Source organism: Camelus dromedarius, chromosome 12, assembly GCF_036321535.1.
Source record: "Camelus dromedarius isolate mCamDro1 chromosome 12, mCamDro1.pat, whole genome shotgun sequence".
Taxonomy (NCBI): domain Eukaryota; kingdom Metazoa; phylum Chordata; class Mammalia; order Artiodactyla; family Camelidae; genus Camelus; species Camelus dromedarius.
This window is the reverse complement of record NC_087447.1, coordinates 68,997,092-69,141,270: the sequence shown is the minus strand read 5'-3', so window position 1 is coordinate 69,141,270 and position 144,179 is coordinate 68,997,092. Positions and strand designations below refer to the sequence as shown.

The 144,179-nt window shown below is 39.3% G+C and overlaps 1 protein-coding gene across 8 annotated transcripts; it reads right to left on the bottom strand.

Moving 5' to 3' along the window:
• Positions 1 to 27,865: 27,865 nt before the first annotated feature.
• On the bottom strand, positions 27,866 to 136,258 carry YAP1 (Yes1 associated transcriptional regulator). 8 transcript variants are annotated; one of them, XM_031460630.2, is made up of 9 exons: positions 135,470 to 136,258; positions 132,340 to 132,590; positions 85,284 to 85,399; positions 64,404 to 64,523; positions 49,543 to 49,736; positions 46,551 to 46,598; positions 36,609 to 36,739; positions 33,121 to 33,233; positions 27,866 to 31,597 (listed from the first exon to the last, which is right to left on the bottom strand). In XM_031460630.2, the coding sequence occupies exons 1-9, from the start codon at positions 135,788 to 135,790 to the stop codon at positions 31,359 to 31,361; spliced, it is 1,533 nt and encodes a 510-aa protein (XP_031316490.2). In that variant the 5' UTR covers positions 135,791 to 136,258; the 3' UTR covers positions 27,866 to 31,358. The 8 variants fall into 8 exon arrangements, with proteins under 8 accessions (XP_031316490.2, XP_031316492.2, XP_031316491.2 ...); XM_031460632.2 differs by having other exon boundaries at positions 49,555 to 49,736; positions 135,470 to 136,257; XM_031460631.2 differs by having other exon boundaries at positions 64,410 to 64,523; positions 135,470 to 136,257.
• Positions 136,259 to 144,179: the final 7,921 nt, after the last annotated feature.

Sequence of the window (144,179 nt, the reverse complement as noted above, 5' to 3'; positions counted from 1 at the left end):
ACGAACATTGTGTGTACATGTATGACCGTTATGCTGTACACCAGAAATTGACACATTCTAACTGATTATACTTCAATAAGCAAAGAATAATAATAATAAAATAAACACCGCAGTCTGGAAAGAACTCAATGAGAAGATGACATTCGAGCAGAGTCATGCAGAATGGGAGCACTTGGTGTGAAAGAAAGAAATGGACACCAAGGTTCTGAGTTTGAGCATCCGGGAGGCTGGCACCGTCACTTACTGAGTTGTAGTGGAGAGAGGATGGGGCTGTGGAGAGCAGCTGGGTGTACAAATCTGGAGTTCCAGAAGGCGTTCTGGGCTGGGGATAGGAAAATAGGAGACATAAGCATATCCTGGTACATGGAGTTTAAAGCCATGAGACTGAATGTTATCAACAAGAGACTGAGTGTACATTACACAATTTTCTTTGGGATAAAAACAAGGAAATCAAGAAAGAGAAGCCAACGAGGAAGGAGGAAAATTTGAAACCTTGTAGTGTCTGAAAACAAAATCGAGAAAGCCTTTAATTTAAGGAGTTGAGTCTGATAAATTGCGTCAAACTATGCTCCTGAATCAGTGAAGATGAGTGAGACGTGTCCTTTTAGGTTTAGCAGCGCGGAAGCCACTGGTAAACTTCACAAAAGCAGTTTTGAAGTCAAAAGCATGATTGGAATGGATTCAAGAAAGAATGGAATGATATCACTCTTTTGTGGAATCTAAAAAAGAGACAAGAAGACACTAATGAACTTTTCTATAAAACAGAAACAGACTCGCAGACACAGTAAAACAATCTTACGGTTACCAGTGAGAAAAGGGGTGGGAAGGGATAAACTGAGAGTTTGAGATTTGCAGATACTAACTACTATATATAAAATAGATAAACAAAAAGTTCATACTATAGAGCACAGGGAACTATATTCAATATCTTGCAGCAACCTCTAATGACAAAGAATATGGAAATGAACATATGTATGTATGTATATGACTGAAACTATATACTGTACACCAGAAATTGATACAACATTGTAAACTGACTAGACTACAATAAGTATTTAAAAAAAAAAAGAGTGGGGAGAGCACAGGAAACTCTTTAAGAAGTTTTGTTTTTAAAGAGAAATGGGGCTGTAAGTAGGAGAGAAGTGGGTCAACAGAGTTTTTTATAGTGCCAGAAATAATGTGTCTATGATGAGAATGGTCCTGTAAAGAGAGGGGAATTGATGACATAGAAGAGAAAGAGGAAGACTAACAGAACGATGCTCTGGAGTGGTTGGGGGGACAGGATCTAGTATCCAAGTGGAAACGGTGGTCTTAGACAGGAGTGAGGTCAGTTCATGCAGAAAAACACAAGGACAGACAGAGCAGATGGGTACAAATGCAAGCATGTGTGTAGTTGCAACGGGAGAATGTGAAAATTCTGAGTGCTGACCTGTTCAGTGAGATAGGAAGAAATGCTATCAGCTGAGAGCTTACAGGTGTCTAGGCTTTATCCTCTGTGGGGACAGGGATCCCCTGAAGTACCCTGAGCTGGGATATAATGTGATCAGACGTGGCTCTGGTGATTCACGACCCTTGGGAAGTAGAGGTGGTGAGACAGGTGGAAGAGACAAGGAATGACGGAGTGACTGGACAGTGGCAGTGGAAGGAAAGGAGGTGGTGGAGAGACGAAGGAGGTGACACTAACAGACACGGTCAGGTTTCCTCATACAGCCCCCCTCCCCCAGCATCTCCTTACCCTGTTTACTTTCGTACAGCGCTTCTTGTTACCCGAGGGTATCACCTAGTCTTGTCTGTAGGCTGGCCGTGTCCCTCACTAGAATGAGAAGGAATGTGAGTCGTGTTAGGGCAAAGACTTTGTCTTATTCAGTTTGGGTCTCTGTTCTGGCCACAAGAAACAGTGACTGGCACTAACTGAGTGGAATGAGGTATTGGACATGAGGGACAGGGACAGGAAAGGATTTAGGATAAGTTCAGGGTTCTGGCTTGGGTCACTGGGAAAATGATGGTGTGGAAACACTTTGATAAATTCTGGAGTCCATTAGACCTTGAAATTAGAAGTAACTAAAAGCCGAGCAACCCAAGGCCCTGCAGCTTTGATGTGTACAGGCAGCCGTGCTCTCCCAGAGAAATTTCAATTCTCCTGCTTGCCTGTAACTGTGGTAATATTAAGCAGCATCACCTACTGATAATGGCTAACATAAAGAGGAGTGCTAACTATATCCTAGGCACTGTTCTAATTAATTTACATGCTCAGTTACACTCGTTTAATCCTTTTTTTAAAATGAGGTAGGTAGAAGTTTTATTTTTTTACTTTGCAAATGAGAAAATAGAGGACTAGAGGTTGAATGGCAGAGACGAGATTTAAACCCAGACAGTCTGGTTCAAGAACCCATGCTCTTCATCTCAACACTGTACTTACTGCCTCTTCTGACTGCTGCTCAATGACTCCCAAATCTCTATCTTTAAAGAAGATGCATTGACTTTTGTTAATAAATTACCCCAAAAAGGTGGCCAAAGATGATAGATATTTATTGTCTCATAGTTTCTATGCATCAGGAGTCTGAGAGTAGCTTAGCTGGGCAGCCCTGCTTCAGGGTCTCTCATGGAGCTGCAGTCGAGATGGTCTCGGGGCTACACTCATCTGAAGGCTTGACTGGGGCTGGAGGATCAGCTTCTAAGGTGGCTCCATATAACTGCCTGAATGTCCTCACAGCATGTCAGATGGCTTTTCCCAAACTGAGTGATTCACGAAGAAGCAAGGCAAAGGCCACATCTTTGGACCGCTGGCCTTGAAGGACACACACCATCATTTCTGCTGTATCTTACTAGTTACATAGGTCAGTGTGGGAGGGAACTGCATAAGGGCATGAATACTGGAGGTGAGCGTTGCTGGGGGCCATCTAGGGGGCTGGCCACTGCACCCACTGTTGGCCCGAAGCCCGTACCTATTTGAATTTCCACAGATAGAGTGCACACACCTTCAACTACATCTTTTTTAAAACTTGTTTCTTCTTCTGCATTCACTTACCTACTTCCAGTCATCATATCTAGGAATCCATCAACCACCCTATCCCCAAACTTTTCTCTCTTCCCCTCTCCCAAGTCTATTTCAAATCACTTGCTACGTTTCATCGAGTCTGTCATTTATGTGTGTCATGTAATTTGAGTGATATTCTGAAGTTCATAACGTGCTATGGACCGAATTGTGTCCTCTCCCAAATTCATATGTTGAAGCGCCAGCCCATCGATGTGTCAGTATTTGGAGACAGGCAGTACAAGGAAGTAATTCAGGTTAAACGAGGTTCTAAAGGTGAGTCCTCATCCAATACGACTAGTAACCTTACGGGGCATCAGAGAGCTTGCTCCTTCCGTCACGGGAGGACACAGCAAAAAGACAGCTGTCTGCGTGCCAGGAACAGAGCTCTCACCAGAAACTGACCATACTGGCATTCGATCTCAAATTTCTAGCCTCCAGAACTTGTGAGCAAATTAATTTCTGTTGTTTAAGCCATCTCTACTCTACGGCATTTTGTTATGGCAGCCTGAGCAGACCGGTACCGTGAGAAAACAGAAAAATCCAGTCTGTGGTTGTTAATGTGATATTTTTGTTCTTAGGTACCAGCCAGTCTAGTCATACCTCCGTTCAGGCCCATCCTATGACACTTTCTCTGAACTTCCCAGTAGGAGAGTGTCCTCTGAACTCACGTGGTTCTTGGTTAGTATTTCTCTTGTGGCGCACCCAGTTCTAACAGTTTTTGTGTGCAGGTGAGTTATCTCTAAGTCACAATGTCTTTAAGGGAAAGGAATATTGTTATGTTTAATTTTATCCTTAATACTGCTGCTGAAAGAAAGAAGCCACCAAAACAAAAAGCTGAATTTATGGCTTGCTAAGCAAGAGAGAGCTGTCTAAACAGAGCAGAAAGCTAGAGTTAATTTTTGTTTTTTTTGCTTTATTGTGGCCCGATTGACAAATAAAAATTGTACATATTTAAGGTGCACAACCTGATGTTTTGATAAACACATACACTGTGAAAGCATCGCCACAGGCAAGTAATTGACACAACCATCATCTCATACAGTTACAATTTCAAAATTTTTAAGAGCTAATCTTTTTTTATTTTAGTAAGCTTTTTAAAAAAAATTTTGGGGAGGTAATTAGGTTTATTTATTTATTTGTTTTAATGGAGGTACTGGGGATTGGACCCAAGAACTCTGGGTCATGCACTCTTCACTGAGCTAATACACCCCTAGAGCTAATCTTACGTAAAGGTTTGGGAAGTGTGAACCTCCGGGACTGGCAGACTTTCAGGAATGAAATGTATAGGGAGCAGCTGACCTTTGGCTGTGAAAGTGTGGTTACTGGAAGGAGATGACAGCTGGGTGCTGGCTTTCAGGAATGTGGATGCTGACGCTGGCGCTGGTGAGCCGGGATGAGTTTAAAGCAGGTCTGGCAATTACTCGTGCTATGACCAGAGAGTACTGGGCCTTTCCTTGAAGGCTTTTGGTCTCAGCACCTAACATGGTGTCTTATTCAGTTGGTATTTGTTGAGTGAACTGAGTGAATTAATGAAATTGTTTTTTCTCACATTTATTATGCTCAGAAAGTCCATAAAAATAATACCTTATAAAGGCAAAAATAAAAAATTCAAAGCCACCTGAATGTCCAAGAATAAGGTAAGGAAACTATGATTCACTCAGCCACTAGATGACCATGTGTCCTCTGAAAGGGATGGTTGTTAAGACCTACCACAACCTGGAATCACGTTTCTGATATAATAGTAAGCAGAAGAAAATGATACAAACACACATAAGAAAGCAAAAGCCACACAAATAAAAAATTCAGAAAACACACCAGAATGATAATACTGATTGTGGTTTACGGAGGTGAAGTTATGAGGTGATTTTTTCCCTTTTTTCTACTTTCTAAGTGTTCTTAATTATGTCAGTATTGCTAATTACAATTACTTTTAAACATTTTTAAAGCTATACGCGCTATTTTCTCCTTACTCGTGGCACTTAAACACAGAACCGTAGGATTGGAAAGGACTTTTCACTTCTGCTAACTCTGCTAACAAAGCTGGTTTCATCACTAACGTGCGAGATACCTCCCCAAGTCGCTGATACAGGAAAAGAGGAAGCAGATCTAGCCAGAAAAGAAAGATGAAAGAAAAAAATCTGCCTGGTATAAATTCATAAATTCAGCTTCTGCTGAGCCTGCTAGGGAAGACAAGAAATAGGCATTTGCCATGAGAATTCAACTCATATTTCAGATCTGCTCAAATCTGATATTTTTCTCACTATCCTTCCTCATGTTCCATATTCACCGCACTCAGACCTGAACTGGTTCACAAGCCAGGACTGAAGCAGGCTGGGCATGAACTAAGAAGGTCCTCCCCTCGCCTCTACCCCCAGACCTATTACTCCATAGGGCAAGCACATCTGCGGGATCACATTATCATCGGAGTTTCCTGTCTTGCCCTCCTTCTTTCTCCATAGGTTGGATCCTACGTCCTGACCAAACCCTGGATGCTCATCCATCCTGGAGACCGGCTCTCTTCCCCAACCCCATGGTACCCAACTCTGAGGGTGATCAGGAGTCAGAGGGACACCTCAACTTTTAGCTATGATTACAGCCACAATCTGGTGTCAATCAGAAGTGAGTATATAAGTATTTTTAATATATATACACACACACATATATAATGATTGTCATGTCCATGATTGGAAGTTTTATATATATATATATATATATCACATTTTTACATATAATTTATAAAATCATATGTGTATACTATTTTATTTAATATAGGAAAAACTACTATTTTAAAAATACCAGTTAGTAGGTAAAATTTATTTAAAAAACGAGGCCCATAAGAGAGGCATTGGGAAATGAATCCCTTTGGTGGCAAAGAATTTAGAATATACTGATGTTCAACACAGAATATTAGACTTAAATCCTTTTGGAAACCAGATGGGAAATTAATAAATACAGGAGATATTGGCATCCAAAAACAGACCTCCAAAATGGACCCCAATAGGGAACCAAAATGTCATAGAAAAAATGTTTGATTGCATTTTATTTTGAAAAACAAAATGAACTTATAAAAATAAGTGTATTTTATCTTATGTTTTCCGATTCCACAAAGTCAAGAATTTACTATGTTATTGGCATCACTTTCTGATATCCTTCATCACCATGTTTGACTTTTAAAGAATGATCACAGGTTTATTTTTATAAAAATGTGAATGGGCTTTACCAAATTTTCCCAAAGATCTTTATTAAATCTTTCGCTTCTTTTTTGAGGCACTTACCTTGTCACCATCCTTGTTGGCTAAATCTTGTTTGGCAAAGGCTTGGCCATCTCCATCATTACTTTCATCAACGTTATGTAATCCTGTATATTTGAGAAGATTTGCAGTTTCACTTAGAGATCAACTTGCAGTGACAAAGACTGGCTGATGCAGATGCGGGTCCTCCGAGGAGGAGAGTTCATTAGATTATAATTTCATGCTATGCTTTTAAAGGCAGAGATTTGATACTGACTGCCCTGAGGACCTGGATTTTCCTAGAGCCAGCATTTAGTAAACTCTCTCATTTTATTTTAATTTTTGTGGGGGAAGATGTAATTAGGTTTTTATTTAGTTTTTTAATGGAGGTGCTGGGATTGAATGCAGGATCTTGTACATGCTAGGCACACATTCTACCACTGAGCTATACCTTCCCCCCAAAAGCTTTGATTTTAGAACTAAGCCTCGGAGAATGGAAGGAATAATCCCAGATCACAGTACAAATTAGGAGCAGCTCAAGGCTAAATTCCAGATCTTCACTATGTCCCATGTAATCAACTGGGACAAAAAAGGGGGGTGGGGGGAGTTGATATTGACAAGACTCACTCTCTCACAACTCCCCCACCTGGAGGATCTCTCAGAAGCCAAATAACTCCTCCCCAAACCCGCTCAGTCATCCTCCTGCAAGGCTAGGGCCAGGCAGAGAGCACCTGAAGCTTGCACAGAGCAACCTAACATTAAATCATCGTTCACTGGGTTTAAACAAGGACGACAGCATGGTTATTAGCTAATCCTGCAAACTGCTGTTTCAAAAGCAATGTTGAGGGGCAAATCATTGAAATAAAAGCATAACCAACTCACATATCACCTAACAGGAAACAAAGGAGTGGAATAACCCCTCTAACTCGTTTCGGGCTTCTAATCCCCCAAGCCAGCCTGCAAGCCTGAGCCTGAAGCCTCTGCTCTGCCCAACTCCACCTTATTTGGCTTGGTCTCCAGAACATCTTTAGGGAAGGGCTGGTCTTATGCAAGTCTGATAACACTTTTCACTGCCTCCTGTCTTCTAGATTCCAGCAACCAGGCACGCGGAAGCGAGGTAGAAAGCAAGTTTACAAAGAGGCAGTTGAGTAATGGAGGTATAAACGTTTATTTTTTTTTTCTAACCAAATAATAAAATTTTCCTTGAACCAAGCCTGATTCATAGAGGAGTTATTAAAACCCAACTCAATGCCACTTGTGGAGAAAGGACTCACAAATTCTTCTAGTTTCTGAGAACTCAGGATTACCTGACCTGAAAAATCCCAAATCGTTTTTTAGACTCCAGAAGAATTCTGATCCTCAAATGAAGCTGTTGATGCCTATTTATTGATCTGTCTAAGAACTAAACTTGGAAGTGAAATTTTACCTTGCATAGATGGGATCTCTACTCAGAGGAATCTTTCTAAAATCCAAGTCAGATCATGTAACTCTCTTGCTTAAAATAGTTCAATGGTTTCCCTTTGCTTCAAGATAAAGATCTATAGTCACTAAAATTTCTTAGTTTGGGAGTTCTTTCATGATCTGGCCCTGCAATTTCACCTTTCCAGTCGGCTTCCCCCTGTCTTTGCTTTCATCTCACCTCTGATCTCTCTAACTGCATTCTCCCTCCACAGCTCCTTCTGCCCGGCCAGAACCTTGTGATTTCTTTTCTTTTCTTTTCTTTTCTTTTCTTTTCTTTTCTTTTCTTTTCTTTTCTTTTCTTTTCTTTCTTTCTTTCTTTCTTTCTTTCTTTCTTTCTTTCTTTCTTTCTTTCTTTCTTTCTTTCTTTCTTTTCTTTCTTTCTTTCTTTCTTTTCTTTCTTTCTCTTTCTTTCTTTCTTTCTCTTTCTTTCTTTCTTTCCTTTTCCCGCTGTCAGAAGGCGCCCCTGACATGCTGAAACTGGATTAGGGGCCTCCCGGTGCTCCCGGAGCACCCAGCATTTCTGCTATCACAGCGCTCCCCACTGCACTTTCCCGTGCCGGCCATCTCCACTGGCCAACAAGTTTCTGGACAGTTAGTTTACATTATATCACTAGTGCCTGAAAACCAGTAGCTACGCATTCAGTCACACTGAATGTGGAAAGAAATTAGAGCTGAAGAGACTTTACCAGTGCCATGCAGGTAGGTATTTCAGACACACTTTTCTTTTAACCCTCAAACAGCTCTGAAATGTAAGGATCATTAACCCTATTTTCTGGATGAGGAAATTGAGTCTCGAGGGTGCGGTCACTTGAGCGAGGTCCACATACATCCGTAGGAGTACAAAACCAGTCCTCTGGAGCTCGCTTCCAAAGCAGAGACGCTGCCTCCTGACTGCCTGCGGGGCTGGTGGCGCCGCCGCGGGGGCAGCCCGTCCGCTATCCCAGATCCCGCCGCTGGTGCGGGCAGGTGTTAGAGCGCCGGCCGCCCCCGCCCAGCGGGATGCCTCGCCCGGCGGGAATGCCCCGCCCACCCCGCCCCCGTCCCGCCCCCGTCCGGATGCCCCGCCCACCCCGCGCCCGGGCTGGAAGGAGCAGCCAGGCTTACCTCTGCAGAAAACGCGTAGGAAAATAGCGACACCGCGGTTCCAGGTGCCTCGGGGCGTGGCAGATGTGGAGAGGGGTGTTCGCCGAAAAGGAGTCCCTCGCAGATCTGAGACCCCCGTTCCCCTCATCCGCGCGCAGGGACCCTCGGGGGGCCCGCGGTAGCCGTCAGCCCGCCGAGCTGGAAGCGCCTCACACGCTTCTCTAACCTAAGCCCGAGGCTGCTTATCAAGCCCGCTGGTAAGGTTTGCTTTCCGACAGCGTTCCAGCTCTGCAAACCGTGACTTCGCCTTAGAAGCGGCAGTGGCGTAGGAAGAGCTTGCAAGAGCCGCTTGGACCGAATCGCCAGGTCCGCGCTTTTGAAGCTCCTCAGAAGTTTACTTGAATTGCAGCCCGAGCTGTATCTTTTCCGCAAGGGCTGGGCGCGGCTCAGGAATCCGGTGCCTCCTTGGAGAGTGTTTTCCTCTCCGTGCGCCCCCCGTCTTCTCTGCATCCTATCAGCTGAAACTCCCTTGCCCGGGTCCGCAGAGCCCACGGTGCGTGGAGCGAGCCCACTGCGGGGCAGCAGGCAAAGCCGCACACAGTCCCTCTGCGATCCGAATTCGACGTCTCGCCGGGACAGTCGGAACCTGAGGCCTTGGTTCTGTATCTGCTCTGCATCTGCCTTCTTGGGCACCTGCTGCTAGGTTTGGTGCCCTCCTCTGTGCCCCGCAACACCCTGTACGTTTCCGCCTCAGGCAGAGAACTCACATTTTAAATTTACCTATTTATTGATCTGTCTCCCCCACTAGGCTGGGAACTCCTTAGGTCAGGGCCATCCTATTGTTCCTGCGTCAGCACGGTCCTTGGCACCTAGAAGCTCAGCTGTGAAATGAGGGAGTCCCTTTAGTAATCTGGCAGGGAAGCTTCCCAATCATGTGGACGGTCCCCTGGGCCTCTGGAAACCTTTGGGGAACAGGTCAGACAGGAAGACTCCGGATTAAGGAGGAAGCATTGGAAACCAGCGGGTAACACTTTAATTTGAGTTTTTATGCATTGAGGTAACTCAGGCTAGATTTTGAGCCAAATAACTGCAAATCACTGCGTTTTGCATCTATCATCCTTTCTCCCCTCCCCTAACCCACACTTATGCAGATGTAACTGACTCTGGGAGTTCTGGGTCTGTTAAATTATTCATATTCAATTAAGGATTTTCATCTTTAGCAGCTTTCTCATCGCTGTTCCATGCAGAATCCATATGGGGTCTGATCGGGGTATTGATCTTGGGTGGTAGACTTTTAATGATCATAGAGGCCTAAACATGAGTTTTCATTTTTCTGAGGAAGGAATTCATGCTCAGCCTCATCCTGGACATTCAGTTTGCAATAGGTGATTTTTTAAAACTTTTTTTTTTATTAAGTTAGAGTCAATTTACAATGTTGTGTCAATTTCCAGTGTAGAGCACAATTTTTCAATTATACATGAACATACATATATTCATTGCCACATTTTTTTTTCGTTGTGAGCTACCACAAGATCTTGTATATATTTCCCTGTGCTATACAGTATAATCTTGTTTATCTCTTCTACATTTTGAAATCCCAGTTATAGGTGATTTCTAAATTTTAATTTAAATGTTCAAATAAGTGTTGCCTTTTCTTGGGAGGCTGCATGCCTATTTAACAATGCTGTCTTCACTTCTCCAGACATTTTTTGACATATTTTGGGCCATAAGAAAAGCAGGTTTGCTTCTTTATAGTAATACGTCAGATACCGCAGAATTCTGAAGGCAAGGTGAGCGGGCATGCCAAAGGCAGCATTGCAGTCCCCACTGCCCCTCCAAATTTCTTAAATTCACAATTAGTGTTCTTTCAACATGAGCAGACTAAAATATCTCAGTTTTCTGAACCAAAAGGAACATGATTTATTGACCTTATTTAACCAGGGGAAACACTTGGTATCATTTAACACTAACTCCAGATTTGGATCCAGTTTGGAAAGTGAGCAATGCCTCCGACTGAACTAAACATCTCCAGCCAGAAAGGAGTCATGCAAAGCTCGGTTTGCTCAACTGAGAACAGAGCAGGCCAAAGTTTAAAGTTATATTCCCTGGCTTTCTACAGGTTATTAAAATATTTGGCTAAATGGTTGAATACACTGAGCTGAAAGTTGCAATATTTTCAGATACAACATTGGGAATTGAACTAATTGTTCTTCATCTGCTCCTCCAATGAACAGTGTAGCCCTCTCAGATCCCCTTGGCAATGGGCTGTGGACTTTGCAAAATCATGGGCTAGTGGGAAACAATTTCTGGGAGCATTGGTTTTGCTGAAAGGTCCTTAGCCTAAAGTATTTTATATATTTTTAAAAAACCACCTTATGAATAGAATGCAACATTTGTACCAATTTTTAGGATAAAACAGGAAGTTTTAAAAAATATTTTGCTTGTAGTGCCAGCATCCTCTCTTCATGTGCCTGAGGATATGTGTTCACTTACCTTTTCCTTGAGATTGTTTGGAAAAAATGTAAGATGTTCTAACCTATGAGGCAGAGGGTAGAGCTCAGTGGTATAGCGCATGCTTAGCATGCAGGAGGTCCTGGGTTCAATCCCCAGTACTTCCTCTAAAAATAAAGAAAGAAATAAACCTAATTATCTCCTTCCCCCTCTCCCACAAAAAAAAAAAAAAAAAAAAAAAAAAAAAAAACTAAATAAAGCACTCTCCAAACAAAAATTATCAAAAAAAAAAAAAAAAAAAAAGATGCTCTAACCTAGTATGTTGATCTGAGTCAGCCTCACTAGCTGACCTTGAAGAAAGTGAGCTGACCTTGACACTGGCTGTGTTATGGTCTTTATCTTTCTTTCTTTCTCTTTCTGTTTCTGTTTCCTAATGACAGAAGGAGCTATTGAAAGCTTATACTACCTTTGAGGACTGAGAGAAGAGTGCCAGACTACTATGAGCTCTCCTTTCCGTCTATAAACACCTCAGTATTGCGCATGGGGCTCACGGTTTCAGGCCATGCTGATTTTCTCGTATTAGGTGTCCCTTTCCCGTGAATGCCATTTCCCACACAGCCACACCCATGTCTCATGTTCAGCATCCTTACCCCTGGCTCGGAGGCACTCACATAACTCTGCTTCTATAGCGCCCCTGCTTCCTCCTTCCAGCTTCTTTTTCCGAGTAACCAGCTGCCTCTCCTGCTTTTCTATAGAGATAAGAGGTGAGCGCATGAGCAGTTTTCTGCTAAAGTCTGACATGCCATTTCTGTGTTTCCCAAGTTGGCTAGAGGTACACAGAGTTCATAGTGCCATTCTCTACCCTTTTAAAGCCCCGTATCTTCTTGAAACTTTTCTGATTATTTTCAAGTCCTCCTCCAGCTTTTGCACAAAGCTCCATAAAATCTCTAAGAGAAACATTCTATAGTCGAAAAATAGAAAACTGCGGTCAAAATACTTCCAATGTGAATAGAGATGACCATCTGAAGGATGGATATATTTTTAAAGATACTGTTAAAAATCTAACAAGCGGTCCCACTCTCCCCAGCATGAGACAGAGTTAGCGCAGGAAGGAAATGGAGAGAAAAGAAAGACACTTACTTCACAGATGTCTCGTTATACTCCAGGGAATCAAAAGGCAGTGTCCAGGAAGAGAGCAGTACAGGGTGGAGAGACCCATCTTTGGACAGATTTATGGCCCTCTATCCACTGACGACACTGTCAGACCAGCGGAGAGCATGGAGAGCACGTGACTGTGGACTTGACGCTCAACCTCATCATTAACTGTGGCACAAATCATGTTTCCCATCCAAGTACACAGTAACTTAATGCTGGGTCTCCAGAGGTGTGCAATTAAGTCGTTCCAGCACTAGGCAGACGTTTTAAATTAAACAGATGTGATGTGTATGAATGGCCTCATGTGACATCAAAGGAGCCGTTTGGGATTATTTTCTTTCTTTCTCCAAATGGGCTTTGATCCGGCTTTCTCTCTCATATTGCCAGGATTAGTGTGATGTCTTGAGGCTCCGTGTTCGAAATGGACTGCCACTTAAGGGCTTGCTGTGTGGCTGCGGCTGCCACCCACTAAATCTAATTTCCTGCGTAGAGACAAGATCATCAGCTCTATGTAAAAACAAAACACGGCAAAGCGAACTCAGGAAGGCTTAGGATGTTGTACCAGCAAATATGAAAAATGGAAAACTTGCTTTAAAGAGTTTCTAGGGTGGGAAGGGACAGACTGGGAGTTCGAAATCTGTAGATACTGACAGGTATATATAGAATAGATAAATAAGATTACACTGTATAGCACAGGGAAATGTATACAAGATCTTGTGGTAGCTCACGGTGAAAAAGAATGTGTCAATGAATTGTACGTATGTTCGTGTATGACTGAAAAATTGTGCTCTACACTGGAAATTGACACAACATTGTAAACTGACGATAATTCAGTAAAATAAAATTCAAAAAAGAGTTTCTAGTATTTTATTTTACAAAGTGTTTCTCATTTTATTTCACAACTCTGCTATTTTTCAAACATTTTAACATACAAGAAGTGAAAAACTTGGAACTCATCTGTATAAAATCTAATACTTGAAAATGGCATAGGTTCAACATATCAGTAAAGGACAAAGACAAAACAAGACATAATCATTTGATTTAAAAAATCCTTGCCCTACTGTCCAACTTGGTGCAAATAAAGAAAGATGAGCAAAAAATCACTGAGTGAAATGGAGACCTTGAATGTTCTTGTTACTGTTGAGGAGTTTGAAAGAAAAATTTCTCCTTTTTTATAAAGGTCAATTGACCTTATAAGCTGAACTGGTCGTTTGTCATTCCTTTTGGCTTCCCAGCATCCAAACACTGATTCCGGTATTAGCAGAAACCCCACCTCCAGAACAGAAGCTGAAAATGCTGGCCATTTGCTTTCCCACATGATCAGGCTTCCATCTAGAGTGCAGGCATGTCACCTAGGTCCTCCCCATGAACGCCCCCCTCCAGGACTTGGATTTGGAAAACTAGGGATGCAAAAAAGTAGAGACCAGACTACCTCCATTCTGGCACAGGTGGCCGTAGTGCTGGTTCCTGCAACCACTTCCCCAGAGGCAGCAAGGACAGACTTTTTGTCCTTGTCCAAGACTGCTGTTAGCGGCACAGACGGCAGTGTGTGTGCCCAGCCAACTCTGTCTCTAGCACGAGTTTGGGCATGGTTCCCAGCTCATGGCAACCTCTAAGTCTGATTCTCTGGCGTCCACAGAGTCTATGATCTACTCCACGTATTTTTTAAAAAATCAACCTGCTTTCTGCTTACAATAGCTTGAGTTTGTTTTTGTTGCTTAGAACAAGAACCTTGCTTCATATAGAAACCAATGACAGGAGCAAATGCAGGCAAAAGCCTCTCACGAAATAATCAGAATGAACAGATAGAGCACAAGGGATGTTTAGGGCAATGAAATTATTCTATATGGTACTATAGTGGTGGCTACATGTCATATGCATTTGTCAAAACCCATAGAACATACAACATCAAGAGTGAACCCTGATGTAAACTATGGAATTTGGTTGATAATAATGTTGGTTCATCGACTGTACCAAATACGCCACACTGATGAGGGATGCTGAGGGTAGGGGAGTATATTTGTGTGGGTGGGGAGGGCTGTGTGTGAACTCTGTATTTTCTGCTCAATTCTGCTGTGAACCTGAAACTGCTCTAAAGGAATAAAGTCTATTAAAAAAAAAAAAAAAAAGAATCAAAACTGTTCACCAGAAAACCATCTGAAGTACTCATTAAAGGCAAGACTTCGGAGAAGCAGGTGGCAACTGACACAGAACAATGTGAAAGCCACGAGGAACTGAAGAACTCTGAGTGGGGAGTTACAGCCCGAGAGCTTAGAGAAAGAGAATCGCCAGCCCAGAGTCCTAAATTGTTAGCCAAGGACCAGCTAAAAACAAACAACTTTCTATGCTGGTACTTAAAGGAAAACTTGTCTTCTGTAGCTATGGGCTAAGGTAAGTAAAACCAAACTCAAAGTTGGATTTTATTGATTGCCAATTTATATTAGTTGAATCCACAGATTCCCCAGTGCCAACAAGTGAAAGTTAGAACTCTGTCTGGGAAAGAGTGTTGCCCCCAAATTGAAATAGATCACGTATGGAACCTCCAGTTATATTTTGAGCCTCCTTTCCTAGATTGCCCTGCCTCCCTTCTTCCGAAATCTCGAATCTCACTCATAGCCTGCTTGCAGGAATAAACCAGTTCTTCACCTGCCCTCTCCCCTCCATTGTTTGTCAAAACACGACTAGAATCAGAGCCCAGCATGCTCGGAGTGGCCAATGACAGAGTCAGACTGAGGGGAAGACTATTTTGCTAATTTATATCAGGGGAAAAAAATAAAAGATGGAATACCTAAGTGGTATTCTGATGGTGCTGGATCAAATAGGAAAGATTAAAATTTTATTTTTTTTAAATTGAAGTATAGTCAGTTTACAACGTTGTGTCAATTTCTGGTGTACAGCACAACGCTTCAGTCATACATGAACATACATATATACGTTTTCATATTCTTTTTCATTGTAGGTTACTACAAGACATTAAGGAAAGATTAAAATCTTAGATTAGACTGAAATTATCCTTGCGGGTGAAATGACCAGAGATTCTGCAATCACTGGGCTAGATCAAACAGCTAGGGGCAATTTCACCATTTTTTATATTAAAAGCTGGCCCACTGAGGCCACCTGAGGCCAACAATTGCCCAGACCTGTGACAGCAGAGCTTCAGGTAGGCCTGATGGTGCCGGAAACCCATACAGGCAGCAGGAACCAGCTTATACATCTGCAGTTGACTAAGAAATTCCTTTCATGGAAGTAAGTGGGCCCCTGAGTGATGGCGGGCTTTCTTTCCTTCTTTCAGCCTAAATTAATAGGAGAGACCACCAGCCATTTTTCTCGACTCTGTTGACCAGATGAATTCATGCCTCTGTGAGGGCTGCTGAGAACACCAAACTTAGGAAACGCCTCTGTGACTAACAACGGGGATCCTAAGATACGGGTCTCCTCACGCCAACCTGTATCCTTAATCAGCTGTGTCTATTTGCAGCGGTTGTAAAACTGAGTGAGGGAAGTCTTAGCCAAGTCATTTTCAGCAATGTACAAACAGACCCACCTTTGCGGCCTGCCCTCGCTCACCCGTGCTAATTGAAGAGGGGAAGCTGGAAATTCCTTGGTGTAATGTGAAGGAAATAATTCAAAGACTCAGGGGGATAGGAAGTTGGAGTGAATTTTTAATGGCAAACTTCTCACTCATCTCCTAGCTATGTCCCTTGAAAGGCTAGAAGACACTGTTCACCAAGACCTGTGAGAAACCACCCACACCTTACGGGATACTGGAGAGAGGAGGGCTGTCATCTTTGAATGTTGCCGTTGTGACTGTCAGGAAATCCCCCAGTAGAAATGAGCACCCAGATTTCTATGGGGACGTAAAGTATGACCCAGGGCACATGGCAGAGGGTCAGTAGAGGCCATTAATGGACAGATGCAAAGTGCGGGTCATGACAAAAATAGGCAGCAGGGTCAGGATCATTTTCAGAAGCGTCTGACCTACAGGACCTGGCCAAGGCTGGTAATTATGAGTTGCCTGTGGCCAAATTATAGGGCAGCCCATGCAGGTCCTGCCTGATCTGTATAATAATAACAAACAAAGCAAAACAGCCAAATCTCTAGATTTGCTGAACCGAGGCTTGACTTGAATCACTTAGATTCGCAGGTGATTGGACCTGGGGAACAGGAAATGGCTGAGGACCTAGATGACTTAGCAAGACACCTGCATCCCAGAAGGGTGGAAACACAGGGGCCTGACGACCACATGGTGCTCCTAGGGGTCTAGAGGTCTGGAGCAGCTTAAGATACTTCCTCCTAAGTAAATGTTAAATTGGTAAATACAACTGTAAAAAATATATTCACTTATCAACGTAATATCTTAAGCAAAGTGAAAAGACTGGTGATAAACTGGGAGACTCTTCTACATCTTGTATAGGAGACAGAGGACTAATCTCTCAGTTAGAGCTGTTTTGTATCCATGAGAAAAAAAATCCAGCAACCCAACAGTAAAATGGGAAAATGATCTGAATAGAAAATTAAAAGAAATACAAATTGAACCTTAAATTTATGAAAGATGCTCAGTCTGGCTTATAAAAAATAACGTGCAAGTTAAAATTAAAGAGATACCATTTTTTACCAAACTGGCAAAATACCAAAAGCAGGACATCACACTCAGCGGGTAAGGTTGTGGGAAAACTGGCACTCTCATAAATTACTGGCAGGAGTATAAAACTGGAACAACCTCTATGCTCTAAAATTTGTATTCATCAAATTACAAATGCACGTACCCTTTAATTCAGCGTTCTCTCTATTCTACAGAGATGCTCGTGCATGTACAAAACGATGCACGTTCCAGGGGACTGACTGCAGTGTTATTCGAAATGGCAAGAGATTGGAAATAACACACATTTGCTAATAGGAATCTGTTACATTAACTGTTACACCCACACAACCCAATACCCATGCAGCTGTACAAACACTGTGGGCTTTATGTATTGATATGGAAGACATGTAGGATACATTGTTAAGAGAAAAAGCAAGGTACAGAACAGTGTGTATAATATGCTACTATTTGTGTAGGAAAGGTTTGGGGGGGGGAGTAAGAGTATTTGTTGCTGTTGATTTTAGGTCCTCTCAGCTGACAGCAGGGAATTACATGTGTGTATCCTAACTCATGCATATACACATATCTATAAATATTTTAACATGTAATCAATTGTGTCTATATTAAAGTAAACGTGAAACTTATGGTTACGGGGGGCGGGGGAAGAGGGTAGGAAGGGGTAAATTGGGAGTTTGAGATTTGCAGATACTAACTACTATATATAAAATAAACAACAAGGTCCTACTGTACAGCACAGGGAACTCTATTCAGTATCTTGTAGTAACCTGTAATGAAAAAGAATATGAAAAGGAATATATGCATGTATATGTGTGACTGAAGCATTGTGCTGTGCACCAGAAACTGACACATTGTAAACTGACTCTACCTCAATTAAAAGTAAATAAATAAAAAGGAAACTAAACATGAGTTCATACTGATGTCTCCAGTTCTAATCCATTACCACATGGATCAGTTTGGCCTCCTCCCTGTGCTCATCTGTAACTCCTCCCTCCAGCAGTGAGAAACCTGGCTCTTACCATCAATCGTCCACTTAGTGAATTGTTCAGTTTCAGCAGACATTACGATGGCGTCAGAATTATTAACCCATACGCCTGTGGGAAACAACTTTATCAGTTAGACCCCAGGGTTCACCTGCAGCTCCTTCTCCTTTAGTCTTAAACAGACTCCATTCGTTTCCAAGGTTACTTACATCAGCAACTTTATCCCCACCCGCTTCAGTCACGTTGTTTCATAGACTTGTTACAAATGTGTTCATTTAGATTCTTTTGTCTCATTCCATCCTCCATCCTGGGATCCCCTTACCTCCTAAATGACCTTCTAAACATTTGCACACATTAAGGATAACTCTTCACATTGTAAAGTTATATGAGTTTTGACAAATACATAGCGTCGTGTATGCACCATTACGGTGTCACCCAGAATTCTTGCCCGAGAAAATCTTGAGCTAACATTTAAAAACAGCTTTGTGAGATATGAATCACATGTAATAACGGTACTTATTTAAAGCAAGCGATGAGCAGTGTTTCAGACTGGAGATTTATCAGTCTACAAGACCTTCAAAAATATAAATCCCCTGAAGGAACATCACACACTCAAAGACAGACTGTCGAGGCTCATGTCACTAGTCCGAAACTTTTTTATTTTTATTTTTTAACTCAACAAAAGTAGTACATGCTCATCATAGAAAAATGACCAAATAGAGATAAATTAAAAGTTGAATAAAAATCACGTGTAATCCTGCCACTCAGAGATAATCTCTTTATCACTTTAATGTCTATAGTTCTCTTTCAAAAATGTATTTAGCTTTTTTTTCAACAAAAATAGAGAAAAATGTTTAATTTGCTTGTTTGTTTCTTTTCTTTTGAGGGGAGTAGGTAATTAAGTTTATCTATTTATTTATTACTTTCAGTGGAGGCACCAGGGAGCAAACCCAGGATCTCATGCATGGGGGGCATGCCTTCTACCACTGAGCGATATCCTCCCCCCTAAATGTTTAATATTGTCTTGCTTCTCCATGCCACTTCGTGTTAGTCGTGAAGTTGGTCCTGGGTACATAATTTTGTAACCTGTCATTTTGCCAAAGAGTGTACAATATTATAAACGTTTTTTCATGCCAGTCAACATGCTTCTTTAACATCATTCCTCACAGCTGCATGGTGTTTTTATTTTATGGGTATAACATAATTAATGCAACCGGTCTCCCATTTTTTGGAAACTAAAGAATTCCCAGAGTTCTTGCTCTTAATTTGCTGAACCTTTGCACACATCCTCAATTATTCTCTTGGGACGGCTGCTTACAGGAAGGCCAGGGGGTTGGTTCCGTCCACTGTCATTTGTGTATAGTTTGCTTTCAGAATATTCAAAATGGATCAATAGAAAGCAAGCCTGAAAATTCTGAAGATTTAGTCAAGCAAAATGTTTTCAAGTCAACTTTAATCCAGCACACCCCATCCCATTTTGTTCCATGTTCCAATTTAGCACATGGCACACTGATGTAGCTAGGCCAAAAATATGGACTTTATCAGTTCTGATTAATATCTTGGATTGTAATGTACACCATACAGACTCAGTTTCCATAGCTGGAACATAGTCTTAAGAATTCTTTGCCAGTTGATTGGAACCAGAACGAATTTATCCATCACAAGCAATGTTATGAATCGTTCTCAATCCCTAAATTAGCACTTGACTAATAAATAAAATCCACTTGACTTACAGTGCGGTTGCAATATTAATCAGTTCTGTGGTCAAGACCCCAACCCTTACCCTACAGATTAGGCTGGATTATGGAGGGTTATGCCAAGAAGGGGAGGCTCCTCAGAGAAGCCAGCTCCCTTCTTCCTGATGCCTGGTCCCGATCAGTCTCTCTTGGGGACAGAGGCTGAACCACAAACCCAGACAGAAAACAGGCACCTCCCATCGGGTGTGAAAATCAGTGCTGGACTTCATGGGGGGGCCTCTTACCCTCACAAGCACCAGTGTGACCCTAACGGGCTCAGGCTCTTTAAAATGAGAAGGTTGCCTCTGGGGCAGGGCCAAGTGGGTCGCTGTGAGTCTAAGAGACGCGATGGGAACAGGGTCCTCTGGGACACATCCTGGTGAGACAGGCCTGCAGTGGCCCCCTCACATTTCACTTCCTCTGGGAATCCCTCCCCGACTCTCAGCACCTGGCCGGGGGTCCCACCCGTGGTCTCCCTTTGCACACAGGGATGCCCCAGACTGTGGCACACTCGGCTGTCCCTGCCGGTTTACACGTCTGTGTGCTTTCGCCTGGCTCAGGGTTTTCAGTCCTGGATGCACGCTGGAGTTATCTGGAGAGCTTTAAAAAACGCTGGTGCTCAGGCTCTACCCCTGTCCAATCAGAGCAAAACCTCTGGGGGGTGGAGCTCACACATCAGGGTGTTTAAAAAAGCTCCCCAAGGGATTCTAACATTCGACCAGGATTTAGAGCCACTTCCCTGAACAGTGAGTTCTTTGAAAGCAGGGCACGTGCTCCTTCACCCCTGGTATTAGATGAGTTAATAAATCTCTCAGACCAGTGCCGGATACATTCCCCTCTTAGCTTGGTTGTTGTTATTATTATTATTAGCAGTAACTCCCTATTGCCCAGTACTGTTCCTGACCCATAGTAGGCACCTTGCCACCTATTTAACGTCCATAAACTGAAGACAGAGAGGGGAGAGCACGAGAGAAGCAATGTCTTTGAGCCTGGGTGATTCCACCGACCCCTCCGCTCTGCAGGAGCAGGTGCCAGGGGAAACCTGCAACGGGGACCCGCATCCGCTCCTCCTTCCTCCCGTCTTGGTCCTTGGTGCCTGCCTTCCAAAGTGTGAGCATCTTGCTGTACCAATGATGGGTGATTTAAAGAGTTTTTGAGAGTAGTTTTGACTCGATGTGATTTTTACGAATGTCATTCACAGGATAAATTCACCGGGAGTCAAGTCTCAGGTGCCGGTGCTGGCTCGGCTGTATTAGCTGTATGGCTTTGAGCAAGTTTCTCTAAACTTCTGGGCCTCACTTTTCTCTCCCCAGTTCTATTCTGATTTGGAAACCGGGACGAACCCTGCGGTATGCCACCTCGTCTGCCTCTGCGTCTGATGAATCGGGTTCCCCTGGTCGTGACCGTGTGGGGCTCACTCCTGGCCACCCTGCCCAGCTGCCCGCCCAGGCTCTCGCCCCATGAACGCCCCAGGAGCACCCCCCCCCCCCCCGCCCACGCCTGGGGTGGTGCAAGGGAGCTTGTCAGCATCGGCCCTGAAGAGCTGAGCCGTCACGGAGGTTGAATTAAGTGACCTTGGAAACCAGCTGCCATTTACACCTTCAGCCCAAAGGAAAAACACCCTGCTGTGGCCAAGGGGAAAGGGTAGCACCGTGAACAAGCCTCTTCCTTCCTAGATGCTGGTTCTGGGGAATAAAGAGACCTCTAGGAGTGCAGCGCAGGCTTCCAGGCATTTCTTTTAAAAAAAAGAAAGAAAGAAAGAAAAAGAACCATCTGATGTTTCACTCAGTCAGCCCTGGCCTTTGCCCGAACTGTCCCAATCAAGGGAGGTTTCTCAGCCCGGCAGCTTGTCAGGAACAGCTGGACAGATGCCAGCAAGTCCCCCGTCCCCCCCGCCCGCAGCCCCCTGCACGCTGTAAACAAGGCGTGAAGTGCTAATCAGACACACGTGGCATCCTGGTCGATTTTAAAATACACAAAGCCAGTTGGCGAAATGAGGTCGAGTCCTGTTAGGGAGGAAATGACAGAATTGCCAACATTCTCTTGCACTTAGATGATTTTAAATGAGAGTCTTCGGATGGGATCAGGGATTTTTACTTTAACCGTATACAGATTGTTCTAATGGGATTTGACCTGCATTTTAAAACGGCCAAGTGCCAAATCTTTTACATCCATGCTGTGCATTTGGGACTATTCAGTGTTAGTTTGGGTTTCTTCTTGGTTTTGCTCTTGACTTTAAAAGGGCTGTGGACTGATCCAGTTATTTGTGGAGTTACCTGGGTGTCACGTTAGAGTCTGATGAGATCAAACTCACCCTCGGGTTGCCCATTAAGTCCACCGTCTGAGTCAGTTCCTCTTCACGACAGCACAGGATGAAGAGAGCAGCAGACGTGATTTTTGATCTGCCTTTGGCCAATGCGCCTCTCCCAGCTCCTAAGCTCTTTATGGGTTCACAATGATCACAATCATAGTTAGATACTGTGAAATATTTCAGGTCGGCCTCTGCTTTGAGAGAGTCAGCCCCACGAGGCAGGGATGGTGTCCTGTTCGTGGCTGTAACTCCACGCCCAGCAGAACACTGTTCACCCAGTACTGCTCTCTGTATATTGACTGCGTGAAGAGCTTCTCCTACATGAGTGGCCTGCGCCCAGGGGTTTTACTCCCCTGCTACAAACTCATTCATCTTTTTCCCGGACGTGACTCAAAGCCTCCTCTTGAATGGAGAGACCAGACACAGTTCCTTCAGAACTCATCCCTCCCTGGAGGAGTGAACTGTGAAGGGTGAGAGGGACTCGCCAACACCGAGCCAGCAAGGTCCTGTTCGTGTAGGCAGCCGTTTTTGAGATCTTCCAGGACAACCTGTCTGACCATCACGCACCCGTGTCTGGTGACACAGTTGTTCTGGCCTGTTGCCGCCGGTCTCCAGTGAGCCACACAGAAGCACGGTTACACCGAGGCAGTCGTTTCCGGTACTTGTCAAGTGTCACCTCTGCTCACACTGGCTTGTGATGACCGCACACCAGCTGGATGCTGGTGGGTCACTCAAGGGCCGACATCAGCTTGACTCGTGGGCAGCACTGAAGAGTTGAGACTGGAGTTTTGCTTTAGCACATAGGGAGGGACTACTGACTCTTGCCGAGGGTCAGTCTGGGACTTCGGTTTTCTCCAGGACTTTTAGTTGCTCCATTTCTGTTCAATGACCCCTTCCTTCCCAAGTGGGGTCTTTAGCCTCTGAGTCGCTGCTCTTGGTGGCCTCACGAGCTTAGATTTTTCCATAGTGTTTCTTTGCCTGAGGTAAATTTCACAAGTTAGGAATCTGCTCAGACACCAGCTTTCCTAGCTTTTACCTCTGTATGATAAAATATAATTATAACCATCCACAGTTCTCCACCGCCTGAGCAGACAAGTCTGATTATACCATTTGGGAAAGTAATTCAGTTGCTTTAAAAATGACCTCCCCTCCTGTCTTCACAGGCCAGGGAGAAAAAGAGTAACCCGTGTAAGTGTGACAGCAAATCCTGAACCTGGGGTTCCAGGTTCACTGTTAACCTCTGGGAGTGTACATGCAGATGGCCCTCCTTCTTCCCCTCGTGTGTCCAGCCCATTTTGTTACCCTTTGGGTACGTTCAATCATAACTTCCTTAACTTTTGATTGGCTAGTGTGTTCGTTAATTTTTGATAATACTGTCCTCTTGTTTAAAAGACCTTCAAAGGCCTCCTCTGCTCACTGGATACTCAAGTTTTTCACCCTGGCGTTCGAGCCCCAGGCAGCACGCGGGGGTAAGAGGTCAGGTTTTGCAGCCAGACTGCCCAGATCCACTCCTCAGAGGTGTGTGACCTCGAGGCCAGTTTTCTTATCTGCAAAACTAGGGTAGTACCTGAGTTGTTGCCAGGATAAATGAATTAACACGTGGGAAGCGCTCAGCCTCCAGGGAGCCCTCAACACACAGTAACTATTATCATCAGTCCTGGCCCGGCGAGGGCGCAGTGAACGCCCTGAGGGCAGGGGTTTGTGTCTGCTTGGTTCACTGCTGTGTCCCCCGGGCCTGGAATAGTGCCTGGCACGTGGGCCAATCCACAGCACGTTTACCGCCCAGCCAAATGAAACGCTCCCCATGGCCACGCAGTCTCAGTCTTCCTGCTTTGTGCTCTTGTCCCTGCTGGTAACCCCTCAAAGCTCAGCTTAAATACCACCAGTACGAGGCCTTTCCTAACCCTCCCAGGAGAAGGCATCTTCCCCCAGACTATGCACTCATGGTATGTGGGGTGCACTGCTCTTCAGTACGGAACAGTCTTCTGTTTTGTAAGCAACTTGAGGAAGTTACCAAACCATTTATTACTCAAGACTGGAATACTATCCGCCAGTGTGTTTCTTGAATCAATGTACACATGGCTTGTCTAAACGGACAGAAGACTTAATATTCCGTGAGAGCACCGTCAGTGCTATGGCGGTCTTTCCAGGCCTAGCCCTGTGTGGAGGGGACAGCCCCACCTGCGGTGGGGTCAGGGATAGGGAGGGGCCCCTCGTTAGCCTGTACATGCACGCTTCCGTCATGGGCGTTGCCCTCAGCTTCTAGTCCCTCCATCTAGATCCGAGGCACTTAGTCAGGAAGAACAGTAACACCTACATCTTGCAGGACTCGGCGTGATCAAAGAAGGCAATATGTGGAAGTGTTCTGACAATTATTACAGAATATTAAAGTACTCACTGTTGTTGAAAACAAATAGCACAGTGACATAAAAATGGGGAGGGTCGGTCACTCGGTGTGCACACTAATGAGAGCGACAGAGCCCTGGCAACTACCCTGAGCAGACCTACTCAGGTTTGAAGGACCATTTTAAATCACTCAGCAGTGAGTCTCTAAACGAGACGATACTGAGGAAGATCAGTCATGCTGAAAAATAATTCTGCCTTTAAAGAAGGTCAATAGTTTACCACTTATTCCTATAACGCTTTGAATTGGTCCCTTAATCGGTGTCAGATTGTGTAAATTACAATATTTTCACTTTTACCCTTGATAGGAAGTCTCCGAGCCTTCGAGTCCCACAGCTGAGTGATGGCAGTGGGACATCAACTGCAGTGGGACATCGACTGCAGTGGGACATCGACTGCACTGGGAAGACTCAGCTTTGGAAACCTGCCGTATTTAGTGGCGCACAGCAACGAAAAGCCCCGGAGAGGTCTGCCTTCATGACTTCGGGAGACTAGTAAGGATTTGGTCAGCAGTTAATTTTTAGTTCAAATCAGTGTTGAGATTTCCTAAACAATATTCCAGACTTGGCCAGAGCTGCCCACTGCATCCCAGATCAACGCCGTGCCCTTAAAGGGGAGTTCTGAGCTGCCCAAGAACCCCACGTCCCACGAGGTATTCGCTGTTTTCTGCCTGGACAGTACATGGGCTCACGATGCTCAAGGCTGGATGGTAAAAGACAAGTAAATCTCAAGCCCATGTTCTCCACCAGCCAGTCTTGTTGAAGTATTTTATAGAGCTCAAGACACTTTCTGGTGTCCAGAGAAAACATTTCAGCAAGTGGCCTTCTTTGGAAGATACTGCATGCGTAGCTTTGCAGTGTGACTTTGAGCTACTCAGTGGTCTGGTGGCTCATGAGTGAGTCTTTGTAACTTTCATAAAATCTAAGGTCCTGATTCATGGTCACTCCAGTGACTGCTGTCTCATATGGTTGTGATATTCTTACCATCATTCAGATCATCACTGAGCCAATGAGACGCCTCTGTTGAACCCTGGCTGCGGATATGCTCAGCTCTTGACTGGTAGAAAGAGGTGCTTAAACACAGGTTGCCACAAGGTTCTCTTAAGGAGACGTGAGTTCAGCCCAGCTCCCTCGCCCAGTCGTCACTACGCTGGCTTCAGCCATCCATGGGGACGGCACTGAAATGCAGCCGTGCTTTTCCCTCAGATTCTGCCACTTAATTCACAGCTCCCAGAACATGAATTTCTCTTTTAATTGGCCAGATACAGCCCCATTTTAATCCTGTGTAAATTCACCACACACAAGAACCTGCCTTGTAACTAACAACAGCCTAAATGGAACTGGGATGTGACTTCCAATATCCTACAACGAAAAAAAATTATATCCAAAAGGTGATGTTTAACTCATAGACCATTTCCCTTTATACAGGTTCTGTGATGGTCACGGGAACTGTAGTTTCAACATAAAATATACTTGAGCCAAGAAGAAATGTGGGGAAAGCCGTGTCCTAACCCTAAGAAATAAGTTAACAGTCTTGAAAGTCATGCTAACAAGGGTATCTTCCTGATTTAGATGCGATTTTTTCATTTGTTGTGTCTTTGAGAGGTTTCCTTTACTAAGAATCAAGCACTGCTCATTCATTTACTTCACATATAAACCATTATCACCTTCAGAAAGTTACAGTAACACTAGTATTTAATAGTTTCACTTAAAAAATTAAAAAAAAACAAACCATTCCAAGTGTGAGGTTAGCCATTTAGAAATTTTACAGAAGTAGATTCTGTAAATCTCCACTCAGGTATCTCCAAATACTGCTTTGAAGAGTGCACACAGGGGTCCCCCCCCCCTTTCCTTTTTAACTTCTAACAGGGTCCTAGTAGCTTAGATGTCAAGTCACCTAAGTTCAGGAGTTTTGTTTTCAGTTAAAATACGGCAGATTTAAACATTCAGAGTATCTTTTCAGTATCATCTTGTTTTGCTCGTGTCTTGATGCAACTGTTTTCATTTGCGGTAGTATTAAGTTTGCCAGTTTAAGGCTATGTTTACGGTTAAAAAAGTATCAATTTTACTTACATCAGAGCTTTTTTGAGTCCGGATAATATGGCAAAAAATATCCCATGTTTGATTTGGAAAAACCGCAGTACTAGACGTCACAGAATTCACGTCTGAATTCTAATTCAATAAATTTTTAATCGAAAAAGATTGTTACCAAGTTTTTTGTGCTTATTTACATAAAGCAATTAAATGTCAACAGTTGAAAGTGGAGACAACCTGCCAGAAACAGCTGATTCCAGAAGCACCAGTGCACATGGAATCCTGGAGCCCAAGGGAGAGCAGGACATGACTTCCCCCATAAATGCCAAAAAAAGCCAGATTTTCAATATAACTGATGGTTGCCAGGACTGAGGACAGTCTGGTTGCCATAACAGAAGGTAAGAAAATGTGATGGGGCCTTGGGGCTGTCTTCTCTTATAACCTCAGCTGACGAGATGGAAATCAAGGGGGGTTAAAACCTAATTCACTGGTCTGCTGACTACTCCTTGTATTACTAGTCCTTGTTCTCTCTAGAGGCTGTTCTCCCCAAATCCCAACTCATATATTCTTCTGAATATCCTACTGAATCAGACTGACTAACTCAATTACCTAAAGGTTGTAAAATTCTGGCTCACAGGATCCAGAACGACTTTAAACCGCCCGACATAAAGCACACCACCTCTCGGAGCAGCTCCCTAGTAAGAGGTGTGGTGTCCACAGACACAAGGTGTGGTTTTGGGCTAAAATGTACAACCACTACATTTTGCACAAGGGAAACAATAAATTTCAAGCTTCACAAAAATAGTGTTCTACTATCATAAAGAAATCATACCTAATAGTTTTCAGATATGCCTCACCAAAAATGATGTGTGTCAACAACGGAAGATGCTATATACACAAACAGAAATAAATCATTTTCAAAGACAACCAAATCTACTTCTTTTTTCAAAATTCAGGACCTACCACCTAAATTTGTGAGTGCTTTTATTTATAAAACAGAAACTAATAATTTTCACTAATGTAAGTATCCTATTTTGGAGACCATGAGAGAATATTTTGGAGAAATAAAACCAAGGGCTATTTTGAAAGAAACAGAACAGTTTCTTCTGTGCTGCTACATACAGTAAAATCATTTAAGAATGAAGGAGACATGATTCTGCTACACACTATTATTGACGGGGATGGTCTGTAGGAAGATTCCAGAACATAAAGTTCAAAGAACTGTATCCGTACTACAAGTCTCAAATGCCAAACTGACCTTAAGGTTAATCTGTCTACCAGTTGCCACTATAATCTCCTTTTATTACCAGTACTTGTTCTACTGGAAAACCATTAAGAATCTGAAAAAGTTTCGAATACATCAATCGTTAAAAACAACAAAGAAGAGTTTAAAGAAAGAATATATTTGAACCATATAAACAAACAAAAAGGTATTACATAAGAACAAATAATGTAACAATTTATGTAAGTACCTAACATAGAAGCATGCTCTTACATCTAAAACAAAAAATAAAAAGGTAACATTGGTACTCTCTATATATATTTGACAAGTGTGCATTAAAGAATTCTCTAATATAAAACATTTAAACTGTGGAGAATACTTTTTCAAGATACAGAAGACAATTGTTAAGATAGGCACACCCACAATTCTTATAAAAACGTGCTTATGAAGGATGCAATTCACCTGAGCACTCATTTCTCAGATGTGCAGAAGCTGTGAAATTGTTAATCACTGGCTACTGTCTCCCACTTTTGCACTCTTTTGAGTTTCAACACTGACTGGTAAGAATTATGAATTACACTGTGAATTAGTTTCTTTTTAGTGTTTCTGCCAAGGTTCCATATAGAATGCATCTATTTACTATGAACACTTAAAACAGCAACACTACTTGTATAAAAGTCACTTATGTTCTTTTTTTCCTTTTTCATAAAAGGCACTATGTTTAGAAAGTCGTTATTGCAACAAATAGTGCTCTGGAAAACCTGACACTCCAAATCAATGTGTTCCATCAACCATAAGTAGATCTAAGAAGCCCTAACTGGAAAGAACACAAATGTAAAAAGCTGATGAATTTAAAGATTATAAAATTGGTTTATTGTAAAAGCAATTCAAGAATACCCAGTTAAAATCTTATCCCAATGCCACCCAATACAACCAAGAAGCAGTTAAACACCTTTACATTAGGAACAAGGACATAAAACAAGAAAGACTACATCAAGGCTGTGATTCAAACTCAGAAAGAGAAAGGACTCTTAAGGTCTCCTTCAGGTCAGCACGGAGGGCATGTGAGCTCAGAGCGCCGTGTCTGCCGGGCACCATGGCGCGGCTACAACACTGAGGTACAACTGGGCACGTTGAAGTTGAGGGGAAATGAGGAACTCTGCATTTTTCTTTTGTGGGTGTACTTAGATGACTGAAATTTTAGGAACAACTGCCTTTAATGACAGCAAGATGCAAGACAAGTCTTTATTGAAGAAAAAGAAGCTTATAAAGTTCTCTAGCAAGGTCCCACTAAGTCTTCACAACCCCCTCCCACATCCCCACCCCCTCCCCTAATCTAAAGCTACTCTGCTGATACATAAGATCTTAATTTGTGGCTTAATGGCAAATTGTAGGCACTCCTTCCAAGTAGCTTTGATCTTCTGCACATAAAAAACCAACATGCTGTATCATCCACAAGCTCAATTATGCTTTCTAGGCAGAATTTCATTACTGCTCTTAAAAAAAAAAAAAAATCAATACATCTATACAGTGGCCATTTCCCCCCAGACTTAATTCAAGATTTAATCTTTCTGCTGTTTTCTTAATAGTCTTAAGAGTCAATTATTACGAATGAGCGACCTATGAATCATTATATACAACACAGTGATTGCATTTTGAGCACTGAAAGTATTTAATATAAAACTTCTTACTTCCAACTTTTGTACTCCTCTAAATTTAAGGGTCAAAATACTTAGATATTGTAGTTTAGAAAGAAGAAGGAAAAAAACCCAAACATTTATCTTCCCAAGCTGAGGCTTTTAATAGCAGTTTCAGACAGGAAAAGAGATTTTATGTCTGTTATAAACCCTTGAAAATAAGGGCTTATTCTAGAAACACTGAAAGACCCTTAATCACAGAGGTGCTAGCTGGTGCCACTATAATTCACAACCAAGTATTACTTCATAGCTTATACTGAAGAGTTGATTCATGCTCATTTTGTTCCTTTAAAAATACTCTTTGGAAACCATTATTACTCCTGTAGACACATACTCTAGTTATATCTCTTCCAGTAAAAACAAAAGTATAATCACGATTATCTCTATTTCTTTGCTAAATTCAACTACCAATATACATTAATCTGATCACCTTCCCAGCTAACTCATAACCTTACAGTATTCTATTTCCTATCCAGGGTCAATTCTCAGCATACAGAAGTAGGAGCAAGTCTTATAAGTAAGAACAATCTTGTAGGAAATATTTCAATGTAGTCTTTAAAGTGTTCATTACAAATGAGAACTAAAGTACTAGAATTTATTTCCAAAACTAAGGCGAAGGTAAACTTTCAAAGCTAAAGGAAGGCAAACCACTAAATAAAGCTTACGTCTGTCATATACGTTATGAACCTAACTCAGTGATTTCCCGCCAAGACTGAAAGTCAGTCCGAGGCAGTAGCCAGGGGATAATAAAGCCATTTCTTGTTTGCTTCTTTCAAATTCATCAGATAATTTCCGCTGTGCGCCCAGAGGGCACACAGGACTCCTCTCGCACTCTCCATAACGACAGTTCTTTCTAGAACACTAAACTACCACAAAGCATCTGCAGACTGCCCCAACCAGATTTCAACTACCTGTGAAATATCAACTACTAGCTGTGTGTTCTAAATGCATACATTCAAAGCTACCATTTTACAATAAATCGGGAAGTAGGGAAAACTTAAAAATACATTCTGCTATCACACTATCATAAACATTGTAAGTGTGTGTGTGGGTATATATAGAGAGAGCAGATAATCAAGATTTAAATAAGATGGTAAAAAACCAGGAAACGTAGATTTACCGAAGGAACTACAATAACTGTCCCAAGCTACGACTATGAACAAGCTCACTACTATGGTAGCGTGCCTAGGTTCTGGAAAAGGAAAAAAACAAAAACAAAAACAAAAACAATAAACCCACCAACCCAAACAAAAACAAACCCACAATAAAACCCACCAAAACCTATCCTAGAGTATGTGGCAATAATTAATATATTTCTATGGAAGTTGTCTCAGCCTTATAAGCTCCTAAAATAAAATCAAGGTCACTAGGTGACTAACGATAGCACTAGGAGGGGAAAAAACCCACTGAAAGTAAAACAGTCTTCAGCCTTGGTTTCAGCTCTCTCTTCAAATCAGCGCAAGTACTTAACATCAGATACAACATTTTTGGCTTTGTCAGACCAGTAAATTGTGTCTTTCCACCGGCCAAAGGCAGCTGAAGAAACAACTGCTTGAACAAACTAAATGCTGTGACATGAAGCATCTGACTTCCAAGTCTGAGTATTTAGTTAAATGATCGGTGAGTGTCTAACTGGGCAAAAGGAATGGCATCCATCATCCAAACAGGCTCACTTCCCCAGCCCCCAAAACAAACAGTAGTTATAATAGCAAAAGAAACAAAAAAAGTTTTTTTTTTTGATTCTTTAGAGCCAACTATGAAAGAGGTCAGCAATATATTAACAGCAGCAACGGACAAGGAAGAGCAAAACAGCGGGCGAGAAGAGTCTTGCTGGACGTTTGTTCATCTCTCTCTGTGTGAGCCAGGAGGCTGCAACCGGCTTGTTTGGGAATTTCAGGTATATGTCTTATCTCCTTAGATCCTTCACAGATTCAGAATTCAGTCTACCTGAGGGCTCTATAACCATGTAAGAAAGCTTTCTTTATCTAGCTTGGTGGCAGCCAAGACAGACTCCATGTCATTAAGGATGTCAGAGCTCAAAGCTTCTTGCAGACTTGGCATCAACTCCTCTCCTTCTATGTTCATTCCATCCCCCTCCAGTGTTCCAAGGTCCACATTTGTCCCAGGAATGGCTTCAAGATAGTCTGGGAACCGGTTCTGCTGTGAGGGTAGGGTGCTTTGGTTGATAGTGTCACCTAGTTGGAAAAGAGGGAGAGAGAGAGAGAGAGAATAGGTCCTTTTTAAAAAGCTAACATCAGAGCTGTGTCATGCGAGGATGCAGAAACGCACAGGCAAAGACGTGCATTCCTGACTGACCCTCAGCTGACACCCAGGGTTTATTTTAGGCTAAACAACCCACAAACAGCAAGAAAACAACACACATTTATTTACTTTTGCTCCAACATTTGTTCAGATATTGAACCGACAGCTTGACTGCTTATTACTGTGTGCTGAGCACTGAAGGGGGTCATGAAAAAAAAATCCCCTGGAAAACTGTATACAGCGAGAGAGAAAGAACAAGTACGACACAAGAGCATCGCTACCTGCCTCTCTTCCAGACACGCACAGCATGATAAGATAAAATACAAGAACAAACGCTACAGACCCATCTTTCTCATGAGCACAGACTGGGGGACAGAATAAAACAAAAGAACTGGATGAAGCTACCCCACTCTTGGGAGATTCGCATTCACAACAGCAACAACAAGCCTCCCAGAAGTCCCTGGATAAATCCATCTTCCTAGCTTTGCTTCTGGGTCTCCTGAACTCACCTGGCCGAGGAACCTTTCTCGTCCACGACAACATCAACATCCCTTAGCGCATCAACGGAGCACACTTTCAGCAAAACTAATAAAAACCATTGTTATAAAGGTTTAGAGAAGAGAGAGATGAGGGTCAGAGGAGTGAGGAAGGGTGTTATGAATGAGACAGGTTTGAAGTGACTCCTACGGATGACTTAAGGTTTAGATGAGGAGAAGAGGGTGTGGATTCCAGGAGGCAGCAAAGCCCCAGGCTGGCTGAGCACAGGCACAGAAGACTTGCCAACACTGTCAGAAGCTGTTAGCTCAGGAACTAGCTAGCTGGAGAACGGCTTCATTTCCCTGCCAATTCGTGTGACTCCAGGGTCCCAGGTAAGCCACAGGAGAAAGGGTTCCTTAATTACCCCTGTGAGGCGGGTGTTTCTCAGCTCCCGCAAGACCCCTGCCCCTAACCATTCTAATATCTAACTTTATTCTACAATAAAGTGGGTGAGCCCCACCACCTCGCCTTTCCCACCTGGTTTCCTGAGCCCACATTGGACCAAAGGCCCTCACAAAAAAGAGAGAAACAAACAACGAATCATACGTAGAAAGAGAGATGAATCACATATAGAGATCTTGCTCCAAAATTAAGAACACGGATCTATGTAACAGAGGCTTCTTTAAGGGTCCCCGACTGCCCTGCCAATTAACTCAATATTTTAAATGCTACAGTAAGTCATCTCATTAGTTTTGTTCAGATACAGCCCAGATATCCATGACATTTAAAAACTGGGAAAAGACTTAAATTTCAAAGGGCCATATAAAAACAAAGCAGGCTCAATCTGAACTGACGTTTACAGGATGTTGATCGGTTTTCTTCCGAATCACCTTTGCTCACGACAGCTGACTAGCCCTCGCAATGGAACGACTCCGTTGGACTGAGAGCTCGATTTCCCCGAGGAGTAAGGAACACCAACCTGTATCCATCTCATCAACGCTGTTCAAGAAGTCGTCCGGGGTTCGCGGGACACTGTAGCTGCTCATGCTGAGTCCGCTGTCTGTGCTCTCGTCTCGGGAGTGATAGGTGCCACTGCAAAGGACGGAGTTAAAGACCAACACAAAATTAAAAAAGAAAAAAAAAAAAAAGATTTCAAAGTAAAAATAAACACCTGCTGAGTACCAGCATGATTCGCAAAGAGGATTAGTGCAAATTCCTGCCCTGCAGCCTCTGAAACAAGCACCTTCCTTTAGGGCCCGTTCAAAGGCCCTGTGCTCTGACCTGAAATAGACAAGCTCATCCTAACTGAAGCTGGCAACTCTGGGGGCCAAGACTGCCCCTAGGGTCCTGGCTTGGCAGCAGCAAGGGGAAAAGAAGATACTTAGTTTTTCCCAGCTGACAGAAAACTCTCTGTGTAGGTTTTCTCTCTCTAATACCATTTGAATCTAGGGGCTCGTCTGTTTCAAGGTCTCACTTCCCCACGCAGTGGCAGCCACAGGCACAGGTCAAAACACAGCCCCCAGGTGGGTGCAGAGGCAGGTCTGTACTGGACTCACGCTAAATTCCCAGCTCTCAAGCAGAGAGTTTAAGTCAGGAAAATCAACCCAAAATAAAGAACCAGAATTCCGTTTTGGACTGGGCCAAAACAGATGAGTCACTGCCGATAAGATAAGAATGCTCATAGCCTGATCTCCTTTGCTTCTGTTCAGGGGGGAAAACTCTAAACAAACACTTCAGCATAAGACAGGAGAACTGAGAGTTCCAGTTGAAAGAAAGATTAAAAACAAATCCCCAAAACTACAAAGGCACATACCCTGAGAAAAACAGAAAAATATGAGCCAAGACAGATTTTTACTTCAGGCTAAATAAAAAGCTTCCCAGATTTACATACAAGTATGGTAAATATCCTCAGAATATTACTTTCATAAATGGAACACGTCCCTAAGCTAGCAGCATGCAGACACCAGGTGGCATCAACTAAAACTGGGGTTCTACTAACTCTAGAAAATCTTACAGCAAAGTGTGAAATACATGCAACTATTATTCCTACTGGTCTCTGACGACACTGTGAGCTTTAACTCTCCCCACAGCTTCGACATTTAAACAGCTGTCTAGCTTACACAAAAGTAAAAAGGCAAAAAAATGACTAAGCTTTAAAAACCAGCTCTAACAGTTGCCCAAGACTGAAAGCTCAGTCCCTCAAATTTCCTTCCCAAATTACTCAATGCCTTCTCCGCCTTCTCCCTCCCCTTCACTCTGCGTACTGCAACCGCTGGTTTACGCTGATGCTTCTGCCAGATTCTGGCAAGATTCAAAAGCCTCACACAGATTCAAGAAAACACAAATTTGCCTCTGAGACCTTTTGTATACAATGCAGCCACTTCGGAGAAGGTCTCAGGATGTGGTTTGTTTTATTTTGCCTGTCCTGATCTGGGACAAAGGCCTGGGCCTAGTTATCAGTCTATTCCCACTGCTAAGCAAGAGGGGAACACATCAAGACACTTAGGACTCTGTTACGGAAGAGCTGAATTTACACAGTTGTTCAGAGTTCCTTCCAAGCCACAGGGGAAGCACACAGGCATTCGTTAAGGACAGAGTTCACAGGGCCATTTCCCTGATTAGAAGCTGCTCCCAGCACAACCCCACTGCCTGCAGCCCCCCGCCCTCCGTCAATAAACACTCAATGGGCATCTGCTACTACGAGACAGGCGTTAGACTAGGCTCTGAGGATACAGAGGTTAACAACCACCACCTCCCTGCAACTGACGGGGTGAAGAAATACTCTAAGGAGCCATATACATCAGCTGTGCGGCAGAGTGCTTTCAGAACAAAGAGGAGAAAGCTTGTGAAGCACCGGGGAGAGGCCATGCAGGGGACAGGGGTGCTGTCCCTGAAGGATCTCGGAGTAGAAGGGAGATAAGCGGACGTTCCACACTGAGAATCAACTCGACGGCAAGGGAGGGGAACAAGTGTTTCCAGCTTAAGGAATACGTACAGATGGACTAACAGGCAATGCAAAACCGTCAAGAATTTCTGAACAGAGAAATGCTATAGTCAGATGTGCGCTTTAGAAACCGGGGTTACTACAGAGAGTGGACATAGGACTTTGCCCTGAGACGAGTAACACTGGTGATGTTCCATTCTGAATTTCACCGGAAAATAGCGTCTTAAACTGTAGCTCAGTTCCCATCAAAAGTTTTAAGAAAGAGTCTGCACAAATGACTGTCAGGAGGAGATGCGTTTTTCTAAGTGGCCTAATTTTGTCCTCAGGTCAGTACAAGCCTTCAGTAAGAGAGGCACTGAAATTATACTGATCTGAGTTTCCTTGTGGAAAAAATAGTTCTGTGGCTAAGACCTTTGCTGATTAACGTCAGTTTACGCTCAGAACTGTAATCGTATATAAATACACTCAGTGCAGAACTTTCAACCTTGTGTGCCAGAAGAGTACATACAATCTAAAATAGATTTTAGATGGCCCTCAAAACCAAACCTACCAGTGAGGGCATAAGCACTAATCTTAAGAGAGCAAATGATGGGAAACCCTACTGTGCTAAGTATTTTGGTACAAGATATTTTGTTTTTCTTAGGATCATGAAGTTCTTTCAGTTCAACTGGTGAGAACTGAAAGGATAGCATTAACAGCCTTCCTAAACCAGAAAACCTCTATTTTTAAAAGTGCATCGTTTAAAAGTGGTTAAAAAACAACAACAACAACAAAAGACCCAAAGGCACAAAGACCAGAAAGCATTCGTTCCACATTTTTAAAAACTGGAACTCCATAAATATTTTACCACCTAGAAGAATGAACTTAGTCAAATCTTAATTTTAAATGGCTTTCTAGGCGACAAATATGATCTGCCTCAGCTTGCAGTTTTGAAACACAGCGCTACGTATAACATCTTTGCAATACGCCTGAGACCCAAGATTTGTGGTAATTCACTAAAAAGCATTTCCTATACTACGTTTACTTCAAATACTCTTTAATATTAATGCATTTTTTTGAAAGAGGCACCACCTTGCTTTTTATCTCCTTGAACATGAGGCCTTACAGTGCTGCAGTGGTGAAACCTCTCAGGCTGAACACTTGGGTGGAAAGTTCCTTCCACTGATCTTTACAATGTGGCCCTAAGTAGGTTTGAGATGCAGCTCATTTGTTTTCACAGAAAGGCATTCACATGTTCCTTCACGAGTCTGTACGGAACTGTCAGCCAACAGCACAGGCAGCCCGCACACACGTGACTCTGAATCAGAGTCCCCTCTACAAGCCTGAACAGCGCCCTTCCTCTCACAGGAGGCGGCCTTTAGTCCGCACGTTTTATTGTAGCTTCGCCATTTATGGAGAGATTCATTTACAGCTATGGGTCTTGGCCCACAAAGACGTTCAAACAGCTTATTACAAGTACCAGAGAGAATCATCTGAAAGCCATGATCTGTTTCAGATGCTGGCCCACAGCAGCCTTCACCAACCTGTTAAGAAAGGGATCTGAGCTATTGGTCGTCATTGTTCTCAATTCCTGAGACATCCCAGGAGAAGATACTGGATTTTGAGTCCCACCGTCCTGCTCCAGTGTTGGCAACTGGCTACGGAGAGCTAATTCCTAGAAAAAAACCGACACAAACAAACAGAATCAATCCAATGATTAATAACCACATACATCTAAAGTTGAAATACTCATATCTAGAAGTTACTGAGCTTCCCAGTCAGAAACACCAGGTTCTTCTATCCATTTCAAGTGACTGGAAATCAGATTATATAAACTGAAAGTTCATCTAGTCTTATGAACCCCCCGAACATATATACTCAGCTACTTGGTTTCATTTTGTTATTTTCTTATTCTGGTGAATATTCCCAAATCCTTCCTTTGGTGTGGGATGTCAAGTCTGGTCTTTAAAAAAAGAATTCTTAAAGTTTATTTTTACTCACCAACCCTCATATGGTTTTGCATGTTTGGCATCAGTAAAAAAAAAAAAAAAAGACAAAGTCAGAAGAACAGTGTTTGATGATTTACTGTAAGACACCAACCCCCACCCCCACCCGGCACCCTGACTGCCCTCCTGCAACATTTTACACTTTGCTATCAAGTGCCTCATTTCGGCTTCAGGTTTTTCTATCTTGAGTGATCTTTAGGTGCGTCCAACAATTTCTCAGCAGGATTCTATATGGAAACTGAGCAAAAGCCATGGGCCACCACGACCCTGATGGTGTCAGAAGGCCTGCCTCAACCCACTCCCAAACATTCCAGGCCTCAGCTTTGTATCTGCCCAGGACTTCAAGGCTCGTTCACCTCTTTCTGGCCAATGTACACCTTCGCTACCACTCTGCCCTTTTTCTCGCCTTCTCATCTGTTCACTGTTCCTTTCCCTAAGAATTTTCACTGCGTCTCGAGCTCTCATAAACATCAACTTCACTAAAGCAACAACTCTCTCTCCCTCAACATTTTTGGTTTGATCTGAGATATGCCTCTTTATCACAGAGGACGCTGTCCCACTCCCAGCAGCCTTCCTGAGCCGAGCCTGCTCACTGAGGCACACACCCGCCAACTCCAGGGTCCTCGCTCCCGGTCACCACGGCGTCCACAGGAGTGAAGATGCTCTCTACGCCCTGCACCCCACTTCTAGACTATGTGCAGTTGCCACTTCTTCATGCCCTCTGGGTACACTATCCTTTAAATGGGTTTCTTAATCAGAGGATCATGACAGCATGCAGAGGGTCTGTGAACTTGGATGGAGGAAAAAAATTACACCTTTATTTTCACTAACGTCAAAATGAAATTTACCATTTCCTTCCATCATAAATATAGGCAACAAACGGTAGTATTTATGATGTCTGACTTTCTACCAACAGAAGACAATTTCATATCATGCTATAGCTGTTGCAAGTATCTTAAAATACCATTCACGATAGTTACTACTTCATGATAGATAGTTACTACTTTCAGTGATAGTTACCTACATAATCTATCATTGAAATTCCTGGATCTCTAAACTGCAACAATACTGACTGCTTCACCACTGTATTTCACTCATTAACTCCCTTGGTCACACCCTGGAACTGGCTTAGAAATTCCCTGCCCAGAAATCTTCTATGCACTCACTCCACTTTCTGGGGCTGCATTTTTTCCCTCCACCCAGTGCCTTCTGCCTCCTACTGTTCCAGCCATTAGCTCGCTTTCCCTACAAGCTTGAACTCAGGGTTGATCATTTTAAATACATATGAGTATCTTTCTGATTCCTGAAATTTTATCTCAACACAGTAAGTTCCAACTATGAATTGATACTAAAACTGCGCTTCCTTCATTTCCACACTGTTGTAAGTTAATAGTCTTTGGCCCTGGCTGGGCCCCTAGTACCACTCACTGATTTTCTGGGGGAGGGGAGGGGTCCTTGGTCAGTTTTTTCTCACATTCACATGGTCACTACTCCAAATCTAGCACACTCTCTTCAGCCCCTATCCACTCAAGTCCTTTTCTGTCTCTCTTTCATTTAAGTAAGAACATTGAGGTCGTCAGGGACCATCTGTGGTGCTCTGGATCCTCCTGACATCCCGTCCTGCTCCCCTAAAGCCATCTTCATTCATACTCACCTTTATAACTTTTCTTCCAGTCTCAAAAAATGGGTTTCTCCCCACCTCCTCCTGTTCTAGGTCAACCCACATCTTAGTAGCTTGTTTATTTGTTTCCTCTGAATCTTCTATCTTCGACATCCCCCCACCCCACCCCATTCTCATCTTACAAAGTGAGAAGTGGCTTTAAAACAAGGACAGTGCACCACCTGCAGGGCTGCAACATGACATCTTCTTGGTACCATGCTTTTTCATATACTCTTCTCTTGACTAGACCACTTTTCTTTCATATTATTTAACACCAGTTACCTTCTCTAGGTAATACTCCAGGATAATCTCATCTCCATCTTAGGACTGGATTAGAATAGACAGATAGACATTATGTCTTTAACACTGAGCATTCGTGTGTAACATGATCTTAGCACTTATCACATGACATTGTAATCTTTTTTTCATTATTTCTTCTCTGTCCCTTAAGGACACACAATGAATAAATGAATGATTGTTTTGGAGCCATAACACACTAGCTTCTTATACTCTGAAGAATTTATGTTGCTACTAAAATCTGAGGATGTTAAAAGCAAATACATTTTATTATTTTTTAATTTTTATTTTATTTTATTTTTTTGAGTAAAGGTAGATTTATTCAGAGAGATACACTGAAAGGCAAGAGAAAGGCCACGAGGTGTGGGGGTTGGGTGTTCAGATTGAAAGTAGGTACACACTCCATAGACAGAGTGCGGGCCGTCTCCAAACGGGGAGAGAGAGGTGGCAGCCGCAAATACACTTTAAAATGAATAAAATTATAGGCCCTGGATGAGGCTGATGCCCAGGGTTTTATGAGGAAGCTGCAGATCTTTCCAAACATAGGAGCGTTTGTGAATATCCTGAAAAGAGCCTCTGTGGCTCTCTATCAAAGAAGGCATGCTCGGGGGTCTGTGTGCCGAGTTTTGAACTCCTTGCAGCCCAAAGCAAGATCATGACATGTCACTAACTAGTAAATCATTACTGGAATAACTGAAGTTGGCTATAATGTTCACACTGCTTTCATAATTTTTTATTTTATAAAAAATAAAGTTCCCACTTTTTCCAAGATTATTTTATGACGCTAAAGCTACCTGTCATGTGCAAAATCTCTATGCTTTTGCCACTTTGAATTTTGACCCATTGCTTGTTCAAAGCTGTCAAATTTTTACTTTTTGCTGCCTTTAACAACTGGATTTCTACTGTCAGCAGGCACTGCAGAACCAACTATCCACACTCACAAAGGAAAGCAGAGCCGTGGATGAGCAGGCAGATCGTTCCAAGCTGCCTAAGAATGCACCCCGCCCCCTGAAGGGCCATGGAAACACACTTCTCATCAAATCTACATTTGAGCTGGTAACTAACCTAGAGGTTCACCTGAGCTGAACTTGAAAGGATCAAGAGGAAAAAACGCCACTTTATGTACTGGTGGTGGTGGCAGGACAGTGTTATCAGTATTATGAACTAAATAGTGAAGAATTCGTCATGAAAACAAATACAATGTGATAAGGCCAATGATATAAATTAACATATACATAGATTATAGAAACCATATGCCAGGTATGAATATTCAGCTCAGTCTTGAAACTTCTAGTTACAGGAAAAACAAAGAAGCAAACAAACCAAAAACCAACCTAAGGTTGATTAGATGTCTTAAGTAATTTTTGAAGTTGTATTTAGGCATAATTGATACATAATAACTTACACATATACAATCGCAAATGGCTACATCCTTACATAGCTCAGTATTTGCTGAAGACAAAAGTGCTTTAAGTAACTAACGTTGACTTGGTGGCCCCTCCCCAAGTCATTTATTCTTTTGTTAATATTTTCATCTGCTGTGAAAGTAATTTATTTCCCTAGGTTCAATATGGAAGATAAAAACGTTTTTGTCGATACCTTAAAGAAACGGTTAACAACTGCGGAGGAAAACTGTATGAATTTATGGAGAAGGCCCACCCAACTCCCCCCGCCTTCTTAACGTATGACTTTGGAGTTCAGGTGAATGTGAAAACAGTACTTCCACTTCAGCATCAACACACACACGCGTGTGTGCACACACATTCACACAGAGATCACAGGAGTGACGTGGAAATCTGTGCAAGTGCCCTGCTCTGTGCTTCAGCTGGTCAGATTCTGAAGGAGCGTGAACACGGAGTCGGAGCTAACTGAGACAGCTCCTCCCCAGGCTGTCCTATTGCCAGCAAGGAACAGTTTAACTGTGAGTTTTCATCGTGAGTAAACTTTATAATTCCTTGTATTCTCAGCCAAGTACTGTAAATGTGAAAGAGAATACACTGCATAAAATTAACAATTTTAGAAGTAAAATGTTGAACATTTGGTTCAGAGTTGTACAGCCATTTTGCTAGTGACTTAGAGGAAAATAATTATTTTCATATGGATAAGTATGAAATGAAGTTACATAAACTGAATGTATTTCATATAGACTTTCTCTATTATATATTTTAAAATAATGCCTGTCTGTATGTACCTATACAAATAAACCTATTCTACTGCAATAATTTTATCAAAACACATTTTTTGGTGAATATGAACATTATTTTGCAAGTGAGTATATCTGGCATAGCTGTTTTAAAAATCAGCCTTGGGACCTAATTGGATTGTCTACAAAAACTGATTTCAGTTGAAACAGTTCATGTTGAAAGTTATGTCTATCTCTAAGGAGTTTTTCACCCTGACAAATATCTAAAATTAGAATACTGAGCTAAAAATAAAAGTTTGTTAAGCTTCTCTTTTCCCAAAGGTAGTCAGAATAAATAGTTTGACAGACTTTCAAAAATGGAGAAGTAAGCAAGTTATAGGAAATCCAGCCAAAATTTAATCATGCTTCTGTATTTCAAAGGTCAAATATTTCTTTTAGAGCATTTGACTTTTTCTAAAGGAAGCAAGTATTTTTAGCTCATTTTCTTCTGTAATAATACAAAAATGTGGTGGCTTTTCCCATTGAGCTTATAAATCTTAGCTAATCTGGGACGAATGTGGAGTCAGAGCTATCAGCATTGTAAGTACAACCGACAGTCCCAGCTTGGCCTGGAGGGAACTTTTCTTCGGGATGTTTTATAAAGGAAAACACGATTTGCCTGGTTCATACAGTGGACTTTTATGGGCACAGGATCCAGCCATAAGCCACTGGCCCTTTTTATATTTCCTTCCTCTCATTTAACTAGCAGTATAATTTCCCATAAGGTGAAAAAAAAAAAGACACTTTAAGATAATATATATCTGGTAGTTAAAGTATTTTGGCCCCATATAAAATTGAAGCTGTGGTTCACATCATTCAGAAAAATAAGGAGAAAGGCAGTAGAAGTTAGCAGTCTGGAAACATTTAGAAAAATTTAGGCTCTTAAATTCTTAGAGTATGTAGGAGAAATGAAAGCATATGTTTACACAAATTTAAAATTTAGAAACAAGTCGAATGTTTATCAATAAATGAACTGATAACTGTAGTACATCTACAATGGAACACTAGTTCGCAGTGAAAAGGAATGAACTACACAGATACAACATGAATGAATCTCAAGATAATCATACTAGGTTATGATTCCATTTGTAGAAAATTCTATAAAATATAATGTCAACTTTAATTACTTTCTTAAAGCAATTTTATCTTTAGCAAATACGAAACTATGTAAGAACGTATGTATCATTTTTGGGTAACACATGGCACACAAGTGAAGGTACCCCTCTCCCCAACCCAATCAATTTGTTTAAGGTGGGTTAGTTTAGTGAACTAGAAATTCAAATTTAGAAATGGAGAATAACTCTATAAAAATATACATCTTATGAACAATTTGCCTTAGCAATAGCAGTTTACATCAACTCTAAAAACAGAAGGAAAAAAGAGTCATTTCTTCCAACTGTTGAAGACAGGCCTTACCATACCCTATTTTCCAAAACAGTTTCAGTCACAGAATATTTCATTATTTTGGAAGTTATTAAAACATGTAGCCAGTGCTTAGAATGTTTTTTGTTTTTTAATATCTGTACCATTTACCAAAGTATCTTTAATTTCAGAATAATCGTTTTGACTAAAGAAATGTGTATCCATGGATTTGGGGATGGTTATGAGAACTACATGATAACCCTAAATCTGAGACGAGATCTGCAAAACAGATGTGTAGTTTGGTGTTCCGAGCATCGTCCTGAGATTTAACACTCTTTCTGACAGATCTCTGGAATAAGGCCTTTTGTAATTTGTGTTATTTAATTATGGTCTCAGTTTAAGTAATAAAGTTATTACAGCATTGTTCAAATTATCACAACCTTAATGATTAAAACAAGATAACCTGTTAGGAGCACTCAGGGTGTGAGGTTATCTCTCCTGTTCTCTTATATTAAGTTTTCAATATGCCCATTAAAAATAAAACCGAAAATGTTCATGAAGAACACCTAAATGAATCTACGATATATTCAATATTAGGACTTCAAAAAGAAGAGATAATCAGTCTTGGAGAAAGTATTAACTGGATTCTGAAACTGCTAACCTAAGAGACAGTTCAGACGGAAAAAAAAGTAAAAACTTTGCTCTTATTAAGTAAATTCAGGAAAAAAAATTAAGGTGTTATTTTCACATGGCTCTGAAAAGTGGAATTATTTTGCTCTATTTGACTAGAACTACGACGTCCGAATGTAAAGTTACCACCGTGGGCTAACAGTGTGGTACAGAATACCCTCAACACAACGCTGTGGGTTTTTTACTCATTAAACCAGTAACCGACCCTGATGTACATTCCTTACTATCCGTAAGGAACGGCAACTACACAATACTCACTAGTTGGAACATATTTATAGCTATAATTTCTGTGAATATTTAAAAATTACTTGCTCAGAAATAATGTATCTATGTACAGCAGTCTTGTTTCTATTTTCTGGGTGGTTTCAAGAATTCTGATGAAGGCACTTGGGGACCAGTTTTGACCAAGGCCTTGTGAAGGAGTCAGTAAGAGGGAAGGGGAAAAGCCAGGCTCTCGTTATGGGGAGAGCTCGCAAGTGGAGTCACGGCACCCAGGCAGGGGAGTGTGCACTCTGTGGAAGGAAGGTAACTGGCTTAACCAGAATTCAGAGGGAGAAAGAAGGCTACTGACCGCGGACCATGAATGAGCTAGGCTGCAGAGTTTAGGCTTGATCTCATAGGTATTAGGGAACCACAGGAATTAAGAACCACATTCTTAAGCATAAGAGAAGATAAAAACATTCATACTCGGGGGTGGGAGGGGCTATCCTCCTCAAACTGTCAGTATCAAAAGACCTTGAAACAGAAGCTGGGATGCATTCCTACGCTACTCTCTCAAAGGTCTCCCTCCAGTTCACAAAGGAGCAGCTGATGCATTACAAAGAGATACACCTAGAAAACTGAGCGCCATATACATGCTCAATCTCACAGAGCAAAGATGATGTTCACAGCTTCTAAAGTGTTTTTTTTTTCCCCCTGAGAATAGAAATTGCTTTAGGAACAAAAATAGTGAATAATCAAAATGAAATTAAAAAATTTAAAGATCTACGAGGACACGTTTTTTCCAAAAGTTCTGCAAACTCTGACAAATTAAGGTAATAGTTTCCCTCTTTAAGAAGTTATACTAATGCCATTAAAGTTGTCTTAATTTTTCAGAATTTTGCATTAACCTTACCCATACTGACACTAGTTTACCTGACCAGAGAACCCTACAATATAGACATGTTTTGTTAATCTTGTTCAGGAGTACTTAAAGACAGCTTTTGAAATAAGTAGTTTGTAAATATTTTGAAGTTTGGTACTTTCCCATAGCCCTCATCTCTGAGGCATATAATCATAAATAACAGCCTCAATTTCACACTGCCTGTTAACTCATCTGTACCAAATTCTATTAGAAAAGTTAAAAAAAAAAAAAAAAAGGAGTGCCTGGGATTCAAATATTGAATGAATCTAGTCCTCGTTCTTTATTTTTTTATTTAGTCTGTTCTTTGATACTGAGAGGCTCTTCCTGGCTTTCTTGATTATCCTGATAACCATATTTAAAGCCATCTTCACTTAAGATATGGCCTTTCTTTGTGGAATCTTCCCTGACACCTACCTTAAGATCATCTAAAAAATACGCAGGACGAGAAGAACACAAATGCGTGCTTGACACAAACACCACCAGACCCCATGTATTCGAGCAACTCCAAATTCAACCCTACACTGGAATCTCACGCATTCCCACAACTGTGCCAGGTAAACACACTGACGACTAAGGCTTACACAAGGCAGCATTTTCCACACATGCAAAGTAGATTTTAAAACACCCACCTCTTTTAGGTTTCCTGTTCTGGCTTAGGAATTAACTCTGTAATGTTATTACCACATACATTTAATAGAATTTTAATTTATTAGCCTTACCTTTTCTAAAGCTTTACTTCTAAAAAAGGTATCTAAAAACTCCTGGTGCTTTTAAGGAGAGCAACTACTTACACTGACACTGATGTATGAAATAAAGACTTAGAGGTATTTAATTGATCAGATTTAGGGGTTAAGATCTCAGTAGCTGGGGTGGGGAAGGAAACAATTTCAAAACACTTTCAGCTTGGAGAACTTCTTGTTTGATCCCAAATCTCATTTGAGTTAATTTGTGCTCTTATATTACCTTCCACTTCATTATCACAAATAAAAGAAACTTCTTTCAGAAATACTTTCAGAGAAGAAGCAAGGGAAAAATGTCTTCGCTCTATAAAGATCCACAGCTCTGGTGCTCTTCCCAGTCAAATGCGGTACTAGGGGCCCTCGCTGTACGAATGCCCGTGCTCTGCTTTAGCAAAGACGACCTTCAGGAGTTATTCCTTTACTTGATCCCTTGGTTAAAGGAGGCATTTATGAGAAAGATAAAGAATAGTTTTCCTCTCACAAAGGTTCTGGTCTCTATAAGGATTCTATCTGCCTTTATCAGCATGCTGGTCCAATGGACAAGCTGACAGTATCCAAAATGAGTGGAATTCTGCCAACTCCCACTTCCATGGCCGACCCTAACACAAAGCGCTTGTTAGTCTAGTGAAGAAGAGCGACAAAGAACATGAGGTGCTTCACGGTTGCTTCTGCCCATCTGAGAAAAGTGCACTAATCCGCCAGCTCCTAATGCTTTCCAATCTGTGAGCCCTGAACACAGAGAATCTCTTTGGCTTCGAGAATGAGATTCTTTCCACAAGTCAGACAAGTGCCTGTGTTACAGACGGAAAACACGGCCACAGGCTTTCCACCTAAACAAGACACCTTCACAGTCAGTGTTCCCTGGGGTTCACCAGGGAGAAACGCTGGTAAAAGCCAACAGAGAAACCCGGAAGAGTACTCGGGGAGACCCTTCTCTCTCCTGACAATTTTGATACTCTTCCTTTAGAATGTCTACTAGAAAGAGCCTTCCCTTCCCTAGTGGTGTCATTGTAACTCTAAATAAGATCTCCTGAAGCAATCTGCCTAAGTGAGTGACCTGTGCGACCTGGTACTGTTCAGATGATCAGTTCCTGTGAAACACTGGAAGTGCTATTTTAGGCTATGCAAATAAAAATGAGGCACACTTCAAGGCTGATAGGATGTACATAATACATAACAAATGTGGAATAAAAAAAGACCTCCACGGAACCAAATGAGTACAAGAAGCTGTCTGGGAGGAGCCGGGAGGGAGCAGACAGTGTAAACTTCCTGGGAACAGCAATGTTAACTTCAGGATCTCAGCAGAAAGACAGCTCAGAGTTACTCCGGGCTCATCTTCAGTGAGGACAGGCCCCTGGAGCACAGGTTTTTCTCTTTCCTAATGTAATATCTGTTTTCAATGCTAAAACATCAGACAAGAGCCTACCTGACATTTTGGAGAATTTGCTGTGCTGGGATTGATATTCCGCATTGCCTAAGAGTGAAAAATAAGATGGATAAAAATTACTGTAAGCCACATAGTCTGGCTGCGTAGGCTGACTTACAAATTGTATCCAGACATACCACCATAGCACAGAGTTCCCAAGCTAGCCCCAGAAGCAGCAGGCTGAGGAAGACAGGAGCCAACGGAGTCACCACGTAACAAACAGAAACCTCAGAAGGGCTGAACAGCATTGAGGACAGGACAGAAAGACTGCAGGTGTCAGGATTCAAATAAAATTTGATATTGGTCAGGTAGGTTCTTTACTTCTGAGCATTAGATGAAGCCGGAAAACACAATTTGATGTTTTCAGTGATAAAAGAAACTGTCAATGGAAGAAGTCCACAGGAAGCCAAAAGACTTAAGATATACTGAATTTATGCTGATTGCTTAAAAACTGAAGAAGAAAAAAAAAAAAAAACCTTAAAAATAGACCATTAGTATAAGAATAGAGCAGGTCTGTCACTTCAATAAAAGAAAAGACAACACAGTAAGCGGTGAAGAAGAAACAAGGAAGTTACCTTTAAAAGGAAGTTTACTGTCCAGGATCCATCACCCAGAGTAAGAGTGAGAATAAGATTTAGAAAAATTCTTTGGAATGAAGAGTTTTACAAGTAGCAGCATTTTGCCCCGGGATGGGGGTGGCGTGGAGAAAACTCATCTGGGGCAACAGCAAAATCATGGGTGGCCCATTCCTAGACTGCTAATTTTTCTTAACTAAGGTTTCTTGGTTTTGATAGTCTTTAATTCACATGTGAAGTTATATTTACTTACACCATCCAGCACTCAGTAACAACAAAACGAAAAGCAAGCAGTGAATACAGGCTTTGTAAAACATATTCTTAAATTGCCTTATTTCTTCTACTAGCTATATTATTATTCTTGATGGTACTACTCCCTTGTTTTGATGATAAAGTTTTATTTAAATGAAAAATACCTTTCCTTTGTAGTAATTTGTGAAACGTCAGAGATATTGTAAACTGTATTAATGTGCTTCTGTTCTCTGCTTTCTTAATGGCAGATGAAGGAGTATTTCTTTCAAGACCACTTCTTGGTATTAAATGCCAGCATCAACGCTCTCACTGCCTTCGGGGCCAGCCACACCAGAGTTACGCTGGCAGATGGCTGGGAGCAGTTTAGAGGTGTGTCTTTTTGGGATTCCATGACTTAGGAACCAGTTCTTCAAATCCCAAATCAGAGCTCAATGACTGTAACAAGTTCATATGTTTTCCGTTAACACTCAAGTGACACTATTACAATACAGCCCTCATAAAAAAAAAAAAAGTACCTGTTTAAATGCCTACATCCTAGCAACAGAAATGTAGACTAGTTTATTTTAGTTTTTTTGTTTTCTATGTTTTTTTTAAATGGGGGGTGGTAATTAGGTTTATTTATTTTTAATGGAGGTACTGGGAACTGAACCCAGGACCTCATGCATGCTAAGAATGCACTCTAATACTGAGTTATTCCCTCCCCCAGAATGATATTTTTAATGCTTACACTTAATATGCTATGATTTAGGTGGGGGAAAATAGTATAGACACATGTATTTCATGTTGGTAAACAGAGAGAATGTCTCTGGAAAAAAAAAATACAAGAAACTGGTAGCTATTTACATCCAGAAAAGAGAACCAGAGAAATGGAAAAGGAGATTTTATTTTTACTATCCTTTCACCTTTTGTACACTTTCAAAATCACATCATGATTTTATTGTCCAAAATATTTATATGAAAAATTTAAAATACACTGCATTGATAAAAACCACGCCCCCAGTATCTTGACTTCACCACTCTGAAATAAGATAGAGTAAATATTCATTTTGAGATGAGGGATTATATATTCTCATGGAACATAAAGACCAACAGTATTTCTGAAAGAAAACTGACAGAAATGGTCACAAAGGGTTTCCAGCTCCCCAGTGTTAGGTCTTACCCCGCCCAACATGAAAAAACATCCATAAGCGGAATTTTAAGGCACTTTGGGATCTTCTAAACTCGGGACAGCCTGTATTATGTTCTAAATAAAACATCTTAGACTCAGCAGTGTTGAAGCATATTTGTCACTTGAGAACCACCATACTGGTGTATTCCTCTAGATAATAATTCATTTAAAGTAAAAGATGTTTTTCCCCAAGTGATGTCCCAGAGTTCTCCCCTTAGTGAAACCCTCAGACATACAGTAATCTCCAATTTCGTGTACATGCATAACTCGTTTTACTGCATTTTGCAGACATTACTTTTTTTTAAAACAAATGGAAGGTCTGTGGCAGCCGTGCGTCAAGCAAGTCTTTCCACGCTAGTTTTCCAATAGCATTTACTCGCTTCCTGTCTCTGCGTCATGTTCTGGTAACCCTCACAATATTTCAACCTTTTTCACTATTATTGTATGTGTCATGGTGATCTGTGATAAGTGATCCTTGATGTTACTACTGCAAAAAGATTATGACTCACTGAAGGCTCAGATGATGGTTAGCATTTTTTAGCAACCAAATATTTTTAAATTAAGGTATGTACATTGTTTTCTTTTTTAAGACATAATGCTGCAGCACACTTAATAGACTACAGTACAGTGTAAGCACTAGCTTTTATATGCACTGGGATACCAAAAAATTTGTGTGATTTGCTTTATTGCAGGGGTCTGGAGCCAACCTGCATTATCTCCGAGGTGCGCCTGTGTATGTGAGGAAAGGCACCCTCGCTTCCTTCAACTTTGGCCTGACTGCGTAACACCTCTTTGTGATACAGGTTCACAAATTATAGCCCATGTGATCAAAGGCCAGTCAAGAAACTGAGACAAGGACCGAGCTGGACAAGATGTTTCTCTGTCACTCCAAGTTTTAGAAAAACGACATTCTTCTGTAACTAATAAATGCCAAAAGGAAACACACCCAACATCACGTAGGAAAGCAAAACCCCAAAGTGGAAGGCTGGTCTCTGACCTGCGGCCTCACCTGCCGGAGCAGTTCTTGCTGCTTGAGCCGCAGCCTCTCCTTCTCCATCTGCAGCTGTTGCAGCCGCATCTGCTGCTGCTGGTTGGAGCTGCCACCACCCATGACTCCCCCCTGGGGGCTCTGGGGGGCCAGGGGCGGTGGCTGTTTCACTGGAGCACTCTGACTGATTCTCTGGTTCATGGCTGAAATGAAACAAAAGATCTATCCTAAAAAACCAGCAATGGAAAAGGATATTTCGCTGTTCAAAAGCAACTGGGGATATTCAACATAGCCCTTCTGAAATGGGACTGAAAATAACCTGAAATTCCACCAACAGTATAATGGTTATACGCTTCATCGTTGTCATTATCACGTAAGATGTAAGGCAGCCATAAGAGAAAAGCAGCAAGAAGTAGCTCTAATAGGTGGTGACATGGGACAGTCTAAAATTAATGAAGCTAAAAGCACAGTGCAGAATAGAAGTGTTTTAAAAAAGGAAGTATATGATTGCATGCATATCCAGAGAATACCAACTGAAGGGCAGCCAAGAAGCAACTAGTATCTGTTGGCTCTGGAGTTGGGGGAACTGGGTTACTAAGGGACTGAGTTCAAGAGAAACTTTTTTTTTTTTTTAACTTTTCAAGTTTGAATAATGTGAATGCATTGCTTATTATAAAATATAATATATATTTAATTAAAAATAAATCTCTAAAAGCAACTGAGACAAAGCATTCTGAGCACTGAAGCCCAACAAGATTATTAATCCCTAAGACACCCTAAAGTATACCTCTAATAAATCAAGTAGAGTCAACTGATCTGAAGCATACTTGAAAGAAACAAGCCTACAAGAATGTGAATGGCACAGACCAGTCTCATTCAACACCACTGTGCTCCCATACAGCCCACGTAGTTGTTATTATTTTTCCAGCTGAACCTATAACATACCATTTGACAACTAGCGATGGACTGGATTTTGATACTAGTGAATTTCTGTCACTAAGACAACATTAATCAGACTATGGATTGTGGTCACCTCCATGAGCAGATGGAAGTTTTAGTACGTGAAAATGTCAGTAAGAATGATATATCACCTTCTCAGACACATATTCAACTTTCTAAGGTAAAATTTCAGGTCGCCGTTTACTAGAAACATGGAATACATACCGACCAAAGAAAACCTCTGGCCCAAATGACTCCACAAACATTCAAGGAAGAAATAATTTCAATCTTATATAACCCTTTCCAGAGAACAGCAAAGAAAAAAATGTCACAACACTTTTGAGGCCAGCATAACCCTGATACCTTACAAGGACATTAAAAAAAAGAAAAATTATAGACCAATCTCTCTCATGAACCTTGCTACCAAAATCTGAAATGACACACACTGACAGCCCTTGTGACTTACTGGCTCCCGGCCACAGTGAAGTCCTTGTGGTGATTTTTCATGTGTTCTCTGTTGTACCATAGAGGCTGGCTGGTAAACACCCACTCTTCTTGGAGATGACTGAGCAAAACCTCCTCAGCCTTTCCCTGAGTCCACCAAGTACATTAAGAGTCACCTTCCTTTGGGGTACTGCCCTGGGATTTTTCAATTTTGCCTACTGACGTTTCTTACCAGACCGTGACTTTTTATTTGCAAATTTCTATCTTCTATCAGACCCGAGTGCCACATGAGTGGGGACAGTGTCCTAGTCATGAATATATTCTCACAGCCTAGTCTAGTGTCTTGGCACAAAATGTGTGCTGAAAAAACACTGAACTGTTTCTAAGTCAGCCGAATATTCACTGAGGCAGAAATTTAACTATGTAAGATAATATAGAAATCCTTCCAATTTCCCCTTAGACTGACAAACTCTTCCAAGAGGCAGCATAACAATACAGAACCAAGGATGCTAGAAGAAAGGAAAACTACAGACCAACCCTCTCTCAGAATGCTTTAGTTCCAATCGACCTACGGAACTATTAATTCAAGGTGATGGCATTTTTATTCTTACTTCTTCCCTCTAGCTTTTCTGTATTTCTTTTTCTAACTTCTTGAATTGAACTTATTTAGTTTAAATCTTTTCTTGGAGCATTTAAGTCAATAAACTTACCTTTAAGTATTGTTTTTCCTACATGTCTTACGTTTTGAAATAGTATGCATCATTCATGGTTGTCGTAGTCTAAACGCTCATAATTTCCGTTGTGATGTTCATTTAACCTGGGAGTTATTTAGGAGTACACTTTTATGCTCGCAAACATAGGTTTACAATTTTAAAAATAATTTCCATAAACATAAAGAGAAGTACAAAAAGGTACAGATTATGAACCGCATGTGGTCATCATCCAGCTCCCAATGATCAACACAGAGCCAATTTTGTTTTACATCTATTCTCATCAATTTTCTCCTCAATTTCTTTCAAGCAAATAATATAGCAGAAATCATCTCAATATGTATCATTCAGGGTTTTTACTTAGATTATTTGATAACTATTTTCTGTCTTATGCTGAAAAACTTGGTTCCAACAGCATATTGTATTAGCCTTCTGTACATATGCAATTACTTCAAAATAACATGATTATTAAAGTTATGATCAACAAAATGATTACGAAAGGGTTTGATTTCTTTGTCATTTTTCGCCCTTAAGATATTTCATTAGGCGTATCCAATCAAATCACTACAGTTAAAAGTCACCTGAAATAATTATTCTCTGTGTGATTTGGCCACCAACTCAATATACAGGTTCATTTATGACATTTTGCTTTTGAATTTTACACAACTGCTCTACTTACCAACCAACAACCCCCCACCGCCAACTGATAACGTAACTCTTAGCAGTCTTTTTAAACTCTATTTTAAAAAAAATCTAAGCAAACACACAGATGTAGAATAGCATACTTCTTTCATATATGATAGCACACTTTTAAAATACTTTCTTCTACTTCACTTTGCCTTTTTTCTACTACTAACATATCCTTGAGATCACTCTGAAGCAGTATATACAGAGGTTTTCCCATTTTTCTTTTAAAAAAAGCATTTCACTCAACCAATTTCCTATTAGGTTTCACTATTACTAAAGAGTGCCAGATAGAATACTCTCACGCATACACTATTTTATATTATTTTCCACTGTATCTTTGGGGTAGAATCTTAAATGCAAGAGCTGAAAACATAACTAATATTGCCAAATCCCTCCTTCCCCTCCACACACATAGGTGTACTTTTTTGTATCCCTACCAGTATGTAGAAGTGTCTTTTTTCCCCCACAGCCTTGCCAAATTTTTGGATTTTTACCAGTCTGAAAGATGAGAAATGTCTTCCTAGTGTGATTTTACTTTGTTATGTCTTATTACAAGAATTTGATCAATTTCTGTTATTTTAAAGGGCCATTTACATTTTTATGTGAATTGTGTTTACATCTTTTCTTGTAGGGTTACTAATCTTTACTTTCTCTATTTTAGACAATCTTTATATACTAGGAACAGAAAATCTTTGCCATTATAAGTTACAAATAATCTCCCTCAGTTTATCATCTGTATTTTCAATTTATTTTTTTTCTTCCATATAAGAGCTTATATTTTAAGTAGTTAAATTTATCAATTTCTTTTTGAAATTTGAGCTGTCTTCCTCACTCCCAGGTGACAGAGAAATTCATCAATTTTTTTAAATTCAAAAACTATATGGTTCCACTTTATATACTTATTTGGCAATTTGATTCAATTCATTTGGAATTTATCCTGTTGTAGGGCATGAATGTACCTAATTTTATTTTTCTTCATGACTATCCATTAGTCTGTGAAGTGTATCCTTCGACCGATCATCTTTATCATGGACTAAATTTCCATATTTTGTTATTTTGTTTTAGGTTTTCTATTCTGTTCATTAATCTAACTACTCTTATACTAGGTACTACAGTTTTAATTACAACCTTTATGTTTTAATAGCTGGTAGGGTAAGCCATATTTTTTTGAAGCTAACTTTTTATTATTGGGACCTAACTTCGTTGCACTATGGTTAAAGAATGTGGTCTGTACGCTGATTCTTGAAATCTGTGACTTGCCAAGTGGTCAGTGCTTGCTTTTGTACCCGGCCAGGGCCAGTCGGCTGCACGTCCGCTGTGTCTGTTTCATATATCTCTTTCTTTGTTCTTAACACTTTGAGTTCCTGATATTCTCAAGAGCTGACTGGCCTCTAGCCCTGCCCTTGATCACTGCTTTCTGTGGTTTTATTTTCTGACCCACAGATACATTTTTTTTTAATTTATGACCCCAGTTATGTCTTTTTGGCTATCTCTTTTTAATGTTTTGTCTGGTAGAACAGAGAAAGGATGTCATAAAAACATGACACGCTGTTCCATATTGTTCAAAGGCTTATCAACCTCTTAAACATGGCTAAAATAAAACAACCAACCGACAAAAAACAAACAAAAAAACCCCCACCATACTTATTTATGAAAGATCTCTACAAAAAATAAATGGCTAAAACTTTCATAATTACGGTTTAACTATTCATCACAACGTTACTAGATGCACAATTGATCGGCATCACAGTAAGATACAAAAAACAGGGCCTTTAGAGTCAAACAGACTATGCTTAGAGTTGGGCACACCAGTTCAGCAATTCATCCAATCCTTGGTTTCCTGAACTAACGCCTGGGGTATTAACACTGCCCTTTTGGATCACTGTGGGATTGTAAGTAATGTGTGTATAGTGTCTGGTGTAGCCCTGGGACACAACAGATGCTCCAAAAATGTCAGTCTCCTCCCTTTTCTGAATAGTTCTTTCTAAACATGAAGGTTACCACTCTTACAGACGATCATCTTGACGTGCATTCCCATACCTGCCCACCCCTGTCCTTGCACTTTACCATGCCACTCATATTTCTCTAAGTATTCTATGATTCACAAACATACAGACATATTTGTCTTTCCTATAAGATCTAAATGGAAAAAAAGTAGGTGGTGGAGTTTGAGCCTTAGCTCAGTCTCCTTAGGGATTCTTTCCTTTTGGTGAATATGTTCCTATCACTCCCATAGGACACGCAACCCATTTATTTCCCCACAGAGATGCTGTTATATGTTGTGCTATGTCAGGTTCAATAATACGAGTTAAATATGAATTGAGGGACTGAGCTGAGTATCTACCACATAGGGTAAACCCAATGCAAACAACTATTGGGAGGAAAAATGTTTCTGGTTCCAAGCACCTAAATAAATTAATTTTTAAAAAACTTCTAGGAAGTAACCCATTAGTAAGTTGAAGAGTGTTGAAATTATAAAACATGACTGATTTCAAAACAAATTCTAGAACTGTACACTGTTAAATATTTCATCTATAAAGAAACATCAGGAAAAGCTTTTGAGCTTTCCACACTGGATTTTTAACTAAGAAATACAGCATATATATATATATATATATATATATATATTCTTTGTGAAAATTAACAGGCAGTAACAATACTGCATGTAAAGAAACAGGTAAACATCCTCTGCTTCCCACCAGTTTCCCAGAATCAGATACTGTTAGCAGTAGCTATTAACGACAGTGACCACTGCTGAGGGCATACTGAATTTGTTGGTAAGGTCTTTTTCAAACCTAAGGTTATCAAACTATTCAAAACCACAGATATAGAAGAACGGGGTATCAAAGGATGAAGCAGGAACAACTTTGGAGAATTAAACATAAGTTTGTACAAAATATGCAATAGAAACAGTCTCTCTGGCTAATAATGGTAAGCACTTTTGGTTGTGTTTACCTAAATGCTGCTGGTACCTATGGATACAAGCAGGGCTACACATTTTCGTATAAAGAGCTCTCTTAAACGACCAATTCAAACAACCCTGTTTATCTACTGAAGCTGGGATTTATTCTCTTCAGAGGCATCCCTTTCTTTACCTTCTGAGTATCTCAAGCATTTCAACAGAGCACAGAGCAGTGCACCCACATGGGGTGCAGCAGAGACCTCACAAGCAGGCAAGAAACAAAGCAGGCTTTGTTTCCTGGGGGCAGGGGGCAGGGCAGCTAGAGAAGGAAAGAACAGCATTACCAGCTTCTTCCTCCCTGTGAGCAACTACCAAAACCCCAAATGTTTCCAGTTTTAGCAAAATTTCTAGAAGGTAAGATGAAAATGAATCCCTAAAATATGACAGAATTAAAAAGAAAATATGCTTCATTTTGAAATTCAGAGCCTGCTGCTTGGACCATGAAAAAGCAACTGTTTCAAGTTCTTAACAAATCAGTCCTGACAGCTTTATGGTGGCGAACCATTCACTCAGCAATTACTGAAAAGTAAGAGATGACCTTCTTAAAAAGAAAGGAGGTCATCACCATGGGTTCTTTCCAAATTTCACTCTAAACATCTGAATTTTCAAACTTTCAGACAATATTTAGATTTATATAATTTGTAAGTTCAACCTTGGAATGTTACAAAGTACTGCAGATCTGGTAATCAGTTGTAGACTTTGAGATAATAAATTCAATCCTAGTAACTTCATTAAGCATAAATTTAAAATCAGAAACAACTTTTGAACTTTCAAGACATTAATTTACATCGAATCTCCCACAACACAAAAAAACACTGCTTTAATATTTTATCAAGTTTCAGATACTACACGTTTACATATTAGCATGACTGTATTAGTTTGTTCGTAACATTTAGAAACAAATTTTAGGATTTTCCCCATACCTACAAGGGTACTCAAGACTATAAAATAAAAGGCTTATTAAAAGAAATGAATGCTTTTCTAAAAATACAAACTAATAGGTCATCTGTCAGTCTTTCTAAAGACTGAACATACATTATTATCAATATACAAAAGATGTTTCCCAACATTTAATTAAGGCAATACCTAAATGATGATGCCACGCCCAGGAATGATTTTTTTTTAAGTTATCCTGGGAATAAGAAAACGAATATATGTGTTCACGTATGACTGAAGCATTATGCTGGCCACCAGAAACTGACACAACATTGTAAACTGACTACACTTCAATAAAAGTATGTATTTAAAAAAATTGTTATACTGAGACATGTCACCCTTTTTACAGTAGTTTTAACGTGTTCATAGAATTGTGTAACCATCATCACTATCTAATTTCAGAACATTTTCATCATCCCTGAAAGAAACCCCACGTCCTAGGTAAGCCGCGTACTTCCTGTTGCCCCTCCTCTCATCCCTGCTAAACATTCATCTCCTTTTTGTCTCTACGGACTTGCCTATTCTGAACATGTCATACAAAGGAATCAAACAACATGCAGCCTTTGTGACTGGCTTGTTTCACTGAGCATGTTTTCAAGATGCATCCACGTTACAGTATGTATCAATATTTTATTCCTTTTTATTGCTGAACAACATCCCATTGCATGAGTGTACCACTTTTGTTAGTCTGTTCATCAACTGATGGATATCTGTGCTATTTGCACTTTTTGGCTATTATGAACCATGGGGCTACAAACATCCAAGCGTGCAGTGTTCGGTGTGGACACACGTGGTTTCCCTTCTGAAGGGGGCATATGTATCTAAGAACGGAACTGAATTGCTGGGTCAATGATAACCCTATGTTTAACTTTCTGAAGAACTGCCACGCTGTTTTCTAACGTGGCTACATCATTTCATAAACCCATCAGCAATATATGAGGGTTCCAACTGCTCTACATTCTGGTCAGCACTTGTCTAAAAAGCTTGTCTTTGATTTTAGCCATCCTTCTGAGAATAAAGTGGCAACTCATTGTGGTTTTGTTTTGTAAGATGTGGTAGCAATTCACCTCCTCTAAAACTCTACCCCAGGTCTTGTCCCAGGCAAAGTAGCTGCTCCCTCCCACACTTTGTACCTCTCTTCCTTCCCAAGCATCAACGTCTAGGGCCCCAAAACTAGGTTAAATTATTTGTATCTTTGAATTGTTCAAAAGTATCAATAACAAACATCTTTATTTAGGTCAATTTGATATCGTCTTCTTCAACCATCTATCAAAAGCCTGGTATGAAAATTCATTATAATGGTATTTTTCAAGCAATAAAAGGACGGAGCTTAAAAAACATTCAACAGAACATTTTCTCCTCATCACCTCATTAAGTAGTCTGGGGCAGGACACAGGGATTGCTAAATGAAGTGAGGAGGAGAAGGGAGAAAGGATTCTCACCAGCTTTCAGCTCTTTCTGTCTCCGGGATATAACTGTGTTTTTTCCCCTCTACTATGAAAATAAAGTTGAAAGTCTAGTTTGGAGAGAAAGTTCACATAATTAAACTATTGGTCTAAAGAGAAGGGAAATTATATTTTAAAATCTACCTGCCATCATGAATTCATGTTAGATTAATAAGTAATCAGTCTCGCTAATAATAGTTTTCCTCCTAATTACATGTAACTTATTACTATTAATGCTCTTTCCCAAGGGGAATTTATAATTTAGAGAAGATGAACACCTGAGTTCTGACTGATAAGCACAAAAATTGGTCCTTTTATATGGTCTAGATCTTGACTAGCTGCTTCTTATCTTTTAATGTCCCTCTTCAAAAAAGCCTCCTCTGACGGCCCCACATTATTCCCTTTCATAGCACGTTGTTTATTATCCTTCAGTATACTTAACATATTTTGTAATGATTTATTTGTAATGATTTATTTACCCTGCAAAGCCCCCCTCCCTGATGGCCAGCACATTGCCTGGTACGTAACTGGCACTCAAATATTTGTTGAATGAGTAAATAAATAACTGAAATACTCTCTACCCCTAGTTAGTGGGAGGCTCTTAGTAATGCACAGGAGGATCTCCAAGTTGAAACAAGTCCAGGATGAGTTCTGAAATGACCTCAGCAACAAGCGTAGCAGAACAAAATGACTCTAAAACAAAACAAGGACTATGAACCACTCCCCTTCCAAACCATTCTGATTTATTTCAGCAGAAATCTATTTGACTTTTCCCTTGGGAAGTCTATAATCTCTTTTTCTGTTTCTTGTCTCTGTATCTCTGGGTTGGCAGAAAAAGTGGCATCACCAAACGCCTCTTCTGCAGCACATTTTATAAGATACCTGATGTTAATTCAGAGTTGATACAAATATAACTTGATACATAGTCTTTTCTTAAAAACAAATTTTTTGTGTGTGTTTGAGGTGAGGGGCTTTAGTAACACAAATAAATTATTAATTTAAATGATCATTCAGTGATCTTTGGTGATCTTAAGCTTTAAGTTTAAAAATTCTATATGAAAAACTTCTTAGGTAAACAAGGAAAATTATTTCTTTACTGTACCATTATTTGTATCACTGAACCATCAAGTAGCAACTATATACTAATTTAACTTCACTAACATGTCTATTCACCCTTGGCGCGTAGGAGAGACTGCTTACCATGACCGATAAGCTTTTTTGACATCATCCTCCTGAATGTAACAGATTTAAAAAACAAAAAACAAAACAAAACAAAAAACCCCAAGAAACAAACCCCAAAACAAACAAACCCCAAAAAACAAAAAACAAAACAAAACAAACCCCAAAACAAAACAAAAAACCTCAAGCGTGGAACTAATTTTGATATTCTATAATCTTACGCATTAAAATACTTATTTCAGGAAGTGTTTTTCTAAGTAAAAAAAAAAAAATGTAGTAAGGGCAACAATTATAGAAACAATCTCTAACAGTATGTTTTAAATTGGGTTGCACTAAGCATGTGGCCTGGCATTGTACTTCAAATCAGCTTACAGCAGGCTTTCTATCATGGCAACTTTAGGGGAGTTCTAAATTTTAAAAAGAAAGCATACCAAAATGTACCATCTTTAAGGCAGTAAAGCCGAACCCTGCTAACATAAGCATGTTTAAACTCCTACATGCTTCTAAGAGTCTGAATGTGGACAAAACTTAGCTGTTCCACCCAGCACTGCCCATCCCCCATCAGCTCTGTCTGCCTGAGCACACTTACCATGTGATAAGGCTTATCTTTAGATTAAAGGTTGAAAGATTTCCCTATCTCCTCTTCAAAGGTAATTCCCAGCTGTGTCCAGAGGACCAAAGCTAAACTTTAATGGTGCAATAAATAGTTCAAAAGTACCACTGAAACTTCAGCGCACTCAAATCCATAAAGCTGTTGAGAAGTAACCTTAAGCACGGGTCCAAAGCAGTCACTGAAGAATTCATAACCTAGCATATTGTATTAAATTAATAAAGGACTGGAAATAGTCTTAAAAAGCCTCCAGCATAATCCAGTCACAGTTTCCAGATGAGTTCAATTAAGTCAAAAGAAGTCAGGTACCTTTCTGAACAAGCTGGTTACACTGTGATACCAGAAGAACTTGGGGCTCTGGATTCCCAACTGAGTTGGTAAATCTGCATCACAATTTAATTCGCTTCAGCTCAGTATTATTACGTAACTACTACGTAGACAAGAGGATGCCAGCTAACTTCTACTGTACATCCAAAAAATGGACTTTTGGAGGGCATATAAAATGCCAGGTCAGAACAATGTTGTAACTATTTTCCTCACTGGATAAGGTGTATTTAAAAACCATGCTGAGTATCACATTTAAAGAGGTACTAGTAAAATGAAAGGTTTCCAGAGATGGGGAAAAAAAATCCAGAACTCGAAATGCATGAAAAAAACTGGAGAAATCACAGCTGAAAGAGAACACTCTGGGATTAGAACAGTGTTCACAAGTTTGAAGGGAAGTAAATTTCTGGATAATAAAGGGTCACAATTTCTGGTTATTAGAACCTTCTTTACATAGGACAGACTGCCTTGTAACACGTTAAACTAGTCAAGGTCAAAGCTGAGGTTGGAAGGCAATCTCTTAAGGATAAGGTAGATCTGAGGCGTGATACTCCATCTGGGTGGCTTCACTGTCTGCTCCAGAGATACTACGTTTCTCTCCTGTAACTGGATACTCACTACCTTTGGGTAATTTCCTTAAGATGAGTTACAATACAGCATGTAAGTAAATGGGGGATTAACCACTGTCATCTTCCCTCCGAATTTCCATGTGTTAGTATTGATGAATTAGGTGTATTTCTGAAAATTAACTGCATGTAATCTAAATTTCTTTAAAATTCTAGGTGTCGAAAGATCAAGTTCATATTCTAGTTCTGTCACTTAATCTACAATCTTGGGTAAATCATAATTTCCCTAGATCCCAGAGGAACTCAAACTTGGAGCACTATTCCTTACCTCTCTCAGCATTTTTTAAAACATATGCTGGTGGTTTGGGGAGTCACAAGGACTGGATAGCACCATGGCATTTAGGAGACAAGAGCCAGGGGTGCTGAATAGTCTTCAGTGCCCAAGCACGTCCTTCCTCCTCCTTTGAGAAATGCTGATTAGAGGAATTACAAATTCCTTTTCAGGGCCAAATTTCATGAGGTTTATCTGCTAGGAATTTTTAGTTAGCAACGGCTCTTTTTACCTCAGACACACTGAAACATCTTTTCCTCCCCACCCTAAGTAGTTAATAATGTAGTTCACAACCAGTGACATTTTAAGATCACCAGAGAAGATTCAAAAGAGGGTAAGGAAAACAAAGAACAAACAGCCTCTTGTTTTTAATGCATGGACATCAAGCGACCTGCTCCAACAAAATTCAAGTGACTAGATGGTGGTATTCTGTCTGCCCAAGACTCCACTAACTAGAATTACAGATCTAGTTTCCACAGCCGTTAGTGGTTTTTCCTGCCTCTAACAGAACAGACTTAGGTATTTAGTTGGTGTTGGGTGCCTTTTCATCAAAAGCAAAATATAACAGCTATCAGAATATTGGACCTTTAAGGGAAAAGGCTAATGAATGTCTAAACAGTTAAAAAATTTAACAAACCTCTAATCATTGACTCAAAATATTTCACTTTGCTAAGAAAGATGTGCTGAACAACTTTTGTCTTTGGAACTTAATAGCAAGTGTGTGTTTTCATTAGGGCTTTTATTGGAAAATGTTCATCTGACTATATTATGTAAAACAAAAATTCTACAACATACAAGGAAAAATTTAATGACCTGCATAATACTCAAGCATCAACTTCTTTAACACAGGGTAAAAATATTCATAATATGATTCCTTAAAAACAAACAAAAGCTCTTCTTTTTTCAAAGCCATTAAATATCAGCTAATTCTTATTGCCACTGGATGTCACTTCATGGTTTGTTACAAATTACTAATCAATGCTCTAAAATATAAATGTCAAAGATATATAGTTATTAGGGAGGGGCAAGATAGGACTATAGAATTAAGAGATACAAACTACTGTGTATAAAATAAATGAGCAGTAAGGATATATTGTACAGCGCAGGGAACTGTAGTCATTACTTTGTAATAACTTTAAATGGAGTATAACCTATAAAAACACTGAATCACTATGTTGTACACCAGAAACTAATACTGGTATATCAACTATATTTCAATTAAAAACATTTTTAAAGGCATATAGTTTTTAAGTGTTAAAGAACAAGAAAATCAGATTAAAAAGAATCAATGCACAACAAATTACTATTTAATTTCTTGAATTTGTATGAACAATGTATAACTCCAGGTGGGATGTGAAGGACTGATAAAGTATTCTAAATATAATTACTCTAAAGCCTCTGATAAAGAACAGAAATATAAAAGAGGCTAGTGTTGGAAGAAGGCGAGTGATAAAGGTAAGCTTAGACAGAGGTGAGATGTATCTTCCACTCTAAAATGTCAAAAACATAGTTCAATTTGACTTACGTAAGAATAGGTAAATACCTTAATTTAGATTTGGGGAATATAGGAAAGCAAACTGCACAACCATGAAAGCAATAACCTCTCATTTGTTGGTGTTTGCATGGCTCAAAGGGTCAGAAAGGGGATAGTTTATATTTTTTTGGCAGATAAAATGCAATACACCATAGAACTTGAGATTTCAAGGAAAATTCCTTCTAGTTCAGCAGCTAACAGCCCGTCTCTATTTGCTGTCACTCTGCATCAGAGGAACCCAAGCTTTTTTTTCCCTTTCCTGCTCCCCTTCAGTTACACTTGAGCTCTCTGACTGAAAAGGTCTGGAACAGATTAAAAGTCGGGCCACAAAATAAAAAGCTTTGGCATGTTGTCAAGCCTGTCTGGAATACACATACACAGTGGGCCCAAAAAGGGAAGCTAAAAGCAGTAAGAGTGTTTTATGAAACCTTTTTTTTTGGCATACCTAATTGTGTGCTCGTGTGTACATACGTGTTCAAGATAGGAAGGAAAATTCTTCTTTTTTGATACTTTCTCCCATTTAAAACAAAAGACCAAGTTGTGTGTGTAATTCATGGATCTACTTAAGCTCACTGCCAAGTTGCTTTATTTCACTTTTTATTAATTAAAAATATTTTTTCTTTTTTTTAAAAAAAGCTTTGTTCCAATTCCCGATTTTTACAGTTAGCTAAGAGTTAATCGTCATTTTTCATAACCTTAAGTAGAGGGGGGAAAAACCCACAGTATCATTTAAGAAAATTTCCAAAACATAGACAAGCTGAATTCATTTCATCAAAGATGATTTAAGGAAACATGGCTGTTACTGTTCTAGTCCATACAAATGGCAGCATTTATTAAATTCTCTACCTTACTTGGTTTCCTGTTTCAACCTCAAGGGCTTATTCAAATATCAAATAGAATCTGAAGTTGCAAATTATTAAATGCACCCAAAAAGGTCTTGAAGCTCAAAGGCTAGCATTTAAACCAAACCGGGTATCTGTCAAAATGACAGTCTGTGCCCTGAATCCACCTCTGACTTGACTTGAATAGGCGTTCAATCAGTTCATGAAGCTGACCAGTCAGTCAGTTTGGGGCAAATCCGAATGTTGGGGTTTTAAAAAGGTATAAATACATACAGACACAGGAGATCTGCTCAGAATGGGCCTGACAGGGAAGTTATTCTACCCAACCAGCTCCGGGCAGAGTTTTTTCTTTTCCTTTTTTCCCCCAGGATTGTGTTTTGATGGCATTCACGGAGTTAATTCCCCTTTCCCGTAAGGGCCCCAGAGTTGTTGTTAGGTCAACCCCTGTAAAGCTTCAAAGGTTCCCTGTCCCCTCGGCCTGACCTACTCAGCGATCTGCACATTGTTTTCATTTAGCTGCATCCAGTCCAAGACGAAAGCTTTAAAACCACAATGGTCTGCTCCTTTTTAGATTCATTTTTCCATGGCTTTGGAAAAATATCTCAGAAACCCAACTGAAGAAACGGAAAACAGCGAAAAAAAATATGGATAAAAAGGCCCTAATGAGCTTGTATAGCTTGTATACTATCATCAAAATGTGCGCACTGGGGAGGGGAGTGCTCCTTTGTGCTCATGGTAATTTCTGTCATTTGATTTGGAGGGAAATATGGCTTTGTTTTTTGTTTCCTAAATGAAAAATAAAGAGAAAAAAAGTTTACTTAAAAAAAATAAAATAAAAAAGAGGGCCAGAAGTGAAGATCAGGGAAAAAGTACTTTCGTTGGTCTATCTCTTGAGTGACCAGGTCCCCCCATCCCAAATTTAGGACAGAAAACATTGCAACACCCAGGCACAGGATGGCACTCATTCTCTCTGAAGTCAGGCACATGCAGATACCAGGTCACTGACGAAAGCCGACAGCCAGGTTTTAGATGAAGCATGACAGCCTGATTACTACTGCAGCTAGAAAGACCATTTCCAACAAGATCACCATGTTTCCCCAAATGTGAAAGGAATAGCAAGTCCGGTTAGTAAGCCATCACAGCATTCCTCCAACCCGATGCAGAAGTCCAAGCTAAAGAGCCGATTCAGACCTGAATCTCTCAAGTTTAAAGTGACAGGTATAAAAATAGTGCTAACAAAGCTGGGTGGGTAGTCACTTTCTAAAACTATAAAGCGATGCAATTTAATTTAAATGTACCTTCCCAAATTCGCACACCAGAAAACAGTGATCAAAAATATCTAAAAAGGTTTTGAGATGAACCTTTACCAAAACGAGGGTCAAGTCTGGGGTCTAGCCAAGAGGTGGTCTTGTTCTTATGGTTTATATAGTATATTTCTCCATCCTGAGTCATTGCTTGTTCCCATCCATCAGGAAGAGGACCTATAAATACAGAAAAAAAAAAAAATTACGGTTGGTTTTTATTTGGTGTACCTAAAAAAAAAAGTGGGAAGAGTGCTAATTTAAAAGGAAAACACATCCTGACATAAACCAACTCATTAAAACAGAATTAGGCACGTGTTCAGAGAAGTAAGGTAAATCTACAACCTGATTCTTCTACCCTAAAAAGAATCTACCCAATAATAAAATCTGCATCCCCAAAGACACAGATGAAAAAAGGGACAGATTTTCAAAAATATCCTCTGGAAGTCATGACCCAAATAAGTACTATTACTGTCAGCACAAGACATGACATGCAGCGGCTCGGGTGACACCCCCAGGCCAGTCAGCTCTGTGACAGTGCCTTCCTAGGGACTCTGAGGGTCTTCAACAAGGGCTGTACGCAAGCGCTCTCAGAGCGCCCACAGTATCACAACATTCTGCTTAATATAAAGCACAGTTTCGCTAAGCCTGCCAAGTTCCATTTATTTTCATTATTTATGTGATTGGCTCATACCAAGAAAACTATCACAGAGAAAACACAGTCCAAAAAAAAGCTTATTTTTAAGCAGCCCAGAAGTTCCTAGGAGGTGGGGATTGTGGCTGGAAGTTTAAGTTTGTCAGAGACTTGGGAAGGGGACAGGGTAAGTACCACAACTGCTGGAAGGTAAATTTCTCAGGAAGAAAAAGAAAAGATACAACTTCAAAGCTACAGTGTTTAAACACACACACACACAGACAAATTTCTTCTGTATAAGCACAGGGAATTGTATTCAGTATCTTGTAATATTACCTTTAATGAAAAAGAATATGAAAACGAATATACGTACGTACATATGTATGATTGGGACACCGTGCTGTACACCAGAAACGGACACGTTGTAATGGACTATACTTCAGTTTGGAAAAAGAAAAAAAAGAGCCACAGTGTGAGGAAACAATCCTTGGGGCTAGGACTACAGAACACAGTAAGCATAAGAAGATTATTCCATCTTCATGAGGGTATGGAAGCTAGAGAGCTGCCTTTGAGAGGTAACAGCAATGAAGAGAGGCCCAAAATAAACGACTAAGTTCAAGCATATTTTCTCCTCATCTCCTTATTTCTCCATTCCCCTTCCACTTCCTATTCCTACCAGGAGTCAGGAGAGGCAAAGGTAAACGGGAGAGTCCAAGTAAATGCCTAAAACTTTCCATCTGCGGACCAACATGAAGCGACTGCCTATGGTGCACCAGTCACTGTGCGAAGCGCATTACATACATTAACTCATCTAACCCTTCCAGCAACCAGTGACACCCAAGCAGCACTACTATCTCCATTCTAATGAGGAAACTGAGGCACACGGTGGTGCAGTCTCAACATCACAAAGCTAGCGCCAAAAATGACACTCAAATCCAGCAGCCCGACTCCTGAGCCATTTCCCTCATAACTACACTTCTGTGTATTCATCTCCCGCATCCAAGACCAGAGACAAGGTACGCTTCCTGTGCAGAAAATGGAACACGTTCCTTCTTTCTGCACTGGCAGTCCAAGCCAGCCTCAAGAGCGGTGCTGGTAAGTACCTCTGGTCAAACACACCCCTCACACAGGCCCAGCGGACCCAACGCCCTAGTTCTAGGCCTCTTTCATGCGTGTCAGGAACAGGCCAATTTGCTGCTGTACTGCTACCAAAGATCTGCTCTGACGGGGCCAAAACCCTGTCAGGGGACGCAGGCATGTGAAACTAGAGTGTTCTGTACTCTTAGCGAGGCCACAGGGGCAAGGCCCTCCCTCCTCCAGTCCTGGATGTGGAATTCTGTACACAACGCCAGCCATGTCCAGGGCTGGGAATCTGCTGTAAGGATCCCATGTTGAGTAACAGGTAAATCAGAAGCAAACTTGTTTAACACAGATAAATCAAACCAGTTTTCTCTGCAGCCTTCACTGCCACTTTGGGCTCTATTTTCCCACTGGGAAGATAAAACCACCAAAACTGAGTACGAAGGAAGGGTCTGTTACTACTTTTGACTGTGAAGACGGCTCAATGATAAAATGCTTCTGAAAAACAAGTGACCAAAATTCTAAGCTCCTAAGACATCATGATGATGAACAAGTCAACAGAAGTCACTGGATGCCACTGGGAGCCTCAACCCAATGACCCCAACAGACCTCATGATAGCGTCCAAACCTGCCTGATTAAAGGGACTCCCTGTCTTTAAAAAACAACAACAACAAACCCCCCCCCCCCAAAAAAAACAAAAGCACACAGGATCACTGTCTACCCTGGCTGTCTGAGTCAGAACCAAGAGCAGTATCCTGGAGACAAACGAACCTTCACTTTCCGCTCCCCTCATTCCACACTGCAGGCTCCACTTACATTCACTCTGGCTGATCTGTTGTAGTCTGTCTTAAGAATTCAACCATCAAAAGTTTCCAGCTCTTTTTCTTAACCACTATCGAGCTTTCTTCCTTGATGCCTGACTTCTCCTCTCCTCTCCTCATTCCAGTGTCTACTATCAAACAGCCACCAGGGTGTTCTTAAAATACTACCTACTCAACGTTTATGTGTCACTCTGCCTTTAAAAACATTTCCCTTGCTCTCTACCAACAAAGGGAAAATGCCAGCTGGACTCATTTCTCAGTAAGTCTTCTTCACACACCCAATCCTCACTCCACCCTCCAAGTTTTCACAAAATCATGCTGTCTCCTTGCATGTACCATTCCTGTTACCACAGACATCCTTCTGCGCCACCCCTTATAAACTCTTATTCATCTTACAAGAGAAAGCTCAGATGTCACCTCTTCAGTTCAGTCTTCCCTGATTACCCCACATAAAACTATTAATTTCCTCTTCTACTCTGTATTAACATTTAACAGACTGAACTGTACTTACTTCTTTACATGTCTGTCCTCCAGACAATAACCAGCCACTTACCTTTTAACTCACAGGCTAGCAGCAGAGTAACTGCTCACTAGACACTTACTGGAAGAATGAATAGCCTGCCTTTTGATTCTTTGAAATTTCTATAAATGAGCTTAAAATCATGTAGTACGTACTATTTTCAATTAATATGCTTATAAACAGAATATGTGAATAACATGTTATTAATCCAGTGCCTTCTGTTCCTTAAACTTTTTGTTCATAAATATATTCATTTTTATACTTTATTTGAAGTTAAAAAAATGTTTAAAATTATAGAAATACATAATGGAAAAGCAAAAGTTTCTTGTAACCTAATCCCCAAGGGAAAAACTGAACAACTTCAGTTTTGTGATGTGTTCTGGGTTTTTTTTTTCTCGTGTACATTCTGTAACACACATGCATAATCACTGATGTCATGTACCAGGCTTGCATTATTCACTTAATATGTTATGGAACTCTTTTCTTGACAAAACACGTTAACTCTCTCTTGTTCTTTTAAATGGCTTCACAGATCTTACTGTACAGGTTTATTAGAATTAATTTATCCCTTTTCCCAGTGTTACAATGTCAGAGTTGTTTCTAAATTTTTTTTCTTTTGCTGATATCAATAATACTGCAACGCACAACCCCTGGGGGCAGGGATGGCAGAAGCACCTCACTAACTAGCTCTATTACTACTATCATATGCCCTGTTCAGATCCCACCATACAGATGAAACACAGCGACACTCAGACACGTCACCTGCCCAAGGTGGACAGTAAACTTCCCCAAGGTGAAGATTTGAACCCAGGCAATCTGACTTCAGAGCTTCTGTTTTTAAACCACACAATATGCTGCTTCCCAAAGATATAAATACATTCCCCTAAACGCATGCAGGTGTTTCTATACATTAGATTTGCAAAACGGAAGAGTGACTTTATCCCTTTATTCACAAGTTTAAATCATTACGTATTTATCATATATAAATCATATATTTATCAAGTATTTTTCATACATAAGTAAGTGTTTAGTATTTCACTAAAAACTGTCGACTTCAGAAATTAAATCCAGGAAACTTTTCACTAGTACTGTTCTTGTATACCATAAACAGTCAAAAACAAACCTGTAACTTATTTTAGACATTAAGATATAAAGGAGAGACCAGCCCAGTACAAATAAACAGTGTAGTGATTGCTGCCTGTTTTCTCATCATTATTTCTAGTTAAAGAACTTAATAATGTACATACAAAATAGAATAATTACTGTAAAATTAATTTTATAAGTACTCAAAATTGATACCAAATATATATGCTAAACAGAAAAGAATGCTTTTATATTCATTTAAGTCGTTCATTTAATACTGGGTGAAAATTTAATGTGTGCAAGGAGATAGTTTAAATTAGGATATTTTCTTTACATAAAAAGAAAGCTACTGATCAAAGGCAAAGGAGTAGATGAGGAAACAATACCTTTAAACAGCTTTGTCCCACAATTCAATTCTTAGCAGCAGAAAAAGAAAACTGAAAAGAAACAAATCTTCAGTCTTAAAAAACAGTAACAGATCTGGGCTTTATTCACACATAAAAAAGAATTGTTAGTTAAACGATCCTTAGACAATATCCAGCAACCTGATAAAGCAGGCTTCTGAGTCATCGTAAACTGTCTGTGGGGTAACCATGAGGAGGAGAGAAAACAAGAGTCATACGCTCTCTGAGCACTGAGTTGCACAGGCCACTCACAGTTTGATTTCAAGCGTATGTTTGGGCTGGAGTTGGAATGAAGTAAGGTCCGTAAGTCCAAGGGGAAATCTGGGCTTCTCACAAAACTACATCTGCAAGAGGAGACTACAGAGATAGACCAATACAAATTTAGAATGCCTCTGAGTTCAATTTATATCCTGATTTCAGTGTGTCATAAACATTATAACTTCTCCAATATGGAGTCTATAAAATAAAGCAAATACAAGGTACAATTTTTAATTTACCTAAGATGATCTACAACAGTGGCTCTCAAGCTTTAGTATTTATCAGAATAGCCTGGAGGGCTTGTGAAAACCCAGGCTGAGCCCCATTCCCTAGGATTTCTGATTCGGTAGGTCAGGGTTTGGGCCTGAACACTCCCAGATGGTGCTGGCGCTGCCGGTCTAAGGAACACGCTTTGAGAACCACTGACCTAACATTAACTACTTGGACTTCTTCAGCTGTATAGAACTGCTTCTTGAATGTATCTAACTTAGATAAAGCTACAGTTATTCACTGTTAGGTATCATGGGCAGTTCAGAGACCACAGAACTGAGCACCACACGTCTGAGAACCGCACACAGCCACGTCTGCTAGAGCAAGACGAGGCAAGCGGCTCGACACCCGCCAAGATGGCGCAGAGTCCTAACAAGGGTGATGCTTCTCCTTCCTGAAAAACTGAAACAGCCCAAGCAACTAGTATGAAGTCGAACAAAATGCACTTCTTGTGTGTGTGCTCCAGTGGCCGGACAGAAGTGAAGAGGCAGGACCCTGGAGGCAAGGTGAACTGATGCTGTGCCCAATGGGAAGTATTACTGGTAGCTTACCTTCAAACCATTTTCAGCTGAGAATTCTTCACTTTCTCATTTCAAATGAAGAACCCTATCTCTGTGCTGACAAAATATTTTCTTCATACCTAATGCCATAACACTTGTCACACAGTATTACTTGGTTATATGTGGTTTCTTCCAGGCTAAACTGTGAAATTCCTGAACGCAGGAGTGTATATTATGCATTTTTCTATTTTATTGTAGAGTGCTACTACTCAGAAAGGGCAGGAATAAACACTGGCATTAATATAATCAAAATAAATTCAATTAAAATCTTTTATTTTTACTTATGAAAGAAAATATCCTATTTTATCCTTTCTACCTAAGTTCAATTTCTCCATTATTTGGTATCATTTGAACTGAAGGCACAGGGATACAGCAAGCTATTTTATTCAGTAAGTGTTTACTGAGCCCCTACTATATTCAGGCACATTCCAGGCCCTTGAGATATAGCAATAAACAGAACAGTCCCTGTTTCATGGAATTTATGTTCTAGCCAGGAAGACAAACAGATATGCATAATACAATGTTCATTAATGAGAAGTACAGTTGAAAAATAAAAACCAAGTCCCAACCCCACCCCAAAAGAAGGAAATCTGGTCTTTCCGAAATGTGGACCAAGAATGGCCACACTGAGGATGTGACCTTAAAGCTAAGACTTGAACGCAATGCAAGTCAAGCACGTGATAATCTGGGGCATGAGCATTCTAGTCGGGGGAAGCAGTGAGGAGGCCAGTATGAAGGGGGCAGAATAAGCAAGGAAGGTACGAGGTACGAGGGCTCACTTTGTTTTTAGGATCAAGACTCAATCAGAAAAGCTTTTAGCATTTCAACCAGTAAACGGATGAATGGGTAACACCTAAAGGGGACCACCAATACTAAAGGGCAACCAATTTCTCCAAACTCATGGACAACCTCTAAACACGGAAGAGGCAACAATGAACATTTTCACCCCAGATCACGTTTATGTACATTAGAGGTAGGCCCTCAGACAAGGAAAAGATGTGGGAGTTTTCCAAGGCTGGGCTATCACACCTGACAACCACGCAAAAGTCTTCTGCAGAAAAGATTACCAAAAATAAACAAACAAACAAAAAAAAACAAACCACAGGCCCTTCAAGGTAAAGAGAAAGAGGTCATCATTTTAATAAGATGTAAAGAGGGTGAGAAATTTGAATTTGAATAAGAGACAGTGGTAGGCTATAATTAAAGTAATTCATAAATTGGAATTACTTATCCTTGGGGAAAATAAATTTTTATGTAGAACTGACTACTACTGGTTGAATGATAATTTATCTGCTACAGCAAATACTAACTTCCTGCTGTATTTTAAAAACAAATAAAATACTCCACATGTCATAATACTGAAGGTGACTCAACACCAACTTCCTGCTCTTGCCTAAGGACCCTCTTGCATCAGCAATGACTAACAAACCATTTGCAATGTCTAATCAAACAAGAAAATCTTGATTATGCCACAAGTTAGACGATCAACCTCTCCCTCTCACCTGCCCCACAATTCAGGGATCAAGAAGTCACCCGGGACACTGAAGGTTCACGAAACACACCCTGATGAGAGGTTCGAAGTACAAGACTGAAGCAGTGTCCTTAGAACGCTGAGAGGAGCAGCTGGAAAAGTCGATGCAATGCATCTTTCAAGAGAAATCTAATTCTGACCAATTTCAGTTTTGAAATTCTCATCTCTTGTGTTTATGATGAATCACAAACTGTACTTACTCCGTGCAAGGCATTGTTCTAAGTTCTTTGCAAGCAAATATTAACTCATTTAATAGTCCCGTGGCATAGGTCCTATTATTATCCCCACTGACAGATGAGGAAGTGAAGGCACAGAAAAGTCGCCCCAGGTCGCTAGCCCAGACTAGTAAGTGGCAGAAACTATATTTAAATCCAGATAGTTGCAGCTCTCCAGAACACATCCTCCAAAGTACTGAACTGCAAACACGATAAACATTAACTAAAAGTAGTGTGTTTTTAAAAATTTCATTTCCTAGAACTTTCATGACACCCCACTGCATCAGTCATATCCATACAGATGACTCCTACATCTTTAATGCTTCTCACAGGGTCGACGCTACTGCCCTCTCCACTGGACACTGACACTTCAAAAAAATATGTTTTCATGTTGAGGTGATTTTACTTTCAAATGCAAATGCACCTGTTCCTCGAAAACTTTAATGCAGACTTTCCTATTTCTATGACTGTATTTTAGCAGTAGCCTCCCAATTGGTTTTAATCAACCACAGCATTAAACATCCTATTACCTTAAGAGCATCTTGCCTTAAACCTCCTCTGAGGAAGTAGCTCTATGACTCAGAGCTCCCTAGAACCCTCAGGAAAAATCCTCAGATCTTTACTGGGTTGGGGGAAGGGTATATAGCTCAAGTGGTAGAGTGCACGCTCAGCACCCAAGAGGTCAGGGGTTCAATCCCCAGTAACTCCTCCAAGCAGAAATCAATGAAGAAACCTAATTACCTCCCCCTCAGAAAACAAACAAGCCAATCCAAGCCAAGCCAAGCCAAGCCAAAAAAAAAAAAAAAAAAAAAAAACCTTTATTGGGTTATATAAAGTCCTCTGTTGTCAGGCATTGCATAGCGCTGCACAGGTTCTGAAAGCATCCACCACTACCATCATGCCCTCCTCACTCCGACTTCTTTCAGCCCTTCAAACTTCTCTCTCTCTCCAGGACCTCCATGCAGGTACCCTTCTCCCCGCCCTCCTTGCTTATTAGCTAACTCCTATTCATCCCCACCATCCCCCACAGTGAATGCTACTTCCTTAAGAGGGCTCTGCCAGCATATAGTTTCCTCCCCTACTGCACCAGGGCTTTCTCTTTGGTAAGATGATCCCATCGCAATAGTCATCTAGTAATCCATTCAATGTTAGTCCTCCCGCTGCAGGGCTTTTTCACAACTGTCTTTCCAGTACTTAGCAGGGTCATGCACTTTTCACCTCCACCTATATCCCCAATGCACCCACCCAAGGCCGGTCTCTTCTTAGCCTCCACTGTTTTTACCCACTGAAATTCCACTCCATTCTCATGCTTTATCTTTGTGATGCTTTTCTCAGTTCCTATCCCACTTGGTAATACTCTTCTCCACCTATGAACTGAGACTGCATTCATTTTTGATTTCTTGGATGCTTACCACAGATTGTCTTGCAATCTGTTCTTTTGCACTGAGTTTAACTATAGGCCAGGTATGGGAAAAATTTATCATTCTGCCCTAGAATATAGAAAAAGAGTTCTCCATTTTTTATGAGTGGGCATGCTCAATTTTGCAAGCCTGCTGAGAACAAAGATGGCAACATTCATTGGAAACTACCACTAGGTTGGTCTGATCTTGCAGACTTGTGGTTTTTAAAGTACATGAGAACTAAAAATATATTCACCCTTACTCTTCGTAGTTTTGTTTCCAAAGGAGTCTTCCATAGAAACTGACACCTGAAATTCATATGACTGACCTTATAAGCACTAAACAATTCTTAATAAAGTTCTGCCCACGCTACTAAAATTTTTAGGTAGACTCAATGGAAAAAGGGTTGTCATGTAAAATAAATAGTATAATATCATTGTTACAAACTTTTTCGGTGGCTTCAATAAGCCAAACCTGGGACAAGTGTATATCAATAATTTATAAAATCAAGTTTTGGTCAAAGAAATGATTTCTCTGGTTTCCATAGGAACAGTTTTATTCTCAGAATGAAAACTGACAGCGTGCAGCTCTAAGTTATGAGTTCAGGCTTTGTCATTTTTGCTGACCTAGAGGCTGGAAACTAAAAAGATTATAAATACACTGATGAAACAAACAAAGACAAGGGTGGATGCCAATCCATTTTCCCCCCCTCAAGTTCAGGTGCTCTCCTGTGTCTTACAAGTATCTAGAAGATTCTTCTGCCCAACTACCAGAACCAAACCCCCTGGAGATCACACTGCACAGTTAAGATGAAGCTCGGGGCCGTGCGTCTGGAGGCTAAGACTGGAATCCTGGCACTGCTGCTTACCTGTGTTACACTCACCAGCATAAACTGTGCCCCCGACACGGCGTTCATGTCCTCGTTTAGCAGATGCCTCACTGTACTCATTTGACTGATTCCAACCCCTCTCCCTATCAAGCTCTAAGTCTTGAAGGAAGCATCTTGATTTTTTTTGGCTTTGTATCCCTTGAGCTTATTAGCACTACCACCAAACACAACCAATGTTTGTTGAGCTGAAATGACTAAGAACTTATCTCTGAAAAGAATGACTGATTGATCTTGGTTAAGTCAGTCTCTCAGATCTTTAATTTGTGCTCTTATAAATCATATTTTTTTAAACTTGGTAACATTCTGCAGTATTTTTATATTAAATGGCCTCTCATATGAAATGATGGAATCATTCATATGTATTAGGCACCTAGTAAAGGTTTTTTTCCCAACCAAAAATAGGAATAAAATAAAAACAGAGTGGATCTTTAATAACATTCCTATGGTTTTAAGTTTACCATTCCAGAGTCTTCTATCTGTGTAGTCCATGAACCAGCATGACAGTACGACCTGGAAATCTGTTAGAAACGCAGACTCTCAGGTCCTACCCCTGACCTACTGAATCAGAATCTGCATTTTAACAAATCCCCAGGCGATTCCTCCACACATTACTAACTGAGAACCACTGATCTAGAATACAGCAAACTAACAAGGCTTACTTGTTTTTCTAGACTCTTTCATAGAACTACCTACCATTAATCCAAACTTTATACCAGTTTAGCAAAAGTATCAATGTTACTTGGTTTAAAAACAAAACAAAAACAAAAACAAAACCCCAATCACCTCTGATGCATTATAAATGAAATTAAACTCCACAGACAGTATAGTTTACAGAAAACTGAAAGGTTTAGATTCAGACAGACCTGGGTTTAAACCTTGAATCCAATACCTGTAATTATTAGCCTTCTAACTCTGGGCAAGCTCCTTAACCTGCTTGATGCTCACTTTCCTTATCTAGAAAATGGGGGTAAATACTTTCTCAGTTAATTGAGGATTAAAGGAGAAAATGCTTGACAAAGGGCAGGGCTTATAGCAGGTATTTAAAAAAAAAGTCGGTTCCCTCCCTACTCTTTCCTGGAAGTTCTGCCATTTTGTTCCAACAATGTATTTAACTTCTAAAACTCGTGTATAATATGAAGAGGTGGGTTTATGAGAAAAATAAACCTAAGTCTCGAAATGATCAGATAACAAAAACAAGGAACCCACAGAAGGTTTTCCCTTCCATAGGGGAAGGACTCTAGAGAAGAGTCATATTTTTAATGGTCTTCCAGATCTTTCAAGCTCAGACTTCTGAGCAATCACACAAAGGCCCTGAGGATGTGTCTCTGGTCTCATCTCTCCACCATTCTGTCACTAGTTATATGGTGCTGGGGGCTTCAGGCTCAGTACTCTCTCACATAATGCTATCTTCACCTTCCCCTTTCTTCAGCAAACTTAACCCCTACTCACCTACTAAAATTCAGGCCCCGAATCCAATCACTTCTCACCACTCTGGTCCATTTTTTCCCCTAAGTTAATGCAATTACCCCCTAAATAATCTCCCTACTTTAAAAAACTTACTCAGATCATATTTCTTCTCTGTTCCAAACCTACAAGTTCCTACATAATATGGCTTCCATGCTACCTTTCACTGACTCTGTTCCAGCTGCAATGGCCTTCATGCTGTTCCCCAAATGTGCCTTGGCATGTTTCGAACTAGCTACTGTGTTATGCATGGAACATTCCTCCCCTTTTCCCCAGATATCTGCATGGCGCTCAGTTTATCCAGATAGTTGCTCAAAAAACACCAATTACAGAGGCGTACACTGAAGATGCTGTCTAAAATTATCATTTCCCTCCATCCCCAGCCAATCACTCTCCGACCCTGAATTGGGTTTTCTCTTTCCATTTTTAAGTATCTGACACATGGTGTTGTTCATATTCTGTATTCTCATGATTTAGAAAAGTGCCAGCATATCTTAACTATTCAATATTTACTGAGGGAATAAATGAACCTCTGGCTCCTTAAAGATGTCCTCTGCCCTCTGACGACTGATTCACTTGTTCCTCCTCTACCTCCTCAGCACGCCTCTGGTAACATTTATTGTTATAATTATATAGAAAAAAATTACTTTACCTTGATTCCACAATTCCAGTGGCCATTACAATCTCTAGTACAAAGTAGAGCATTTGATATTTGTTGAATGAATGATTTAGAAAGGGAACAATTCAATTGTCTCAAGGTGAAACTGTTTAAAATCATTTTCCTGTTTGTCTGTTATAGCTGGATGAACTTCCTAGAGGAAGAGGCCATGGATGAGCTCAGAGAACGTTCTAACGTGCAACTCTTTCTTCAATGTAACTTTAGTTGAGTTTTTTAGATTTTAACTTAATAGCTTAGTGTTAGTATGTAAATTTATAAAAGATTAGCTTTCTATAAGCTCATTTTGACTTCAGAATGTTCAAATAAAGCAATGATCTTTTGTTATAATTTAATAAAAGTTTTACCACCTATTTACCTTATTGACATCAAAAGAAAATATTATTTTAGAAAACTGTCTATTGTTGAAAGATTTTTTTCATTTCACTAATGCTGCCTATATATGGTAGTCTATGGATATCATTTTTAAAGACTTAGCATCTTAATCTTTCACACAAATAGTCCTCTCATGAGTCATAAAATTACTGTAGCAGGAGAGTATCCAGAAGGATTTAGAAACCAGTGGGAAAGACAAAAATAATATTCCAGCACTTATCAAGAGAAGAAATAAAACAGGCATTTATTTGCTTCTTAAATGTAAATAATTTAATCTCTTTCTCATCCTCTCTACTCCAAAGCTGAGCTAAGTTTCCAAAATTTTACAAATAGTCACTGGAAAAAATTGAACATGGACACTTGTATTTTTAAACACCACTGTCTAATAACTCACTTTACTAAGAAGGCTGGTGGCAATAATACGTATCAATTTTTTCCTTTATATTTTTTAACAATATACTCTTATTCTTCTAAGTTAGTCTGTTGGTTAAAACAACAGAAGAAAACTTGTATCTTTTTCTTTTTCATTAGGTTCAGTATTTACAACAGAATCTTAATAACTTTCAGAATTCAAATAAACTACTTTCCCAAATGATTACTTATGAGACTTCTAACAGATTTTTAAAAATATTTGTTATTTGTGCTCTAAAACCAGGTCAATGGACCAGAACAAGTTTGAGTTTCTATGTATCTCCTCTTGGTTGAGAAAATAACCTCTAAAGTAAAGCAAAGAAGACAGGAAAGAATTATCTTGTCTGAAATAACAGTGCATGTAACTGAATGTACGAATACAGTACTTCCTAATACATTTAAGAGTTAGATAATTACTTTGGATATCACGAGTCTCAAATTGAAATAATCTTTTAAAAGAGGAGCACTATAAAAAATACTGTTCTGAAGTTACTGAAAAACCAAGTGACTATATATCCACTTTTCAACATGATTATTTTGGCGTTTCTTTAAAAAAGGAACGAGGAATTGAGGTACTTTAAAAATAGTTTTATATTGTACATGCCAATACATTTAGGTAATATATAAACACACGGCTCAGTTCCAAAATAACTGAGTTTACAGTTTTGCTGATGTATTCGGGGTGGGAAGTGTCTTACTCCGGCAGCTCATTTCAGAATGTTTAGTTGGGCAGACTCAGAGCAAAAACAAGACAATTTCAATTTATCAGCCAACATCTGTTGTTCCATTTGCCAAATGTTGCTTGCCTTGCCCAGGTATTCTGACTTTTAGTATTATTTAGAAAATATTTTTAAGTTAAAAATCTTAACTGGAATTAGTTAATATCAAGAGTGATCCCCAGGGTAGAGGGAGTGAAAAGCACTCATATCAAAGTAAAATAGAGGCCATTAGCTGCCCTGACATGAGTGGCATGCTTCACCAAGCAGCAAAGTCATGAATTCATCAAGATTAAATAGGGCCGTGTGCAGGGCATCACTGGGTTTAACAAAGACTTCAGAAGAATACCTACACTGGAAAAGATATGATAATTGCAGGCTACTGTCATCTGCAACTTGACTGGACACTTTCATTGCATTATTTTTTCTATTCCACAAATAAATATTTTAATCTTCATAATCCCTATATATTGTTTACTTATAACTTTCATTAAAGCAAAATGGACTGGTTCTTGTTTCCCTATTACTAACCATTAATCATCAAATAAATCAAGATACAAACTATATATAAAACAAACTGACCTTTTTATACTGATTTGGGATGATGATTTTTTTAAAACTATTTTCCCTTTACCTGTGGCCACCTTTTCCTAATTTATCAAAATTTCCAGATGAGAAAAAAGCAAACAGTTTTGGTTCAAAAAAGATTATCTGGAATAGGAGACTGAGAGTAACTAATAAAGTACACTGTCTCTGTCTCTTACTCCATTCATTGCTTTGACTTTGGACTTTATTACAGTTTTATTCCTGTTGGATACACTTTAGTATAATATTGTTCCACATATTATTACTTCAGATTGACAAATAATTTCCATCTTATAATAATCAAGAACTTTCAGAAGAGTCAGAAACATTTTGACCCATGAAAAGAAGAAAACCATATTTATATTTAACACTCTTAACTTTTATACCATATGGAGAATCTATGTGACTCCAAAAGTCAGACGATAACAAATGACTTGGATAAGAATCAGTGACCCATATTTCATGATAAAAAGCTTATAGAGATAAACATAGCCCCCAAAGTAGAGTGGTAACAGATTTTAAAAGTCATTTTGCAGGAGGGAGGGTGGAGCTCGGTGGTAAAGTGCATGCCTAACATGCCCGAGGTCCTGCGTTCAATCCCCAGAACCTCCAGTAAATAAATAGGTAAATAAATAAAAACTAAATTACCCCCCTAAATAAACTAAAAGTTGTTTTAAATGAAACAATAATTATCAGTTAATATAAACTGATTAAACCGTACAATATCAGACCACATCATATTTACTTTTATATATATTATACCAAGCACTGTATATTATTAATAATTATGTACACCCATCACTTTATATAGATTGTGTCACTTAATCCTCACAATAGCCCTATAAATTCAGTATTACTATTATTACCATTAGCCCTATTTTCCAAGTGAAGAAATGAGGCACAGGCAGATACAGTAGCTCATCCAAGACCTCACAGGCAGTTAAGTGACAGAGCTGGGATTCAAACCCATATTCCATCCCAGAGCACTTGATCTTAACCACTGTTCTAAATTCCTTTTCAGTTCACTCCAAAGGTGAAAAGCAGAAAGAATGTAGAAGTTTGTGAACTACAACACGAGGCAGAAATGAGCAATGCCTAAAACCTGTGGTCAGCTTTGCAATGCCTCACGTTTCCTTACCTTCCTGTGCTTTTTGAAATTAAAAACCTCGTATCAACCTTTTATCTGTCATTTTCTCATTTCACATCTGTTCTGTCGTATTTTTCTTGGTAACAATCTCTTGCTCCCTTTTGTTCTTCTGTCCTCTGGCGGAGATTACACAGAGCAGAAGCGACACAGCAGGCAAATTACCAAGGCAGCGCTGTACCGCCCACTTGGCTTGCTTCTGAACACTTCCCCCATCGCACTGAAGGTGCTGAACACACTCCTCTGACGTACATCACCTTCCAAGATCAAGAGAGCGTTTCTCCCCCGTCCTGAGGTGCTTCCCAGGAACGCCACGCCGCTTTTCATAATGGGAAACCCTGTAAGTGCTGCCCTGGTAGATCTGGGCATTAGTCAGATAAATGCCTGCCTTTAAATTTGAAAAGAATGAATGAATGAGCCCCTTAAAATGCACCTGTAACAAGGTATTTGGCTGTGGGTGTTTACCGAAAGTAGATTTTTAAGAAGCAGATAATAGGGTTCATTGATTGTGCTTAATTTAAATGAAGGTGTATGCTACTTACAATGGTCCTAAACAGTCACCGGTCCTTTGACACCAAGTTATTTCTGGATCATCACAGAGTATGTTTTCCTGACTTTACTGTTGCTTTAAGATTCAGCAATCTTGTGTGTCACTGTTACCAAGCTACTACTGAAAAACTAACATTTTTTTATAAATAGAGCTGGTCATAGGAGAATTATCACTTTTCTCTGCCCAAGTCCTTACATCTAACACAAAAACCACTAATGTTTACCCAGCTTTCAGTATATAGAACCATTTTATACAGATCCCAAGCATGCATCAAAAAGATATCAAATTAATGTGCTACAAGCGTAATATATTTAATATAACTTGTAAAGGGCAATCATCAAGTAATTTAACAGAACATGGTTTGTGTATACTTTTATATGTGTATATATATTATTATATATTTTAATGTGAAGTAGAATAGAACCATTATCTTACTGAATTATTCAAATTTAATTTTATAATTTAATTTTATAATTTTCTTTTCCTCACCTTTCAAATTCTTTTCACAAAATTCACTGTCTTGCCAAATAAATGGACAGTTAAAGAATATAAATTAAACTCCTCAAAGAATCATAGAACCGTATAGCACAGGGAAATATACACAAAATGTTATGATAACTCACAGAGAAAAAAATGTGACAATGAGTGTGTATATGTCCATGAATAACTGAAAAATTGTGCTGAACACTGGAATTTGACACAACATTGTAAAATGATTATAAATCAATAAAAAATGTTAAAAAAAAAAAAAAAGAATCATAGAACCTAGTAATCTTCATAGAAACCAGTAAGTCTTGCCTCTCATCCTTTCCAGGTGCACCTTTGTTTTAAGTGATTTCTCAAATTACACATACTTCGAAATTTCACCAGTTACAAATCATACATCTCCATTCTAGCAATGCAATCCATCATTTCAACCTCATATTTTGAAAAGGGACTTGTAAAAACAAAAGTAAACTAATCATTTAGTCTCCAAATTAGACTGAGTCAAAGAAATAGGATTTCATAAAATCTTACAACTGGAGAAAACCTAAAAATATAGTTCAATCCAGCCAACCAATAAAAATTATGCAGAAAACTGGAGAATCTAGAGAAACCACAGTCTTTTAAGGAAAGTGGTCTGATTAGAAATAATTAGAGCAGAACACAAAGCTGGACTCAAACATCTGAATGAGGAGAGTTCTTTTTTAAAAACACCAACAATAGAAAGTTCTTGTTAAAATAATGATAAAAATGTAAATCAAGTTGCATTTAGCTTGACTAGCCCAGTGAAGTGCTTCAAAAGAGCTGTGTCAACTCTTTTATGTAAAGACTTCAGATTAGCAGGTTCAGAAGGCACTCCTCTCGGGGTGAAAACTGTCTTCAGTTACCCTGCTTAACTGGCAGCAGGTTTGCTTCTTTGTCACAGGAAGTGCCCTGGAAATTTATTTAAATACCCTCACAATTCTTGCTCACTCTTTCCAGGCTCTAAAAACTCCTCAGAATATTATTTTCCAAGCACAGAGGAGCATCCCTTTTTGCCGTTTTTCCCAAGGAGAAATCCTTGACTGAGAAAGATAAGATCGTTGTCTCTAAAAGCTATTTAAGAAATCATGCTGTGTATCTCAGCAAAGAATGCACAGCCACAGAGCACCATGGGTTCGTTCCAGATGGAGAAGAGAAGCCCTTGGGTGGAAACCTCACTGAAATAACATTATGGCTATAACTTTATGTGAACATGAGGTGGATCAGGATTACAGTTCCCATGACATTCATTCCAAAGCATTTCAACACCATGTACAAGTCTTATTTGTTTTTAAACGTCCACTGAAATGGAAGAAATGGCAGACAACAGAATGCACATGATTCAGAATAGGTAGAGGCACGTACTACACAGATACCATCACAGCCTGAACACTGGATTTGACAGTGAAGCTCCCATTTGTGTGTGAACAAAAGTCAGAATATTCCAGATTTAAATTTGTCCCATTCAAAGAATTTTCATATAAACTTAACACTTTTAAAAACTTTGGGTGACTCTTTCTTCTTTCTTAGGATCACTTTTTGGTTTTGGTTTAAAAAAAAAAACAACGAAAAAAAGGCTTTTAGTTTCACCACACCTGTCTCTTCTTAAAAGGAAGACTCATCAAACTGTCTGATGATCCCCATAAAAGACAATGACCTCTAGTGTCCCCTTTACATATTCTCCCTTCTTTAAGGTACAGTGCGTATTTTATTAGATACAAAACCTCCTTGCGCGAACGTCATCCGTACACCACCCGCTTCGACAGCAGCGGTTCTCCAGAGGGTCTACTGGTGTTTTACAACAGCGCCTGCAGGGTTTCCTCCCCACTGCTTTCTCTGAGGAGTAGCTCTACCACTTATCCTAACCCTGCTGCACACGGAGATTAAGAGCTTGGGCTCTGGAATCTGCATTAGCAAAGTCCTGGTTTCCACTACTTAAAAGCTGGTAATTTTGGGAAAGTCGCTCAAGTTTTCTCAGATGTGATGTGAGACTAATAACAGCACCTAATCTAAATGACCATTCTGAGAATTAAGTAAGATAGTAGAACATGATCTTTGCAGAAGGCCTGGCATATAAACAGGGCTTCTTCTTATTATTTGATACCTTCTAATACCATTCAAAACATGCTCAAGTCTCTGTGAGGGTGGCTTTTCCCATTTCAGATCCTCCCAGCAACTACCTCTCTCTCCACTTCTCTTTGTACATTTCCCCCGCTTCACTAATGCACAATTGTCCTTCTTGCCACTCTGCTGAAACTGTTCTCATCAAAGTCACCTCTTTTATAAATATAGCAGTAAGCAAGCACATCTATTAATTTATGTGCAGTATATAAAAACACATTTCACATTTTATAAAACAGAACGGAAATAAAATATACGCAAGCATTCTAAAATCCATCAAAACCAATTTGATATATACTTTTGATTTTAAGACAAAAATTTGAACACAAATTCTCCCCATATCCTTAGACCACTGCTATTAGAAAATTTAATAGGAAAAATATAAACAAACACCAATGTTCTACAAGAATCACAATCAACCTTTTAGTGCAAAATGCCTAATCTTCCAAAATAAAATTTAAATTAATGAGTTATTTGTCACTAATTCCCCAGATATAGTTTTAGATGGGTTATGACAAAACGAATAATGTGAATCACCTTCTTTGGACTATAAATACAAAGCAGCTTTCCCAACTTTTTATTTGGAAATTTGATAATTTAAAAAAAATAGTTGTCAAGTAAAAATATTAGTCAATAAATACTTGCATAATTTTTTGCTATTAAAAGTTTTAATTTAAATTAAATGTCACATATAAAACACAGATCCTGAGGATAAGTAAATGTATCCATATTAAAATAGGCTAAAATACAAGATTATATGAAAGTTTAGGCAGAGGATATAGCTCAAGTGGTAGAGCTGCATGCTTAGCATGCACAAGGTCCTGGGTTCAGTCCCCAGCACCTCCTCTAAAAATAAATAAATAAACCTAATTACCTCCACTCCCCCCAAAAGAGGAAATTTAAGAAAGTTTGTTATTACAAAAAAAAGCTCAGTTACGAATCTTGCCTTGATTTTGATTTTCTTAAATTCTTTCAAATATTGAACCCACAAAAGACAAGAACAGAGAGAGTTAAGGGACAGAAGAAACATTCTAACACACTGGCAACATCTTTAGGGGCAGAAGTACATTTCAAATTCTGTGAGCTCTCCTAGTCAGGGAATCCTTCTGACAACTAATTGTACCACCCTCCCCACCAGTCCCTTTCCAAAGGCTGCTTTTTAAAAAAAATCTACAGTGCAGCTTCTAATAGTATTACGTTGATCAGTGTTTTGGGTAGGGAAGATGGATGGGCTGTGGAGGAGAAAGCCATTAAGGCCACTAGGGCTGCCAATTACTGTTGTTGTCATCTGTGTCCTGATCCAGGACACTCAGCAAAGGGTATAAAGTGTTGGGGGCAAGGGAATGGTCAGAAATCCAGCCCAAATGCTCCAATTCCTGCTGCCGAGCATGAGGGCTGCATCTTCCCATAAGAAGGGGCACCTTTTCCTAACATTCACAAAGATCATAATGGGTAGCTACGGCCTTGGGCCCGTGTGACAGGGAAGAAACCCAGACAGTAACTAATTGACACAGGGAAGAATGAACTAAACCTTTACTCAGTACCTCCTCCACACCAGAACTGTAATATAAAAGCTTTATATGTGTTATATGATTTCCTTTAATATCTTCCTCTTTCTATTAAGGGACATTGTCACTCCCCATTACGTAGATGAGAAAAACAGATTCAAGTAAACTGCCAAACAGGAGGCAGAAAAAAGATCTGTACTTAGGTTTATCTTTTGTGAAAAAGGTGGAAATGTATCTTCTGTGAAAAGGTGAAAACACATCAGACTTAAGAAAGATGCTTTGACATGGATGGACATGGAGATAGTCATTCGAAGTGAAGTAAGCCAGAAAGAGAAAGAAAAATATCATATGGTATCACTTATATGTGGAATCTTAAAAAACAGACACAAATGAACTTATTTACAAAACAGAAACAGACACAGAAAACAAACTCATGGTTACCAGGGGGGAAGAGGAGGTAGGAAGAAATAAACTGGGAGTTCGAGATTTGTAGAAACTAACTACGATACATAAAATAAACAACAAAGTTATACTGCACAGCACAGGGAGCTATAGTCAACACCTTGTAATAGCCTATAATGGAAAAAAAATGAAAAGGAATTCTGTATATATATGACTGAAACATTATGCTGTACACCAGAAATTGACACAACACTGTAAACTGACTGTGCTTCAATTAAAAAAAAAAAAACCCACAAAATCCCTGAATACTACGTTTTTGTAACTATCTGACCACAAAAACTGACCTGATTTCAATTTATATGACGATAAAACCTCAGCTGAATGGGGGAGAAAAAAAAAAGAAACATGAAAGATGCTTTGGGGTTATAAGTTGCTACTTTCAGTTATTTCTGAAGGTAGATAAAGGTGGGTTAAGAACACCATAGCTTGGCTAACCATCCAAACCACAAAGGGAAGAGGGAAACTTCAGCTCTAGGACCTCAGACATAAGGAAGCAGTAGAATAAAACACAAGTACGTCAAAATTAGCCAAACTAGGAATTTGAGATACCCACTTCAGAACTGAAACTTTAATGATTAAACAAGGATTTGGTACAGCATGTTATCTGAAGTAAAACAAGTTTCTCATAAGAAAGTGCACAGAAAATAACCATCACCCAAGCTCCAGTTTCCTTAAAGGAATAATTACTATTTTCCACAGAAAGTTTGACCAACGCACAAGCATTACCTAGTGTGCTCTAATTACAGCCCCCCACTCACCTGAGGCCGAATTCATCATATTCTGCTGCACTGGTGGACTGGTGGGGGCTGTAACATTCATCTGGGAGAGCATGGCCTTCCTGGGGTCCTGCCATGTTGTCGTCTGATCGATGTGACTGAGACAAAACAAACCACTGCATTAGACGACAAATACCAGGTCTTAAAAACAACCACCTCACTTATCAAAACTGGGCAGATACATCACTTTCACCTAGGAACAGTTATTATCTGCTTCTAATTTAAAGATAAAGTGTGATTTAGAAATTAATCACCCATAACAGTAGTCATATAGCCAAAACCCAAAATTCATAAGGGAATCACTCACTCTTTTCCTCCAAGAGCTAAAAACTAAATGTTAATTGGCATTTAAAGACCTAAAATCCTTCACACTGAACAAATAAAACACAAAGATGAGAAAGTATTATTATAATACATACTCCAAAGCAAAAACAGAATCACAAACTAAGTTTTCATTGTCTCCTCTGACTGTTGAAGGCCTTTGTTAATTGCTAAGCAAAACATTTAAACTTATACATATGCATACAGATGCCTTCGTCTATAAAACTGGGGATGAAACAGCTAAAAATTCTATGAAATATTAAGACTATAATGCACCTAGCACAGTATCTGGTATATGAGTATTCAATAAATATCAGTTTTCTTCTTCCAGCAAAGTAGAACTGTTCTAGTGAAACAAAAACTAAATACATTACACACATGTAACCACATGAAAAATTATCCTGAAGAAATAGCCAGAGAAGCACTCAAAGACTTATGCAAAGTTCTCTTCTGTATTATTTATAAAAGCAAAAATTTGAAACCCAGCTAACATCTAATGATAGGGACTAGTTAAATATTGTTACATATGATGGACTATAATACAGCTATTGAAACTATTTTAAATAATATTTAATAGCATGGAAAATATTCATAATACAGCTTTTCAAAGTAGGTTGTAAAACAGTATGCACAGTATGAGGTTAATTGATTAAATATGCATATATGTGTACTGAAAACATGGGAAGGACAGACATCAAGATATTTTAACTGTTTATTTCTAGATGGTAAAATTACAGAACTCTGTTTAATAACAGGAAAATCTAGCAAAACAATCATGAACTCATTATCTTTGAAATGGAGGGGGGGGTGCCAGAAATAAAGGTTATTAAAAAAACAACTCGAATCATTTTTTGTATGGCTGTTTACATTTCAAATCTAATTTCTTTCTTCTTGAATCATCCCATGATAAATACCCATGTAAATGATAAGGAAATGACACTCTGTCATCAACTTTCCTGAAATGGGACGAGAATGCTATCTCATCAATAATGTTATCAATAACACAGTAAAAAAGGATCATACTCTGGCTAGAATGGACCTTATTAAGTATTATTTACTGGAGATGGGAGAATTCCTTTTTGCTAAGCAACCAGAAAGGAGATGAAAACAGGGAGGTAAGAATGTGGAAAATTTGTACACTTAGGAACGACAATGGTACCTGTCAATTCAAGGCTATTACAGACCAACTAAAAATGTTAAGAGGAAATATTTATTTATTTAGTGGAGTATACAGTCTCTCAAATGTTAACGTATCAACACTTCTTTTTTACCCACCAGTCATATATGTGTTTTAGCAGTTGCACCAGCATTGCTCAGGTCTAGACAATGTAGGCAGAACCCTGTTCAAGTCTGGCTATAAAAACAACTCATTCCAAAAGATCAAGTCCTTAACAAGCCTAGTAACAGCTTATTCCTTTTCCTTCTCAACCCTCCATGTGAGCCACTAAACAAATTAAGCCATAAAATGTTTTCTAGATACACAGTGCTTCCTTTGCTTACAGATACTAAGCACTACACATAATTAACACAGTCATACTCAAGGAAAGAAGCCTGAAACCCGTAAGACTACCAAAATTTAGGAAGACATTTTTCACTGCCTTTTATAATGTTAAGAAACCAGGAAAAATGGCCAATGATTCATTATTACTGGCTCTTAAATGTCAATGAGAGTGTGTGCCACTGCCTGCTCCCTATCTCCAGTACTTCTTAAAACCCCTGACACTTGTTGAGGGGTAAAAGTGAAGAGGGAGCAAATTATACTGGAAGCAAGCTCAGGATTCTTGACTGCTGAAGCTTTTCTAACAGTTGGGTTTCTCTGAAAACTAGCCAGTTAATCATATGAATCCATTTATAACTAGATAGCGGTCCACTCGAGGGTTTAGGAAGATCCCATTTTGATGATTGACTATAACAACCACGTGAATCTTCCCAAATATTGGAGCCAATGTGTAAATCCGTTCTTAAGGCTTCTTCCTTTAAATAGATTAGGGTTTTGAACATAATGCAGAGAATGTATAGATTTACTGCTTTCAAAAGATTGATTATTTTGCTGAAATGTGACTAAGTATACAAATGCTAAAATTTCTCCTCCTGAAAAGGCTGCTGAACCTCTCAATAAGGTGGTTTAGAATACCACAGGGCTGTCCTATGTTACCTCAGTTAGTGTTCTACTTGCTCAAAAAAGATCTACATTTCCTTAAGGAATAAAGATGCCATTATCTAAACTGTCCAACTGTAAAAGCATGCAACCATTTAGATGCCAAAGGTAATGTGAAACAAAACTAACTTTAGAATTTTTGTCTTCACTTACCCTATAAGATTAAATTATGAAAAAACTGTTTTATCCTAGTAAGTTAATTGGGGTAGCCACATACCCCCAAATACCCAGCCTTCCCTTTTATCATGGGAACAAGAATCTTTATAAAAATATTTCACATGACAAAGAAGTATTTTTGCTAAAACCAAATAAACAGTTTACCAGGCCCATTCTTTCCCCAGATATCCGCATGGTACCTTTTCTCATCTCCTTCTGGTCTTTACTCAAATGTCTTCTTCTCAGTGAGATCTTCCCTGGCCATGTCACCTAAAATCCAACCCTATTTAAACTTCTACTCCCTTTTCTTTGCTTTATTTTTGCTTGATAATCCTTTATCATTATCTGACACATAATTTACTTATTTTGTCTATTTCTTCCAACTAACAAGCTCCAGGGGAAAAGGGACTTTTATCTATTTTATTAACTACTATACCTTCAGTGATTAAAATAGTGCTCGATAATGTCCATCAAAGATGAATGGATAAAGATGTGGTGTTCGTTCACACACACACACACACCATGGAATATTACTCAGCCACAAAAAGAATAATGCCATTTGCAGCAATATGGATGGACCTAGAGATTATCATACTAAGTGAAGTTAGACAGAGAAAGACAAGTATCATTTAATATCACTTATATGTGGAATCTAAAAAAAAGAAAAAACAAATGAATCTATTTACAAAACAGAAAAAGACTCACAGATATAGAAAACAAACATGGTTATCAAAGGGGAAGAAGGGGAGGATAAATTAGGAGTCTGGGATTAGCAGATACAAACTACTATATACAAAATAAACAAGGTCCTACTGTATAGCACAGGGAACTATATGCAACTTATATAACCTATGATGGAAATAACCTATAATGGAAGAGTCTGAAAACACACAGATACACATATCTGAATCACTCTGCTGTAACCAGAAACTAACACAACATTGTAAATCAATTATATTTCAATTAAAAAAAAAGAATGCCTGATAAATATCTGTCAATGAATTAATGCAAAGAAAGCTTTTTTCTTTTTGCCTTAAGAACATCCAACTCTCTCTCCCAAAGTCCTTGTAGCCTTACTGACTTGATCAACATCTACCTTCTTTTCCAAAAATGTAATTGTAGTAATGGTCATAGACCTACTAGGAACAGCAGCAAGATTACTGGTGACACCGGCAGAAGCAGCTTCAGCGGCGTGATGAGGGTGGACAGGAAGCAAGTAGCAGACAAGTTCAGCTGTGCACAGGGAGGAAAACGAAAACAAAAATGGATGGATAGGAATTTTTATTTTTTCAGGAGGAAAAGACTCAAGTGTTTAAATGTGACTGGAAACAAGTGTAGCTGAAGATGTCCTAAGAGGTCATTGGAGAGTTCTAGTCACCCATTAGAGGGTGAGAAGGAACAGATGCAGACATCGCTTCCAGTGCAACAGGAGGAGAGAAAGATGGATGGGCAGAAGCAATAATTTCACTAGTTGGTGCAAGTTGAGCACGTTCTGGTGCAGCGACTTCTACTCTCTCATCAAGAGATACAGCCTTAACAGGATTAATGCGGCTGGCATTATTAGTACCCCCACTATGTAAACAGAAAGCTGAGGAACTTGCACAAGGTCACACATCCAGGATACAACAGGACTGCATCTGGCACCCAGAAATTCTGAAAACAATTTCTGTACTAGACATATATATATGAAAAGGATAATACTCAAAAATGTAAATTCTCTGTAATATACACTGAATAACAAAAACACTGCATAAATACTAAAAAAGGAGGAGAACAAAAAGGCATGGTATTAAAGATTCAATAAAAGTGCTAGAACATTAGAAAAGAATTTCTATTACTATTAGAATATAAGCTTCTTGAGGGAGGTGCATGTGGGAGAGTGCCTGGTACGTAGTAAGGCTAATAAACATGTAAACTGAATATTAAAGAAGTGTGTATTATCAAAGAATGGGATGATTAGGAGTTCACATAAATGCTCATCTGAGAGAGGGTTGAAAAGAATTTTCATTCAAACTACAGAGTCTAAAAAACGTCAAATTATAAATAATACAATCAAATACACAAATCAAGTAGATAAAATTAAGGAAAATTCATTAAACAGTATTTTCAGAGTTAAAAATACGAGTGGTTACATATAACACAGAAAATAATTCATAATTTATCTTGTTCCCAAGAAGAGCCTAGCTGCTGAACTTACTACAGAAAAACAAGTGTGAAATTCTCCAGCCCCTTCAGCACATGTAAATCAATTATTCTTTGCTGTTACTTTGGGGGAAAAAAAAGATGACTGGATTTATGACCAAGATAAACCCTATGATCTTACTCTAAAGCTGCGAAGGCTGGGAAACAATGAGCTTGTCAAAGTTTAGACGGATGGAACATAAACAGCTGTTCTCTGACCAAGGTCCACGTCCTGCAGCAGTCCCTCCTGTGTACACAGAGCCACCTCTCCTGTTGGCTTTTGTCTCTGTTATGTTATACTGCAGAATTTGGTCTTCCATATTGGATGACTTAACAAAATGCATACAGAACCTAAAAGGGGGCAGAAATCCAACAGTGACTCATCAGCAAACTGAAGTTTTGCATAATCCCACTGAAGTTGAGGCTACGGTATACAAGAGTATCTGAAGAGCTTTATGACCTCCTGTGAGATGTGTAAACCTTATGAAACTCAAACGAGGGCATTGAACATAAGGCATTTTGATCTTATAAAGAATAACAATATTATTGTCACATCTACAAGTTACTGGGAAAACCATAAGAACATGAAATGCCACCTGAAGCTACAGTGGGGAGACCCAAAGATCTCATGGCCCCAGGACCAGTGTTCAACAGGGAAGATGGTAATGTGCCACTGTTTCATAAGCCTCTCTCACAAAAGCTGAACAAAATAATCACTTCCTATAATTTATTAAGATTAAATGATATGCCCAAGGGCAGCCGACCAGCATGCAGCAGAAATGAGATTTAAACTCAGAACGAACTGATGCAAAATCTGCACTCTTTCTACTACACCAAATCTCCTCTTACACTGTGAGAGCATTCTGGGTGCTGTTTAGATTTCTTAAGATTAACCTCTACATCACCACCTCCTTTCCTCCAATTTCAAAGACTCCTGTTAAATCATCCCTTAGACTCTGCCAAATGTAACTCTCTACTATTTACTTTAACAGATATTGTCATAATTGCACATAAACAAATGTTTTAAGAAAGCAGTGAGCCCATTTTGGAAGTGGGTCACGGAGAAATGGCTTAATGTGTCACTTCAAAAAAAATCCTTTATGCAAATCAAATGCAAATCAACACTATATAATCAACAGCTGTATAAGCTTAATATGAGTATCTGATTCTTTTGAAACATCTGTTACATTTCTTGAGACTACCATTCTTCTTCAGGTAATCTTCTCCCCAACTGGCCCACAAAACACCTAATTTCTATCTAGTCTTTTGAAGACCCGGATCCCTCCTTTTATAGATCCCAGTCTCAAATTTGCCAAGGATAAACTGGGTTGTACAGGCAGGCCATTTTACCCAACTGTTTCATCTTCATTAAAATAGGATGGACGTATTTACTTACTTCCCAGGGTTTCAAGGATTAAATTCAATAGCATATATAAAAGCAACTAGTATTGTGGCTCTTGGTACACAAATATTTTTCTTCACTTGATTCCTGTGCTAGTTCAATAGTATTTAAAACAGGAAAAATTTCATGGTGGACAGGCTAAGTCAAGACAATGTTTGAGAATAAGATGAGTTAAGTGAGAATGACAAATCTGAGGCTTTAAGAGATATGAAAAAGAGTTTGGTTTCCCCCTATAGGTGATGAGGAGATGCAGTTGGTAGACATTACAGATTTCAGGTCAGGAAACAGAATGTTTCTGGATCATTAGCTCAACTTGCACAGGGCTATCAGCTTAGAATAAGAATGAACTAGAAAAGGAAACATGCACATACAGATGTACTGGCTCCTAGTGGAAGAGCATCAAAATAATTTGAGGGTAAAAGAATAGTCTCATTCATATAACCAATGTCTTAAAATATTCATTGTTGAAAACAACTTCATACAAATATTTCTTACTTAAGCTATAAGATGGTCAACTCTATCAATCCAAACCAAGGCAAAGAAACAACAGTTCTCATGAACCAGCCAAAATCCATCACAACAAATTCTAAGGTGCTCTTCAGGTTCTTGGCTGTATGTTTTATCTATCAAATCCTAAATCCGTAACCTGTACTTACAGGATACTAAGCAACGTAATGGGAAATGGGTTTTATAGCGACAGAAAAATACTGAAGACTTTCTTATCTCCATCCACAAAATCTAGGATTAACTTCATGCTGCTCATTAGTGAAAGTATTAGAGAACTAAGCTAAAATAAATTTTAGTAAAATAATTTTAGAGAGTAACACTGATACTGACAAAGTTTAGACACTTTATCACGGAATGGGTAGCAAAGAATTCCTTTATATCCCCACACCTCAAGAGCGTGGGCCTCAAGCCAGCAGAACTGACACCAACTGGGAAGGAGCTTGTTAGCAATGCAGGACCTCGGGCTCCACCCAGCCCACTGATTAAGAATCTGCAGCTCAACAAGATCCGCAGGAAACCTGTAAGCACGTTAAAGTTAGAGGAACACTGCCATAGACACCACTTTGAGACCCGATCACCTACGCTGTGTTTTAAGGATGACTAATGCCTGGAGGGTAAATATTTTGTGTATACGAAGTACGTGGTTTAGAGATCAGACTTAAAGTGAAATCAATAACCTGCAGTAAAAATTCAAAGTTTAATTAACTCTGAATTCAAAGTTAAAGGGTACACTGAAATCCATCAGCCACTGATCATTATCACAGTAACTGTATAACTTACATCATAAGCAAACAGCATTCTCTCTGTATTATATCACTGGCTACCCCGGTAATAGTTCACTCCTTCCTGACTATTCTTAATTAAAAACAAAACAAAACAAAAAGCTCTGCAGCCTTTCAAAAACTGATCTGGTACTGAACGGGTACATTTTTATTTAGAGAAATGGTTCTCAATTTAAAAACTGGCGGGATGGCATTTCTGGTCACTGCAGTCCTACAAGCATTTAACGGGGAGAGGGCAGTGGATACTAGATTTCCTGCAGTACCTCAGACGGTCTTCCACAGCTTCTGAATGCCATGCCAGACATTCATGTAGGTAAAAAGCCACATTTTACATAAAACTCCACTTCACACATAGACAAAGTCTGTTTTGCACAATTTTAATTAAATACCAAGTTTCTTCTGGAAGGTAATCAATTATACTCAGGTTTTGTTCGGAAATCTGCTGTCCTCTTAGGATAATTACATTATCGAGAGCAATGCTCCGTTGGCGTTCTAGTTACCAACTCGTGGTCTTTATTCAAAACCGTCATGTTCATGGCATGACATAGGTATAGACTGCAGGCACTCGACTACTTTATTATAGCTTCCAATATAGCGATGCCCAAGCATTTATATATTAATATACATGCTATCTTATAATAAATTATTTCTTCTCTATGTTGCATAATTCTGATATAATGTTGATTTTTTAAAAAATTATATATATAGTTAAATTATGCTACATACGAATTTCATTTTAGTATAAAGAACACTTTCCAATATATTTCCTACAAAAAGAGGCTGGTGGGATTGACAGGGATAAGAACCACTGAATTAAGAGACCATAAACTATAAACAGAGTATTTTTATAGCACAAATCTAAAATGTCTTAGATCATGAATTTCTGGAAGGTGAACGATCTTACTCTCCCTCCCTTTCTACATTTCATACATGAACACAGCGCTTTAGAAGTAAGTGCTCAGTAACCCAACCTGATGAATTGAAAACTTATTCTATTGGGTTATTCTTTAACTACCAAGTAATACTGTGGTCTAAATCCTAAGTGCGGTCAACTGACATGTAGGGCATGGCACATTTGAAAGTAATAAATAAATTAGCTGGATTTTGAGAATAAGGACAAAATCCTGCCCCTAGGATTTGAAGTAGTGAGAAACACCAATATTTCAATATAGGCATTAAGTGCAATGATGCAGTTACACTCAGGGAACCATGAGAACACAAAGGTGGTTTTTAATAGACTGGTTTTTCCAGGGGCAGGGTGGGGGGAGATGTTAGAAAAGGAGGAGTTGAGTGTCCTCTCAAACTCCCTTTCAATTTGTAAAATGCTGCAATCTTGGTTAAAATCTAGAACTGGTACCAGTAAAATTTTAGAAGATGTCATAAACCTAAGCCTAACCATACTGTCTGTATGGTTTATCCACTTTTAACAATCCACTCTTGAAAATATTTTTCTTCTAAAACGTAAAACCTACTTTTCACAAAATCCCAGCATAATCCTAAACTGTCTGTACCTGTGCAGTTACCTAACCACTGGTCCTTTCCAATTCTGCCAAGGTTCTCCGACAAGAGATGGTACAAACTGGTCATAAGGATATAACAACATAATCTGCAAACTAAATGAACAGAAACTGTAAAAATTACATCTGGTAAGTGTTTAATCTCCTAGCACACCTTTCAGACCTTCTTCATTGTGTTGTAATAGGGGAAAACCAAAATTAAAAAAAAATTATTTTTGGTAATAGTGACCTGCTTAGATAGGTCCTTTGATAAAATGCATCTCTGTGAACTTATTTTTTGTTGCATGGGCTTGTGGTTCAACTACATTATGGGCACTGTTATAAGTTCCTACTTCTGCCCGACAAAGATAAACAAAGATGAAATGATAGAAGTATGCTCTGCAAATGCTTACAGACATCTGGGCAACTAAATCACCACCATTCCTAAGAAATTGAGAAAATACATCAGTATATGTAAAACCACAAAACCTAAGTATCTAATGAAAGGCTAAGTAATCAAACTAAAGGATTCTTTTTAATCAAGAAAAGTTCTATTTTAGGAAACAACAAAAATAAAAATAAAACTGGACAACCAGGATTAACACAAAATAGATGTGAAAAATGTTTTAATTTTTAAAACTTCTGTTACTGCTGTAAATACTACGATGGCAGGATTGGTTCTAAAATTCAGAAGAGTGGGCAGTCAGCCCAGATTTATTGCTCACTTATCAAGCCCATGTTTGTCGTGCAAGTGTTATTTATAGAGTCACATGCTAGAGGCTGTTCCCAAGCTAGCTAAACCTACACGCTTAATTGACCCTAGGAACAATGATACATTGTTCAATCTAATCCTTCTATGAGCTACAGTTCCTAAGCCACAACCATATGCTTTTTATATTTGCACAGGTCTACCAAGAACTATTTTTAGAACCCTCAAAAGTTCAGATAGGCACATACTATAATTTCTTGATAAGGATAAGAAGACTTACATAATTTGCCTCAGTGACAACATAGTTTTTATATTACTGGAGATCAGAATCTTAAATTGAAATTTAAATAGCTGGACTATCGCTAAAGCCTATTAAAAATGGCTTAAAACTATGAACAAGTGTGGGCAGAAACACATAAAAGCAAACATGACAACTGGTTATACTGCACTCTACAAACTGTATGACCACACTACAACCTAACTCTATAGCCTTAGGTTGAATAAAATTAATATTGGCTCACAAGTATGAAATCAATTTAAACACAACTTAACCACGTTGCTACATAAGAATGACATACTTATATACATCTCCCCTTGGAAATGGCTATTCCCTAAGGAAGGGGTGGGACGGAGCAGTTACGAGGGTAATGCCAAAGCTCTAGTGGAGGCGTCCTGAATGAAACACTCTTTCAATCTTGATCCCAGATGGCTTTTATCTGCAGTTACATGCGGTGACATTCTTTCCACAATGACTGAGAACATTCTCCGCAAAAGTTTCCAAAAAAAAGTGTTTGTCCTTATTTCATGTTATAGAAAATGACAGATGTCATCACAGTATGAATCAAGGCTCACAGCTGCTTTTGTTAATAGAACAAAGACCAGAATTCAAGTCTCTGAATTCTCAATTATAAGGTCTATCTAGAACCTTTCATAAGAGTCACCTTAAAAAAGAAAGAAAAAAGAAATGGCTGAATGGCAGGGCTATGACCAAGAAAATTTTTTAACTATTATGAAACTTAAAAGTACTTTTAAAATATTAAGAAATCTGAGAAATATTTCATCAGAAAGATCTATAAGTTCTTAAACCAGTTGCACCACAACTACCTAGAAGACTTACCAGCTCCTCAGTATGTTAAGCACAAGTTGAAGAATAATTTATCTAACATTTTTACGTATTCTTTCATAGTCTGAGATCCTTCCATACAATAATAGGACATTTATTTACCCAGAAGAGCCAGATAAGGAATATAATCTCTTCTAAAGGTGGCTGATGAGTTTCTCACATTTCACATTATAATCAAGGTGATTTTCCTCAGCAAAGACTGTTTTAAATGAAACTACTACAGGTCAGATGTCAAAAAGAAGTGACCTTTCTTACACACAGTTAAAGACCTTGGTAGTACTGTCCTTTCACTTTATAACTGTCAGTCTAGGAGCAGGAAAAAACGAAAAACAAAAACCCTGTGAAGGTAAGGAAACAAATGTGTTGAGTACCAACTCTGACCTCATTTGCCATGACACGACTTAGGCCTGAGGCCCTCAAGCAGGGACCAAGGGAGACAGGTTTAGGCAGTCAAACAAAGCTATAATCAGCCTTCTGTGTCTCTTCAGACACCAGTTGGCTTCCAAATAAGGATATGTTCAGTCTGTTGGCTCATGTGTCTACTGTGAGGAAATCACATTAAGTTATAAACCTGGAACCATATTCATTGCATATTTATGGTTACATTCAAGTTTTCAACTGTTATCAACACAACAGGGCTTCAGCCACCCAAAATATGAATATAGGACAAGTTTAACATCCTACAAAACGTTTCCCAAATGCTAAATCACCAGGAAGAAAATCCATCACAAACACCTCTAAGCACAGGAGGCAGATGGCCTTACCAAAACAAAACGTGTATGGAACTTTTAACATTAACTGCTGGCACCTCCTACCACCACCATTTTGATGGAGATAATACAATCAGTTAAATAAACTTATATCTTTTAATCACAACTTGCTTTAAACAATAGTTTGATACTACTGTAAGATGTCTTCAATCATCTAAAAGGATTCTTACCAAAATTAGCAAAAATAATTTGAGGAACCCCAAAATTCAAAACAACTTTTATATACGCTACAGTGCATTTTCAGAATGGATACAAAGCGCAGCAAGCAACGAGAGATGGCTTCTATACAAGTGAACAGTAAGCACAGAGTCTTCCTTAGCCTTAACTGCATTTCATTAAATGTTCTATGAAACATTTTATTTGATCATTTCATTATTTAGTAGTTAGATATCACTTTAGGGGATGCTAGTTGCTTGGATAGCTTTGAAATTTTAGGAATGCCTTCAGGGGTTCCACAGGGGGATTCTCAGGAGAAAGCAGAACACTGGTAGAAAGGCAATGTATTTATTTACTTAGCTTGAGGACTAAGGCACCTAACCTCAGTCAAGTCATCTGACTTTTCTGGACCTCACTTTCAGCAGCTGTGATATATGACAGGCCTCCGTTAAATAAAAACAATTGATTTTTCAAACACCTACTGTATGAAACCAAGCATTTTATCCATATTAGCATTTTCAAAATAAATAAATTAAAATCTAATGGCAACACTTGGAAAAAATTATCTTGGAGTGATAGAATCACTCAGCTAAATCAAGGTCATTGGTAACTACTGATAATAAATAAATTAGGGGGAGGGTACAGCCCAGTGGTAGAGGGCGTGCTTAGTGTGCACGAGGTCCTGGGTTCGATCCCCAGTACCTCCATTAAAAAAGAAAAGACAAAAAACAAATAAAAGAATAAATTTTACATGTAGGACTATTACAGATGCTAATAAGGTGGTTTGACAGGCCTGTGTATTTTAAATGTGACAAAGGGGAAGTAGAATTCTTTCACTCATGGCCAAGTAGTCACCCACCTTTCTTCTATCAAGTGCTCTATGTATGGTCATTCTTTGCTGCTGATTTTTTTTTTTTAATTAAAGAAAATGAATGCTAGACAGCCATCCAAACCAGGCTTACCTTATTAGGGAGAGCTGGCTTACACAGACTTCTCAGTAGTCTATCAACACTAAATTATAAATGCCTCCTTCCCGTCTCCTCTGGGCTTAATATGTTCATTAAAAAGAAGAGAAAAATCACTTTGTAAATCGCCCAGTTCACCAGAATCAGAACATTTGTTCAGGCTGAAAAGCAGGATTCAACTTGGTTCTCTAAGATGCAACTGAAATGTGATCCTGTCAGTGAGAATAGTTTTCTTTGAAACTTTCAAGTTAAATGACTATGAAATTCACTTACACTATGAAATATATTAACACCTTCTTGAAGGGGATTTTTATGGATATCAATAGAAAATGTTACAGTCATGGTCATTAAAAGGAAATTAACAAAAAAGTTGTACTGTAAACACTAAGTAACACGATCACTTAGGGACTGCCTGAATCTCTGAGCCATACTAGCAGACCGGATCCTGAAATTTACGTGAAACATTGCCCAAAAAGTACTTTCATGCGTTTCCAGTTTTTAGGAGTTGTTGTTGTTTTTTTTTTTTTTTGAGAGCTCCTATGTACCTCCTCTACAATGATTAAAGTGCCAAACACTGGTTCACTGAGAACAAATTCAAGCCCTAGGAAAAAGGAATCTAAAAATTAATGAAGAGGCTACTTACTAGAGGTTGGGAGTTTCACTGAAATGCTCTTTAAAATTCCCTTCCAATAAGTAAAATGATTGATAGCTGAGAAAGGTTCCCTAAAGCAGGAACTTAATTTGGTTATTTATTGGACTTACTCTGTTAAACTTCTAATTCACTTCTAATGTACATGTAGAAAATTACTGATTCTTTAATACAGTATCAGAACATACTACAGGATTAAGGTAAGAAGATTGAAATAACTGAATTATAAAATAAAGATTATTTCTTTGTATCCTAAAACAACAACAAAAATCACTCTCTACAAGAGTTTGCATCAAACATTTTGTCCACTGCAACTTTGGGAAGGAGGAGCAGTTAGGTGATGGAGTGGGCTATAACGTTTGCCTACCATGAGTCACTTATATTTGTGAAATTGTGGAAAGTTTTTGTCACTATTGCTCAAGACTGACAAAATGGAGCTGCTGGACAAAGACAAACTATTAAAATGGCTTAAGGGATGGAACAGAATAGACCTATCTGGAATGCTTCACTCTATAAAGATGAAGTCCAAGTGGAGATATGATTAAATTCACAAATGGAAAGGAAAATTCTAAAGTTCTCAAAATATGAAAAACACTTCACACCTAAAGGAAAATTTCAGCCATCAATCACAATTTCATGCCTCCACGCCTTTGCTCATATAGTGTCTGGGTGTTTAGTAATAACTTTTTCTCCCCCACCCCTCTTCTCCAGTCAAAAGCCTTTGAATTGGCTCAAATGTCCACTGCTAGGAAGGCTTCCCTGAGCTCTCCCCACCTCCACTCAGCCCCTAACAGATCTAACCGCCCCTCCTGTCTTCATGCAAATTTTTTTACAGAGCTACTACTGTATTGATCAGAGGGTTATTATGCATACATGTTCTTCAACCCCCTTTAGACTGCATGCTCATTAAAGCTCAGGACTCTCCATACAGAATAGGTATTCACAAACGTTTTAAAAAACAAGAGGACATCCATGGAATCCTGTAGCCTTATGAAGCTTTATGGAAGTGTGAGGCAATAGGAAAAAAAAAAAAAGTACTGTATCACCATAACAAATAATAAGGCAGAGACTATATCTAAGGGTCTGAGAGTTTAGTTTTATTAGGATTAGGCTAAGCTCTCATTCTACTACAGGAATCATTTCAGATGCATAAATTAAAGTGGAAACATGCTTTTATCAAGAGTTTATATATGATCAGCCACGTGGCATTGGGTATAAGACCCAGTATTTGTTTAGAAGAGCTCCTCAAGATCTCAGAACTACTTAATCCAACACACTTCTGTTACAGATGAGGAAAACGGCAAACAAAAGATAAAACAGACTTTTTCTTCTACAATCAAAGATATCCAAATAAGCAACATATGGTTCCAGAAGGTGAGGAAGGATAAACAAAAAACCTGCTAGCTCAAAGCAATCTCCAAAACCTGGTGAAAAAAGCCTTGTGAAAACCATCAACATTAGGCAGCATAAGAGATCCTAAATCTGCACAGCAAAAGAAACAATGAACAAAATGAAAAGATACCTACAGAGTGGGAAAAAATATTTGCAAACCATCTTTCTGATAAGGGGTTAATATCCAAAATATATAGGGAACTCATACAACTCAATAGCAAAAAAAAAATCCCTACACAATCCAATTTAAAATGGGCAAATGACCTGAACAGACATTTGTCCAAAGAAGATACAAATGGAAAAGAGGTACATGAAAAGATGCTCAGCATCACTAAACACTAGGGAAATGTAAATCAAAACCATGAATTACCACCTCATGCCAGTGAGAATGGCTAGCCCCAAAATGACAAGAGATAAACACTGGCGAGGATGTGGAAAAAAAAGTGAACCCTTGTTAACTGTTGGTGGGACTGTAAAGTATAGCCACTATAGAAAACAGTATGAAGATTCCTCAAAAAATTAAAAACAGAAATACCATGTGATCCAGCAATTCCACTTCTGGGTATTTATCCAAAAAAAACCAAAACACAAAACTCAAAAACATACATGCACTCCCATATTCACAGCAGCATTATTTACAATAACCAAAACATGGAAACAACCTAGGCACCCAACGATGGGTAAACAGATAAGGAAGCTGTGGTACACACACAAACACAATGGAACAGCATTCAGCCATAAAAACCAAGGAAATTCTGCCATTTGGGACAACACAGATGAAACTTAAAAGCACAGTGCTAAGTGAAATAAGTCAGATGGGGAAAGACAAATATTGCATGATCTCACCTACATGTGGAATCTGAAGGGGAAAAAACCCAGACTCACAGATGACATCACACTTGTGGTTACCAGAGGTGGGGGGTGGGAGTAGGGGGAATTAGATGAAGGTGGTCAAAAGGTACAAAATTCCAGTTACAAGATAAATAAGTACTAAGGCTGTAATGTACAACATAATGACTACAGTTAACACTGAGTTCTCACCACAAGGAAAAAAACATTTTCTTCTTTTTCTTTTTATTCTACATCTATATAAAAGATGGACATTAAGTAATCTTTTTATGGTAAGTATTATGCTATATATGTAAGTCAAATCATTACACTTACACCTTAAACTTAAACAGTGCTTCATTGTCAATTATTATCTCAATAAAACCGGGGAAGAAAATCCCAAATCTTTTTGTTCTTTAATAACCTGTTTAGGTCTGCTCTGTCTCATGAAACCTTCTTATTTACTTCAGCTCTTAATGACCTTTTTTCCTCTAAAACTGTTAATAGTAGTTACCGTGTGCTACTTACCATCCAATCATTTAAACATTCAATTTCCTAACAATAAGCATGTTACGAGGTGCAGGGGAAACAAAGATGAACAGAAATGCTTCATAGTTTGAGGGAGTCTACATCTACTACAGGATGCTTGTTTGGTATGTTTATCTCAACAACAAGATTATAAACAAAAATGTTTATAATTACTTCCCTATTGTTCATTAACAAAACATTTATTTTCCTTTCTTTGTACACTATGTCAAGGCACAGAATAACAAACTCCAAAAAGAAAGCTATAGGCCAGTATCGTTGATGAACATAGATGCAGAAATCCTCAACAAAATATTAGCAAACAGAATCCAACAACACATAAAAAAGATCATACACCCTGATCAAGTTGGATTCATCCCAGGGACACAAGGATGGTTCAACATATGCAAGTCAATCAATGTGGTACACCACATAAACAAGAGAAAGGACAAAAACCACATGATCCTCTCAATAGATGCAGAAAAAGCATTTGATAAAATTCAATATCCATTTTATGGTAAAAACTCACCAAAGTGGGTTTAGAGGGAACATATCTCAACATAATAAAAGCTATTTAGGATAAACCTACAGCCGGCATAACACTCAACAGTGAAAAGCTGCAAGCCTTACCCCTAAAATCTGGAACAAGACAAGGATGCCCACTCTCACCACTTCTACTCAATGTATTATTGGAAGTCCTCGCCATAACAATTAGACAAGAAAAAGAAATAAAAAGGATCCAAACTGGAAGAGAAGAAGTAAAACTGCCATTATATGAGAAGGACATGATACTATATATAGAAAACCCTAAAGGCTTCACACAAAAACCACTAATAAAAGAATGTGGCAAGGTATCAGGTTACAAGATTAACAGAGAAATCAGTGGTATTTCTTTACACTAACAATGAAATATCGGAAAAGGAAAGTAAAGAAACAATCCCTTTTAAAATTACACCCCCAAAAATAAAATACTTAGGAATAAATCTGACCAAGGAAGTGAAAGATCTGCAGAGAACTACAAGACATTAACTAAGGAAATTAAAGATGACTTAAAAGAAATGGAAAGATATCCCGTGCTCTTGAATTGGAAGAATTAATATTGTTAAAATGGCCATACTACCCAAGGCAATCTACAGATTTAATGCAATCCCTATCAAATTGCCCAGGACATTTTCACAGAATTAGAACAAATAATCCTCAAATGTACATGGAATCACAAAAGAGTCAGAATTTCCAAAAGTACTACTGAAGAAAAAGAATGAAGCTGGAGGAATACACAGCTACAGTAATCAAAACAGCATGGTACGGCTACAAAAACTGACATATAGATGAATGGAACAGAACAGAGAGCCCAGAAATAAACCTACAGACATCTGGTCAATTAAACTGTGACAAAAGAGGCAAGAACATACAATGGAGTAAAGACAGTCTCAGTAAATGGTGTTGGAAAAACTGGACAGTTGCATGTAAATCAATGAAGTTAGAATACCCCCTCACACCACAAACAAAAATAAACTCAAAATGGCTTAAAGACTTAAACATAAGACAAGACACTATAAACCTCTTAGAAGAAAACATAGGCAAAACATTATCTGACATAAATCTTAGCAATGTTCTCCTAGGGCAATTAACCCAAGCAACAGAAACAAAATTAAAAAATAAACAAATGGGACCTAATTAAACTTACAAGCTTTTGCACAGCAAAGGAAACCATAAGCAAAACAAAAAGACAACCTATGGAATGGGAGAAAATATTTGCAAAAGATAAGACTGACAAGGGCTTAATCTCCAGAATATATAAATAGCTCATATGACTTAATAAGAAAAAAACAAACAAACCAATCCAAAAATGGGCAGAAGACCTAAACAAGCAATTCTCCAATGAAGACATACAAATGGCTAATAGGCACATGAAAAAATGCTCAGTAATTGCAGACTTAGTAAACAATCTTATGGTTACCAGGGAAATGGGGTGGCAGGGGATAAATTTGGGAGTTTGAGATTTACAAATGCTAACCACTATATATAAAAATAGATTTTAAAAAAATTTTCTTTTGCATAGCACAGGGAACTATGTTTCATATCCTGTAATAACCTTTAATGGAAAAAATATGAAAATGAATATATGTATGTATATGCATGAGTGGGATATTATGCATTACACCAGAGATTGACACATTGTAATTGACAATACTTCAATTAAATAAATTAAAAAAAAAAAGACACATGCACTGCAATGTTCATAGCAGCACTATTTACAATAGCCAAGACATGGAAACCACCTAAATGTCCATCAACAGATGACTGGATAAAGAAGTTGTGGTATATTTACACAATGGAATACTACTCAGCCATAAAAAAGAATAAAATAATGCCATTTGCAGCAATATGGATGGACCTGGAGAATGGAGAATGCCATTCTAAGCGAAGTAAGCCAGAAAGAGAACGAAAAATACCATATGATATCACTTGTATGTGGAACCTTAAAAAAAAAAAAAGACAAATGAACTCATTTACAAACACAGAAACAGTCAGACACAGAAACAAACCTTTGGTTACCAGGAGGGGAAGGGGTTGGGAGGGATAAATTGGGAGTTCAAGATTTGTAGATAGTAACTAATACATAAAAAACTGATAAACAACAAGTTTATACTTGCACAGGGAACTATATTCAGTATCTTGTAGTAACTTATGGTGAAAGAGAATATGAAAACAAATATATGTATGTTTCTTTATGACTGAAGCGTTACGCTGTACACCAGAAATTGACACAACATTGTAAACTGACTGTACTTCAATAAAAATATACATATAAGATATTAAAAAAAATAAAATAAAATAAACTCAAGCTGATTGGGAAGAAAAACAAGAATATGCATTTATATAGTCCAAGATAGGCTGTTAAAGTTTCCTTTTAATTACTCAAAGACAGCACAATATTTCTCCTAATTGAAGCAAACCCTAATTTATATTCAGATCATTCAGTCATGTTCCTAAATCTTTTGAATCACTAAATTGGTGATTAAGTCAATACAAATAAAAGAATTGCTGAAATCAAAGGGCAAACTTACACAGAACAGTACACTTATAGAACGAGAAGGAAATTTGAGGACCATCTGACCAATTGTTTAGTTTTATAGATGAGGAAATGGACAGTCTTTTAACTCAATGCTTGCCATGGGACCATAACACAGATTTTGACTCAAAGAGCAGCATGGCTTCCTCTGGCAACACCCAGACCGATCTCTTAAATTGTGGAGCTTGGTCTAGGGAGGCCAGAGTGAAAGGTGCACTGACACTGCCTTACCTGTCCAACAACTGCTAACATCAAGGTTACTGGTAGAAGCATCTACAATTGCTTTGATGCTATGACTCAGAAGATGAAAAACAATTCACAACAAAGCCATTTTGTCATCATCTTGAAGTTCTTCATTAGCCAGGTGCTTACTGAAGACTAAATGTGAACTAGATTGAGGATAATGCTTCACTTCCCCCAGTCATCAATAAAAAATAAAGTGTCCCCTAAAAGATCCTTCATAGATAAGTGCAAGGACTTCTTCATTTGGACTCTCAGTTCTTTGTATTTATAATTTATTTATAATAGTAAATAATTACTATTAACTACTGTTTCTAAACCCGTACCTTAAACTGAGGGGAAAATATCTGGAAGTTATACTAAGGCCTCTTCTGTTACTCTTTTTTTTTTGGGGGGGGGGGGACTAGGTATGTATGTATGTATGTATGTATTTATAGAGGTACTGGGGATTGAACCCAGGACCTTATGTATGCTAAGCATGTGCTCTACCACTTGAGCTATGTATCCTCCCCTCACCTTCTTCTGTTTACTCTTGCACACACAGTGGTCTGGCTTCCAGTTAAGTGGGCTGTAATACACTGCTTACAGGTTGAGCACTATTCTTAATCTCGTTAAGTCCAATTCTCCCTCACTTTGCAGATGACAAAACTGAGACTCATGATGGTTACTCAACCACCTGACTAAGATCATGACACTAGTGGGTGGTAAAGGCAGAACTAGAATTCAAGTCTCCTGTCAATCAGCTTTTCTCTCCACAACCCCATACCGCAAAACAACTAAACCCAAGCCAAACAATATCATCTGGACTACAGTGCATCTGAAACACTTACTGCCCGCCTACTAAGTGCAAGGTATTGCTGACATCAAAATGAGTAAGACATGGTCCCTGACTTGGAAAAGTTTCTTTTTAGTGGGGAAGATCCACTAAGATAAAATTTCAATAAAAAATAATAGAGAGGGAGGCTCACGGTATTTGTGGAAAGGTTCTTGGTCTAACCTAGGGATACAGAGGACACACAGAAAAGATAACCTCTGACTGAGTGATGAAAAATCTATAAAATTAGCTAGTTGATGAAGCTGGAAAACCATTCCACAAAGAGGGGGGAAAACATGGGCTAAATCACAGAAGTGTGGCTTTTGTCCACTTAAATAAAAAAAGGCAGAGTAGATTTCAGTTAAACGGCTCTGGCTGAAAAAGATTTATCCTGATTCCAGAAATCAAATATGTCTCCAGACATTACCAAAGGCACCCTGGAAAAGAGGGGACAAATCAATCCTGGTTGAGAAGTACGGCTCTAAACTTAAGAATAAAGATCATGTTCCGTTCAACTTTGTACCTCTAGTTCCTAAGAGTCCCTTATACATTCAATAATGTTGACTCAATTAAGCTATTTTTCTTAACTGTATAACTAACATGCTATATTAAAATGTTATCATGCAACAAATAATAGACTAATGGATATGGATATGGATGTGTGTGTATATATATATATATATATATATATACACACACATGTATACATTAAAATGGAAGAATTTTAAACGTAAGAATAGACCTAGGAATATATTAATCACCAGGATAAGGATGGCTATATACCTCTAAAGAGTATACACAGAACATCTATAATATTAATAAGAACAGATATGGCTCAGTTTCCACTGGCAGGAGAGATTATTAGAAAAGACTAATGATCTTAATACTTATAAATCCCTATTATCTCTATGAGGCAGAAACATTTACTGATTATCTAAAAAATCCCCAAATGCTCCTCTAACATTTCCTATGCCCGTTGCAATGAGGAGGAATCTAGTAACTTGTTCTTGACAGTAGGTTGTGATAATTCTGTCTCACTTCAGGCCAAAGCACAGAATGACAGGTGTAAATTTTCCATGTTTCTCTTCCCTTTGTGTGATGACAATGAGGACAACATGTCAAAATGGTAAAGTCGCAAGAGATACCTACGGGATGCCTGAATCATCACTAAGAAGGGAGCACCCTGGAAAGTCACCAGATCACAATATTTTGCAAAGAAGAAATAAAACACTTCTGAGATTTCCATTAATATTTTTGGATCATTTGTTACCCAGCATAACCTAGCCTGTCGCAATATAAAATACAGAAAATTGCTGCTGGTATCTGACAACATGTCCATTCAGACATTTGAGACATGAGAGTACATACTTTCTGAAGAATCTTTATAGGCACTAAACTCCTCACCTGTCACACAGAAAACAGTAAGTATTCAAAATTTTTCACTATGAACACTATCTTAAATAAAAAGATAAAGGACATGAATAGACATTTCTCCAATGAAAATATTCAAACGGTCAATAAGCACATGAAAAGATGTTCAACATCACTAGCCATTAAGGAAATAGAAACCAAACCACAATGAAATACTACCTCAAACCCATTATGATGTCTATTACCAAAAAAAAAACAAAAAAAAAACAAAAAAAAACCCAGAAAACAAGTGTTGGCAGGGATATGGGGCAATTGGGAACCCTTGTGCATTGCTGATGTGAATGTAAAATGGTGCCATCATTTGGCAGTTCCTCAAAAAACATTAAACATAAATCTACCGTATGATCCAGCAATTCCACTTCTAGATATACACCCAAAAGAACTAAAAGCTGGGCCTCAGATGGATAAATATATATCAATGTTCATAAGCAGCATTATTCACAATAGCCAAAAGGTGGAAACAACCCAAGTGTCCACAACACATGAAAAGATAAACAAAATGTGGTGTACACATACAACAGAATATTATTCAGCCATACTACACATCAGAAAAGGGGACAAATATTATACTATTCTACTTATACGAAGAACTTGAAATAGGCAAATCCACAGAAACAGAATGCAGAATAAAGGTCCCTCCGCACCCCCACCAGGAGCTGGGGGATGGAGAGCTGCTGTTTAACACAGTAGGTACCGAGTTTCTACTTGGGATGATCAACAAATTCTGGAAGTGGACACTGATGATGGTTGCATAGTGTTGTGAATGCACTTAAATGCCGCTAAACTGTACATTAAAAAATGGTAAATTTTGTGGTATGTATGTTATATACCACAATTTTAAAAAATTTAAAAAAAATTTTAAGGTAAAGAAATTAATCATGCTATTTGCTGTTTCTTTTTCCTTTATAGCCTAAAGCCTGGTGAAATTCTTCTACATGTACTACTGAACCACATTTTCGATCCTGTCTACCAAGGATTGCCTCAAAGAAGTTCAACGAACCTGCAAACCAGGAAAAATGCAAGGAAAATCAAGATCTCAATGCAGTCTCTGCTGACTTGACAAATCCACTTGATACCATTGGCAGAGGTAGGCTTTGACAGCTACAAACAAGAATGGCAAGCAAGTAAGGCACCAGAAATTTTTGATGAACTGAAGCACAGTTATAAACTATGAGCTCCAGCAACAAAACTAGAAAGGCAGACACAAAACTAGAAAGACTAACCTTGTGGGCAATCAACACTGAGATATGCTCCCTTCAGGTAAAGGTTTCAGGCTTGTTTCATACCCTCAAGATACATAATTTTAATTGACTCTGAAAATAGTGGATTTGGACACATGTCAAGCACAATATTAAGCTGTGCAGGGTGAAAGACTGTACATTGTCCTATGAAACTCCCACACAATCATCAAAATCAAGTAAACATCTCTTAATGGAATCCAATAACCATTAAAAGCAACAAACTATAAAGACTATGTAGGTTGGGAAAATGGTCTGATAATTTTATCAAAATAAAGAAAATGAAATTTCACACACTATAATTACAACAGCTGTTTAGATTATGTATTTTCACAAGGAAATGTGGACAAAATAATTTGCATGTGTAAGAACATTCAAGGATTAAAGCACGTATCAGCCCAGTAAACAGGTGTTTTTTAATTACTGTAGGCCATGAACAACTACAGGCATTGCGGGAACTACAAAATAAATCCTACAAGACAGAATCCCCTACTCTCTTGAGGATGCCATCTTAAGGGGAAAAAGAGTTACCTAAAGGGAGAAACAGAGTTGGATGAAACTATTAGATAACCAAGTACATCGGTCACCTCAGGCTTAACCTGGTAACTAAAGCTGTATGTCACTAGATTTCCTATCTCAACAATTTGCCACGCAAGATAACTGAGCACTACGCCATCCTTTTTAAAGTTCCCAAAATACTGCTTGGCATTACTTCAGCTGGTCAAAGATCAAAACATCCTGAGAGAGACTTCTTGTCTGACAGACAAAAGACACTGAACGACATTCCTAATTTCTGTGGAGAGAAGCAAGCACACTTCCTGAAATCTCTTTCTTGGCAAATAACAGAGAAGTTAAAGAACTGCAATGTAAAGAAAACGAGCATGTGTTCTCGTCGGGTCTAAGTACTGGGGAGAGATTTGAGTTCTCTCTGTCACGGATCTGGCACTGGTCCTGTGCCTATCTTCTCACCTCACGTCTGACAGCTTTTCCTGTTTGTTTAGCCTTGAGAAGCTGTATGCAGCGTCAGGCTCGTGTCCCTCTAGAGGGCTGTCTTGGTGTTGAAATACGCCCCAGTAACGTACAGTCTTTCATTTATGCAATTAGTCGATGAATGACCCTGGGCACCATCTCTGGGCAAAGCCAGCATGTGGCGTGACGTGGGGTTTAGACTAAGGGAGATCCACTCCCCAGAGTCCCAAGACTCAACAGAGTAAGAGCTAAGAGAGAAATAAATTTAATATTTTACATAACATCAAACAAAAGTAATCATTTTATCTTTCCCAAATTCTTCCCACTTTTCCATGATCACAAAAGCAATATTAAATAATTTCCATAACCCCCCTTCCTTTTTTTTTTTTTTTTTACCTCCTATACTCAGCAATTTGGCCAATCATTTCACATCCATCTTAATGAAAAGACTTACACTCCCTGCCTCACAAGCCAATTTCTCTTAAACACAATTCACAGCTGGTCTCTCCCTTTCCTTTATGACAATAAAATAGGGCATCTCCTTTCTTCATCCCCTGGCTCAACACTTAATTTGACACCACCCTCCCCCTGTATCTCACCAACTTCTTTCCTCTTTGCAGACATGCTGTCAGTTTCTTATCCAGCACACAGGTCATCCTCATCTTATTCCATCTGCCTATACAAACCATGCCTCTTTTTTCTATTATCCTATAGCCCTTTCAAATTCTGACTCCAAAACAGCTCCATTACCTGTGCAATAAAAAAAAATATAATGTCTTTGTTTGTAAAAGTGGATTGATCCAATGATCAGAAACTGGCAGGAGATAAGTAAAGACATTTCAGACAGTGTGCTATACATATAATAGTTAGGTTAGTATTTTAAAAGGCATACCAAATAGCAGATACTCTAAAATGGCTCTAATGCTGTACAGCTGTTCCAAAATTGACACCAGCACTGAGTAGGCATCATAAACTCTCACAGGATCCTTAAACCTGCCACACTAATCCAGAATCACCAGTGCATGGCACACAGGGAGCACACAGGACTTACTGAACTGAGTGAACCTCTGCCAAACCATGTCTTAGTCGCAGGTCTTGTTTTTTCAGTTCTTGTCTATTACACATGATTTTTTCAGAGAGAAAAATTAAATTCAAACCTACTTTCCTTTTGCAGAAACACAGACTTGCATAAAGGTACACTTACTTCAGCTTTGAAGCCAACAGTCTTCTTAGGCTCCCAGAAAGCCCTGAAACCACGTATTTACAGATAAGTCGGGCATTTACTTGCAGTTTAGAGACCAAAGCCACACTCTCTCTTATGACTCAACTAAGAATACCAAATTTCCCAAGTTTAAGCATGCTCTAGTATTTTCAGGTGTTATGAAATGGGCTCGAGTTTAAAATAGACTAAAAACATTCAAAATTATTTTTTCCCAATACAGAGTGAACTCCATGTTAATTATTTTAAATAATCAAGAGTAGCCAAAGTTAGTACAGACTTAGAAAATTCAAAAGAATGCTTTACACTTGATCTTAGCCAAAAGGCCAAGAAGCAGAAAAGAATGCTTTAAAAGCTTTTAAAAGACTTTTCTAAAGCTTTATTTTACCAAAATTCCACAATACACTCAAATAATTTCTAAAACCTAAATAGTAAACATTTTCCCTCTCCTTTTTCATGACTATCATTCTGATTTCTTTTTCAGTTTTTAAAGTTGATGGCATGGCTGGCAGAGATACTATGTGGCTAACATTAAATACAAATACAAGGTTATGAATTTGGGGTAAAAACTGTTGAGTGAGTTTTAGGATAATTCTTTGGTAGAATAAAAGGATGGTGGGGAAAAAAAGACTCTAAAAACAAAAATAAAACAATACTACAGAGGTTCTGCCTGTTTAGAAGTCATTCTCAGAGGCAGAGATAAATGCTAAAATTGAACTCTGCCTGTATTTCTTATCAATCAATTGGTCGAGTTATTTAATCTCTTTGAACTTTAGTTTCTTCATCTGTAAATAGGAATGATGCCCATCTTCCTTAAATGTAGAAGGTCCTCAGTGTTACTTCATTTACTTTAAGGTCTGAATTTATTTCAGTAATTGAAGAAGGTAGAAGAGACCTAGAACAATCACTTTATTAACTCCCAGACTCGAGCATGTACACCACTTAGTGGGAGGAAGTTATTTAACCTTGCTTATCTCTTTATAGTGTCAAAACAGGGACTAGAATTTACATCTAGAGATGAATAGACAAGAGTATTTTACTACGCTGCATTATAAGTCCTCATGGACCTGTGATGAGGGTTCTATGAGAAATGCAGCTGACGCACACAGCATAGTGCCTGCTAAATATTCAATGACATTGTAATATAGAGTAGTGGTTAAGAGCATGGACTTTGGTGTCAGATTGACAAGAGTCAGAATGCTGATACAGCCACTAGCTATGTAGCCTTGGTTGAATTGTGCCTTAGTTTCCTCTTCAATAAGATGAGGATAATAGAGTTGTGAGAATTCGTTGAGTTATTCCACACACAGGACTTAAACCAGTGCCTGGGACATAACACACACAACAGATGATAGTCGTTATTGTTACTATTGTTGATATTATTTTAGAACAAATCATGCCCTTGAAATTTACCTAAATATCTTAAAAGCCAAATGAAGTATGTCAGTTTCATGCAACAACATTTGAGCATAAACTATTGGGTGTCATGTTGGACGAGGAATCAAAGATACAGCCGCAACAAAGAGTGCAAGCTCCAGAGGGGAGGCGACCACGGGATCTCTACTCTCTGTAAGCATGTACCAGAACAGAAATACTTCATTTCAACAAACCTAACATCTCATGAATTGTAAGAAGTGCCCTAAATTCAGAGATTAAAATGTGAAAAATATGCATATTAGGATTGAAGAAATGCTATAGGAATAAAAATGAGTGAAATCAATGCTACAAAAGTTGAGATGGGGAAGTTCAAATATTGTCAATGCAAGCTACAAAAAAGTTTGTGCTGGCATCTGAGATGGAGCTGAGCCTTAAATGATAAAATAAAAATTAGAAGAAGACCTTGTCTGGTAAGCAGCCCACATAGCGGGAACATGCCCTTGCAAAGTTACAAATGCATGAACAAGTATGGTCTCTGCGGTGCAACTGGCTGGTAGTTCACGGCGGGTAAGGGCAGAGGGGGAGGGAAGGGCTGGTAGGTAGAAATGGGCTAGAAAGCAGACCTGGGGCCAGGCTATGAACCTTAGTGTCTCGGCCAGTGGTTCGGCTGGCTTGTACAAGTGCATTACTTACATGTGACTTAAATAATTTAACTAACCAAACTAACTCCTTGACATATCTGACTCAACTAACTCAACCTAACTGAATTTTGATTGAGTGATCTATCTTAACTACCTAGGTCAGACAAAAGGGCTTCTCTTCTCTCTCTCTCTCTCTCTGTTGGACCATGGCTTTGCAAAACCACTTTTGTCCTAAAAGACTCCAAAATACTCAGGAATCAAAACACCACAAATTTTGAAAAGCACAAAGAACAAGATGAGCAAGCAAGGGAGTAGGAAAAGCAGAAATACATACAAGGCAGCTTGGATGTGAGAAAAAGAATCCTGTACTTATGAAGTATTATTCATCTTGTCTACCAAATGAAGATCTGTCAGGCTTGCTGTGTTTTGAGCTTTGAATGATTCAAAATATTAGGTTGAAAAATATGGTCAACATTTTACAAATATTTAATGCCTCACCGACGAACCTATGTCTTCATGTTTCCTAATAATCTTTCTTTGCCTTCAATTCTTTTCTTCTCAGTTCAAAATTTGTGATTTCTAGAGCTTAACTTCCCAAGGATGAAAGACTTACATAACACATTTATTGCATGTTTCTTTTCAACCTGGTTATATTTAACACAAAAATGGACACTTCTTTCCACCTTCGAAGACTTCTGCGGGGTTGCAGCAGACACACACCTCAGGTAACAGTGGTAATTCTGGTACACTAGGACTCCTTCCCAAACTCTTTGAAGAAATTATTCACATTTTCCCTCTCCTCCTCCCTACAAAGAAATACTTGCTTGTCTACTCAAAAGACACACAAAATCAACATGTGTATCTGGGACTCTGACCAGTTGTAGGAGAACACCATAAGTGCTGAGTCGAACTCCAATCACTAAGCAGAGTACTTCTATTCTTAGGAAACAGCAGGGTTTGGTTCAGTTGGCAACACTCCTGGCCTCTGGATCAAGAGGTCACAGTCTCACATTTCACATAAGAACTCCAGTTTACAACTCCTGCTAACACTCCTGCAGGATAATTCAAGAGGGATTAAATGACAGTCCCATCAAAAACCAAGTATCCAGTAAAACTTCAAATCTAGAAATACAATATGGAAATAAATGAACATACTAATCCTTCTTTTAAGCAAAAGACTGTGGCTTAGAAACAGTAAAAAGGGACAGGGAGAAGGAAAGGGAATGAGAAAGAGAGAGAGGGTGTATGAGTATGAGTGTGTGTGTGTGTGTCTGTCTGTGTGTGTGTGTGTGTCTGTGTGTGTGTGTCTGTGTGTGTTGGCCAAAGGTAGAATAAATGAATTATATTTCATAACTACATTGACATTTGCTTTTAAACACTGCCTTGTTCCAAAAAGGGCAGGGCAACACCTGCAATCAAGATTTTATTAAAAGTAAGGCTTCTGGTCTCTAAATATTTCAATTAAATAATTTAGCTTTATTCAAGGGTGGTGGGCTAAAAATATAAGAAAAATTTTTGCAGAAATGAAAGGCTGTATCTAGTGATTTCACGTAGACAATCCACAAGCACACAACTCAGACAGGGTGGCACCAAGTGATTAACAGCCCTTTACAAAAATAGATAAATAATGTTGCAATCCGTGAGCTCTCATCTGAAACACTAGGCTGTATTCCTGAAAGCAGAAGCTTCTTCTGTACTTTAAAGATAGATATCCTAGTAAAATCAATAAACTTTACTTAAAATTTATACAACAGGTGTCTTAAAGAATATTAGAGGTTCTAAAATGACACAAGGTAAATTTCTTTAAATAAAACTATCTCCCCTACTTAAAACAATACAATCAAATACTTCACTCCCAGGGAAATAATTCAGCCCCCGGATAAAAACGATTACAACCTGTACATAGTTGGGAAAAAAATTATCTATGTGTGTGAGTGTAAATTATCTTGTATAATGCCATGAGTTTTCAGTTTTCATTTTCAGTGGGCTTGCCATTATTTTCAGCATTTAAACAGCGTTAGTTGTGAGCTCTTGATCACAGGTCTGGAGGCAGAAGGCACCCATAAGGTCATCCCGCCTCCTCTCAGGCTGCACTGCCAGTGCTGGAAAGCCCTCTATCACGCACCTGCCAGCCTGCAAGCTGGCTTATTCTTCATGTCTTCATAATAAAGGCCACTTTACCTTAATCAGGCACTATGAGAGAAATCATTCCTATTGCTTAGCATCCCTATAAGTGGGAAACTCCAACTAGGACAGTTCCTCTAAGAAAGTTGTAACAGATGGGTGTCAACTGAAATTTGCTGCTGTTTTCGCAGCTGCTATAAAGAGGCAGAGCAACATGAGCCTAGGTCAAATCCTTATCAAATTCTAATCCAGTGTATAAGCACTAACATGTTTCTGTTCAACTAAAACATTAGTTTTCAGATAAAGAAAGGCGTCTATGTCACCTCCTCTCCCTTAGTGCCTATACCATGTGACCTGCAATAAATAAAGCCAGGTAATAAAGGGACCTGAAATCAGCAGCAGTTCAGGGTTGGGAGGTTAGGGGGGCAGCAGGATATGCTGGCTAAACCTCCATATCTGAAAATGAGGATCCACCCACTTCGCAGCTTGATGTATTTAATGATATAAGAGCACAGTCTCCCTCAGCATCCTCAGGGGACTGATTCCAGAAGCCCCTCAGATACCAAAATCCCAGGATGCTCACGCCCCTCACATAAAATAACAGCATTTGCATTTAAGCTATGCACATCCTCTCATATACTTTACATCATCTCTACCTTACTTATTAATACCTGTAACACAATGTAAATGCATGTAAATACCTGCTGGTGCACAGCACATTCAAGTTTTAGCTTTTGGAGCTTTTGGGAAATTTTTTTTCCCAAAAATTTTCATTCCATGGATGCTGGAACCTGAGGACATGAACGGTCAACAGTAAGTATATAAGTATATGTTGAATCCAAAACTCACCAACTGTTTGATAAGTGGAATCACATATCTGCATCACTCAGGAAGCTTTTGAGAGCAGACAGTTCATCCTTACTGGTGTCCTTTCTTTTAAGGAACATGGTAAAGAAGTTAAAATATCTCAGTTTAATTCAACAAGGACTTACTGATCACCAAGTGAGTACACAACACTGAATGAAACTCTATGATAAAGACAGTATACAGTCTCATATATAGCTCGGTCTACAAAAAAATAAAACTTGCTGTAGGACAAAAATAAAAAAACTTTAGGATCTTAAAGAGATTTAATAGAAATAGTTGACGCTATGGAACGACCAGGCCTAGATGGGCAAATCTGTAAGTTGCTTCACCTTTTCAAGGGAGAGGCCCAACCTCTAACAGATAACACGTGCACGGCTATGGAGAGCGCTAATGAGATAAGGGATGGAAAATACTCGTTGGGAAGTACTCACACAGCAAGTGTCCAAGGCATGGGCACTCAAACTTTAATACCAAATGTAGTTCGTAAATTTTTCGGGCTCAAAAGGAAGTTTCTATAAACGTTTTCCTTTGAAATTAAATATAAATATAAATCACTATCCTACTCACAACGTATTAACATTCTTCCATAGACCAGCATGATTAATAAAGCAGCTTAACAGTCATCAGCTATTTGCATTACTGCCTACAGTGGGCTAAAAAAATTCCAGGTTGTAAGAGAACTTAGATTCTAATACAAAATTAAAACTGACTGTAAAGAAAAGACTCTGAAAATATGGCAAGTGTCTGGAACCACTATGCTGTGACTCCCTGACAACAGTAAACTGCTCTTCTCTCAGAAGGCTAAAGCCTTTCCTTGGCTCTTAGGAACAATGACTGCCTCTTAGTTCGTGTGCTAACAGAGGAGACACAAATGAGAAAGACCTGAAAGTTTAAATTTCAAACTTCTTTTTTCTAATATCTATTTTACAGCTTAATATATAACGAACAGTTAGTTAAGTGGTTAGTATTTTCTCAAACAGAAAATATTTCTTAAAATCAGTTTGCATTCCTATCAAAACTACACCCTAAAACTAATCACTGATTCTTCATCTAGAAAGGTTGGCTCTCTCTTTTCTTTTTTAAATTGTTCTTTTTTTTGTTTTTTGTTTTAAATGGAGGTACTGGGGATGGAACCCGGGACTTCGTGCATGCTAAGCATGCATTCTACCACTGAGCTATGGCACCCCTGCCAGCTCTCACTTTTCTAATTCTTTTCTAACTCCTTGAACCCTAAATATCACTTCCATCTTAAATTTCTACCTAAATCCCTAATCTGTTAGAGCTCTTTTACTTTTCATTTCCCTTCATAGTTAAGTCACAATAAGAAAAATCCCTCCATTAAAGATCACAGCTCCTATTGCCAACATCACTGTTTTCACCTAATGGTGATATTTACATATTAAACGAGTATGCTTCATACTAAATGGAAAGGATTGTAAATACAACGTCACATCAGAAAGTTAATTTTGTACTTATATATAGACCTGGGAATTCATGTGGATTTTTTTCATTGATTTTCACTGTATTTTAGAGTTGGAAAAGTTCTTAGAAATTATATATTCCAATCCACTAATTTTACAGATGAGGAAACCAAAGTTCCTGAGTGAGTAAGTCAGTCAGCCAGCTACATTATGAAACGTTTACCATATGCCAGACACTATGGTAAGTGCTTGAGACTTGATGGTGGACTGAATGGGCCTTGCGATCTCCAGGGGGAGAGACAAGCAGCCAGGCGGTGGGAACTCAAGGAGGGATATTTTTTTTTTTACCAGACATATAATTTCACTAAAATCACATATTGTCAAATTACAAAATGATTCACAAAGCAAAGTCAACAAAGAGATTCAATATTCAAGATAGAATAAAATCCTCCTCTATCTAATCCTATCTCTCAGATACAACCAAAGACCAGACTCCTCCGCAAACCTCCTCCAACACAACAATCGCTTGCTTGTCACGGGCTCCTGCCCAAATGACCCAGGGCTCGCCACATTGCTTCGCAGTCAACTGGTCATCTTCCCGTGCCATTTCCGTTTCACACACCTTGCCTCCTAACTCAGAGGGACCACGTGGTTCTCAATCCATACTGAAGCTTTCTGAAGGCACCAAAACAGATTAAAATAACTCAGTGCTTCCAAAATGACTGGGAACAACAGTTAAGAGCAATTGTCAACAATTTTTGGTGAGCAGTTAATTGCGTGCTGGTACTAGACTAGGTGCAGGGAGGTATAATATTAGTAAGTCTAGGTGAAAACGCAGAAAGGTTCACGGGAGGCTGGCAGAGGGGACGCTAAGGCAGACCTGGGGCTAGGGAAAAGCTAGCAAGACACTGTAGGAGAATTAGCTAACATCTTGAGCTGAATCTTGAAGGAATTTATATTTCATTTAAATAAGTTCTGGAAGATGAGTAGGGGTTGGAGGGTGAAGAAGTCCAAAAAGCAGTTTTCCAAAAGCTACCATTTAGCTAAATATAGAAATGTCCTAAATCTCAACTTAGGTCACAGTGCTTGGGAATTTCTCACAGAACTAGGAAATTTCTCTGAATTGTAACTGCCACAGTTAAGAAACTCATTATTTCACTCAATCTGTGAAACTCAAGAGGATTATTCAGGGATTAGGGTGCCATTTTTAAAAGGCCTAGTAATTGGTGGGGGGCATCCTATAATGACACGGTTCTCTTTTTCCTTTTAGTCTATGTTGTTGACTATCATGGGTTGTTTTGGGGAAGGGGGGATTACAGAGATAAAGCATGTTAGGAAATAACTCACCTTTTATAAATAATGTCCATGGCTAGAAAACCATTTCAAATATCCTAGATTATTATAGTCCCAAATTTCAACACTTCCAAAGAATTTAAAATAAAAGCAGATTGTAATTCTTGTAACATAACTCCTGATTTTATCAATTAATGCCTTTTTAAAACTAAAGTGATAGGTATTGCTAAAAATCATTTCTCTGTCATTTAAAATTTTGCTGAAATTGAATCCAGAACAATGGAACATACAGATTTTTTTTTAATAGGATGGAGAAAACCATGGAACAATGCCTAAATTTTTAAAGACATCAGACAAGCTACTAAGTTTTAAAAGTCTGACACTGAAGAGTGGAAAGGTTGGAAAATTCACATATTAAGAGTGTCCTGTTTAAGATAAAAACTGTTACTAATTTTATCCTGGTTGGGCTGGAGCTCACTGGTTTTCAATTAATTATTTGCTGTTACCTAAACAAATATAATTCCAAGCATATTCAGAAAACCCAATTTCACCCCTTGATGACAAAAAAAAAAAAAAATCCCACAAATGAGACCATTTTAATTTCTATCACTATTTTTAAAAAAAGCTCTACAGAGAAACGAATGATGTTTTCACAGGTAAGCAACAGTTCTCTAAACTCTGAAAATCTAACTCCTCTCAAACATAGATTCCAGATCTAAAGGATGTACACATTAAGTTGGAATTCTTGTAATAGACAACTCCCGTCAACTGTTTTTGTGAGCTTAAGCAAAACCTCTGGACAAGTTCTGCATTTGATAAGGTGACTTGATTTTAACTAACCAAAAGGGAATAGGGGGTGGAGGGACCACTCTATTCTTAGATGCTGAACTATTTCCTGAAAACTTAAAAACTAGCTTATATTCTATAACCACTTCATAATCTAACTCTTAAGAAAGTAGGTTTAGAATGCTTGAAACTCTCCTGCTCTTTAAAAAGTAAACAATTGACAAAAATTGAAGAGGGCAAACTCTGCACAGCAGCAGTCCTGAACTCACTCTACACAGCCTGCAGGGTGGGGGCTCGGTGACGGCTGGCGTGTAATCACTGACTTGCTCAGCAACTTTGCTGTAATGGCTTCAAATTGCAGGCCTGAGGAAATGCTCCATAAATAGCTGCTCTTTTTTCTTGTAAAGCCTCTTCATAGACCCACTAGAACTCCACTACCAAAAATGGAGGAGTCACTATGGACCTTTACAGAAGCAAAAAAAAAAAAGGTCAAGAGCACAACAAGGGATATCCTGCTAACCAGGTTACTCATTTGGGGAGGATGAATCACGGTGCTGAAATCCGACCCACTGTTTAAATTCAACTTTTCGGTAACTAAAATTACAAGGGATTAAGTCAGTTTTTATAATCACGCAATTTCATGAAAAGGAAAAAGAACTGTTGTTTTCATAAGCCTTTGGAAAAAGGGATGTATACTAGGTTTTGAAATTAAATGTTTGAGAATATCTTCATTAACTCCTGGTGAAGCTGTTTGCCTTCAGTGTTCATTCATAAGCAACCTGGAAACCTAGACGCGTGTGGTGTGGTCACAGAAAACACTCTGAGTAAGCGAGGACCACATAAACATAAACGTTCTATAGTCACTGTGAGTACTCACACGTCTTGCATTACTAATGTTTATGTATACTTACACATATATAACTTGATAATTCAGATAACTTACTAGCCTGGAAATAAACAAAAATTCAATATACAGCTGATTAACAAAGTAAAATCTATTTGCAGTAACAATGAGGATTTTTTCTTAAAATAATTGAATTCAGGTAAGGGAACAAAGCAGAATGTAATGAAATCAACCAAAAGTAGGTATCAGGAAACCCATGTTCCATCTTTGCCAGTTTTCCATGTGAGTTCATGCCTAACTTAATCTAATTAAGGCAGTTGTTAAAATAAAACCCGAGAGTCAAGTTTTCGAGTATAGTTACAAGTAGATGTCAATTAGAATTCATGGTTTTAAATATAAATGCTGAATTATAATCAAAAAAGCCCATATTCTAACTTATTGAAATGGTTAATAAATAACTTGACTGATCTGATGGCATCTCAAGAGGAACTTACATCATTCACAAAAAAATGAGATTTTTACATTTTAATGGTATAAACTGTTTTCCTGTGACATTATGCTCCACTCTGAGTTTTTTAGGCCTCAGATGATGATTTACCTATCTTGAACAATATTTTTTAAAAACTTCCAATCCAAGTGGGGTAGGTTGAAAAACATGGCCACAATTATTTTTGCAGTCCCTCCCATACTTCCCAAGCCCTTAAATCCGGGCTGACCTTGTCAACTGCTTCCAACAGAATGTAGTAGACGTGACGCTATGTAGCAGCCTGAGGAGGCTCCCAGCAGCATGTAAGGGAACCTCTGTGCCCAACGTGGCAGCCACCACCAGGCCAAGAGAACAAGCCTCAGGAGGAAACCTACCTGGCGGGCACCTTGATCTCCGACTCCACAGCCTCCACAGTTGTGGGAAATAACTGCGTGGCTGTTAAAGCCACACAGTCTGTTTTTCGCTAGGGGAGCCCAGCTAAGTAAGTCGACCAAGAACAGCAAATGGCCTCCATGCAGCTTCCTACAGAACAGCTGATATCATGATGACCTAACATGCTACGACTGACTATATTTGTTTCTTAATTACTAGCATTCCTGAGACTCCTGACTTCCTTCCAAAACCATATTAAACTCTTGAGTTTAGGTAAAGAATTCTGACTGCTCTGTGTCCCACGCAAGTTTTGTTAATAAATTTAAAATTGGACTATTTTAAAATTTCCACAGTGACTTATCTTGGTGATAGGTGGAATATCAGATTTGTTTTACAATTTATTTTAATAAAGCTGATTAATAGACATGTACTCAAATATTTATCTGGTTTTGGTAATGTGAAATGGACTAAATCATCTGATTCTGCTTGTCTAGGACAAATTAATTCTAAAGCTTAGTTTAAAAAATTCTTTAAGTCTCTGAAAGAAGATGTTTCAGTCATCAGCAGCTTTCTTATCAACTTTAAAAAGTAAAAAACTGTAACTTTCTACAGCATATTTTACTATTAATTCAATCTGTCCAATAATAATATCTAAAAGATATAATCAATGAATGGAAAGGGTTTACATTCATAATTCTAATAAAGTTTACTTGGTAAACAAATGAACATTAAGCTAAACTTAAACAGTACCAGAAAAATGAAAACAATCCCTTTCAACTAGCACTTCCTGACAAATAATAGTGCCAAAAAGTACCAAAAGACAAAATTTCAAATAGGCTGTGACATCAAAATAAACTTAGAAAATGCACACAGGGTACAACAATATTTGACAATGTTCATGTAATGGATGGTCTGTAATAGATGGCCTTCACTTTTAAAACATCTTTTTTGTTTCCAAATAATGAATAAAGCCATGGTATTCAGCAGTTTTTCAAGTGTTTTGATATTAGAACTACTTTTTTTTTTAATGCCCAAAGTCAGAGTGCAGTTTTAACCACTATTAACAGCTTCATTTTGATGAAGGGAGGAGTCTGTTAAGATGCAAACGTCTTTCAAGGTAGGAAGGCAAGTTCTTGGCTGTTAACTAGAAAACTTTTTTGCAGCTGTCTTTGTCTCCTCACTTCCTATGCCCCTGCAGTCACTGAGTCAGAAATGCTAAATCTATAAGCGTAACTTGAGTACTGTCTCTTTGAGGTCCCACCGCCACCATCTCCTTATTTCTCCCCTGAACTCCCAGAGAAGTCTACTCACTTTCACAACACAATCTTGTTTCTTATTCATTTAATTCTAAAGCAGTTAGATGTTCCCTGCCCATGAAACAAACTTGTTAATACTCTAAAGTAGAACTATCATTCATGTATACCATGAAAATAAGCAGTTGTCTTTTTCTAAAAGTTCTAGTCCTTTACGAATAATCTCAAACTTACAAAATTTACTTTAGGATACACAAGTAAATACTCTAGCATCTTGTTAGCATGGAGTTGCACAGCGATAACAAGCAGAGACTGCAGGCATTTAATCAGGGTGGCCATTAAGCAACAGACTCTGAGATAAATGAGCAGCCTAAGGGACGTCACCCATCAGGAGCTACGTACATAACACTGTACAAAGATCTGTCTTTATTGAGCTTAAGAGTTATCCGCCACAGCTTCTCCAGTGAGAGACGGTTAGCAAGAAAAAGGCAAACAAGATGACTTGCAATGAATGGTGTCTTGAGACCTATCCGGTCTATCAAGACTGACATGTTATTCTGTTCTAACTTGAGAGTGGGACCCAGTGAACCCTCAGAACAATGCCTACTACACAAAGCCACATAAAGGTAGGTGTTTATGAAAGGAAGAGACCACTAAGCACATATGGTGAATTCAAAGAAAATAACTAAAAACACCATCCAGAACCAAGTGCATCTTTCTGGAGAAAAATCACCCTGTGTTTGAGGAAGTAGAGAGAGCTGTGCAAATCGTTATCTGATGGGCACTAACTGAAAACTGAAGGACAGACAGGTACACAAAGGGCATGCTTTGTCTTCAAACACAAAGGACAATGATATTAATTTTATGTATCATTGTCTAGAGACAGTGATTATTGTGTCAACCAAAAGAAGAGATCTGTACCAGTCCTAACAGGAAAGTCTGCACACCCTCCAGCTGGGAGGGGTTAAAAGTGATCCTATTACATCACCTGGAGCCCATCCAAACTACACGATTTCGGAAACATAACCTGTATCAGTCTCAACATGTGTAGGAAAAGCAGAAACATCTGTGTTCTGGCCAACTCTTCCCCGGAGTTCTTTTTTTCCATCTTAAAAAAAAAGTTATTCATGAGAGCTTGGTAAATGTTAACGACCCTATCACTGGTAAGGATTAGTTCCAGGCAGGGTCTCAGAAATCTCATTGCTAACCTTAGCACTTGCTATTGCAACACACTTCCTTACTCTACATACATAAGGTACACTGAGTCTGTTCCATTCCTTCACCCCATTCAGCATTTTAATACCTTTACAACCCAAAAGTATCCACCTTCTCAGTATCATTTAACACTCTTCTCTAATGCTAATAAGTGTTCTGCTCTGGTTTTGCATCTGTCAGTTAAGATTTCATGCAACTTTTTAAAGGTTTGATTCTTCTTTTTCCCTAAAAAATTCCCATACGCAACTGCTTTTTAACTAATCAAGGCAGAAATTGCTTTAAAAGTGGATCTGAAGAAATTCAACTGGAGATCAACAAACACCAAAGGTCTAACACATCTCAGTTACTACCTACGGTGAATCCATTTTCACCTAAACCTAGTTTTCTAAAATTCTAGCTAATTACATCTCCATGGTTAGTTTATATACAAAAAATACTCTATTAATGTTGCTCTGTGACATGTACAGTGGCCTACAGAAGACAGAGCGCGCTACTTTTCTGAGCTGTCAAAAGAGCAGTTGCCAGGAAAAGCAACAACATAAACTGCACTAAACCCAAGTTATATACCTCTGGGGTCTAACCCACATACGTATACCAGTAACTACTTAATGAATTTAAATTCGCATGTATGTTTCCTTTATCCTACCACCATCCATGTTGACGTAAACCAGATAGAAGGCAGGCATGAAAGAAGACAGATGTGCTGATTTCATAAGGCTCTTTTACTTTAAAGCTGTACTTTTGAAAGCTGTATTAGACAAAAAACTTGAAAGTAACATAAAAACAGACAGGATCGGCTCCATTATTACATACATGAACAGGAACTAAGGCTCCAGTCTCTCTGCCCCTTCACACTGTTTCAGAATCCAAACCCTCTGAACAGAACTCATACACCACCTAATGCCAATCACCTGGCGTCAAAGTAAACAGTTCCTTCTTTAAGAGATTCTAACATGACGATGTAAAGTAGCAAAACTGATCTGAGGGAGATAGATGTCACTGAATTAATCATTTGCCTGGTAAAGGCAATTACTTAAGTATTGATTAAAAAGTGATCCTATAACATTCAAGTTAAATCATATGAAATTGTCAATAGTTCCTGTTTGGGGCTTAGAAAACTGGTAACGTCTCTAGTCAACCTAATAATTACAGATTGGATTCACAAAATTTCATTCAACATACAACTTTTAAAAAAACCTACTGCATATCCCCTCTCCCTGGCCCAAGCACAAAACGGGAAATTAATGTTCCAGAAGAGTAGTAGACTCAAAGGATCTGGATTCAGACACCTGGCAGAGCCAAGAGCAGGGATGAAGCCTCATACTTTCAGCCCTAAAACACTGGCTGTCAGTCTTAACACCCATTACCATCAAAGCTCTCTAGAGAAAGGACTGGCAGATTTTTATCTGGAGAAACTGGCCACTATGAGAGAACCTAGCTGAGATACTGACATTTAGGGCCCCTTAAAGCTTCAGGGTCTGGTTAGTGCCCACTAAATCACTCTCCAGTGAGGCCCACTTAAGACACTGAAAGCAGAAGGAAGTTTAAAAAGAAACACCCACTACAATATCCTTAGAGTGATATTATATTACTACATCCATGAAATAAGAACAGCATGTTATTAAAAATAACAAAGTAACAATGAGCTCAGAAAAGAGTCCCTAGAAATTAAGAATGATAAATAGCTTTTTGGAAAAAAAAAATCAACTGAAAAATTAAAAGCTAAAGTTGAAGGAATCTCCCAGAAAGCATAACAAAAGGCTAAGTGAAGGAATTTAGGAGAGAAAGATAAGAAAATTCAAGAGTTAGTCTGACTAGCAGGAATTCCAGAAAAAAAGAACACATATAAAAGACTGGAAGAAATTATCCAGGAACTAATTAAAGAAATCTTTCCCAGGATGGAAGGACAGTTAGGGCGACCACACTGCAAAACTTTTAAGAGGCACCACTCACATTGAGGACCAAGTTTCCGAACAATGAGACCTTCATAATGAATTAAATAAAGGTACAAACCAAGGTATCATGAACTTTAAGACCCCTCGAAAAGACAAATAAAAAAAAACACTAAAATTCCCAAAGGAAGCAAACTGGGCTTAATTGCTTAATAAGATCCTAGAATAAAATAAAGCATTGCCTTCAAAACTCCAAGGCAAAATAACCTTGAATTCTACAACCAAACTGCCATCAAATGCCAACAGATAAAGATATTTTTAGACATAAAAGATCTCAACACAATTATCTACCATGCACCCTTTTTCTCAGCAAATTGCTGAAGGATGAGCCAACTCTAAGAGCGAGCAAATCAAGAAAGAGAAAACTAGTAGACAGGGTATCCAACCAAGAACAGCGACACAGGAACTTGCCAGGATCAGAGTGAAGGGAAGCCCCAGCGCAACTCTGAAGCCAAGCTGAGAGCAACCAGTCTAGCCCAGAGCAGAAGACAGAAGACTCAGGGACGTCTCTAAGGGGCCAAAAAGGGAACGGAGATACAAATGAAAAAAGAAGGCAATTAACAATTCCAAGAAACTATCAAAGTTGTTCAGAAAATCATACCACATTATACAGCCCAGCTGCAGGCAAAGTCTAAAGGGTCATTAACAACGTAAGAATACTTAACAAAAAGTTACAGTAATTACACTGGGAAGATTAAGGAAAGGATTTTAGGAGGTGCAGAATGGTAGTGCAGCACAGTTTATAAATATGGAATTTTTAAAAGAACAGAGCTGGGGGGGATTGCAAAGGAGTTGGGAGTGTTTTCCTGTGGGGAATGCAAGCCTGAGATAAAGAGAAGTGAGTCAGAAATACTCTTTATGAAACCTTAGAGCACTAAGGGATTTTCTAAATCTATGTATATGTTACTCCCCTAAAAATTAAATTTTAAAATATATGTTTAAATATGAGGCTATAAAAACAAGTATCTTTCCAACCTCTCTCCTGGCAGAATCCAGCTTCTTCCTCCCATACTTTCTCCTTTCCTGAATTTTCCAATTCTCTCTAATGCACAAGTGTTACTTTTATAATAAAAACCATACACCTTATTAAAAATCCACGAGATCAGATTTTTGGAATCTGAAGCAAAGGAAGGAGGACAGTTTTATAAACATAAAATGAAAGAACTCCACATTCATACTTGTACAGAAAAAAAAAATCCATATCCTACCCCCACCTCCTGGATGATAGGGTTTAGTTCCTTCCCAAAACCGTGCTTCATATTTACAGTTGCTTCAGGATGTGTGAGAAGTTAAATTTCAAACAACTTCCTAAATCCACATTCAATTTTGTGAAAGCACAAAGTAGCACTCTGAATAAAGTCATCTTTACCCCAGATCAGTCTACAGTAAGTTTTTATACATGTATCAAAAGACATTCTCTAAATATATTTATTGATCAAATAAAAACCTTACTTTAAAATAAATAAAATACTAAATACTAAAAAACAAACAAAAAAATCTCCTTACTTTAGGTTAAGTAAGCAATTGCAAGAGGAAGGAAGGAGCTTTTAACAAAATGTACCCTCACTACCCCCAAATCAAGACTCATTTGAAAAATCTGATGTTAGTGACTAACACTGTCCCCATGAAGAGGAAGACAAGCGTGCTAAAGTAAAAACACGTCAAGCAATAGCTCTCACCACAAATAAAGCACTGAAAATATCTGGTGGAAGAAAGTAGGAATGTTTTAATAGCTACTCCTATCTGCGTTTTGTTAATCTGCAACCTTATTCAGAGAAACAACATTGTACTGTTTGATGTGTTAGAGATTATGATTCTTCTTATGCTAAGAGCCAACTGAGGAATAAACCACACTACTTTTTCTTGTCTAAAATATTAAAGGGAAGGGGGAAAAAAGGACCACTGTGATTTACATCAAACTTCTTTTGTTTGCTTTTAGAAGGGGGTCAAGCCCTGCGCACAGAGAAGTGCTTCCACGGTGGCAGTACTTGTTCCCAGGAAACCTGGTGCTACAGTACTGAGCAACCACAACCATGGAGCAATTCTTCTCCATAAAAACAGCAACGCCCCTTTCATGGCTTGAAGTTCCGATTAATCCTGGAATCAGGAGCCCTTTTTGTAAAAACTGCATCACTTAGTAACCACAGTTATAGAACCACGCAGCTCGTTAAAACCTCCCTTTATACAATGCTACTCAACTATTATTAAACTTTCAAGCCATAATTAATGGCTAAATTATGCTATTACTGAACATAGCAAATTAAGTTTGAATAATCTTAAATCTTAACAGCTGATTTTTAAAATGACTTCACTTTGATTTGCTCTAAGCCTAAACTTCACTACATATTTTGACAACTAAAAGGTTAGGTTTAGAGTTTACATCTCCCCCAAAGCCTTAAGGTAAAAGGCAGTTCAGAGTCCTGCTAGCGTTCCTATTTCACGATGCTAATTTACATTATTTTTCCAACCATAAAGTAAAACTATTTCTCTACTTTACCAATGAAGACTGAACTCAGGGTTTCAAAACCTTTTTTTTTTTTAAAGTTTCAACTATTCAAATACTACCCTTGGCTTTTAATAGTCAACATGACACTTTGAGGGAGAAATTTTTTTAGGTGTTTTTAAGAAAATTTGCCTACCATCTTGCAGCTAACTGAGTCTGCTGCAGTTAAACATACAGTTCTGTAACTAGGTATCTTTCTTAGTTCTAATTAAAAGTACTCATTATTTTCCCTAGGACATAAACTGATCTCTGTGTTCTATTTACTCTGCCACATCTTCTATCTTCCAACTGCTTTTCGTTTGCCACCATATTCAACGGATTCGCCAGAGTTTTTCTGCCTAAATCACTGTGGCACGGAGGGCCATCCTTCTTCCCCAGGGCGCCCACCCACTGAGCAGCAGGAAGCATTTTTTTGGAGATCTGAGGGCATACTTCATCTTCTCTCTCCACTCAGCCTCTATCAGCTAGACAAACAGGCAGGGGTGACCCTTCCCTCAGACAGGGACATACTTCGTTTTTGGATTTTTTTGAACCGAAGTATAACTGACATAACATTATATTAGAGAAATACTTTGTGATTACAATTCCAACTGCTTACGGGGTTTTTCATGCTTTTCTTGTGGGGGGTTGGTGGGGGCTGTGGGAGTTTTTTGCAGCTTCGTCAACATTAAAGGGCAATATTACAAACTTTTCATTTTTAAAGGGAAATCATTTGGGTTACACTTGATATAGCAAGAAACCAAAAAGCAGAATAGCCTTATTCTTTATGAAACTGATCTTTTTAAAAACATCTAATCTTTATTATGGTAACAATGTACAGTGTATATACTCATAGTCTTCTACTAGGCAAGTGTTTGGGAGAAGAAGCAAGATCAAATTATTATAACAAGAAACAGTTTAACTCATCTCCTTTAACTGATACATTTCTGAAGTAGCTTTAATCAGGAGCATTCATTTCTGAAACAAAACATGTGATAAAAAAAAGAATCAAACCACTTATAGCAATTAATAACATCTGCAAGGCAAGTTCAATTAATGTTGGAACACTGGCTAAGTCACATGCTGTGGAATGTTGAAAATCTCTGAAAAAATACCTTTTAAACTGTGGATCATGATACTCAATATAACTTTCATTAAAATCACAGCTACAAGAAACCTTGAATCTTTAAGGACTTAAAAACACTGTGACCAGTTATTCAGAAATGATAAATAACAGAAATGAAACAAACTACCTTTTTAAAATGAGAAGATTATTAAAACAATGCAAATCTATACACTTCTAAAATCATTGGGTGAGATTTCTTAAATCAAATTATAAGGTCCTTTTATGGTACATTTTACACAAGAAGTTCTCTGTACATGGTAATAGTTACAAGGTATCAGAGTCAATAAAATAAATCTGAGAAGTAAGAACACTCCATGTAACCAGAGATATTATAGAATACTAATTCAGGAAGTTATTCAGCAGCTTATAAAGAAATAGGAAGTTGTTGACCAACTACATGAAGAACTATTTCCTGTAGGAAAACTATAAGACAGATGAAGAAGGCAATAATTCTCAGAGTAACAAAAGAACTCTTTTAAAATAAAAGCTCAGTATACAATGTTGAAGAAATTATTTTTAAACAGTAAATTCAGTAGATTATACCTAATATACAGACTTAAGCTTTTTAAAATACTTCACAATCATACCAAAGCTTGAATATGTGTCATTTATAAATGTCGCTAGTACCATACTTCCACCTCATCACCTGCCAAGCTAAGGTACAAGTCTTCTCCAGAAGATCTCACTGACCTAGGGCAGGCTTTGAAAATATCAATTATCGCCTGCCTATAATCCTTCAGTAATTATGCTTCCTTGAAACTACAGGATGGGCCAACTGACTTCAGAGTCATTCATCTATGATCACAAGACAGCAAGCTGCTTCCAAAGTCAACATTTCTCAGTTTTCAATCAAATTATATCACCTTGCTTGTTTGGACCACTTATGGTCAGATTTCTTCGTGCCAAGTGTAAATCTCACTACATTGTTTACTTTGTAACTTAAAAATTAGCTCCAACAATTATCTTTAAAAAATGTATATAGTTTTCACTGTTGAAATGAGTGTAGTCTCCAACTAGTTTAAATCTTCACCCTACATCTAGCTGGCAATAAGAATCTTCTTTAGACACAAGAGGAAAATATGTTAAGTACTGACTGCAAAGAGAGCCTGACTTTAAAACATCAAAACCAGAATAAAAATGAACTTTGACAATAACAACTTGGTTCCAAAAAGCTTCATTTCTCATCTCTGACTCACAGTCAAGACAGATATTAATCTCCTTTACCTATGTAGTACACAAAAACAAGTTGTTTACAACTCACACATCCTACAACATCATGGAAATAGGTGGCAACTAGATGTGAACTCAAGTTTTTATAACTTTTCTCCAAATTGCATATTTTCCATAAAGCAGATCCTTCAGAAGAATATGAAATCTTACAACCCCACAGTACCCCCAACTTCCAGATCCAATGCTTAGGGGCCCTCTCTACAAATCCTGCCAGGTACCAACTAATTCATGATTTTGCCTACTTTTAATGACTGAGATCCATCTATCATGGAAAACCCCTCTATTTCTCAAAGTTTGATGTGAGTAAATTATTCCACGGAGTCAAAAAATTTCATGTTTCTTATCATATAATAAAATTAATTTTACTTCCACGTTAGACTCCCTCAGAAATCTTGAAGATCATGTTTATCTCTCTTCTTCCCAATTTTTTCTTTTCCAAGTAAGCTTCTCTCCACTCCTGTAACCATCACTCACATGGCATAATTTTCATTTTAGCCTGGTTTACCTTCCCTACAGGCCCACTTGAGCTGGGGGCTTGGGGTGGGGTGGTATGTGTGGGTGCACACTTCATTAATCCATTTTCAGGAGAAACACTTCTCAAAGGGAGAATCATTGGGAAATTTTAAAAATTATAAGGGGGAAGGTATAGCTCAAGTGGTAGAGTGCATGCTTAGCATACACGAGGGTCCTGGGTTCAATCCCCAGTATCTCCATCAAAAATAAACAAATAAATAAATAAACCTAATTGCCCCCTCCCCCCCCCCAAAAAAAGAGAAAAAAATAAATTATAGAATGTTTCAGCTCAAAACAAAAAGATTATTCAAAATGATGAAAATATAGGCAGATGTCACCTAGAAGCAATTATTACAAGATGCGAATGACTAAGAGGGTAGCATAAATGTTGCTCTTTAACCATATACTTTTAGCTGTAACATCAACCAAAGAAAAGAGGCAAGCTAGCTATTAAGCTGTTTAAAAATCTCCCCAGGTCAGCATGTGACCCAGCAGGGAGAGGTTCAAAAAAGTACAGCCTTTCTTTTTCCTAACAACCTGGTTTGTTTCCACTCCCTTTCCCTTCGAGACACATCCCTCACAGCGAGCAGCTCTTTCAATCATTTACTCTGGGTGTCTGCTTGAGAACAAATGGTCTTGCTCATGCAGATGAGTTTGCCAGACTCGTGTGTACTTTCCAGTCTCAGGCCCTTTATTGTTCTGGTTGAAACCTGACCCTTTGAAATGGATACCAGGACACCAGAAAATGAAATTTTAAAAAAGAAGAAAAAAGTTACAGGAAGAGGGGGAAAAAACTGCAGAAACTTTTCCAGCTCAAACTTTTTCCTCTGCTCTTCTCCTAAATAAGCTTGTCACAAAACTGTATCTTACATTGCAAAGCAACAATGTGCCCTGAAAGACGATCAATATAAAGTACTAAGACTCATACAACAAAACAGTATCATTAATTGTATTATCTGATCTATTACATGTGCCTTAGGAGTAGACTGACAAGACAGATTTCAATCAAAACTTGGATTGTTTTTCACTTCATTATCTCAATCTGATTAAACAGTACGAAGTAAGCAACTTTTTGAAAATATCAATTTCAGTCCACAGTAATTATTTTCAGAAAACGTTTTGTATATTCTTAAAACAAGCAAGCCAGATAAAAATATTAAAGTCATCTATAATTTCAAAAGGATAGACAAAATTCTATTTTGACCTTTTCATCTTCAATGAAATTTTGCCATTTTGTTAAGCACACACACAAAAAATAAGGCTGATAAAAACAAATAACCCAGGAGCCTTGTTTTCAACTTCCCAGAGAAGAGGGATTCGGTTTTGAAGACCGGATAGACAGCTTGAAAGAAGTTTGCCACTGAGCGATTGTGATCAAGCCTGAAAATCCACATTTCGCTTTATATTTCAGGGGGAAAAACAAACTGATAAATCACCTCAAACTGCAGCTAATGGGTTTGTCATTTCACAATCTAAAATACTGTAAAATTAGACTCATAGAGAAATTCTACTTATTTTATAGTTCTTTTCTACCAGTAAAATGTTTATTTACAGAAGATATAAGTAGTGTCATACATATTTCATAAAACTATGTCAGCCCCATAATTCTCAAAATTTGAAATTGTTCATGGTATTCTTTCAGTTTTGAGCTAGGCTAATGAATAGGTTTCGCACTAACTTAAAATGACAATATCCAAATTGCCATTAAAGAAAAGATTAGTAAAAAGCAATGAATAGGAAGCTTTCAAAATACTACCCAAATAAGTTACTTAGGTCAAAGCAAACTAGAAAGAAAAAAAAATTACGAAAGATATAACTGGGCTTGATAGAAATATTAAGTATAATATAAAAATAAATGACAATTTATATCTTGGTATCGCTTTACTGTTCCCCAAAATACAGTTTTCTCAGAAAACTAAACTCTCTCGCACCGCTTATCTTCACTTACTTTAAGAAGTATCTCTGGCCAGAAGACGTCTTTGCCATCTCCCAGCCGGCTGGCAGAGGCACGTCGTCAGGTATCTCAAAAGAAGACTGTCGAAGGTGTTGAGCAGTGGGCGCAGCTGCTGGCCCGGAGACCACGCCGGTGGGGGTCAGCGTCCCGGGAGACACGGCTCCCAGCTGCAGGGAGGCTGGAGACGAATGAGCCCGGACGTGCTGTGGAGTCAGGGCTCCTGCGGTGCCTGCATCGGTGCTGGCCTATTAGGAAAATTCAAATGAAAATTTCTTAAGAATCGTTTTTAAAGACAGTCCTTTTAATTTCTTAGGTAGATATTTGATTGCAATGAAATTCTCAGTACCAGAGGCAAACTGTAGCATTTAGTATTTCACACAGAGGAATATAGGTTTGCAGATGGATAATTTTAAATGTGTAAAGGCCAAGGCAGAATAGAGTGCTTTTCCAGGTTCTAAAATGTTCTAGATACAGACAAAACCCAAGGAATATAATAACTCTGCTTTCTTTTTCTTTTTTTAAAGACTAGGTTTTAAGTAGTTAATTTTTTTCCTACATCAAGCCCTAAACAAATGACAATTGTCATTTTCTTTCTCACTATGGACAAATGTCATCAATAAAGCAACGCCACGATTTATACAACTTTTAATGAATACAAAAGATCCAGAACCATTCAAATGCTCATAAAAGCCACCTAAAATGAAATGGAAACCCAACCACACATTTGTATCTAGATGATAAAGAAGGCAACAATTCAATTATAATATAACTTAAGAACTTACATACTTAAATATTTACAACTGTGTAATAGCAGAAAAAGTGCTGCCCTCTGACCCCAAAGATCTGGGTTTCAGTCCAGGCTGGCTAGGTGACACTGAACAGTATCTTCATCTCTGTGAGCCTCAAGTTTTCTCATTTGTAATACAGCTTATCTCATGATGGAAAAATTGAGAATATATGTGAATTTATACCCAAGAATTTGTGGACAATAGCATTTACAACCCACATTCATACTATTCATAATCTAGTATAGTTATTTAAATTCCCTGATTAGAGTTAGGGTTTGATTATCAAAAAGTTACAATTTCCTAGATTCATAAAGGCAAGGAAGGGGAGACTGGAAACAATCACCAGAGGCATTTATCCCTTCTAATTAAATCATGTACATTTCTGAGTTTCCAATCAGGATAAATCTGAATTAGGAATCAGTAGCAGAAATAAAAGTCAAACCTACAGATGCACAACGCTTGATTAAAACCTTATTAAAACAAACAAAACTATAGCAGATTATGGATAGTATGAATCCATTCACTGCTGATATAAATTCCTGTGCAATTATTTACTAGAATAAATGGGAAATAAATACACTTTTCAGTCCCAATTCTGTTTGGCTTATAGATGCCACAAGATGGGGAATTCAATCTCCTATGTGTAGTATGCTTTCAAAACATATTAAGTAACTAGCAGCATAGCCGTGTAGTCTGGGGTTTGCAATGGCAACACACGTTTTTACCCATCATGAGTCCAGACACCCACTTCCAGGGGTAAGAGAAAAAAGCATACCTAAGTCTACTACTTCTTACAAACCGAAGCGTTTAGGGCAAGCAGCTGAATTGTTTTTCCTTCCTTCTCCTTAACCTATGTTTTTGTCAGCAGGTTAAGTGAGTTTTTCCGAGTTCCAAAACCCCTTGGACTGGGAGCAGGAGACCATACAACAGGCCTGCAAACGGGGGGGGGGGGGGGGGGCGACGATGGGGGTGGGGGGCGATAACTGTTCTTCCCACTCAAATTACAGTCCAGTGGACTAACCACATCTCAGTATTTGGAAAACCAATTAACTTTTGGGCAAAGTTCCTATGCTGAAGTTTAGCCTGAAGCAAGTTCTTTTTTAAAAAAGGAAGGAAAGAAAGAAAAACCTACACCAAACAAATCTTCGGGGGCCTGTCGGAATGTTAGCACTTCCATAATAGTTTCACTTCAGTGTTGGATCAAGTTGACAAAATAATCGAATGCTGTGTATGTGGAACAGCCATGTTCATATCCTCAATAAGAATTAAAAAGCAATGGCGAGCCTCGAATTAGTCATCGCTTCCCAAACATTAACTTTTAATCACAGTTGAACTAGGCAGGACTCGGCCTATGAGTCAACCTGCAGAGCATTATCAAAGGCTTGTGTTAAGACCAAGGCACCGCAAGGCGCAGCTCAGGTCCTGCGCAACTTGCAGATGTGGCTAATTTAAAAGCATTTCAGCAGACTGTAAATAATAGTCTACAATTGAGCAGCCAACACATGAACCTACTAAGTTTGCAGAGAGTGAGCCCGCCCGAGTTCCACGGCGCAAGGGAAGGGCAGGGGTGAAAGCACTAACTCCATAAACAACTTCCAGGAAAGTCTGGATCCTGTATTCAGAAAGCGCCGGGGCCGCGAGGAAAATAAATGCTTTCGGGAGGGGGCCGGGGGAGAAAGAGCGAGAAACTAAATGGACTGGTCCAACCCCCACCCCTAATCAACACTGGAAAACAAGAGAACAATTATTTGACTCCCCAGGAGACTGAAGTGGAGCGAGAGGCCCCGAAGGCAAGGGGGCCCGGGGCTCCACTTCACAAACTCGGCCGCCGCTGGCAGCTCACCCACACACAAATGCCAGAGGCCCCCCTCCCCCTCGCGGCCGGGCGGCGGCGGCTGCGGCGGCGGCGGGAGCGAAGGTGCGGAGCGCGCGGAGGCGCGCGCATTGTGCAAGCCCACCGCGGCCCGGGCCCGGCTCTCCCCACCCCCTTCCTTCCTCCCCACCTCCCCCGCCACTCCCGCCAACCTCCCGGGAACCCCAGGGAGAAAGAAAGAAAGGAAAGGGAAAAGCACGCCCCCCGGGGCTGCAAGCGCAGCGAGAAACTCCGAGGGGGAAAAACAAATCTCGGCCCCGGACTCCGGGAGGAGTGGGGAGCCGGTACCCGCGGCCGGGCGGGCGCCTCCAGTCCCTCCACCTCCCCGCAGGCCCCCATCCCCACCCCGCCAGAGCTCCGGGAGCCCTCCTCCGCCGGCCAGGGCTGGCGGCCGCCGCTCCCGAGCGCCCCCGGGCCTGGGGCCCGCCCGACGGGGAAGCGGGGAGAGGGGCGGCGAGGTTACCTGTCGGGAGTGGGATTTGGGCTCCGGCGGCTTGAAGAAGGAGTCAGGCAGCTTCCGGAGCCTCATGGGCACGGTCTGGGGCACGTTGGCCGTCTTGGGGTTCATGACGGCGTTGAAAAGCGCCTCCAGGTCGGTCTCCGAGTCCCCCCGGACGTGCACGATCTGGTGCCCGGCGGGGGGGGCCTGCGGCGCCGCCTGGGACCCTGGGGCGGCCGGCTGCCCGGGCCCGGACGGCGGGCCCTGCCCCTGAGGGGGCTGCGCGGGCGCCTGCCCTTGGCCCTGGGGGGCCGGCTGAGGCGGCGGCTGCTGCCCGGGATCCATGGTTTCTGCCTCCCCCGACGCGCACCCCGACCAGGCGGGCGAGGGCTCCGCCCGGGCGCCCCGGCTCGACGGGCCGAGACGGGAGAAGCGGCGAGGGCGGCGGGCCGGCGGCGCTGCGCGGCGGGAGCGGCGTTCGCCTCGCTCTCAGGGCCGGGGGGCTGCGCCGCGGCCCCGCATCCCCCGCCCCGGCGCCTCCGCCCCCGCCCTGCGCCCCGGCTCCACTGGTCGGGCGGCTGCGCCTCGGGAGGGGCTGCGAGAGACCCGGACCTGCGGCGCCCGAGAACTTTTTTCCTTCACCCCCTTGATGGATCCCGGGCAGCTAGTTGCCTCTCCCCTCCCCCTTTCTCTCTTATTTCCTTTTCTTGTTCCTTCCTTCCTCCCTTTCTTTTCCCCGGCGGCGGCTGCGCCCGACTGAGACAGAAACTCGCCTCAGACGCCAAAACTAAAGTTGAGAGAAGCGCCCGCCCGAGCGGCTCGCGGCTCCGCCTCCTCTCGGCTCTTCCTTCCTCTGCGCGCCCGCCCGCACCGGATCCGCGGCCGGCCGCCGAGGGAAACTTTCCCCTGCAAGTTACTACATTCCTGCAGACTCCCGGCCTCCAGCGCCCCTCCCGGCCGCACGTGACCAGCCCGCCCGCAGGCCCGGCCTCCGCGGGGCTGCACAGGCCCGGGGCCGTGGCCGCCGCCGGGAGCGTGCCTGGCGTTCGGCGCCGTGAGGGCTGCCGGCCCGACGACCAACGTTGGGTCCAGTCTGGGTCGGAGCTCTGGTCTTTGCGGGGAACGCGGCCGCTCCTGGCCGCAGGAAGCCCTCCCGCCCGGCCCAGCCCGGCCCAGCCCGGCCCCTTCCCCGCCAGCCCTCGGGAGAGGCTCAGAGGCGAAGTGAAGGCCGAAAGAAGTCGGGAGGGCACGTGTACTTCCACTTAAACCCTCCCCGGGTTAGCTCGACTTGACCGACTCGGGTTGTCAACGCAAAGCCTCAAGGCTAAGTCAGAGCTAAAATGGTTCCCGTAACAGGCACTGATTTTAATGTAAACAATTTTTTTTGAAATATTAACCTGATTGTTTTCATTTTTTAATATGCAAAACCCACTTGAAATGGATAATCGATTTTTGCAATTTGAAGCTTTAAGACTAGATCTGTAACTCAATGTAATTTACTAAATAACAAAAAATTGCCTTTGTAAAAGTGACAACATTTTTTAGTGCTCAAACTTGCAACATAGTCACAAATACCTCAACGCAAAAAAAAAAAAAAAATCAATACTTAACTTCGGTTACAAGCATCCAGCCTTTCATCCTGGAGGAACTGGGAGCCTACCTCTGTTACCCCCGTGAAAGTTGGAATAACGAACGGGTGCGGAGCTCACCCCAGAGATGGTTCTCTTTGTGGAAGTGTCATATATGCAAGGAGTCCATTTGAAATCACTCAAAAGCAGTCAAAATTAATTCATACATTCTGATTTTTTTAAAGCAGCTTTACTGAGATAATTTACATACGATACAATGCATCCATTTAAACAATTAAGTGTGTTTTTAAGTATATTCAAAGAGTTGTGCAACATCACTCTGGTTTTAAATCCACTAGTCCATTCTAAAGAAAACTTAGCTTCCTGTTTTAATGATTTTGTCTGCAGTGCTGGTGAAACAGATGTATAAATAGGATTAGGCAAGAAAAGGTCCCCTGATCGAAAAGATAATCTCTTCCTCCAGCCGGGACATGCCCCGGAGAATTCTGAGGAGGGATCTGTGTCACTTGGTGTGGTGGGGCGGGGCCAGGGGAAGAGGCTTCAGACCCTCAAGATTTTAAGGCAAGATTCTAATCAAATACACGGGACCCCAATTTCAACTGAAGAAAGGGATCTGCTTGCATGACTGCTTCTTGTATTTATCCCCACCTCCAAATGTCAAGTGCATTTAATCACAAAGGTACAGGTTCTGCAGTTACAGAGACTGGAGTTCAGATCCCGGTTCCACCGTTTACTAGCTCTGTGACATTGGGCAAATTATTTATTTCCTTTTCGTTCATTTCTTTAATACTGGGGTCAGGGGTAATGACACCTACTTCACAAGTTGAAACAAATGAGTCAGTGGACCTAAAGTAAGGACTTAGCCCAGTTTTTGGCATGTGGTGAGATCTGCATAAATGTCAGTTATCATTGTTGTCTGTGTTCACAGATTACCTCGCCTTTGCAGCAAACCCCCTCAGGGACCCTGTTGGCAGTCCCTTCCTGTCACATCCAATAATCAAAGCACACAAACAAAGCCTTTGGGCAGAAACTATGCATTAAAAATTTCCACTGGGGGGGGGGGTGCTTTTTAAGAACCAAAGTGATTGAAAATTGCAATGGAAGCTGTCCTTTAACTAGAGCATTTATTACTATGAACACTGTAATTAAAGGGCTTAGGGTACAGCAGAGGTGGCTTTGTTCAATATTGTTTCACCTGCCGTTCAATTGAGAACAAAATTACTTTGATAAGTGGATTTAAAGGCTGAAGTGATTTTACGTTCTGTAAGCACCTCTGTAGCATCAACCAAGATTTTGTAATTTACTATGGCCTCGTCTATAAAATTTCAGTCACAGGTTAGTAAGGAACAAAGATATCATGTATTCAGTCCTTTTTCCCTTCTTCCTCTCCAGCCCCAAGTTTAGAGCAATTATCAGTTTAAGACTCGTTGAGGTAAGGAGTTGCCCTCTTCATTCAAAGACCCACGGCCCACGCATGTTTTCCTGGATCATTTTCGCTGTCCATGTCAATCACTGTCTGAGAACATTAGTCTTAGGATGACTTGCTGTCTCAGCGACTGGGACCCACATCTCCACTCCACTTCAGCCGTCTGTGCCTATGTCCACATCCTGCCATCATCCAAAAATACTCAAAACTGTTATATTATTCTCTTAATTACGCACATCTCGTTTATTATTAACCTCTTTCTTTCCTACCAACCTATCACTCCTGTTTTCGCTTTTTCCAAATTCAGTTTAGAAGTCATAATTTATTGCTTCAACCTCCTACAGTCATCTATGCCCTCAATTCTATTGCCCCATGTATTTCAATGAGCTATTAAACTGGATTAATCCAGTCATCTGTCTTTTCCATTCCAACACCTGAGGCTTATGGGGGCCTGTGCCCCACAGTCATTAAAAGCCTCAATCAAAACTTTCGACATTTTGTCCGAATGAAGTTGTACTATCATTCCACAGAAAAGCCTACACCATTAAAAGAAAGCATTCACTGTAGAACTTTAAACTGTCCTGTTACCAAATGACAGTCTGTAATGAATTATAAATTAATATTTTGAGTAAATTCTCTAATTACCTAGTGACTAGCACAATTATATTGCACTGCAATGATTGTCTGTTATACTGCATTGCAATGATTGTGTGTTTAAGTTATTAATTTGCCGAGTGTAAGCATTTGAAACACCCAGATTTTGTAACCCTCTCTAGGCATTCCAGCATCCTTGAATATACTGGGGGCTCAGAAAGAGGAAGTGTCCAGCCCTCTCCAACTCTGAGCCTCCAGAAAGCCTAGCTGACACCCAGGGGACCATCAGAGGAAATTTCACAGGCTAGTAGATTGGTGCCCCTCCATATTTATAGTCTCTAACCATGTTCCTTGTGTCCACAATTAGCTTCTCACTCATAAGATACGGTTTTTCTAAACTTGACTGCTCTCCTCATCGTGTTTATTCATCATTCCCCCTGCCCTGCAGAAATTCACATCCCCTCCAACTGCTCAGAGAAATGGAGGTCACCATGCACAAAAGCCCTAGCCGTCTTCCCGTGACCCTACAGAAACATGTATATCTTCACAAGTCTTTCCCTCCACAGGTACATTTTTTGGAAAGAGCAGTCCACATGCCTGTTCTTCACTTCCTCACCTTTTGTTCATTTACTCTTTGACTCAACACTTCTAACACTGAACTCTTTACCCATCCCCCCCAACCTGCTACCACACGTACACCCTCCCAAGCCACATCCTCCTTCTGATTCAGCATCTGGGTTAATGGCATCAGGATCCACCCACTTGTTCAAGCCAAAAACCTGAGTGTCCTCTCAGTCACCTCCCTCTCACTATCACTTACATCCAACCATTAATAATGTGTGTTAATTTTCTTTCACATCTTTGAATGTCTGCGGTCCAACTCCAGTTCTATTTCCACTTCAGCTTCACTTCCCAAATCGTGTCCTTGCTTCTAGTTTTCTCTCTCTCTCTTTTTAAATTGGGGGGGGGGGTAGTTAGGTTTTTATTTATTTATTATTTCAATGGAGGTACTGGGGATTGAACCCAGGACCTTGTGCATGCTAAGCAGGCATTCTGCCACTGAGTTATACCCTCCCCGCTCCCTGCTTCTAGTTTTATGTGGTTCCATCAGATGTCTATTCTGATGTCAGTGATTTTTTTTCCAACATGCAAGTCTGATCATGGTGTGATGTCATTTAAGATGAATTCAAGCCCCTTAGTAAGGTATTCAAGGCCCTTAACCATTCTAGTCTTTGCTTCTCTCCTCACCTGATCTCTTGGGACTCACCTACGTATGCTCTGTTTTCCAGGCATACTGGACCACTTGTGGTTCCTTGAATAAGCCATTTCCCTCTCACCCTTTGGCCTCTGAAGATGCTACTCTTGCTGTTTGGAACTCCTTTTCTCCCCTTTTCACCTGGTTTCCCTTGTTACTCAACTTGCAAGATTTCTCTAAGGGGACGTCCTCCTTGGCTCTCCCCTTCCCATTGGTCTCCAAGCCACAGTAGGTGAGAGGCTTCTCCTCTGGGTTCTCATGGAATCCATCCACTGCTTCCATCATTCCCCAGAGTTAGCTGTATTTTTTTTTAATGTTTCTGTGTCCCCAACACCACTCTGGGTGCTTTTGCAACAGTATCTCCCATCTCTTTATTCCTATGCCAGCAATCCCTAACAATAGGTGTGCAATAAATGTGGAAAAGGAGGAGGAGAGGAGAGAGGTAAGGAGGGATCCCAGAGCTCAAAACCAAAGGAATGGGTTTGGATCTCAAAAGTAAAGGTATGGGTTTGCTGCCATGATTCTAATTTTGAAAATTCAGTCTCCATAGACAAGATATTTCTATATTCTATACCTCTAAGATTTATAGCATTTAATAAATGCTAATGAATTTGCTTGAATTTTCAAATATTCTTGATGGAATGAAAGTAACAGGTAACATTATGCAAGATACTGTCCTTTAAATGGAATATCTCATTTAATCCTTGTAACAACTCTTTAAAATTAAAAAGTAAAATTAAGAACAACCTCTTATGGAAATTGAGGCACCTAGAGGTTAAATAACTTGCCCCAAGTTGTATCACTAATAGGTGGCAGAGCTGAACTTGAATCTACAGTTTTGATTCCAGAGCTTAAAGTCCCCGTCAGGTATATTACATTTAATTTCAGATAGTTCAAAAGGGATATTGACAAATTTATCCATACAAAAAGATCAGGGGGTATAGAAACCCTGTCATTTAAGGAATATTTTCATTTATTTCTATTGACTAATCAGTGCTGGCTTAGGGTTGTGTAGTTTTTTGTTTTTTTTTTTTTAATGACAAAGGGTTATATAGTCTTAATATTTAATGTTAAGGACAAAGCTGGGTTGATTTTGGGGAAGCCCGATTGAAAGTGTGAAGAGACAAAGTCTTTTGTCCCAAAGAAGCAGTTGTTTAGCAAAATTTTACTGAACAATATACTTTTCTAGGAATTTTCATCCTGCAAAGGACATAGGTTACCCCAGTTAGTGAGGGTCTAACTTAAGAATTCACAGAGAGAAAGGGAGAGAGCAGGAGTCCTAGCACCTGGGGCTGGGCATCGTGGAGAGTTGTGTCTCGCTCAGGATTCACTGCAGCTCCAACTATATGGCAGTGGGGTTGGGGGGAAGGGGATCTCTTGTCTTGCAGAATCAATCACTGTTTATTTGCAGTTCCCCTGGCATAGGGACCCACTACTGGGACTTGGCTTCCCTTCCGGCTAAAACTGGAGAACTCTTCCCTTTCACCTCTTCCTTGTGATTTCTGTTCATTCATGGCTTCAGTGGTCTCAAAGCTTCTGCTTATTTCTTTTGTTTTTGGGTTTCCTACTGTCTGCTCCCTGTTTAAGTGGATGAAATTAAGGCAGTACATTTGTATAAGGACTTGATTACATGCCAGGCACTGGTAGTAATTGGTATAGTAATGCCTATTTCACAGGATAATAACAATTAAAAGTATGAATGAGTTTTTATTATTGCATCATGAGGATTAAGAAGGCCCAAGCTTTAGTTGACTTGGTATAAGGGCATAAAGAGAAATTCAAGAACGGCTTGCTAAAGAAAGTTCTGCTTGACCTGATAGGACTTCATTATTCAATTCAGAGACAAGAGTTCTCCACTTTAACACTTAGAAGATATCTTGTGTGTATTTGTGAATTAACATAATCCTGAAATTATTCTTTTATTCTATTGCTTTTTTTAACTTTTTTTTATCGAGTTATAGTCATTTTACAATGTTGTGTCAAATTCCAGTGTAGAGCACAATTTTTCAGTTATACGTGAACATACATATATTCATTGTCACATTTTTTTTCGCTGTGAGCTACCATAAGATCTTGTATATATTTCCCTGTGCTATGCAGTATAATCTTGTTTATCTACTCTACATTTTGAAATCCCGATCTGTCCCTTCCCACCAACTGCCCCCTTGGCAACCACAAGTTTGTATTCTATGTCTATGAGTCTGTTTCTGTTTTGTATGTATGTATGTATATATGTATCTATGTATTTATTTTATTTATTTATTTTTTAGATTCCACATATGAACGATCTCATATAGTATTTTTCTTTCTCTTTCTGGCTTACTTCACTTAGAATGACATTCTCCAGGACCATCCATGTTGCTGCAAATGGCATTATGTTGTCGGTTTTTATGGCTGAATAGTATTCCATTGTATAAATATATCACATCTTCTTTATCCAGTCATCTGTCGATGGACATTTAGGCTGTTTCCATGTCTTGGCTATTGTAAATAGTGCTGCTATGAACATTGGGGTGCAGGTGTCATCCTGAAGTAGGGTTCCTTCTGGATATATGCCCAGGAGCAGGATTAATGGGTCATATGGTTATTTTATTCATGTTCTAAATACTCAGATATAAAATGTTTATCACTACGGCCTTTGTTGCTTATTATGCATGTTCCACATTAGACACTGATCGCTAATATGAGATCGTCTCTGGCTTGAAGGAGATTCCTCTGCAATGGGCAGAAACAACTGTGAACACTCACTGGATACAATAATGACCAGGAGCCTTGTTGGTTTTGAACACTGTTTCAGTCTAGTTGTAACTTTATACCTGTAAGCTACCCACTTCTTTAAAAAAATTCAAAAACTAGTACAAGTTACTGATCTTAGTACTAAGGAGATATAAACAGAATTGTAAAAAGGATTTAGCACACAGATAAGTGTTTGAAGACAGGTCACAGCAAAGCTAGATCCTCGGCTAACGGGTATGTCCTGGGGGACTTCATTAATTCAGAGGCCATCACTGTGAGGTATGTGACAAAAAGTGGTGTTAGGCTGGGGTTTTCCCCACCCCTAGATTTTAGCTACAATAAGCCTAAGCAAATAAGACAAACAAGGTCTCAAAGTGTCATTTGTTTACCAGTTTTAGAAAATGGGCAATTTTAAAGCACTTTAAACATAGCCATCTATAGGCAAATGATTATTTAAAAACCCAAATCATACCCACCCCTCTTTAGTTACACAGTATCAGGTGTGGAAGGGAGCTGGGGTTAGAAAAGAGATGACAGCATGTGACACTATTTCTTTGTGAAAATTTATCGTGCCAACTTTTCACCTATTTCAATGGGCTTCTCTGACATTGGCTGTAGGGTGGACACTTTTCCTTGATAGTAGAAAAAATATTTATGAGCAAGTGTATTCAAGTTACTATCTGGGTGAGCTGGTTTCTTAAACCAATAAAGAATACATCAAGGTAAAATGGCCTTCCAGAAAGAGTCGGGGGCATATGTGAAGTGCTCAATCCTGTTCTTTTGTGTTGGAAGCCATGTCAGGCCTATCACAGAAAGACACTCCCTTCAGATATATATTTTCATATTTTCCCACTATGGGTGCATTTTGGTTAGTAGGCTTCTTTTTATAAATGTAAAGTCATTTATACTGCAGTAAAAAATCATTTTAAATCAGACTTCTTTTTCCCCCCTAAATTTTGGCTAGCTTTATCCACGTGGGAGAATTTAAGTTTGTTCTGAGAGCTGGATGTCAAGAATTTTGGAGTATGAAGCCCTTTAGGCTTGGGACAGAACCAAGCGAAGCATGTAATGGAGACCTCAAAGAGCCCCTCCAGTGCTGTACGCGACATGGGTTGTTAAATTCAGGTTGTGCGT

Bases quoted from the DNA above. Each gene is read 5' to 3' on its own strand.
- YAP1 (XM_031460630.2), bottom strand. From the start codon at position 135,790: ATGGATCCCGGGCAGCAGCCGCCGCCTCAGCCGGCCCCCCAGGGCCAA. The intron at 64,524-85,283 runs GTGAGTGGGGGG...CTGTATTTATAG, and splicing joins TATGATGAATTCGGCCTCAG to GTCCTCTTCCTGATGGATGG. The intron at 49,737-64,403 runs GTTCATCTCAAA...GTTTCATTTCAG, and splicing joins TGACCCTCGTTTTGGTAAAG to CCATGAACCAGAGAATCAGT.